This window comes from Pleurodeles waltl, chromosome 11 (genome assembly GCF_031143425.1).
Source record: "Pleurodeles waltl isolate 20211129_DDA chromosome 11, aPleWal1.hap1.20221129, whole genome shotgun sequence".
Lineage (NCBI taxonomy): Eukaryota > Metazoa > Chordata > Amphibia > Caudata > Salamandridae > Pleurodeles > Pleurodeles waltl.
In genome coordinates this window covers 40941015-41085193 of record NC_090450.1, presented here as the reverse complement: position 1 = coordinate 41085193, position 144179 = coordinate 40941015, and the positions used below count along the sequence as shown (strand labels likewise).

The following is a 144179-nucleotide window of genomic DNA, read 5'->3' as shown; positions in this document are numbered from 1 at the left end:
CTGAGATTGGTTTTGTGGTATTATCATGTTTTGTGCTATTAGACTGTTTGTTTCTGTAAATGAATTATCATGGGGGCATCCACAGTGTGTTTGGGGACTTTAGGCTTGATTTCGCCTGAAGCCCATTGTAACATTTCTACTAGATCATTGGTCTCTAACATCAATGAACTTCAATGGCAAGTTAAAACTGGGTCTTTCTCTCAGGGAGGCCCTGTCTGGCTGTTGAGTGAGACCAAGCTGATCAAATTATTTATCTGAATCCACAGGTAACACTGGCATTGACAAGGGATGCCTTTTTACTGGGCTGGGTGGCATCATTGCATTATTCTCACGTTCTCATACATGCATTTCCAATAATTTCAGTTGTCAAAACATGCTAGTCAAGGAATGATGGAAGAGAGCAGAGATGATACTAGTAGCTCCAATATAGCTTAGAAAATTATTATTCCTGCTCCTTCTGTCTTTAGTAGATGTTTGCTGGGAACTTCCAGTAATTCAATTTCGTGGTCACTTTTGAGGACTGCCACTCAAGAATCTTCAACCACTTTAGCGTGTGGTTTGGAGATTCTGCAGAACAGTTTGCAGAATATTGGTTGTTCAAGTGACATTGATTTACCGTTACAGCAGGATAGGTTTCCCACAACAAAATCTTATGAAAGGCACCTTGGTGTTCTTCAAAAGGAATCCTTACATAGAATTGTGATCCCTTTAATACTTTATAGTTTTTGAGTGATTGTTTTAAATGGCTATTTTGGTATCTACTTTGAGGGCATTTAGATACAAGGGCTTTTAGATCTGCTGGCTCAGATCTTTCCAAAATGATCCTTTTAGCTACATTGTTACTAAATACTTTTTCAAATCGTAGATCCCATTATTTACGGGGTCCCTCCATGGGTTCTCAGTTTGCTAGTAATAGTTACAAAGAAAGAGCCTTTTGATCCTATCAGGTCAGTTGTTTTTGGTGGATAGAACCAAGGGATGTATAATTATGTGGGATAGACACTTCTTTAAATCATGAGCCTTATTTACAGTTTTTTTTCATGACAAGGTTATGTTGCATACAAATTCTTCATTTCATCAGAAGGTAATTTCAAGATTTCATTAGTCACAAGAATTGGAACTTCCAGTTATTTCTAAAAACCCCGAATGGGAAGAGGATTACAATTTACATTCTTTGAATCTGTGCACAACATTGAAAGCTTATCTAGGAAGTTGTTTCAAAAAAACAAATGCAATTTGGTAAAAATTATTTCATCAGCAAAAGATGGGAAACCATCTTCAGTCACTTAGAAAATAGATTTGCACGGCTACAGTTCAAGCACATTCAGTAGCAATGTTCCTCGGTGAATGTAGGAGCCTTCAGGTATGTGTAATTACAATTAAGAGGGTATTGTTTAGGGCAAATAGGTCAGTATCAGCTGTCTTCCTCTGCAGAAACTTTAGGTTGGAGTTAGTCTGCAGATTGTCGCCCCATTCGGGCAATTGTAACTCTTCCCCACTCAACAATGAGGAGCAAGACATGTAAATAGACGTAACCGCATTGCAGCCTGGTCGGCAGCCCCACAACATTTCGCATTCTCTCGTGCTCCCATTGCTAAGCAGCAAGGGTGCAGGAAGCAGACAAAATTGGTTAACACTTTTTGGGCCTGATTACGACTTCGGTGGAGGGGATTACTCTGTCCCAAATGTGACAGATATCCCACCCGCCATATTACAAGTTCCATAGGATATAATGGACCCGTAATTTGTCGGGCAGGGTATCCATCACATTGGAGACGGAGTAATCCCCCCCGCCGAAGTCGTAATCAGGCCCTTTGTCTCATGTCAATAGTGTTTGGAAGACAGTGGTTGGTGGTGGTTTTCTCTGCTATAATAACGGAGTCAAGCAAATGCTCTTCAAAGAGGAATAATGATGAAGCCTCTTCAGAGGAAGAGTTGCTCCAAGTAGTTTCTCTTGATTTTCTGCAGCTTGATACTGATATTGCTTAGCAGGATATGGTGAATAAAGTGATAGCAGCTGGCTTTGCAGCAAGAGAAGCCCCTCCTGCTTCCAAAAAGACTACTGTGGTTCAAGATGTGAACACAGATATCTCAGAAGAAAATGGGAAGGTGAAAGGAAGATGCATGCAAGGGGCAGAATTAAGGGAGGTTTTGAATAATTTAAGGAAGAATCTCTCTTTGCCTGCTACCTCTCAGGGGGAAGAGGATGATTTTTATGATTTTGTTTCACCTACTAGTGACAAAAGGACCTGGATTGTCTTCCCCTCCATAATGCAATCATGGGGCTTCTCTATGGAGAATGGACAGATGTAGAGAAGCCTAATTTCCATAGATTCCTTTCAAAATGTTACCCACTCTGAAAATTCCAGGAAGGCTTCCTTTAGAAAATCAAGGTGACTCACTGATGGAAGGGCTTGCTTCGAGTGTTATCATCATTTCAGAGAAAGCAGGCCTTTTAGATGCAACTGATTTGAAAGTGGTGGGAGCTATAAAGAGGGCTTACTCTGCCTCCAACTTTGCTTTAAGGACAGGGACTAATGCAATCTACACAGTTCAGCTTCTTCAGGACTTTCATGGTTTAGCAAAGGAGCTTCAACAAGGAGAAGATGGCACTGCCCATCTAGCGTTAGCAGAACAAAAAGTCTCATTCCTTTTAAACATTTCCTTTGACAGCGTATGCAAAGCTGCTTCTGCCTCTGAAGCTAGTTCGCCGGTGGCAGCTAGGAGACAGGATGAGGTCATGAAGAGCTGAAAACACCCAAAAATCTCAATTGAGTCATCTTCTATTTAATGGCAACAAATCGTTTTGTTTGGCCCTCAATTGGAACATGTAGTTAAGAACTCAATAAAAGACCACAAGTTGCTGCGTCCAGTCTAACTCCAGGCAGAGGTAGTGAGTTTGGTTACCCTGGGCTCTTGGTTAGCATTCCACTTCTAGGGAGAGTGATCAGACTTTTGATGGCAGGGGATATGGCCAGGGAGGTCCCTTCATGTATAAAGCACAGAAACAGACTGCAGTTGCTAGTAAACCTCCAGCTGTCCCAAAGTCATTACCATCTTGAAAAGGTAGACAGAAGGATTCAGCATTTGTTAAAGAAATGCAAGCACACATATCAGGTACATGGGTCTATGAAGTGGTGTGGGAAGGTTATTGAACTGGGTTAATGACAAAAGCAGACAATATTCTCCTGTCAGCTCCAATTCCTTTATGTCCGGTGAAACTGCAGATCCTCGAGAACGGAATGGAGGACCTCTTCATCAGGGCACTATTATCGCAGTTCCGGATTACAAAAGAGGACTGGGCTGTTACCACCTAATGTTCTTGGTGCAGACGGTATCAGGAGAGTTCCTTCCAGTGCTGGACCTTTAAAGATTCAACAAATATATTCTGTACCAGTGGTTCAAAATGGTGACTTTAAAATACATTCTGCCACTGGTGTCTCCTGAAATGTTTCTTACTTCCCAGGACTTCCAAAATGTGTATCTGCATTTCCTGATTCATTTTAGTTCTCAGATATCTCTAAGGTTCAGTGACTTTAGAAATCATTTTCAGTATTGTGTCCTGCCATTTGCACTAGTTTCAGCCCCAAGGGCGTTAACAACGATCTTGGCTCCTTTGGTGCATGATGTTCATGCTTTGGGTCTTTTCCTACCTTGATGACTGGTTAATTTCTGCTTCTTCTTTTTCAATGGGTCTAGAGGCAGTCTAAATGGTTTGCAAGATGCTATCATCCCATGGCTTTCTACTGAACAGAAACAAATCACAACTTCTGCAAGATGAGAGACTGCAATTTATTGGAACCCTGTTGATGACAGATGTGGGAAGGGTGTTTCTTCCTCCAGCAAAATAGGTAAAACCGAAAAGACCTTTGAGATTTCTTCTCAGCCTTCAGAGAAGCTTTGGTGAGGCATTAGTTTACAGCTCAGGGAGATATGGCATCCCTCCTGTAACTGGTTCTTTCGGCTTATCTTCACCCATGTCATCTGGTGAATTATCTTCTGGCACACTGGGACCCAGGATCGTAGGATTACAATATCATGGTTCCTTTCTCCCCAGAGATAGTGGACAAGTTGCAGTGGTGGCTAAACCATTCTAAGTTTTCCATCTCCCCTGAAATACCCAGTACTTCTGGAGAACACTCTCAGCTGCCTTTCCCTGTACTCTGAACATTGAAATGTAAAAGTTAGTGTCTTTAAGTTTTTACTTGGGGTGGCTTTCTCAATCCACACATCAAGAAGAATTGAGATCTCTCAAGTTGTATGAGAGACATTGTAGACTTTTTAACACGTGATGTGTGTCCAAAGGAGAAGTCGCCTCTATATGTGAAGATTCTCTAATTCTAGAGTTCTTGAGAGATGCTTTTCTGATAGGTTCATCAGTTTCCTTGTTACATAGCCAGGGGCCAATGATCAGGGCTATAAGAGCACCTTCATTTGAAACTTTTGACTCACTAGCCTCCTTACTCTTAAGAAATTTGCTACTTAAATGGCCAGTGAGTCACACTCCCGTTCCTTCCTTGGCTTTCGCATTGCTGTTGGCAGCACTGCAGTGCCATCCATTTGAACCCTTTGAGTTAGACTCATTAAACTTCTTGCCTCAAAGTATTTTTTCTAACATCTATTTCTTTCTGACTTAGGCTTGGTGAGATTGTGTCCCTTTTAGCTATTCTACCCTTTATGAGGTGTTTCAGGAACAATGTGATACTTAGGCTAGATCCCAAAGTTTCTGCTTCCTTTCATTTATCACAATAACTTATTTTACCTGTGTTTTCCTTTTCCTTTCACTGAGCAGAAATCTCTTTGCCATCTGCTGGATGTGCACAGGACTCTGTCCAGAGAACAGCCTTGGTTTGAACAGTAGATTTCTTATTTGTCATATTTGGTATGACAAAAAAGATCATAAGGTTGTCACCCTTCTACAGCTACTCTCAGTAGAAGGTGAGAATGACCTTTTCTTTGGCCTACCAATAACCTTATATTTTATTTCCCTCTTTCATATAAGGTAGGCCTCTCCACATGCTTTAGTTTCTCACTACAGTTGCCAGTTAGGGAGGTTGGGTCTTGTTCTTCTGCTTCAGCGTTTGTTTGTCCATAGCACAATCATTTTCTGTTCTCATTTAATAAATCTGCACAAGTAAAAATTCTCTTGGTGTGTTTTCTGAAAATTTGTTTACATGGTTTGGGACTTTGTTCAACCTGTGAGGAGTGTGACTTGGAAGACAGGCGAACAAGGTAATGAAGATTACTAGCAAGTAGTCTAAGCATTAATGAAGATAACGAGGATGTGTGTGTGGACTACTTTTTAAAGTAGTCCACAACCGTGAAATGCTGTGGATTGACACCAACGCTGATGGACATCTACGTCAACCAATCCCGAAAGCATCTACTGATCCACTTTAGCCAGTGACGAAAGGTCGTGTATAAGACCCCCTTTCTCCAGCTGGATGGATCTATGTGTATCTGTATATGTCTGCTTGCCAGGGTGATCTGGTGTGTGAGAGGAGCCCACACCTTCCTTTGCAGGACTGCAGTTTGCCGAACAGGTACTATGCCCAAATAGCCTGATCCCAAATCTTTTTGTGCAGTAAAAACAAACTTGCAAAGCAGACGTTTTGTCCTCTAAACAAAAAGGGAATGGCCCCACCAACCCCAGAGTTGTCGCCCTGGGCCCAGAGGCCATTGGACATTTTGCCTGCCTGTGTCTGTCATGCTTTGCACGGCAGACTCAGCAGGGAACATCTGAGATTATTACCCCATCTTCAAATGGGGTGCGAGATCTGTTGGTTTGGTGGTGCTGTAGGACTGCCTGCCAGTTTTTGGCATTTCTTCTGCCACAAAAAAACCTAAATACGACCCTTAAAGGGTCATTTAGACCCTAGCAGACACCTGTGGATCTCCCAGGGTTTCCTAGAGTATGGAGCCTGCTACCCTGGTGAGGACCATCTGCCCTTTTTCGAGATCTCAGCCTCCCTGGCAGGAAACTGTGCAGTGAAGGCCCCACTGTGTGTGTGGCTCTCTTCACAGTATCTAAGGCTTGCTGAGTGGGCACTGTATTTATAGTGGAAATAACTTTTCTCTGAACAAAAAATGGTTTATATGCACCAGGAGCTTTTTCCTTGTCCAGAGGGGCCATTGTGTATTTTTCCCACTGGTAGGGAAAATACATGACGGTTGCTCTAGGTTAGTGAACAGTCACTGTGGGAGCTGGTGGCCTTTGATCAGAGGGCTCCAGATCAGAGCTTTACAATAGATGAGTTAATGGAGGTTCTGCCGGTGTACACCTTCCGATTCCCCTGACTCTAAGTAAAGTCCTGGAACCGCGAGTTATGGTGGTGTTCCCCTTACACCAATTTCTAAATCAGGCCCTTAGTTACACACCATCAATTGACCTGCTTTGGAAAGGCAGTCTGAACATTGCTGCAAACTATAGACAAATGAGCTTATAATCTATTTGTCATAGATGTTCCCTAAAATCCATAGTCAGCATGGCAACTTTTTCCTCAAGGTTAAATCCTCCATTTAGTGCACACTTTCTTCTGAGAGTTTGCACACATTGAGGGCCTTACTACAACTTCGGAGGATTTAATAGCCCGTCACAAACATGACGGACATCCTGCCCGCCATTTCACAAGTTCCATAGGATATAATGGAACTTGTAATATCGAGGACAGGATATCCGACATGTTTGTGATGAAGTATCCCGTCCGCCAAGGTCATAATAAGGCCCTAAATCTCAGTATCTGCCCCATAATTAATAATTCTGTCCATTTTACATCAGGCTGTATCATAACCTGTTAAGCCTCTGGCTCTTAGATCTGTGTGTCCCCAACATCTGCATTAGTGCAGGCCTATTTTCTCATAGGCGATGAAAGTGGGAGTGCAGGGGGTAAGGCAGCACCCCAAAAATAATCATGCTGGAGTAGAGAAGATGAATGAGCAATAAAGCTACATTCAAGTTTTGTTTTAATCCCTTCTGCTGTTCATTCAAAGACTAAGATCAAATGTCAGGTTAGGTCTTCTGTCTAATTGTTGCTTATACTTTTAACATGGAGATATTTGTTTTCCTTCTCAGTCTGCAAAGTGCGAACATTTTCTAAAGTGAACTATATCACGATCTTGCTGGGGTACAGAGAGTGAGACAAGAAAGGGTCTTTCGTGTAAACTTTTTAAACACACAATAAAATCTAAATAACTGTACGTGAACTGCACCAATAATTCAAAATATATTAGCAGTTAGGAAAGCACTAATTAAGTCTTTTTTTGTAATTCTGAAGTTTGCTGGAAAAGTAGATTTTAATACGATCAAAACAAATCAACTCACTTGAATAAACCCAATGGCACTTATTATAATTTGTGTGAAATATAATTTTAGTAGTAAAACTGCATATCTGTGAACATTTAGTGGAAAATGTGCTGTCTGCAATTGATTGTGTGATACCACACCATGAGGTAGTGATATATGTGAGATAGTGTGCTCCAAATTCCACCATTGGCTTCATGCCACAACCATACCATTGTCCTGCTGAATGAGCATGTCTTGTTTCCTACCCTTGTTCTTAGTGTGACACATGAATTTTCCACAAAGTCTATGACTTCATTGACGTAACGTCGATGGCAGGACTTCTACTCTGGGAAGTGTTACAGCACCACTGATCCTTCTCTTTGCCAAAGATAGCCTTTTCAGTGCCATAAATAAGGATTCTTCCCTAATCCTTGCCCTAGCATCAGTCATTTCTGCGGGGATTCTGTGTTGTTTTCCCCTGCCGGTTGTGAAAATGGAGGTAGTCACATGTTGAGATGATGAAACTCTGCTCTAGGTCCTGGCCAAGTAGTCACCACTCCGTGGAAGTTAAACCTACTGCACACTCTACCTGTATTGTTAGGTTGAAACTTCTCCTACCAGCTTTCACAGCTAAATAAACACCATAGTATTCCTGGTATAGATCTCAGCAGTAAATTGGTCAGCTCCATCCACCCAATGCCTTGGAGTATAAGTTTGAAATGAGCCAGGAGCTTGACCCTGTGACCCAGACCTGACAATCTGGCAGAAGTGGGTAGACTGGAATTGCTATATTACTATGTTGATTTTATCTGTAGCCCCCTAAAGTTTTCTCTGCACAGCACTTCTGGAAGGATTTGTCCCACTTTCTGGTTTAGACTTTCCAACATTCCCATGTTTGGTGGATTATCAAAATGAGAAACGCCATGGCAGAAGAAGAGCTGGTAAGGGGCAAGAAAGCTGTGTTTCTTAACATTTTTGGAAGATGATGTAGTTTTTTGCTGTCTTAGTGTAATTTTTCTTTGGTACTATGGTTCTCATCCAAACATCTAATTGTGATACTGATCTTTTATATTTACTCTGCAGGAACAGGTTACTGGTCTCAGAGGTGAGATGTATTCAGTGATCAAGCCTAAGGGGACCCTTTGGCCATTGCAGCTAACAAGATTTTGCTGTTCATTAAGGAGAAGCAGCAGGGCAGCAGAGGGGAGCCCAATACATGCTGACAAGGTGGCTGTGATGACTGCTTCCACTAAGGGGTAAACAACCATTGCACAAAGAACATAACCACATATTGTGATGAGATAACTGAAATAACAAGTGCACTTGGGTAAAAGTTTCACTGATTCAAAACCAGCAATCATTACGCATCCTGATGGCTAATGATTGAACTCTGAGCCCTTGTTCTTACTTCTCTTCTTGTGATGGACCTTTTTTAGGATGCTTGAGGGCATGGGCGTTGATTCACCAAAATGGCGTTGGTTCACCAAAATGTCAGGGGTAGCTGAAGTGGCATCATACACCCTTTGACCTTAATGATGTCACAGGAATGGATGTCACATGACCTTAGCCCTCATTCCATCACAATAATTGCACTCACTCTTACCCTAACTCACTCGTTCTCACTCTCTTGCTTACTCTTACTCTGAATCATTTATGCATTCCCACTCACTCATCTTCACATCCACACAGTATCCCACATACTAAGATACATGCTCACTCATCAACACACACTGTCACCCGAACTCTCTCTCCCACATGCACATAAAATATACTGAAAAGTATTTTAATTAATTGACCTAAGATCCCAATGGAGGTTCAGTTCCAGATCCTGCTATTCCAGTTTTTTATTACATTGATAGCTAGTGACAGATTTGTAATTACTATTAATGTAACAAAAATGAGCAGAAAAGAAGGCTGGAGTCTGGCGCTGGTAATGTGAGCTACCTCTGTGTTCTTAGCACTAATTGTGTTGCCTCTGAGGCCAGGGGTCGCAAAGGTAGTGCCGGGGGTTGCAAAGGGAAAGCCAGGGATGCAGCTGTGACCCCTGGTGACCCCTAAATGACATCCATGCTTGAGGGATAAAAGAGAGCTAGAATCAATCTCACAAGTCAATTTACAGTTCATCCCATTTGGTCATACATTAAATACCAGAAGACAATAAGTAAAGTTCACAAGTATATTACAAGTTAAAGGCCAAACTAATATAAATAAATCTCAAAAACAGGCTATATAAGTATAAAATCGCCAAAGGCGAGGTAAAATGCTGAATGAGAATAAATCACTCAAGCAAAAGGAAGACAAGAATCTCATTTGAAGCAATACCAAAAGATGAGAAACAATCTGATGATATGTATATGTTTCAGTACTCCTGTCTAATCACTTGATGTCTGCATTAGTCTAAATACTCTGAACTAAACTGAAAGGGGACCCTAGTTTATTCTTGGAAGTAGGAAAGTGTCAGCATAGCAGAAACGTATGTAGATGTTCTGATAGGTGCTGCATAGCATAAATCCACACAAAGGAATAAAGGGAGAGTGGGCTGTACCTCTCCAAATCTTCAGGGAATCTTCTGTTGACCTACAGAACCTTCAAAAAATCTGTGTCATTCGACCATGTAGTTTTTCATCTTTCTTACAGTGGATATTGGCAACTCCCTCTCAGGTTTCCCATCCCACGAACTGGACATCAGGATGACCATGGATGCTTCCCAACCCCAGACACCCAAACAGGAAGTCTTTTCCTCTTAGTTTGTTAGTGCTCATCATCCATTCCAAATTATCCTTCCAGACCTAAGTATCTCTAATACCCAATATGCCTTTCACTAAGTGTAGAATCACATGCAAAGAAAGAGCATTGCAGCACAAGCAAACCTTCACATTGAAGTTTAAACACGAAAAACAAAATGCGTAACACCTTTTGATTAACTTAACTTAATCAGTTAACACACATTCAAAGTACATGATTAGAAGTGCATATTGCAACTGCCAAATTAAAATAACAATTATTAATGAAACATGAATACATGCAGTTCCTATAAAGACTATAAATCGTAATACATCGATATATGTATGTGAACGAATAATACAATTTGGCTTGTTAGGTCAGATATTAGAACACTCGCATATATGAATCTCTAGTCTTCTACTGTGAATGCACCATCAATAATGCAATTTGGATGCTTCCTTTTACATTAGTAATGTTAAGGCACACAAAATATAAATTGTGTTGATGACACTGTCAGGTTACTTCTGTAACCTACGAGGGTACAACCAAATTCATGCAGCACCACTAATTCTCCTTGCACCAATGTCTGTAATATAGTGCAGGCACAAGAGCAAAGGCATTCTGTTACATTTTAGTCTGCTATGATTCAAACTGCAGAAGAGAGCATGCAATCACTTGCAGTCCCTTCTGTAAGATGCAGCAGTTGAAAAGGTTGGTGCATACTCCGATTGTATCCCTGGGCACTTTGACTAGTATGATAATGGGTAAATGTAATATTAAATACAATTGGCTCCGCTGGTACCCAAAGTATACACCTCCACATACCATAATACATTTTCTTACAACAATAGTCAGTGCAGCGGGACCAAATGTCCTTATGGCCAAATAAATCCTAAATTAAGAGGCTGTGTTTGCTTTGAACATGTAAAAAATGCCTTAGGAAAAATGGAGAATAATGTATTCCGAATAAGTATGTGATGTTGAAGGAACAATTGTTTTCACATTCACCCATATATGCCCTTAAAAAGGGATGAACTATGCATTGAGATTAAATCACAAGAGTCATCACAGCAACCATACTATGTCCAATCTTCTAAACAGCCTAGTTATAGATGGGGCAAATGCATGTAGTCCAACCTCTCCCACAGACCCAGTTCCCCATCAACCTTGCAAGTATGTATTTCTTGGTATGTCTTAAATATGAATCTAGCTGTCTAGCAACAGAGTGTTCTACAGGAGGCAATCCCCATTTAGGACATGAATGGGGAGAGAGGGTTTAGGGAGAATTCAGAGCTAGTGGAAGTAATGAAAAGGCAGCCTATCTTAGAGAGTGTTCCTGAAACCATAAGCTTTAATTAATAGCAATCCTTGTCTAAAGGAACTAGTAGATGATGCAGTTGATCTTGAAGATGATTGCGCTAGTAGGGTAGCCAATGTAGATCCTCTAGGGCAAAAGCAAAGTGATAAGACTTCTTCAGCCCCTTAGGGCCGTACTGTTGCATGAAGGATATCTTTCAGGAAAGCAAACATGATTTCTGTCATGGCATTGGGCTGGAAAAGGGCGAGGGATTGAATTGTCATTTCAAATCCTCTCCTTGAAGAAAAAGTATCATTAGGTCTGGCTTTCCAAAGCCGGTGTTACTAGATATTACAGAAAACAAGCTTTCACAAGTTCTATTAAGAGAGGGGATTAGACTCTACCCACATGTTGGTTTCCTCAAGTGCATCATTTGATTGAGCCAAAGGTGTGTGGATCCATTGAAAAAGAATATATTGCACTTTTTGCCTTTTAGGAAAGACCAGCACTAGGATACCCTACTGGGTGATAGTGCACTGTACAAATCTAGATAACATAACACAACATCACACAACATAACGTGAAATATACGTCAGGACAATGCATGCTGGAACCACACATGCCTGAACAATGGAGTCGGTAATGTCTTTACCACAAATGCATTTACAACGATTTTTCATTGTAAAGGCATGCCTGGTAAAGGCATGTGTGGAACGGCATGCATGGCTCCAGCATGCGACCTCCCTGACCCCCACCCCTAAAACTACCCCAACCCCACACCCCTGCCCCTAAAAGTACCCCGAAATCCCACCCGGCCCTAAAACCTAAAACTACCTCGATTCCTCCGACCTCCCACCCCACCCCTAATACTACCCCGCACTAAAAACGTAAGTTATTCTGACCCCCCACCCCTAAAACTACAGCAACCCCCCAGCCCAGCCCCTAAAACCTAAACTACTCCAACCCCACACCCCACCCCTAAAACCTAAACTATCCCATTCTCCTACCCCACCCCTAAAACTACAGCGACCCCCACCCACCCCTAAAACCTAAACTACCCCAACCCTCCACCCCGCCCCTAAAACTAGCCCGACACCCCACCCCTAATAACTAAACTTTCCCCAGCCCCGCCCCTAAAACTATCCCGACCTCCCACCCTGCCCTTAAAACCTAAAACTACCTCGATTCCTCACCCCACCCCTAAAATCTAAAATCACCTTAACCCCCACCCCTGCCCCTAAAACTACCCCGACCCCCCACCCGCCCCCAAAAACTAAAATTACCACGACCCACCACCCCACCCCTAAAACTACCACAACCCTGCCCCTAAAACCTAAACTACCCCAACCTCGAAAACCTAAACTATCCCAACCCCCCACCCCTGCCCCTAAAACTACTGCGATCCCCCACCCCGCCCCTAAAACCAAAAACTACTGCAACCCCCCACCCTGGCCCCTAAAATCTAAATTACCCCAGCTCCCAACCCATGCCCCTAAAACTACCCCAACCTACCCCTAAAACCTAAAACCACCAACCCCACCCCTACATCTACCCTGACCGCCCCCCCCCCCATTAAAACCTAAAATTACCCCGATTCCTCACCCATCCCTAAAGACTAAAATTACCCCGGCCCCACCCCAAAAAAACTAAAACTACCCCCACCCCGCCTCTAAAACTACCCCAACCCTATCCCAGCCCCATTTACCTGACCACGTTCTCTCCGATCCTGAGTCTGTTTTCCTCTGTCTTAACCATGCATGTTCGTTGTTCCGGACATGCGTGGTTAAGGCAGGGGAAAACAGGGTCATTGTTCACAATAGCGTTCTTCCGCTTTCGTGGATAACGGACCTCGTTGTTCCTGAGTCGTTGTTTAGGCTGCTTCCCCATAACATAACATACAACACAACTGAGTTGTTTATAGTGGCAAGCCAGTGATCAGGTCTATAAACCTGATCTGTTTTAAATAAAAACTTAGCCCTGACATTTTTTACATGAAAGGCATATGTTAAAGTCAATATGTACTTAAAGGTTGATTGGTATTACTCCGTGTTAAAGCCAGCAGAGAGGTATTTTATTAAGTGGAATTTCACAGATTACTGTACTAGGTAAGAATTTTGGTGTTGGTTACCCCTGCTGACAAACCATGGAGAATGTAAATTTGCACTATAATATATAATAATATTTTGTGTGTGGGCATTACCTCGAATGAAGAAATTATATCAGCCTCAAATTTGCCACTGCCGATAAAGGTAAAATAAAGGAGGTAATAGGCAATTTTAATTGACAAGCTTAGTTTACACAGAACTTGGAAGAATTCAGTGATAAGCCAGTGAGCTCTAGAATGAGCTGTATAACCTTGTCACACTTAGTAAAATCCCCCAAATTGTAGGACAATCATGATGCAGTATTAAGCTTGCCACTGTTCTTGATAAACAAAATAGAATCCTTCTTCTCAAACCTTTGTAGGTTAATGGAGAGCAAATATAAAACAGTGGAGGATAAAAATACACATATTTCTTTTTGCAAACTTTATTGCATTTTTATTTATATGCAGTCAGCGTTATCCAATAAACATTATTAGGTTAGAACAGTTTACAGTGTTGTTAGGATAATGGTCACAGTAGGTGTCCTTCATTTTAGTAGAATGTATGACATTCAAGAGTAAAGCAGATTATCATGCAGATTTATCAGTCGTACACAAATATTGCAAACTGTGAAGTTATCTGAACTAAGAGCCAGATGTATGTCCATTTTATGTTGTGAGTCTGTAATTGCAACTTTTTGCAAGTCACAATTAAAGACTGGCAAAATGAAATGTACAAATGTGTCTCAGACACATTTAGTGATTCCCAATGGGGTTGCAAATACCTACCTCATCAATATTCATATGGCAGGTCGCAATTTGCATCCATTGGGAATGGTCACACTCACATTGATGGTGGCCTGCTGGGGACAGCACATGACCATGCCTGTTACTGCTTTTAAATGAAGTCATTATTTTGAGTTTCCTCAAAGCAAAACAGGATGCATTTCAAACAAGAAAATGAAAAGTTTTCTTTTAATTTTTTCAGAGTAGGCAGTGGTCTGTGGGGCCACTACCCGCTAGGAAAAAATACTTACGTATCCATTCACAAAGGGTAAGGAGTCCCTGGGAACACCTTCACGTTTGGCAATGGGTTACCACCAGCTTTAAGTTGGTGGTAACTTCAAATGTTTTGCAACCACATTCACAGTCGTAAAATATTCCTACATGCCAGTGCAATTTGGTAGGAAGGAATGCCCTAAACGTGACCAAGTCACATTTTGCTTTGCTACATAGGAAAAAGCATTTTTCCGGTTGTAAACGGCTGGATGGATCATTTGTGATGGGAAAAATGCTTTGTACATCTGGCCCTACGTAAATACCGCTCACCCTCCCCTGAACTGGACATCCTTACTGTGGATAATACATGTGCCATAGTCCACAGGTGTTTGATAATAGTGTTTTGGGCTTGTACCCAATGGGTGCTAGGAGTGCACCAAATTCCAGCAGCAATTGCAAAATGTGATAGGGATCCAGTGTTGTCTTAGAGACTTTTTTGGAAAGTGTGTTTGCACGGTGGTGTGGTGGCATCGCTATGAGGCAAGTAGAACAGAATATCCGAGGGGCAAGACTTAGACTAATTGTTTGTGATTTCCAGGGCTTTGATGGATCCCAACAGCGCATCTCATTCCATTGCTATTGGTTTCTTCTGCAGGCCCCATTATTCCTCCCTATGCAGTGTGCTACTCTCCGCTCGTTTCCCATTTTTCTATCTCTTCTCACCGATGGGATACCGTGGGTGCCGTTGAGGATTTCATTTGATTATGAGCAGGTCTATGAAACATGTCATCACTTTGCTTCCCTTGGGCCTAGGGGATAAGCCTAAAATGTAGGGATCCGCCTACTGCCAATGATCCTGCTCAGTTAATTCCAACAGGGTGGCCCTGATTTGTGCACAGTAAGAAGACAATACTGGGCATTCCCATAAAATTGTTTAGGAGCTTAGTATCTGGGGTGTGACATCGGGGACATGTGGAAGGCACAGTTGGGAACATCGAGTAGAGTCTGTGCAGTGTTAGGTAAGCCCTGTGTATTATGGAAAATTGGATAAACGTAAAGTGGGAATTACAGGATAGTTTTTGTGGGTATTCTAAGAGGAAGGCACATTCTTCATCAGGAAGACTTTGGGCCATTTCCTCCTCCCATTCAGCCCATAAGAGTGGGGGTGGGGGTCCGAGAGATCAACAGGTGTGCTTGAAGGCTGCTATATAACCAATGGATTAAGGGCCTTATTTATGAAAAGCTAACTCCGCCTTTGTGTCACTTTTCATAAGTGTCTGCCCTGTCCCATTGTATGCATAATCTTCACAAATCCATTAATAGGGGGTTCAGCACCGCATGGCGCTCAGTATTGTTTACATAGCATGTAACACTGGCATGTGTTAAAAAGATTTCATCTAGTAGGTCCTGGGTATGTGTAAAATCTGAGTGATTCTAAGGATGCCCTTAGCAAAGAGGTTGCCAATCGTGGTTACTTCTTCCTGCATCCAGGGGTATAGCCTGTTTGTTGTAAGAATCCCAGATGCTGTGGGGAGACCGGTTAGAGTTATATTTGGGCCAGAAGGTGTTTGCGGAGAAGTATTGCGTTTAGCTATCTTCCAACATTTAAGGGCGATTCGCAGTAGGAGGGGGCCAACAGTAGGCAAGGAGGAGCCTGGACAGATCAGACCATGGAGTTTGCACTCAGTCATTGAGCCGATCTCTGTCAGATTGCGTCAGGCTAGCCAATAGGACAGCCATTGCAGTTGTCCTGCCAGATAATATAATCTAAAACCTGGAGCACCTATCCCTCCCTTGTTGGGTGGTAGTTGTAATTTTGATAGGCTAACCTCAGCGTTCATTGCCCAATATTGTCTCAATCAGTAAGGTACTTTGTAGCTCGAAGAACTGAGTGGGGAAAACAATTGGTAAGTTTACGATGTGGTGGAGTAATCATGGTAGCATAATCATCTTGGCGAGGGCCAATCAGGCTGCTAGAGAGAGTGGCCCAGAAAACAATCTGTGACTTAATAGATGTTATTATCTTTTGGAGATTCCCTTCCAGTACATCCACTGCATCGCATGAAAACTTGTATTCCTATATAACTGAATGTCTTCGGCGTCACCTGGATACTCATGTTGCCAAAGGTTAGGAAAGGTCTGTCATAGATGCCTTCGAATGAGAATTGTCTATGTTAATGCAAAGGCCAGATATTTTTGCAAGTACAGTAAACAGTCTGGCTGTTTCAGTCATGTTCATGCGAAAGTCCTTTACATATAGTAACATATCATCAGAATACAATGTTATTGCATGTTTTGTGGCTCCTATAGGGATTTTCCAATCCTGAGCTACCTGTCTTACCCATTGTGCTAAGGGTTCAAGTGTTAATAGAAAGAAGAGCAGTTATAGTGAACATCCCTGTCCGGTGCAGATGCACTTGATCAGAATCCCAGCTACACGTTGCTCTTCGCTGATGACGGCCAAATAGCCAGAAACACGTGTCCGAAGCTACGGCACTCGCCGCACCAACTTATGGTGAAAAGCTTTCAAAACTCTATTCAAATTCGTGCTAATGACTGCATTTACCATGATGCCTTGGGGTCACAAATGCTGGAATGGAAGACAGGGTGCTTCCCATTTTGACTGTTGTAATTAAGGCTCCCGTGAGCCTCTGAGCTGACGAGCTCGGGTGAAGCACCTGTGTGCCTTCTTGAGTGGTACTTAAACCTGTGAATACTTTCAAGGCGGCATTTCAAGCAACCCCGCCAGCTACACGTTGCTCTTCGCTGATGACGGCCAAATAGCCAGAATCACGTGTCCGAAGATCCGGCACTCGCCGCACCAACTTATGGTGAAAAACTTTCAAAACTCTATTCAAATTTGTGCTAATGACTGCATTTACCATGATGCCTTGGGGTCACAAATGCTGGAATGGAAGACAGGGTGCTCACCATTTTGACTGTTGTAAGTAAGGCTCCCATGAGCCTCTGAGCTGACGAGCTCGGGTGAAGAACCTGTGCGCCTTCTTGAGCGGTACTTAATCCTGTGAATACTTTCAAGGAGGCATTTCAAGCAACCCCACCAGCTACACGTTGCTCTTCGCTGATGACGGCCAAATAGCCAGAAACACGTGTCCGAAGATACGGCACTCGCCGCACCAACTTATGGTGAAAAACTTTGAAAACTCTATTCAAATTTGTGCTAATGACTGCATTTACCATGATGCCTGGGGGCCACAAATGCTGGAATGGAAGACACGGTGCTCCATATTTTGACTGTTGTAATTAAGGCTACTGTGAGCCTCTGAGCTGACGAGCTCGGGTGAAGCACCTGTGCGCCTTCTTGAGTGGTACTTAAACCTGTGAATACTTTCAAGGCGGCATTTCAAGCAACCCCGCCAGCTACACGTTGCTCTTCGCTGATGACGGCCAAATAGCCAGAAACACGTGTCCGAAGATACGGCACTCGCCGCCCCAACTTATGGTGAAAAACTTTCAAAACTCTATTCAAATTCGTGCTAATGACTGCATTTACCATGATGCCTTGGGGTCACAAATGCTGGAATGGAAGACAGGGTGCTCCCCATTGGGGTCACAAATGCTGGAATGGAAGACAGGGTGCTCCCCATTTTGACTGTTGTAATTAAGGCTCCCATGAGCCTCTGAGCTGATGAGCTTGGGTGAAGCACCTGTGCGCCTTCTTGAGTGGTACTTAAACCTGTGAATACTTTCAAGGCGGCATTTCAAGCAACCCCGCCAGCTACACGTTGCTCTTCGCTGATGATGGCCAAATAGCCAGAAACACGTGTCCGAACATCCGGCACTCGCCGCACCAACTTATGGTGAAAAACTTTCAAAACTCTATTCAAATTTGTGCTAATGACTGCATTTACCATGATGCCTTGGGGTCACAAATGCTGGAATGGAAGACAGGGTGCTCCCCATTTTGACTGTTGTAATTAAGGCTCCCTTGAGCCTCTGAGCTGACGAGCTCGGGTGAAGCACCTGTGCGCCTTCTTGAGTGGTACTTAAACCTGTGAATACTTTCAAGGCGGCATTTCAAGCAACCCCACCAGCTACACGTTGCTCTTTGCTGATGACGGCCAAATAGCCAGAAACACGTGTCCGAAGATACGGCACTCGCTGCACCAACTTATGGTGAAAAACTTTCAAAACTCCATTCAAATTTGTGCTAATGACTGCATTTACCATGATGCCTTGGGGTCACATGTGCTGGAATGGAAGACAGGGTGCTCCCCATTTTGACTGTTGTAATTAAGGCTCCCGTGAGCCTCTGAGCTGACGAGCTCGGGTGAAGCACCTGTGCGCCTTCTTGAGTGGTACTTAAACCTGTGAATACTTTCAAGGCGGCATTTCAAGCAACCCCGCCAGCTACATGTTGCTCTTCGCTAATGATGGCCAAATAGCCAGAAACATGTGTCCGAAGATACGGCACTCGCCGCACCAACTTATGGTGAAAAACTTTCAAAACTCTATTCAAATTCGTGCTAATGACTGCATTTACCATGATGCCTGGGGTCACAAATGCTGGAATGGAAGACAGGGTGCTCCCCATTCTGACTGTTGTAATTAAGGCTCCCGTGAGCCTCTGAGCTGACAAGCTCAGTGAAGCACCTGTGCGCCTTCTTGAGTGGTACTTAAACCTGTGAATACTTTCAAGGCGGCATTTCAAGCAAACCCGCCATCTACACGTTGCTCTTCACTGATGATGGCCAAATAGCCAGAAACACGTGTCCGAAGATCCGGCACTCGCCGCACCAACTTCTGGTGAAAACTTTCAAAACTCTATTCAAATTCGTGCTAATGACTGCATTTACCATGATGCCTTGGGGTCACAAATGCTGGAATGGAAGACAGGGTGCTCCCCATTTTGACTGTTGTAATTAAGGCTCCCGTGAGCCTCTGAGCTGACGAGCTCGGGTGAAGCACCTGTGCGCCTTCTTGAGTGGTACTTAAACCTGTGAATACTTTCAAGGCGGCATTTCAAGCAACCCCGCCAGCTACACGTTGCTCTTCGCTGATGAGGGCCAAATAGCCAGAAACACGTGTCCGAAGATACGGCACTCGCCGCACCAACTTATGGTGAAAAACTTTCAAAACTCTATTCAAATTCGTGCTAATGACTGCATTTACCATGATGCCTTGGGGTCACAAATGCTGGAATGGAAGACAGGGTGCTCCCCATTTTGACTGTTGTAATAAAGGCTCCCGTGAGCCTCTGAGCTGACGAGCTCGGGTGAAGCACCTGTGCACCTTCTTGAGTGGTACTTAAACCTGTGAATACTTTCAAGGCGGCATTTCAAGCAATCCCGCCAGCTACACGTTGCTCTTCGCTGATGACGGCCAAATAGCCAGAAACACGTGTGCGAAGATACGGCACTCGCCGCACCAACTTATGGTGAAAAACTTTCAAAACTCTATTCAAATTCGTGCTAATGACTGCATTTACCATGATGCCTTGGGGTCAAAAATGCTGGAATGGAAGACAGGGTGCTCCCCATTTTGACTGTTGTAATTAAGGCTCCCGTGAGCCTCTGAGCTGACGAGCTCGGGTGAAGCACCTGTGCGCCTTCTTGAGTGGTACTTAAACCTGTGAATACTTTCAAGGCGGCATTTCAAGCAAACCCGCCAGCTACACGTTGCTCTTCGCTGATGACGGCCAAATAGCCAGAAACACCTGTCCGAAGATACGGCACTCGCCGCACCAACTTATGGTGAAAAACTTTCAAAACTCTATTCAAATTCATGCTAATGACTGCATTTACCATGATGCCTTGGGGTCACAAATGCTGGATTGGAAGACAGGGTGCTCCCCATTTTGACTGTTAGAATCCGAGATGTGTTGGCCTGTCCATGCCCTGGCTAGAGGAGAAGCATATAATAATTGTACCAAGCAGATATAAGTGGGATGGATACCGAAGTGCTTGAGGGTGGCAGTCATAAAATCCTACCTTAAAGTGTTGAAGGACTGTCTAAGGTCTAAAGAGAGAAAACCTGCCCATTGATACCGTCCCCTGACGGTGCCCATGATCTGATGCAAATGATGTAAACTGAGTGAGGTGTTGAGGTGAAGGACGGATCTGCTTTGTTCCATGTGGATGAGAATTATGAGCATGGGAAGCAACCGGCATGTCAACACCTTAGTGAGAAATCTTATACTCACTATTGAGTAACAAGAGGGATCTATAAAAGGACATATCAGCCGGGTTGTACCATGTTTCAGTAAGGAAGTAACCAGAGCTTGTGTGGTAGTGAGGGGTAGCGTGCCTCTTTCCAGGGAAGCCTTGCATGGTCACTTTGGGTGCGGTACTATGCGCCTGGTAAATGTAGCATAGATCTGTAGAGGAAGGCCACTAGAGCAGGGTGTGTTTAATAAGAGGCAGTTCTTTAATGATTCTGCGGATTTCACTGGGGGTGAGGGGTGCCCAACTGCGTTGTCACCTTGAGTAGTGTTAGCTGTTCTAGAAAAGATTGGGTTGTTGTAGGATCCACAGGGGTGGGGTGTGGGGCAGTGTATAGGGCGCAGTGTTAATCTCCAGTTGGGTAGTGACTTAAGTTTTCTGAAGCATGGTTATAATGAGGCTTGGTGTAGGAGGATGGGTCTGCCTGATCATGTGAGCTAATAATGCACTCGATTTAGCTGCCTCGTCTTGGTCTTCTGAACATAGGCTCTGTAATCAACATTTTGTAAACATTCTAAAAGCTCAGCATATTCTGTCCTGACTCCCTGTAGCTTCTTGGTATGTGTCTCATCCTCAGCTGCAGCCTTCTCTAGGGGACCCAAGCTTTCTTCAAAACGAATAAGTTCACAGAGAACTGCTTTGTGGGCTCCCACACCCGTGCTAATAGACCCTGGGTACTCACAAACATTTTCCCAGGGGCCACACTGTTTGGTCTATGATGTGACTGAGGGCCGCATTGATGCCAGCAGGGCGGCGGTCGGAGGGCTGGTGGTGGGGAGGGTTAGTGATAAAGTGGTTGTAGGGTAAGTGAAGCATATACATCTGGTGTCTGTATTGCGCAATGTGAAACCAGAAACTTGGGTATAAATCCTGGCTTCTTCACTTAACCAAATTGTGTGATCCTAGGCAAATGTTTGACTTCACTTTTCCTCCTTTTTCTTCATCATCACATATAAGCACCTTGAAATACATCTTCAGGATGTATGCTGCAAAATACCTTCTGTGTCTGATTTAATAAAATATAATGTTGTTCATGTACGATAGAAACCCAGCCCTCTCTAAGAGTTCACATAACAGCTAGCTTGCCTCTTAGTTCACAGTTCACATTGGTGTCAGGGTGTGGCGGAAAGTGGGATGAAAGTTTCTTAATTTATGTTTTAAAACTATCACTCTAAAAATACATCTCAATGAAGTGAGATCATTGTGTGTACTAAGGTGAAATGGTTGTGCAGGTTAATGAAATTTTGAATTTCAAACAGATCATACTTTTATATTTTTGCTGCAGGACGTTTTTAATAATGAAGGTGTTTCTAAAGTTGATTTCCAGGACACCCTAGTTACTCCCTTTTCAATTAGCCTCCAATGAAATACTTGCCCATTTAGTTAGCAATGTTTAGCACTGGTGCCAAGTCAGATAAACAGCAGCACAGTGCTGCTTTTGATCTGGGGGCTGCATGTAAATGTCAGGAGGGCCGCCTGCGGCCCCCGGGCCGTACTTTGAGTATCACTGTTATAGACGTTCCCCATTCCACCACCTTGAATGCAATTTGTGCATTAATGGGGATAAAGCTGTGTTTGAGTTCTCAGCAAATAATTGTCTATCATGGTAGCTAATGTGTCTCAGAAAACCCCATCTTTTAACAGATGAGGTTGTAAACACCATGTAAAATTAGCACTGGTACCCAGCCCCACGTGAATTTAATCTCTAATGGGTTTTGATTTGACAGCATATTCCCCAGGTACGTTCTTTGGGTGACAAGGGTCTGGAGTGTACTGGTGTGTGCTTTCACTGCGGTTGCACCAGGCATCTGAAAGTGTTCATCTTCACCCATTTTTGTAGAGCTATGGCCTGTCGCACAGAGCCAGCATTTGGTAGGAGGGGGTGTGATAGATCTAAGTCGATATCCAGGAGTGCATTAAAATCCTCACCAATAAACCAGTGGTAATAAGCCCAATCTGCTAGGACAGTGGATAAATGAGCCAGAAATAGATCCTGCCCAGAGTTGGGGGCATAAACACTATCCAATATCACAGGTGTGCCATCGAGAGTGCCTCATGGGAGGACATAGCATCCATGTATATCAATTCTAGTGTCTGCAGCTGTGAATGGGACCCCAACACAGATCCATATTACTGTGCCGCATGCAAAGGCAGATTTGAGGGATTAAATAGTTGTCCTCTCCACTTTTTGTGTAATTTGAGGCCTCCTTAGGCCACACTAGCGTCAATTTGTTTGACACTAATGTGGCATTAAGGAGGCCATTTCCCACATCATATTTACAAGGTGGTGCAATGCTAGCATTGCGCCACTTTGTAACACTTTGCACCACATTACACCTGCACCAGGTATAATGTATGCAACGAGGACGTTCCCACACAGTGAGGCCGCAAAAAATGATGCAGTGAAATCTACAAGATTTCACGGTGACATTTTTTCGGTCATTTTTAACGTCTGCTCGGGGCAGGCATTAAAGTGATAAGTCCATAATAACCTATGGGCCTCTGGTGCTTTTCTGCACTAGTGCCAACATTTACGGTGCTAATCCAGCAAAGCACCACAATAGCATCATAAATGATGACGCTATTGTGGAAATGAGCACCATGATGCACCGTATTGTAAATACGGCGCAGCAATGGTTTCATTAGGTGGGGTGGGGGCACAAAAAAAGTGGGCTGATGCCGCTCTTTCTTGTAGATCTGACCCTAAATGTGCTTTATGATGATGCAGTTGGGTTAAAATCCTGTGACATTTTTGTGTGGACCACATGCCACTGACATTCAAGATAATCATGTTATATTTGTGGGAAAAAGGCATTAGTACTTAGGAAGATCGAACGCACAAAATCGGACATGATCTGAGAATTGATAACAGTGAGAGCATAAACCAATGTCATAGAACAATAAACATAAATAAACTCTAATGCAAGGTCCAGTGAAGGAAACTTGTTCAACCAGAACTGTAAAATAACAAAGAAAACAATGTAACAGTGCATGCAGTTGACTTTGGGGTATGTGGCTTACAGCCTACAAGCATGTCTTGAGTGAGACGGGTGACCCATCTAGGAGCCGGACACTTTCAGGGCCTGGACTCCATCATCCTTTTGTGCTGCGGTGAATCACATTAGGGGAGACCTCCATTGCATCATTGATCGGTATGCAGGGGTGAAAAAAGAGTGAATTTACTAGCTGGGCTTGTTGGACTTGCATAAAGGGTCTCCATCATAATAGGCAGTGGTGAGTTATAGCATATCCGAGGGAGGGGGCATTGAATAACCGATGCTCAAGGACATGAAGAGAGGTAAAATGCAGTATCTCCAGCCCACAGTCCATGGTGTAAGTACTTACAAACTGCTCAGCCCAGTAAGTCATTGGCAATCTGTGAGGTGTTTGATGAGAACAGTGCTGCACTACCCCCAAAGTCATAGTCAAATGCGCTGTCTGGTGAAAAACTGAGATTGGTATGTGGGAGGGTGTCTCAGAGAGAGGTGGCTGATACAAGTGCAGCACTTTGGACGTCTCATGTTTCTTGTGGAGATGAGGTTGTATTCTTCCGGGGACAGTTGAGTGGGCCCGGTCGCAGCTTCTGTGGCAGCCTTTGTGCTTTAGGTGTCAGTGGTTGTGATGGCTCGGGTCTTTTGAAAGTTGGGGAAGTGTTGTTCCACCCAGTCCCAACCAACTTCCAGGATGGGTTTCATTTCCCTTGTGCTGCGAAGGTTCAATATGTGGGCCACAAATGGTCATAGTGGTCGTACCCGGTGAGTCCTCAACACTGTGAAGAACTATGATAAACCAGTTCGTGCCACCTTGTTACGGAGCCAGTCCTCTATGTACTGTGTGTTTTTGGGTCCTTCAACCCCCTCCGGAAGCCAATGATTCTGACATTATCACAGCTTGACAGCCCTTCTGCATCTTCTGTGCATTCCCACGGCATTTCAATTTGCCACTGAAGAAGTGCAACAGTGTCTGTTCTTTTTGCCATAGTGTTAATAAAGAAAGGGCAGCTCCTTTTGTTTTGACTCTGTCACTTAGTTTCCTCTGGTCACCTTTAAGAAGGCTTATATTTGTGGTGACTGTTCCTAGATGCTGTTCGAGGGGCACTCTGGAGTTCCGGATCTCTTACAGGATCACACCTACTTGCTCCATAGGAGGGGGGTGTCAGTGTAGGTGGTACCACGGTAGAGGAACGTTCAGATGGGGTGGACTGAGATCTGGAGTGGTCTGGTGTTTCTGCTGTCTTGGCCCTGGTGCAGCCCATTGTTCATAGTGGCCAGTATCAATTAATGTGGGAATTAAGGGCCAGATGTATCAAAGGTCCGTTTTGCATTTATTAAATAGCTAATTTTAAGAAATCGCTATTTAAGAAATGCAAAATGGGATTTGTGAAATTTGAGATTCGGTAATAGAGAATTCTTAAAATTCGCAATCGTTATTACTGAATCGCAATTAGAGAATGGGACTCCATTCATCCCTATGGGCCTGCAGGCCCATAGGTGCGAATGCTTTTGCATTTCCTGATTTGGGAATTACAGTTAGGAATTTGCAGATTAGGTAATGCAAACCCGAGGGTGATGGGGACCTAAGGCCCTCTCTGATACATCCCAAAAAAATATTTGCAGACATGTGAAGCACACACATGCCCTCGGGGCAAGTGTATGCTATATGTCATTTAAAACAATGCATTTATAATGCATTTTTTAAAACTGCACATGTTTACCACCAAATTGGATTTGGTGGTAATTGCATTTCCTAAATGCCCAATTCGCATTTAGGAAATGCTTGATACATGTGCATTGGAAATCGCAAATAGGAATTCCCTATTTGCGATTTCCTATTTAGAGAATCGCAATTTGCGATTCTCTAAATGGGGTTGCAATTTTAAGGAATCACTATTTTTGCGGTTCCATAAAATTGCACAGCGAATGCCTTTCATACATCTTGAAAGGCATTTTTGCATTCGAAAACGGACGAATTTAGCAATTTGCACTATTTGCGAATGCAATATAGCTTGATACCTCTGGCCCTAAATTACACATAACTTTTATATTCTCAAATTGATATCCAGAACCTGGCCACATCTTCCCTTGTCACTGAATTATCCTCTCAAACTAAATGTAGCTGACCTTCTCAATCCATACCTACTCCCAGGAAAGTACAGGGGGCGGTTCTTGAGGAGGCTACTTCAGGTGGAGCAAATAAACACCATTTTGATTAATAATCAATCTCTAATCTGTCAAGGCCAACTATGGCTAAACAGAATAAAATATTAGTCTACCTTCTGGGTTCAGCACTTTTCAAGTATTTTTGATGATGGAACGTTGCCGCCTATCCCTAGTAAAAATAGAGACAACTATTTTTATTGTAACACAGCTGACATTGCTGAAGACAGAATGGACCTTAAAATAGCTCCTCAGTAAAAGCTTGTGGGCCTGGAGGGGTTCCCATAGAGACTTTTAAAAACAATCTAGATCTCTGGGTTCTCACTGTTATAACTATTTTATGGGATGCACTGTCAGGCTATTCTCTTGAATCCTGGAAAGAGGCCATTATCATGCTCATTTTTTTTAAAAAGGGACAACATGGCCCCTTAATGTTATAGACCAATTTCTTTATTAGATTCAATTATTAAAGTTATGTGTAGATGGATTTTAGGTAGGTTAGAGACTTGGGAGGATGAAAATAACATTTCATCCAAAATCCAATATGGATTCTGCAATGGAATAGGGTACCATAGACAGGGTCTAAACCTCACACTTGTGGTAGGGAAATATGTCAAGGCCAGGGGAGGTGCCGTTCATATGACCCCTATGAACCTCTCCTGTGCCTCTGACACTGTCAGTCCAAGCTGTGGAACATCCTGGTATCTATTGGGGGAGAACCAGACCTAATTTAAATTTTTAGGTGTATGCATGCTGGTACTGCGGCTAAAGTACAATATCGTCAGAATGGTGAATGTTCTTTAAAGATCAATATCATCCGAAGAGTGAGACAAGGTTGTGTATTATCTCCCTTCCGTTTTCTTCTGTACATAAATGTACTTGACAAACACCTGACCACCAGAAGAAAAGATCTGCCTCAAATTGGTGAACGCCAAGTCACCATTCTTATGTCTGCAGATGATGCAGTCTCATATCAAGAACTGTAAGTGAGTTACAACTTCTCTGAGACCTTTTAACTTCTTTTATGCTTGAACTAGACTTAAAAGCTAATTTAAGTAAAGCTTTTATAATGATAAGTGGACCTAAGAATTCAAAATCCATGCAACATAGAATCAGAGATCACCCCCTGAAAAGTTTAACCGTTTTAATTATTTGGGAGTTCCTTTTTATGTAGGCCTTCAGTAGGGTAATTTGCTCAAGATAAGGTGAATGCATATTAATGAAAATATTGAGACCACCTTTCATTTTTCTGCTCACTTACGGCATAAAACAGTAAAAGAAATGTTACATTTATATTGTTATAAGTGTGAGCTAGTCAGAACACATGGTTCCGGTGTTTGGGGTTATACAGTATAATTTTGGCTACATAACAGAGGATAGAAAATAACTTCTTGTGGTGGTTGCAGTGCTACAAGGAACTGCTGTTAGTTTCTGTCATGTTGAATCTAATTTGGGTTATATTGAGGATGTTATGGGATTTATTGTTAGCTGAGGGTATGGAAAACTCCAGAGGCAGCCTTTTCAAGAAGGATGATCAGAGATTGTTTAAACCTTGAAAGGAGTGATGAAATTCCATGGCTACACTAAGTGGCAGAGACCTTCTCGGGGATGGATGTTCCTGTTTACCTTAACAATCCATAGGCCTTAGATGGAATATCAAAACAACATTTTAAAACAATCTATTTGAGCCACTATAACAGGCTACGTATATCAAACGATTCACAGTTACTTTTGGTATGCTCCCATCCTCTGATTCCAGTGGGAGGCACTGTGCCATACTTGACAGATATAGAAAATCCCTAATTTAGGATTTGTCTGGCAAGAATTTGCTCAGTACAGTGCATTTTGTGTGTCTTTTACTTCACACAGGTTCATGATTTCTGTCCTTGCCAGCTTGTCCCTGTGACTCTAGATCAGAGCAGTGTACTTGCCCCTTTTTTCTTTTTTGTACATTGATCAAAACAATTTTTAAGCAATTCGTGGTCCCTGTTTTTCAGCAGTGGAATTTATGGTAATTGAAGATTGCATTGTTATTCTTATAGCAATTTAACTCTCCTGTAATTTGCTTTGCAGTCTTGAAATGTATTTTAAAGGCAATAGCAATCAGGGATAGATATTAAGGCCCTCATTACAACCCAGTGGTAGGTGATAAAGCGGCGGTAATACCGCCAACAGGCTGGTGGTAAAAAAAATGGAATAATGACCATGGAGGAAATCGCCAACACAGACAGCCACTTTAACACTCCGACTGCCTTGGAGGTACCAACAAGCACCGCGGCGGTAACCGCCAACAGCCAGGCGGAAGACAATGTACCGCCCACAGTATTACAACAGGCCTATCTGCTTGCTTTTCCGGAGCGGTACCAAAGCCATCAAAAGCACGGTGGAAACGATATACTGAAGGGAAATGACTCCCCTCTCGACACACAAGGAAGAACCACGACGCAATGGAGCTTGAGCTGCCCATTTTTCCAATGCTGGTGTACCTCCTCATACACCAGGAACACGAATGCCGGTGAACACGACCACGGTGAGTACTGCACCTAGCACACAAGGGAGGGGGGGAGGAAAAAGAGAGTGACAGACACACGCAACACCCCCACCGCCACCCTCACCCTCACCCCCAACACCATACACACAAACAGATGTAACAACATTACAAATACACCCCGTAACCCTCAGGAATAACGCAAGGACAAAAGGAATGGATTAAAATGAGTGTAATAGTACAATTTAAGATAAATACGTCTTTAAATCAGTAAACAGTATGTACAATATATACAAAAGGAGGAACAATGTCCACTCCAAAATGTCCGTGGCCCACGGGGCCATAACACATAGGCCAAGGCCACACTTGACTCCTGCCTCAATACGGAGAGAACAGTGCATCAGGTAGAAAACACACAGGCACCTCAGGAGGATGGGAAATGGGGGCACCTCAGCCGTAAGATGGTCCAACGCCACTTCTCCTGGAGGGGGCTACATGCCCACTTCCTGGTCCTGGGGAGTGCAAAGCCACAGTCTCTCTAGTGGGTGGGTTGCCCCCTTCCTGGTCCTGGGGAATGCAAAGCCACAGTCTCTCAAGTGGGTGGTGTGCCTACTGCTTGGTTCTGGGGAGTGCAAAGCCCAGTCTCTCTAGTGGGTGGGTTGCCCACTGCTTGGTCCTGGGGAGTGCAAAGCCACAGTACCTGGAGTGGATGGCTTCTCCATTGGTTCTGGAGGGGGCCTTGTGCCCAGTGTGTTTCATCCTGGCAAGGACTGGGTGAGTGGCTGTCTTCTTCCACTGGTTCTGGAGGGGGCTTTGTGCCCAGTGTGCTTCATCCTGCCAAGGAGGGGGTGAGTGGATGCCTTCTTCCACTGGTTCTGGAGGGGGCTTTGTGCCCAGTGTGCTTCATCCTGCCAAAGAGGGGGTGAGTGGATGCCTTCTTCCACTGGTTCTGAAGGGGGCCTTGTGCCCAGTGTGCTTCATCCTGGCAAGGAGGGGGTGAGTGGATGCCTTCTTCCACTGGTTCTGGAGGGGGCTTTGTGCCCAGTGTGCTTCCTCCTGCCTAGGAGAGGGTGAGTGGATGCATCCTTCCACTTGTTCTGGAGGGGGCCTTGTGCCCAGTGTGCTTCATCCTGGATGGTGCAAGGTCACAGTCTCTCACCTGGGTTTCACACCTACAGGTGTTGCAAGGGCCAGGACGCACTGCAGCCTATGTAGTCATGACTACACACTGCTCGCTGGCGGTGACGGCTGCTCAGTTGATGGCAGTTGTGGTGCAGGTGGTGGTGCTGTCAGTGGTGGGGGGAGGCTCCAGCCCTTCCCCTGCAGCCTCGGACGGCTGCCCACTGGGGCTGTTGCTGCTGGCAGTGGTGCTGCTGGCAGTATAGGTGGCGTGCTGGCGGCGGGGCAGGTTGCAGTGCTAGCGGCGGGGGAGGTGGCAGTCTTGGCTGCGGTGCAGGTGGCGTTGCTGTCAGTGGTGGGGGGAGGCTGCAGTGCCATGACTGGTGTTGTGTGCTCCTTCCTGCCCTTGGCAGATGGTGGAGCCTCCTTGCTTCTGCCAGCTGGTGTTCCTTTCCTACCCTTGCTGGCTGGCGTCCCCTTCTTGCCCTTGCTAGCGGGTGGTACCTTCTTGCCCTTGGCAGGTGGTGCAGGCCCACTGGCTGTGCTGACGGTGCCTCCTTGGAGGCTCTCACACCTGCAGTAGCTGAAGAAACCACAATGACTGGGTGGCTGAGGTGCTGGGCTGCTTTCTGGCCACCCTGGCCCAAAGTGAAGGACGGGGGGAGGGGAAGGGAATAGGTCAAGTGTGGCGAGGAGAGCTACTTAGGGACACTGGAGTGGGAAAAGGGTTAAGGTTTGGGAGTGGAGGAAGAGGGGGTGGTTGTAGGAGGTGTCTGTTTGCTGTGTTTGGGTGCAGGTGCCTGGGCTGGATGCTGTTGTGAGGTGGATGGCTGTTGGGTGTCTGAGTGCTTGCGTTTGTGTACTTTGGGAGGAGGGGGCACAGACACAGGGGTGAGGACACAGGGGACGTGTGAATGGATGTGGGGGTGGTGACTGCCAGTGAGGGGCGTGTAGTGATAGGTGTGCTGGTGATGAAGGTAGTGGATGAGGATGTAGTGCATGCAGGTGTGAGTGGAGACGCTACTGCGAGGGAGGTGGACGAGGAGGAGGAGGGGGACACAGTGGAGGCAGTGGATGTTGATGTGTCTGCATCTGGCTGGCGCTTGTGTGGGTGCCTATGGGATGAAGTGTGGTGCTTGTGTTTGTCTGAGCCACTTCTGTGTGTTGATTTGGGTGAATGCAGATCTGAAGGTATGCTTGGGATAGGCTGGGGTTGGGAGGATTGGGACTGGGTAGAGGAAGTTGGAGGGGGAGGCTGGAGACAGGAACAATGTCTGCCATCAGTGAGTTGGCCAGAGCCTGGAATACTATCTGTTGGGCCGCCACGCCAGACTGAATGCCCTCCAGGTATGCATTTGTTTCTTGCAAATGCCCTGCTAGACCCTGGATGGCATTCAGTATGTTTGACTGCCTAACAGAGAGGGATTTCAGGAGGTCAATAGCCTCCTCACTGAGGGCAGCAGGGCTGACTGGGGCAGGGCCTGAGGTGTTTGGGGCGAAGGAGATGCCCACCTTCCTGGGTGAGCAGGCACGGGAAGCACACTGAGGGGCTGCTGGGAGGGCGGTGCTGGTACGGGGGTGGTGGCTGTACCTGTAGTTGGGTTGGGCACAGAGGTATCCGCCACTGCCTGGGAGCTTCCTTTGGAGGAGGGGTCTCTGTCAGTACTGTCCCCTCCTGTCTCCATCGTGGTGCTCCCTTCGCCCTCCGTCCCACTGGTGCCCTCACCCTCATTGAATTCGACCTCCAGGCCCATGTGGGATGCAGCTCCCTCCATCACCGGTGTCTTTGCTCCTCCGCCAGATGATGCTGAGGCACATGACGACAGGGTGACAAAACAAAAAGGGGGGGAAGAGACAGAGGAGACACTTGTTCAATGCCAGCAACAACACTGCCGTTGGCGTACACAACTCACAGGGAGCAGCCCTATGCACTAGGCCATGCACTACCAGTTACAGTGCTGATCTCCAGCTCATGGGGTACAATGCCTAACGCCATTAGCTGAACACCTGAAACCCACAGGACCCTGCCCAGTAGTAGATGCCCACTAACATTATTGAGGTTGGAGTGCATCTGAGCTTGCCCATCATGGAAACTACCCTGCCATATTCGTTCTAGCCTAGGGGCACCCACAGCCCACATCCCCCACCCAGGTAACACCTTCACGCGCTCAAAGTCATGATTCTGAATCTGTACTCTCCCCTTTGTGGCTGCTGTGATGCCTTCAAGGACCCATCCAACTCTGGATAGGCCACCGCCAGGATGCGGATCATCAGGTGGGTCAGGGTACGATGGGCACCCCTTCCTCATTGGGAGGCCAGCCCCAGCTGGGCCTCCGCCGTCTTCCTTGCCCAGCAGCACAGGTCCTTCCACCGTTTGCGGCAGTGGGTGCTCTGCCTGTCAAAGACCCCAGGGTCTGCACCTCCGTGGCGATGGCACGCCAAATACCCTTTTTCTGATGGGCGCTGACCTTCATAAAAAAATACAGCAGTAAAGGAATTATTCATACCATACGTAGGCCCCGTTATAACCAATACGGTGTTGCACGGCGGTCAACGACTGCCACCCGCAACGGCGCACCACGCCAGCGGAATTACCTAATTTCCACTTGTCCCTCCTCACAGTTCAGGCGGCCGCCATTTCAGGGGTGCACAGGCCATGGCACCTAACTGCGTCACAGCAGATATAGGCACATCAACTGACTTACAAGTTCACATTCTGTTTCTGTAAAACAACCATAGCATATTAATCTGAGTATATGTTTGAATATGACCTTCTGCTCACAGTTTTTCACCCTAGAGTTCAACCGGTGAGGATGAATAGGAGATGGAGACATACCCCCATTTACAGACCCCTGGTGGACCTGGCGACAATGGAGGACAGGCACATTATCCTAACCTACAGACTTGATAGGGCCACAATCACAGAACTGTGTGCCCAATTGGAGCCAGACCTGATTTCAGTGATCCACCACCCCACAGGTATCCCCCCTCTAGTGCAGGCCCTGTCAGTGCTCCATTTCTTGGCAAGTGGATCCTTCCAAGCGACAGTGGCCATGGCATCAGGGTTGTCACAGCCTATGTTCTCAAATTATGTTCTCAAATGTTCTGACCAGAGTGTTGTCTGCCCTGATGAAACACATGTGCAGCAACATCGTATTCACCCAGGTGGATGATTTGGCCACAGTGAAGGCTGACATCTATGCAATGGGACATATCCCCAACATCATTGGTGCTATTGATGGTACACACATATTGCCTTTGTCCCACCCAGGAGAAATGAACAGGTTTTCAGAAATCAAAAGAGCTTTCACTCTCTGAATGTGCAGATGGTGTGTTTGACGGACCAGTACATCTCCCATGTCAATGCAAAGTATCCTGGCTCTGTGCATGATGCCTTTATCTTGAGGAATAGCAGCATCCCATATGTTATGTCTCAACTCCAGAAGCACAGGGTGTGGCTAATAGGAGAGCCAATGGTCCCTACCCAGTTTACGTAGGTATATGGGTATGGGGTTGTCCCTAAGGGTGAGTGTCTTGCTAATAGGTATCCCTCAATATTTTCAGGTGACTCTGGTTACCCCAACCTCTCGTGGCTACTGACCCCAGTGAGGAATCCCAGGACAAGGGCAGAGGAATGTTACAATGAGGCACATGGGCGTACAAGGAGGATCATTGAGCGAACCTTTGGCCTCCTGAAGGCCAGATTCCGGTGTCTCCATCTGACAGATGGACCCCTGTACTACTCACCCAAGAAGGTGTGCCAGATCATCGTTCTAAGTTGCATGTTGCACAACCTGGCCTTGAGACGCCAGGTGCCTTTTCTGCAGGAGATGGTCGTGTGGCAGCGGTGGAGCCTGAGGACAGTGACGAAGAGGAGGTAGAGGAAGAGGATGTGGACAACAGAATTACTATAATTCAACAGTACCTCCAGTGACACACAGGTAAGACACTGTAACTTCACCTTCCATTGCAGTTTTGTGTTGGACATTGTACATGGCAGCCTGATTTCCCTATGTCTATGGCCACTTACTGTACCCTTTGGCATCTGTATTTTCAGATATCTGTGCCCCACTCTGGCTTCTGGTGTGTTTACTGCTGCCCACTACAGGTCATACCTATGTAAATATAACTGTACATTTGAATTACAATTTGTTACAGCTTAAACTAATACATATTTCAATCAATTGACAGACTCCATGCTTATTAGTTCCAAGGGTGTTTATTTCTGTGATAATAAGTGTAGGGGTTTATTGCAATGGGCTGGGTTGATGGTGGAGAAATGTCCAGGATAGTGTCCAGTCTATTGGTATCACAGATGCATTGCCCAAGGGGGCTTAGGAAGAGGAGCAATGGCAGTTCAAGGTGGAAAGGGTGACAGAGTGGTACACAAGGGTGACAGTCAGGGAGTCTTATTTCCTGGTGGGGTCGTGGCAATGTTCTCTGGCTTCTGCCTGGATTGCAGGGACCTTTTGCGTTGTGGGTCTCAGAGGGAGGGGTGCTGGTGGCCTGTTGTTTCTGTGGCGGGGTCTCCTGTCCACTAGCGTCAGCGGAGGTGGAGGGCTGTTCTTTGGTGTGGCTAGTGTCGGGGACCCGTTGGTGTGCCACTGCTTCCCTCATGGTGATGGCCATGTCTGCCAGCACCCCTGCAATGGTGACCACGGTGGTGTGGATGTCTCTCAGGTCCTCCATGATCCCTATTTACTGTCCCTCCTGCAGCCTCTGGGTCTCCTGCAACTTGGCCAGGATCTGGCCCATGGTCTCCTGGGAATGGTGGTATGCTCCCAGGATGTTGGTGAGTGCCTCATGGAGAGTCGGTTCACTGGGCCTGCCCCCCGTCGCACCGCAGTCCTCCCAGCTTCCCTGTTGTCTTGTGCCTTTGTACCCTGAATCGTGTGCCCACTGCCACTGACCCCAGGTCCCTGATCGTCCTGTGTTTGTGGGGTTGCCTGGGGTCCCTGTAGTGGTGGACACACTGCTGATTGACGTATCCTGGGGACAAAGGAATGGGCCCGCTAGGTGGGTGCTGTGGTGGTGTTTCCTGAGGGGGGAGCTCTGTGGTGTTTTGGGAATGTGGCTGGGTCACCGACTGTCCAGAGGTCCCTGGTGGGCTAGGTTGGTCATCCAGATCCAGGCATGCCGAGCTGCTGTCATCACTGTGGGCCTCTTCTGTGGGGGGACTGGATGTGGCTGGCATGTCCTCTCCGGTGACATTGTGTGGGGGTCCTGTGGGGATGTAAATACAGTGTTATTGTTTCTGCGTGTGACATCTTGTGCATGTGTATGTTTCCCTCTATGGTTGTTATTAGCAAGGCAGCTTTGGCTTGTTTGATTTGTGATTTGGTTGGCTAAGTGATTGTCACCAGTGTGCATGCTGTTGTGATGGGTGTCCATGCAGGTCTGTGATGGGGGACCATGCATTGGTGTAGCATGCAGGGCTTGGTATTGGGATGGGTGGGTTGTGATGGTGGGGTATATGTGAGGTGGTGGAGTGATGGGATGAGGGCATGGGTAGGAGTTTGTGATGGCATGCAGGTGGGGGTATAAGGTAGTAAAGATTTGACTTACCAGAGTCCAGTCCTCCTGCTACTCCTGCCAGGCTCTCAAGATGTATGATTGCCAAGACTTGCTCCTCCCATGTTGTTAGTTGTGGGGGAGGAGGTAGGGGTCTACCGCCAGTCCTCTGTACAGCTATCTGGTGTCTTGCTACCACGGAACACACCTTCTCCCGTAGGTCATTCCTCCTCTTCCTGATTTCATCCCTTGTTCTGGGGTGCTGTCCCACAGCATTAACCCTGTCCACAACTCTCCGCCATAGCTCCATCTTCCTAGCAATGGACATCTGCTGCATCTGTGATCCGAATAGCTGTGGCTCTACCCGGATGATTCCCTCCACCATGACCCTTAGCTCCTCCTCTGAGAACATGGGGTGTCTTTGTGGTGCCGTGGGTGTAGTGTGAGTGGTGTGTGTGAGGGTGTGTGGGGTGATGTGTTAGGGTGTGTGCTGGGAGGTGTGTGGATGGTGTATGGTTGATGGTGTTTTGTGGCTATGATTCAGTGGGTGCTCCTGGCTTGTCTCTCTCTCAGTTGTCAAATTCTTTGGGTTGTAAAGGGTTGTGGGTAGTGTATGTGTGTGTTTTATATTGGTGTGGGTGTGTGGGTGTGGTGTGTGTAGGTATGTCAGATGTGTGTAGTTTGAATTGTCCAATGAGGTATTATTTTGTTAGTGTGTGTGTATTATGAGCGCAGCGGTCTGTACCACCAATGGTTTACCACGGTTGAATGTCTGCTGCAGTGATTTGTGGGTCATGATGCTGTGGGCGTATTTCTGTTGGCGTAACAGTGTGGGTTTTGGTACTGCCATTTTACCACTGACCTTTGGGCTGGCGGACTTGTGTGTGTGTCTGTATAGTGGCTGATTTTTATGTGTGGGTCATAATACAAGTAGCGGTATACCGCCGCGGTCACGGTATGTTGGGGGCAGTCAGCATGGTGGTAAGTGGCACTCACCTCCAATGTCATAATGAGGGCCTGAGTTTTCTTAAAAGATCTATTTTAAGTTTTATATTTGATTGACAGAAATCTATCTGTTATAAAGATCCAAGATGTTCTCATTGATTCATATCATGACATTTGTTTTTATGGTTTTATTCTGTATGAAGTGATTTTGGATAATTGTTTAGGTGTCTTAATTCCAATTTTGATAATGCATATTATGTGTTTATTTATGTACTTTTTCTTAAGATTATGGCCCTCATTCTGACCTTGGCGGGCGGCGGAGGCCGCCCGCCAAAGTCCCGCCGTCAGGTTACCGTTCCGCAGTCGAAAGACCGCGGCGGTAATTCTGACTTTCCCGCTGGGCTGGCGGGCGGTCGCCTTCAGGCCGCCCGCCAGCCCAGCGGGAAAGAGGCTTCCACGATGAAGCCGGCTCGGAATCGAGCCGGCGGAGTGGAAGCTGTGCGACGGGTGCAGTTGCACCCGTCGCGTATTTCACTGTCTGCGCAGCAGACAGTGAAATACATTTAGGGGCCCTCTTATGGGGGCCCCTGCAATGCCCATGCCAGTGGCATGGGCACTGCAGGGGCCCCCAGGGGCCCGGCGACCCCCCCTACCGCCATCCGGATCCCGGCGGTCGGACCACCGGGATCTGGATGGCGGTAGGGGGGGTCGGAATCCCCTCAGCGGCGCAGCAAGCTGCGCCGCCTTGGAGGATTCTATGGGGCGGCGGTACACTGGCGGGAGCCCGCCAGTGGTGCCGGTCCGACCGCGGCTTTACCGCCGCGGTCGGAATCCCCATTGGAGCACCGCCGGCCTGTCGGCGGTGCTCCCGCGGTCCTCCGCCCTGGCGGTCTTTGACCGCCAGGGTCAGAATGACCGCCTATGTCTATTATGTGTATTCATTGAACCAAATAAACAATTTATGATGATTTATACATTTGTAATTTTAAACTGTATGCGTGATTGTTAGTTTGTGAGAAAGTTTATGCTTAATACGGTAGGTTGGTCATGGTGAGAAGCTCATGATAAAGGCTGTAGGCTGATTGGTTCATGTTATACCCAATGCCACAGGTCTGACCTGTTTATTAGAAAAATATAACAAAGGCAACACCTATTAGATAAAGATAATAAGCCTTTGACAGCTTTGATCACAGACCACGGGTCAGCTCGTTAACAACACTTACATACATTTTCAAAGTGGTAACACAAAAGAAGGACAGTAATCCATTGCTAACAAACCCATTGATCCTGGTGGAAATCTTTGACTGGTAACAGACTTTTATAAATCAATGAACAACCAGAATTTGTTCAAGCTACAAAACTGAGAAATTCATTGTGATTGTTGATGATCATGCTGCTCGTGTATCAATATCGAATCTGAGTGGGATAACATACTGCTCTCAGGTGTGAAAATATTAAAAATGGGTCATGTTGTGACTTAGTAAACCACTTAGCTTCAACATTCATTTTAGCATCATATTCTTAGTTCTGACAACTTACAAATCATCCACCATCATCCTTATTACAACTTGTGGTCCTATGCAAAAAGACATAAAGATTCAAACCATTAAAATCAATAAAAATACTTAAACAAGAAAACCCCATGCAGAATATCCAACAAAGAAGATAGGTTCAATCACTATTACATAATCATTAGAAACTGATGTTTAAAAGGTAACTTTGTCCTTATGATTTTTGTATGCCGAGCCTAATGGTTCTCTGTAGATTTATCCTCAATGGACAGCCAGCTCTTCATCTGAGTTAAGTCCCAAGGAGTGACTGTCTCAAAATTAATGATACATCTTGACTCAAATCTCCCTAGCTCCAAAATTCTGTTACCTCCTCTTATGTTAGCTGGAATTCTATCAATAGCGATAAACCTTAACTGTGTGGTATTTTTATTGTGTACCTCATAAATGTCTAGTTACTGGGTATTGAACACTATGACTTATGATTGCGCATAAGTCTTTCATTATTCTCCTCCTTACTGGGTGGAGGGTGTGGCATACCAATCAGGGGTGCTAACTTGGCATTGTTACCTAATTTTCATGGTTTGCATTGTTTGAAAATGTAAAAGCCCTTATATTCTTCTTAGTCCTGTGTATTAGACCTGCTACTTATCATGTTCTTACTTAACTTGTCTTCTAAGGACCTACTATTCTTGAATAATACTGGGCCCTGTTCGTATGAATTTGGTCACTCTATCATGCATGTGTAAATGGGTCAATGTTTTCTTAATATTTTCCTGACTTTTGGGGCCCGACAGTTGTATGTTGTTATAAATGTGGTTACTTTAGAATCCCTGTTGTGTTTCATACTCTTGATAGCTGGTATCAAATTCTGTCTTTTTGCAGATTTGCCCTTTCACTGGCCGCTGTGACAAATTTGCAGACTTCTTTTTCTGCATCAGGTGCCTCTGCAGTACTACAGTTCCTCGTTGCCCATTAAAAGACCCCATGAACATACAATTTATTAATTTTGCTGGATGTGAACTAGAGGAATGAAGTAAACTGTTGTCTGCCAAAGTCTTAACAATATATTTTAGACTGCAGTCTGTTATGGTCTATATAAATTTGTGAATCAAAAAGTCTTCATTGTCCTGTTGAAATTACTAGTAAACTGTGAGTTCAAATCATACTTTTTTAGTTGTTTCACAACCTATTTGATTAACATTTCTGTTCCTTTCCATACTAGAAATCAATCATCTATAGATCTCACCCAGAGCACTAAAAGGCCATTGTATGCCTTGATGAATACTGGCAACCTGCTCCTTTCACAAGCTCATGAACAAAATAGGATAGCTGGAGATGAAGTAGGTAACCATTGCAGTGCCCAGGATTTGAAGAAAATGTTGATTATCAAACAAGAAAAAAGTTGTTATTTAGACATAATCAAATCATGTCCATAATCATTTCAGTATTCATCAACATAGAGTGTAATCTTGCTCATACAAAATGTCTACAAGCATGATTCCCAAACCATGCTTGATACAGGTATACAAGTTACATCCATCCAAAGGGACCAAAATATAATCTTGTTTCCAATGTTCCCCATCTAGGACTCTTAACAACAAAAGATATCAAGAAGTAGTCAATGTATTGTGATGTATTATCTAATAATCAACCTCAGGATAAAACTATTGGGCTTCCTGGGGGATTAAAAGGGTTGGTATGAATCTTTGGTGTAAGGTACAATATATGTGTGATTGAACCCAAAGAACTGATTTTCCTCTCACTCTAAGAGGCCTTGGTTCCTCCAATCTACTAGTTTATCCCAGTAGGATATATTGGCCTGGATAAGTACGTTTCTATCCACTTCCTCATGACAAATATAATAATTAAGTAGTCTATAGCCCTCGTGCAAGTGCTGCTCCTTAGCTCACAATACTCTTTTGCCTCTTTTATCCGACTCTCAGATAACAATGTTGTCACACTGCTGTGTGTGCCTATTGACGTTCCATTGGATTAAATCTAGTGTGAGTTTTTGCGTATCTCAATTTTTTAAGTTCTTTCATCACCCCATTGTCAAACACATCTATTGTGAGTGTGGTAAGGTCAGTATCAAGACTGACTTAGGTTTGAAACCACTGGGTCAACTTAGATTAACAAGAATATCCCAATTGACCTAATTAATAAATGCATCTTCTGAAGCATCCATATCTGTCTTCATAGTTGGCAATGTATGTAACAATTAAACATCATCAATAAGTAATTGAATGGAAATGGGCTACAGTTCGTTATACTCATTAAAATTAGTAAAGAAAATGTTTCTAAAATTCAGTTTCCTAGTGAATTAAAACACATCAATCATCCATGTAAAACCAAGAATTTAGGATATAAGGATAACCCCAAATAATCACATTTCTGTCTTTTTAAAAATATGTGAAGATAAGTTTACCACACTCTGTTCTGTGAAATATTTTTTGTGTATTTTCTGCCGCTCTGTAGGAATAGTTATTATTCCCAGGTGTAGGAATGCCTAAAAAATGTCATAATTAATATCTTTGTCCTCCTTTGACGGATCAGCCTAAAACTTCCCAGAGTTATAGACATTTCCAGCTTGATGGTGAATGGAGCATTTTGCGATGATTTGTCAAGGGGGTGCAAAGGTAAAAGGGAAGTCTTAAAACATGTTTTCCACCAGTACAATTCACGAACAGTGTTTATCTCACATAGTTCGAAAGAGGCTGAATAGATTTACACGATCGTTGGCAGGATTAGACATTATGGTGCACAGATGATCTTTTTGGGTACTACAGGTAAGTAAGGTAAGTATTTTTAAAGTTATAAGACATTTTCACCTAGTGGTATCTGTTATCACAGTACTTTCAAGACATTTTGCAGTATTTTGCATATGTACTGATGTATATAGCAATGACAAGGCAATGTGTGATTGGTTCATGACAGTCTTTACTAAAGGTAAAGGCAGCTATGTTGTTTTTAGGTACAGTTTGGCTGTGTTCTGCATTACACCCTTATATATAGGTAGGTATTATGTTCAACATGTTTTCCCTGCCTATTACCATTTTATTAGAGTAGGTAGGGAAGTTTATTTAGTTTCTATCTATATTTAGAAAATGTACAGTGTACTGTGGTGCTTTCTTGCAAGTACCACAGTACATAAAATAAAAGAAAAATATATTTATATGTTAAAAAAATGAAAATGCACTTTACTACACTATATTTTACAAATATAGTGTACTACAGTGTACTTTCAATATCTTACATATTTAATTCTTTAAAAAAACATCTACGTGTGTACTGCAATAATACATAAAAATGATTGCGCTACTTACAAAAATGAAAGAAAAAAGCATGGCTCTTTGTAAAGTTCCATACAAATATATAGAAAAATATAAATACATGTCTTTATCTATTACTATTTTTAAAAAGTGGTAATCGCTAGGGAACAATCCAACCTACTATCTATCTATAACCGTATCCCCGAATGCTATGAGCTGTAGAAAGCAGCAAAATGGCCTTAAAATGAAATTGCTGCCTTTTACTTTTGGTAAACTCAGCAATTTGTCAATTCACATACTGTCTTCTTATTCACATGTTCCATGTTATAATGTGAATTTACCTTGATATACCACACCACAATATATAACTAGGTATTTTAAAACTTCAAAACTATTTGCAATATTTACACATACTCCCAAAATTACCATTTGCACCTCATAATGTATAGTCCTGCCACATTAAATCTACTTTCATCCATCCACTTTAATGCTACGTCTGTTTCAAGTACTACAATCTATTCTACACCACTCCATTCTCTGACCCCAATCTGCGCCACACTATTCTATGCTATTACACTCTACACCACTCCACTCTACATCCCTCCACTGCATGCCACTCCATTCTAATCCACTGTACACCAAATCACTCTACCCCACTTCACTCTATGGCACTCCACTCTACACCACTCCACTGTATGCTATTACATTCTACGCCACTCTGCTCTACAAAGCCACTCCATTCTACTCTACTGTATGCTATTTAACTGTATGCCTCTCCAGTGTACACCACCCCTTTACACTACTCCAGTGTAAGCTATAGCACTGTTCACCTCTCCAGTCTACCCCACTCCACTCAATGCTACTTCACATTGTGCCACTCCACTTTTTGCCACTCCCCGATATGCCACTCCACTGTACGCTATTCAACTGTATGCCAATCCACTTTATCCCACTTCACTCTACACCACTGCAGTCAATGTTTCTCCACTCTACAACACTGAACTTTATGCTATTCCACTGTATGCAACTTTACTCTGCCCCGCACCACTCTATGCTGTTAAACTCTATACAATTGCATTCTACCATACTCCAATGTATGCTCATGCACTGTACGCTACTCCATTCTATCCGCTTCACTCCACCCCACTGCACTTCACTAAAAAATGCTATACTCCACCCAATAACAGTCTATACCCCTCCAATGTACTAAACTGGGCTCTAGTGTATAGCATTACGCTGTACAATGATGTATGCCTGTCACTGCCATTGTACAGCACTCTACTTTACTCTATAGCACTTTACGACACTCTACTCCTCTCTAGAACACTCTATGCAACCACCTCTACGCATCTCCATCCTAGTTAATATACTCTTCTCAATGTGACACTACTCCTATGTCCTTCACTGTACTCTACTACTGCTCTCTATGCCACTCCACAGAACACTACTCTATGCCACGTAACTGTATGACCCACTCCACTCTAACATACTGTACCACACTCTACTCCATGCTTCTTCTCTGTATGACACTTTAATCCACTCTGTTGCACTCTACTCCACTCTACAATACTTTTCAACACTCTACAACACAACAGTCAACTGCACTTAACCACACACCACTCCACTCTACATCACTTTATTTTATACTATGTCACTCCAGTCTAATCCACTCTACTTTAGAACACACTACTCCACTCTATGCTAGGGCACTTCACTGGTCTCCACTCCACTCAACTCCATTGCACAACACTTTACCCCACAGTATGGAAATGTACAACACTCTACTCTATACCACTCCACTCTGACACACTCTACTTGACTCAGTGCAACTTTACTCTATTAGACTGTGTGCAGCTATAGCACACTATAATCCACTCTCTGTACCTACACTGCTCTGTACAACCCTCTACTACTACTCTATATCCCTACATCACAGTGTACACCAACCTACTCCACTCTATAACACTTTCCAACACTCTATGACACACCACTCCACTGTACAAGACGGCACTCCAGCTTATAACACCTTCCTTTAGTCTATACTACGCCTGCCCATTCTAGTGCACTCTATGCCATTTTACTATAAAACACATCACTCCACTCTTCTCTACTCCACTCTACTCTACTTTACTCTCCGACACACCACTCAACTCCATTCCACTCTACTCTAATCCATTCCACATACCCAGCTCCACTCTATAACACTCTACTCTACTACACTCCACTTTATACCACTCCACTGTACGCTTTTCCAGTGCACGCCAATATTCTCTACAGTTGTACACTGTAGGACATTATTATTCGCTATTCTGTACCATAATGCATTTAATGGCACTCCACTCAACTACAGTAAACTCCACAATTTGAAACATATTTTTATTGAAAATGTAAAACTATTAAAATTAATCTGAAAAAAAAAAAAAATTACAATGTTAAAGCTTTAGTTATTCCTTCTAATCAAAACAAACTTAAAACACACAACCATTACAAATTCTAAAGTTATATTTATACCTTAACTACATAGGCCATAACCTTGAGCTTGATGGATGCTATCAATCAATCAATCAGGATTTATAAAGAACGGCTAATCAACCCATGGGGTATCCAGGCGTTTGCAGGTCCCGTAGGCTTAGTCAAACAGCCAGGTACTGAGGGCCATTCGGAGTTCCAAAAGTGAGGTGATAGTCGAGAGGTCCGTAGGTAGGCTGTTCCAGGTTTTTGCTGTGATGTGAGAGAAGGAGTGCCCTCCACTTCTGCTTTGGTAAATGCGGGGAGTATAGGAAAGCAAAAGGGAGGCAGACCATAGGGAGGCAGACCATAGTCTTCTCGCCGGGTGGTGGAAGATCAGGCAGTGGTTATTCTACACAGGTCCTTGGTTGTGTAAAGCCTTTTGTGCCAGGCTCAGCAGCTTGAATTGACATCTCTTCTGTACAGGGAGCCAGTGGAGTTGCCTGAGGTGGGGTGTGATGTGGGTTCGTCGGGGAGGGCCGAGAACGAGTGTGGCTGTAGGGAGCTGTATGGTCTGAAGTCTCTGTAGGAGGTGTGCTGCAATTCCTACGTTGAACGCTTTGCCACAGTCCAGTCGGCTGGTAATGAGGGCCTGTATCACTGTGCGCATCGTGTGTAGGGGAACCTACTTGAAGATCTCACGTAGCATGCGCAAAGTGAGGAAGCAGACAGAGGAGACTGCGTTGATCTGTGATTTACTAGTGAGCTTGTTGCCAATGATGATTCTGAGGTTTCTGGCATGGTTGGAGGTAGTGGGTGCAGGTCCTAGGTCTGACGGCCACCAGGAGTCATTCCATGTGTTGTTGCTATTGCCAAAAATCAGTACTTCCGTCTTGTCTGTGTTCAGCTGCAAACAGTGTTCTTCATGCACTCAGTGACGCTTGTCATGCATCTGTGGAAGCTGGTTCTTGTGGTGGAGTGATTGTCGGTGAGCGAGAGGATAAGTTGGGTCTCGTCAGCGTAGGAAATAATGTTGAGACCGTGGGATCTGACGATGTTGACCAGCGGGGTCACATATGACCCTGATGCTATGCCACCTGAGTAGTGTTACGTTACTTCCAGCCTCAGAGGCCCCTCGCAATTCACTCTCCAGCATTAGGCAGCATGGTGGACGATGTTAATGCAGTCGAGGCAAGAACAGAGTATGAGATGTTCGAGTCCCATTGGCCATGTTTGTTACCGCGACAAGGTGGAGAGTATTACGCTATTCAGGAAAGTCTAGGTTCCCCACCCAAGGGAGACAATGTACAAACAAATGCTGTGGTGTGGCTTGAGAGGGTGAGCATACTATGGAGCAGCTGAGGCACACAGCTAAAGCTGAATTTGTCCTGTGGAGCCATCATGCTGGCATAAATGTGGTGTACAGGAGGAAAGGGATTGATTAATGTCAGCAGCAGTTGTGCGCCTTTCCCCACTAGTGGCTTGGTGCCACACAGTGAAAGGGGCCAGTGGCTGAAGTGCCTTGAGAAACAAATTGATGTTACATAGACATACAGATGAGCATTTGAAACCTCTGAGTTAATGGTCGATGTATGAGGCCATCAATTAGTCCGGCCTTACCTCGTAGAGGTTTAGCATTGTTTATGGCACCTTAAGGGCTTAAAGCTAGAGAGAATGAGAAGATGCAGCAGCTCTTTATCTCCAGTTCAGCCTCAAGTTTTTTTTACAATGCAGCACCACTTAATGGGAGCCTGGAGACAGCAGCTCGCCCGCTAGCCAAGAAATCCAATCAAATTAGTTTTGTATTGACCTCGCACTTGCCACAGAACTTAGAGAAAGATGACACCTGTATTGGCCATAATGTAGTAGAAGGTGACGGTCTGCATTCAGGGTTGAAGCTGAACATGAAGGCCTAGTAGGGGCAGCTGGTAACACCCTCTCCGCATAGGAGATTGATGGTTCTGATGAACGGCCATGTTTTGTGGAAAACTGGCCTATACACTCTAGGATTGATCAATGGAATGATGGTGTCGTCGACAATAGTGATCATTTTCCATTAAGTTTTGGGGGCCAAAATAAACAGGCATCAAGGATAACTAGGCTGGTTTCGATGCCTGAGGTTGGTGGGGAGACTATCATACATTTAATAGATACCACTTATCGCAAGGGCAGAGCCTCAAAGAGGGGAAGCATGAATGTTCATGCTACTCTGGAACGTGAGATGGTGGACGGATCCACATGCATATGCATGTCAGGCATAAGTGTTGGGGAAAGTTGATGTACAGAGAAATATATGCGTGTGGTTATGAGTCCTTTACTTTGGGAGCCTCTATCTTTGTAAATAGACATTTAGAGAAACCTGCCCCACACTACAGGTTTAATGGCTGTGTGGAGTCAGATACCTCCCATATAGGTGAGTAGTCGTGCTATACAGACCCCTTATTGATTGATTGATACCTCAAACTCCGTGTTATTATTGCTCAGTAAGGTCCTGAGAGAGATTAAAGGTCTTAGGCAACAGCAACTTTATTTTTCAGATGAGATCAAGCTGCGCCTGGGAAGATAGAGGGTCAAATGACTCTGTTTGCAGATTGCTGTGAGGAATTGGAACAGCAGGTTTTCAAACTGTGAAGACAAACTAGAAACAATCTCTTTGTTGAACTTGAGACTGGAGAAAGAGATTAGGTTGGTACAAAAAGCAGGAATACAAGGAGAACCACTCGAGGCAATCAAACCCGAGAATTGTTGGGGTGCTTGAAGGGAAAGAGGACAGTACAGCATTGTTGTGTATGCAGATTCATTGATACAATCTTTTGTCCTTTTGTCCTTTTTGAATCCCAGCAGGACTTGACCATAGTGGTGGCTCATAAGCTGTCTCTCCAGACTCAACATATGCTAAGTACCCTTGTACTATTTTGGTTTACTCCTCTGGTTACAGGGTTAAAGATAAGGTGCTGGACTAAGCAATTAAGGGAAATTTGTTCGGTGTGAAACAAATTCACTTTTAGAATATTTTCAGAAATTTTGATTGTTACAGCTCCCGCTATAGCCAAGTAGGAATAGGGGAAATCGGGTTTGAACTATGGGGGGTGTTGGAGTACATTGAGAAGAAGGAGGCTCAGTGGCAAGGTTTAATTTAAAACACATCATAGGGGTTTTGTTTGGGGAATTTTGAAGGTTGGCAAGGTTGGTTAGGTGCTGGCGAGCCTGGTATGAAAAGATGCCAGCTAGAGTTTTGTAGGCTGGTGTATTTAATGCAATTTAATAAGCAATATGTGTACTTTAATAGATACTTTGTTCTTAGATGAGTTTTTTAGGTGGAACCTACTTACTTTATATGTTTTACATATGTTATGAAGCTGCAGTTGATGCAACAGGCCAGTCCTGTATCTCTAAGGATTCACAAATACTGCTGGTATAATAGAGAGGAGTGTTTGTGTAATGAGGTGAGTCATGTTTGTGTATGTCAACGGAAGAGTAGCAGTCTGTGGGCACAAAATATTGACTGGTTGGTGCTGCGTGGATGGGATTTTGTTTTTTCTAGATAGAGGACATGGTGATATGTTTTCATTTAATGTTAATGGGTTGAATATTGATGGAAAGAAAACAATCTGTCAAAACTTGGATAAAAAGTCAATAACATACAATTATTTTTTTGCAAGAAACTCATGTTTCCTTTGGCAGATTGACTAAGGTTGATATGTTTGAAATGCGGGCAGATTTTAAATGTTTCTCTTTGGTGAGTGCAGCATCCAGGAGGACAAGCTGTTTATATTACTAAGGACAATAAAGTGTGAGTTCACAGGGGACAGTCATATATGGAAGGAAGATGGTGTTGGGTGGAATGCAGATCAATCTACCATGGATGACATTAGTTAATGTGTATGCATAGGTTGAGGATGATCCTACCCCATTTATAGAACTTTTCTTATCATTAGTAGCAGTTAATGGAGGGCTAGTTGTAGGAAGCGATTTCAACTTCTTCTAGCAGCCCTGGCCTTGATAATTCTTCCAGTAAGTATGTACAGCTAAACCCTAACATTGCAAAAGATCTTGGGAAATATCGGAGAATTGTTGGGGCTAATCAATCCCCTGAGGGCAGCTAATCCTTTAAGAAAAGAATATGCTTGCTTTTCATCTAGATATAAAAGAGCAGCTCGTGTAGATCACTTACTAACTTCCTCCACAGTGGGGTTTAAGAGTTTGAATATGTTACCTAGTGGTTTTACTGATCATTCCGCTTTAGAGCTAGAAATTGTTTCTAAGGACATGGGTGTCAGAAATTGGAAATGGATGTTCAAACAGTGTTATTTAGAAGGTGAGCATTTGGTTGGGTCATGTAACACTGAGACTGAGAGATTTTTCAAGAAAAACAAGAGCTTTGCTTTAATCCATCAGATCAGAATGGTGCTACTGCTAGGCAGCGAATGAACACTAACACTGATTATTTGATAGAGTCTTTGGATATGTTTGCTGTTAATCAGATCCCAGGGGCAATCTTTTTGCTAGATTCAGAACAGTTGTTCAACATTGTGTTCTGGGAAACCCTTTTTGATATGCTATAAGTAAGTTAGATTCTCTTGCCAGACTACAGGTATGATAAAAAGGATGTATTTGAAAGTAGAAGCTAAGATAATTTTAAATTCCACTGAAATTGCCAGTTGAATTTAAAATTCTACGTGGAATAAGATAGGGCTATCTGCTCTCACCAGTTGATTTCTCCTTTTTGTTGAGCCTCTGACTATACCATTTTGGAGCAACAAAATTATCCACAACTATACTTTCAGTGGCAAAAATTAGGCTACACGCTGATGGTGTCATGCTTTCATTAGGCCCTAGGAAACAAGTCAAGGAAAGAGTCCATGATATTCCTTCAGTTCTTCAAATGTTGGGAGGAATTAAGGTGAATGAATGGAAAACCTGATGCCACTTTGAGTAATTGCACAGCTGAGGAGCTCCTGCCAGAGCTTAGATGCTGTGTGCAGGGTCAGCGTAAGTGCTACCAGTGCTTAAGTGCTACCTTTTTTTGAAAATATAAATTCAGGTGATCTCTTCTTGTCTATGGAACAAAACCAGCCCAATTATAGAACGAAGCACTTTATATAGGTGTAATGAGGAAGGGGGATAGCCCTCCCTTGTTTTATGACTTAATATTTGGAGTTTGCACAGTATATGCACAGGTTTAATAAGTCATGCACTTTATGTAGCAACCTTCAGAATGAATTATTGGATAGGATGCTTGAAGAAATCCAAATTAAAAACTTCCAAGACTTACTAAATAACCCCTAAAAAGTTCCATACAAGACAGTACAAGAGCTGTTCAAGAAAAGAGCTCTGTTTAATTAGGCTTTTGGCATTTCCCATGTAAATCAGAAAACTAATTGAACAACTTGAATTAGAGGCAGTGGTCACTTTTGATCCAGGAATAGTAGCCAGGTGGGGAATGACTACATTTCTGAAATTGGGTTTCCATGTAGTGTGGATGACACAAATGACGGCAAGTTATGTAATGTTTGCAATACAGTCAGATACATAAGAGAGAGATACAAACAATAGGAGAATGGGTGGTGTGGGGGAGCAAGTAAAGTCCAAGACTAGTAGTTATTGAGTCGCAAGACACACATACAGTCCATGCCTATGATCAAGAATCTTGTTCTGCAGACTCCAGTGTCTGTAAGTAATATTTGAGATATTGCCAGTACCCATTGGTCTCAAAGGTGGGGATTGGTGTGTGGCAAAGAGCGCACTGGTAGTATCACAGTACCCTAGATTTTTCAACAAGGCTTTATTAGTGGGCGGGTGCTTACTCCCCGAGTAGAGAGCAATCTCACACTTGGCTAGAAGTAATGCATGTGTGATGAATCATCAGACATTTCTCGGTATGTCTAGGGCATATCCCAACAGGGCTATTAATGGGACTCTGGCTATTTCCTTGATCATCAGGGCCAATCGGGAGTGGATGTCACACCAGAAGAAGGCAATATGGACGCAAGTCCACGTCATGAGTATAAATCAGCCCCATCAGTGTGGCATTTAGGACAGCTCGAGTATCTCGCAGGGTCCAGGCATACCAGGTTGCTAGGAGTGACATAGGCTCTACATAGGAATTTGCAATGAATGAACTTGCCTGTGGTTAGGTGAAATAGGGTGTGTTTAAGGTGTGCCTACCATGTGCCCCTGAGTTTCCCATTGCGGGCGGTATGAGAGCAATGCAGGCACTGTACATCCTAGAGACCAACCTTCTCCCATTGCTGTCAGTGACTACAAGTGTCAAGAGAGTAAACTCCTCCACTGCACTGCTCGGAGGCACCATGTAGGCGTCGAAAGACAAAGTAGTCCATACAGGTAGCATTGGCGAAACAAACATCCTCAGCTTGGAACAGGAGGTGACTGTCTGAGAGGAGGTCACCAAACGTACTTATAGTGTGCCGCGTTGGTGAGTGCTGGACTTCCTTCTCATGTTTTAACAGAAGCCACTGATTATCTGCCAGTGGCAGCGCAGGTTGACATTGAGATTGCAATCTTCATTGCAGTTTTTTCCTTCGTTTTGTATAAACTTGCATTAACAGCTTCTTTATTAGTTGCTTTATTTAATGATGAAATGTATTCTTCTCTGGTAATTTTGTATGATGGATTCCATTTTCAATTAAAAAAAATAGATTAAATGTGCATGCACAGCCCCCCCATGAGATTTCCAGTCATTCTCAACAATATCCATTCCATGGCATGATTCCTCTCTTTAAACTACAAATCCCCTATTTTAGTTGCTCTCAATCCTAATCCTCTGCCACACTTCTTTTTCTAATATCTTAATTTTTGGACTTCTGCCCATGACCGAATTTCCACCCCTTTCATCTTCTAGCCTGTGGTTTCCGGTCTGATCAACAGATCAAAGTAAGCATTGATAGGAAAGAGTATCCATGTAATTCTTAACTCCACATTTTCTCACCTTAACTATATGTTGGAGTTGGAGACGTTAAAGTTGATATAAGAGTAGTTCAATATTAAACTCATAATATTTTGACAGAACATGATTTCTCCAGTCTTTTGACTTGAATGTGTTGACTACACACTGCTGCTTTTTATATTCTGAAAAGCTGGCTCCTAAAACACTTGGGGGCTGATTCTAACCCCGGCGGTCTTTGACCGCCGGGGCGAGGGTCGGCGGGAGCACCGCCGACAGGCCGGCGGTGCCCCGCAGGGCATTCTGACCGCGGCACTTTGGCCGCGGTCAGAAAGGGTAAACCGGCGGTCTCCCGCCGGTTTACCGCTGCCCTCAGAATCCCCCATGGCGGCGCAGCTTGCTGCGCCGCCATGGGGGATTCTGACCCCCCCTACCGCCATCCTGTTCATGGCGGGAAAGCCGCCATGAACAGGATGGCGGTAGGGGGGGTCGCGGGGCCCCTGGGGGCCCCTGCCGTGCCCATGCCAATGGCATGGGCACGGCAGGGGCCCCCGTAAGAGGGCCCCGCAAGGTATTTCAGTGTCTGCCTTGCAGACACTGAAATACGCGACGGGTGCTACTGCACCCGTCGCACCTTCCCACTCCGCCGGCTCGATTACGAGCCGGCATCCTCGTGGGAAGGGAGTTTTTCCCTGGGCTGGCGGGCGGTCTTTTGGAGACCGCCCGCCAGCCCAGGGAAAAACTCATAATACCCTCCGCGGTCTTCTGACCGCGGAGCGGTATTATGGGGGCGGAATTCTGGCGGGCGGCCTCCGCCGCCCGCCAGAATTAGAATCACCCCCTTGATATATTCTACTGTTTACTCTTTAACCTGCTCTTAACAATTAGTCACATCAAATTCAATCAGTCACCACTACAGTTGTATCTTGAAGATCTTGGAAGATCTCCATTGAATAAAGCAGCCATATGCCTAGGTGGGTACAGATTTCTGAGTATGGTCCCTTTAAAATTCTCAAATAGCAGCCTGTAAGAAGTCTATTTAGCCTGTCCTTTCTTCCTGCTTATTCGGAGCAGAATGCTTTCTCTAGACTCCATCTTCCTTGGCTAGAAAAGAAAACGTCAATTTCAATTGTGCCTCCAACCCAGAATTTACTTATTATTGCCCCTTTATCTCATTTCAGCATGGCAGACAACCCTCCTATTAGTATACAAGGAGTTCAAAAACCTTGCACATAAATGATTACCATTACCCTGTTGACAGTGTGGTCTTGCATTCTTCTCTTTCAGGATTGGGTTTGCAGTTGCAAGGCGCCTCGCGCAGCAGGGTGCTCACGTGGTTTTGAGCAGCCGAAAGCAAGAGAACGTGAATGCAGCCATCCAGCAGCTTGTAGCAGAGAACTTGACTGTGTCAGGAACTGTTTGTGATGCTGGGAAGAAGGAAGACAGAAAAAGTCTACTACAACTGGTAAACAAAACCTCAACAGAATGGTTGCTTCGTGTAAACCCTAGGAGATCTGTCTGTGTGGTCTATCAAAGTCTGATCATCTATATGGACAGATAACAACACGCATGGATAACCCTTTCCCTATTAATGCAAAACTGAATACAACAGACCCAAAAATGCACAACAAAGACAATGCTCACACAAGGTCCCATAGTTATGGTTTGGCAGTCTGACATGCCATAATTGTGTTTTTCTTTCATTTTCCATATCTAAACTAAATTATGTTGTCCTAAATTTAGTCAATGGTAGGTCTATTCAGTAGGCATTCAGGTAAAGTGGTATGTTGATGTTCCTTCTGCATTGTACTAAAACCTGAGTAATGTGGGTGGGGTGTAGTTTTTAGAACAGTCACTGTCACACAATAAATATCTAGACTGAGGAAACTTGAGGACATAAGGAGATTGAAAACGGTAGATTAACCAAATATTCAAATATTCACAAACTAGCTGTTGCTAGCTAAGGATCACAAAAGGGGTCTCATTATCACTGGTTTTTAGACTTCAGACAGCCGTTTCGCTTATTCTCCAGCTGTTTTTTACTGGTTTGCCCTCTCCTATTTGACCTCTACGGAGTGCAGAGGGATGTACATATTTTTGGGCAATCTTAATCCTATTTACAGGTATTCATACTGGCACTCACTGACTGATGCCCCATGCAGGCGTATCTTGGGCCAATTTTAGTAGAGCGGGACAGTTTCTGTATGCAGCTCTGTCAGCCATAGTGCTGCATTGGGAAATATTTATTGAGCACACATAAAATGTACTTGGTTCTAAAATGTGTCTCTTTCTGTGAGTCTACAGTAAAAGCCAAACATGCTGTACTGTCCATGTGAGGTAACCCTTTCTCTATATAAAAGTAGGGATGTTTTGATATCAGACTGGCTTATGAATCACTAAATGCACGTTTTATGATTATATTGATTATTGGACATACTCCTAGAATTGTGTTTAACACTACTGATCCGGTTGACATGTTGACTGAGTGACTAAGAGAGTCCATCTAATTGCAAATGTTAACTTTTATTGTACACTTCTGATGTGGTTAATCTCTTCTTCCACCGAGGCAGGTGATATTTTTGTTCAGTTTACTGATTGACTACATTCATGTAACGTAGATGCAATATGACATTCTCTTGAGGCGGTTCTGAGTACATCAGAGGCAAAGAGCACACTCAAGGTTTGTTCTGAATCTTGGCAGGATGATCCCCAACATATAGTGGGACGTACTTCATAAGCCTGAGCCCTGAAGAGAGAAGCAACGACCATCATTAATTTTGAGATTGTATGGTGAACGATTTTGTGGAGTTTGACTGGAAACTCCGTTGGCTCCTACAAGAAGTGTAGTTAGACATTATATCTGAACTGTACTCAGGGCCATATAGAGGAGACATTTATATGCAGGACAAGCCAACTAGAATGAAATGCTAGCAGCCACATGGAGCCAATGTTGTGATGTCATAGTGGATGAGGTATTATTTTGGCTCCTTAGCCAATTTATTATTCTAGCTGCCACATAATATAGTTGTTTAAGAGACTACAAAAGAGGAGATTACGTGGTGCAGGTGAATATTTATGATTTCTACAATCACCAATGGTTGATGGGTTTTGGATACAACAGACAGTATGGATCTTAGTCTGCCTCAGTGAAAGACTCATCTTCTATCTCCTGACCCTACCTAGGGGATTGGTAGATTTGGGACCCGATTTAATTTTATTATAAAGCAATCATAGACATGGTGGTCAACTGACCTCTACATGCCACCATCCCTGTGATGGCTGTCAATCCTAATGGGTTGCAAATTGCGACCTACTTCATTAATATGCATGAGGTAAGTCTATTTTTGAACTGCAAGGACTCACTAATGAAACTTAAAAGAGTTTCATACATTAGTATTCCTGATTTCCTAACTTCAATTCAGAGATAATCGAGATTAGAAAATCAGTATTCCTAATGTTAGTACATCTGGCCTAAGTGCCAGTGAGACCCTCTGATCTAAAGTGCTAATATAGTTTATACATATGTCACTCTAATTTTACATGCTGTCAGCATATAGCAATTGTTGATACAAGATCCTAATGAAGAACATGAGTGATAATCACATCTCAATGTTATTTATTTATTTATCTGTTTATTTATTTGTAGATGTTGTAGAGTTTGTATTTACCCCAAAGGGTATCCTGGCCCTCAGCACAAAACACTGAGGCCCATATTTACAAGGAGCTTGCGCTATCGCTGCATCATTTATTTTTGATGCAGCGATGGTGTAGGCTGCTGAGCCATATCTTCAAGGCCATGCAAAGAGACTTTGTGTGGGTTTACAATGCCTTGCAGATATAAAGTAAGGCAATGCAGCGTAAGTCCCTGTTACGTTATTTCGCATCAGGGAGGCATTTCCATGGATGTTGCATGGGTGTTTCCAAGCAACATCCATGGATTTTGACGCATTCCCAGATTTACAGGCCAAGTACTGCCAATGTTATCAGTGATCCTCCACAAACACTTGAAAAAAGAGAGTGGATGACTGAATGCATTACTCCAAAGACAGTCCGGAAGGTGCTGACAAATCCAAAGCCAACAGACTTTAAAAAACTGTACAATCCCCACATTGTTAAACTCATTAAAGATGTGACTGGGCAAGTCATCAAAATGTTTTGGGAAGGTGGTATTGAAAAGGGACTGTATCTCTGCAGACAACCTTGATACTTGCAAGTCATACGTTTCCCGGTGATGTGCGAGCCACGTGTTTTAGAAACAAAGGACCTTCAAGTCCACTGATATTGTCAAAACTCATATTATAAGTAGTGATGTGAGGCCACAGATATGCTACTTTTATCATATGCGTAGGGGAAAAGTACATTCAGGCAACAAGTCCCAATTTGAGAAACCGAAATAACGTAAGAAACACCTGAACTCATTCCACAGCAACCTTGATCACACAGCATTAAGTAGCTCATGTTCGAAAGTAACTGAAATACTGGGGGAATCAAAGGGATACAAATACCCTTCAGAGAGCAAGCAAAACTTTTGATGGACATGTTGCATGTGCCATGCAAGGCCATCTGTTTACAAATCATGGAATGGCTGACAGAAGTTTCACACTTGCTACCACTAAGAAAGACCTCTTTCTCATCAGTCAAGCATCTGTAATCAAAGCTTACACACCTCATCAATGTAACTGTCTTCTAACTGCTCAAATCTGCCTACTGGGAAGTGTTTTAAACACAAAGTGAATTGGAATGTCGATATTGCTAAAGAAGTCACTCCATGAATTAACCATACTGATGATGGTATTTCAGCCACAGTAAAAGGCAACATTTCAAACTTTTCAATGTTAAGCATGATGCAACTATTTCCCTTCTGAACCATTATCTGTTGTTTACATGTCAAGTTAATAGCAGCAAATAACTCAGTAGATTTAATGTGCTTCCAAGGCATGCAGCCATTTTTTAGAACTTGTAATGTCCAACTCAAATGAAAAATGGACCTAGGTTGACTCTCCCCATGGTGTAAAAGTGACATGTAATATTGAATGGTATAAGTAGCAGAGGACACATCAGTGTTTAATGTGTAAATGCGATTGGTCACGGTGTTCATACCATTAACGACAACAGCTAAAGCTTTCTCTAAATTTTCCTTATCTATTTGCCTTAAGCAAGCAGCTTCCTTTTGCAGAAGCTTCCATATTTCATTATATGTAGCATATAAGAAACATTTTGAATGTGGCTTTATGGGACCCAACAAAAAATCTTGTAAGCCTACATCTTCGAAAAGGATACTAATGTGATCTTGCACAGCTGTTAATGTGGAAGATCGTAACCATGGTTGACAAAGTTTACCCACGCTGTATGTGGCAATGACAGCAGTGTGTTGTGTGGTGACTTAACAAGGGTCAGGTCTGCTCGCATTAAAACCACACATGGAGTTAACAAAATGTGCATGACAACCATTTGTGTCCACTAGCCACAATAACCACCCTTTGGGACCTAAAATTTAGAAATTAAGGGTAACATTCTGAACCCAACCATTGAGCTGTTCTTCAGTGACATTTGGATTCTTTTGTCAATTATCCAATTTTGCTACAGGGAGAATAGTGGATGCACTAATTTATTTTATTTTTGCTAACCCTTCCATGTCTTCTATTTGACAATCTTTTATCCTCCGCACACTTTTCAAGTCAATTGATTTCTTCCAATATTCACAACCTTCCATGGCTAACTGGGAAACAAAGGAATCTGAGTAAATCAATGTGGTGTTTTTTAACAGTTTTCCTTGCGATTGAAGGAGGTAATTTGAAATAATAAGACTCAGCTCAGTAAAATAAGAAAACGTTTCTATGTATGTTTTGGAACTCCCCGCTGGTGGAATTGGACAATGTTTTCACTCTACATAATTATAATTTACTCGCGGGGTACCAGTGTAAAAAATGTTGTCCATAATGGTGGTAACAGAAGATTTCCCCATAACTTGCGGTGTTCATGTACACATCTTTATTTTCACATGCAGTATATTATTCAAGCTCAGAAGGCATTGAATCAACTGTTTTTACATCACCATCATCAGATACAACCCCCAGTGTAATAATATCATTCATTAATACTTTAAAAACATATGGAATATGAATAATTTCTGTAGGGCCCAGATTTAAAAAAGTACTTTATCCCTTAACATACCATCAGGAACTGGAACAGCTGAAATGTTCACAACGAACACGTCTCTTCGTACTTTATGTAAAGAAAAATAAGGCTTTGAAACCTCATCCACCAGTTCAATAGCAGGGTGTTCAGGAAGATAATGACCATGTATCCGGAGCAAGAAAACAATAACAAAACCAATCCATAGACAAAAGGCAAGCAATGTCAATAGTAACCACATACAGTACCATGGATGAACCAATATTTATGTTTAAACTAATTGAAAAGCTTACACATTTTTGATGCTGGTTCTGTAACTGATGCTGTAGAGTTTGGAGAAAAGTAATCTTTGTCGTCAAAATACCCAGAAGCAGTCTGTGCCAAAACTGGAGCTGGTGTAGGTGAAAGGTAACTGGTAGATGTATCCATAGGTGGTTCATCATTTCATCTGTGCATCTGTGTTGCATTGGAAAACTGCAAATGTATATTGTGGACATTCCTTGTCAAAGAAGTGGCGACAGGAATCAACAAAAGTTCATTCTCTGCCCTCCCCAACCTCGGAGAAATAATTTCAGCATTGCTTAGTGCTTGAAGAGGTTACTTCTGGAAGGTAGTGAGAGGGGTACAGGAACTACCCAGGATCGGCCATATGGTGCAATTTGAGGTCAATTGAAACAAAGTGATTGTCTTTAGAACCAGGCAGTGATGGTAGAATAACACTTCTGGTACTGTGTATTCCCAGGACATGAACATGTGTTAGGTATCATGGACCATGCTCCTTCTTCACAGGTATTATTTCACAAATTAGATCCCCAGCTTTAGAAATCCAGCCTGTGAATAGTGGCAAATCCCTCATTCCCAAAGTGGCGGCATATGCTGACGAGTTTTTATCATAGAACTGTTGCATTTCCTGCAAGACGGTATCACGTTAATTTATGTCAAATGGTGTTTCTGCTGCCACTGCACCACTGACATCAAGACCAGGGACTTTCATAGATATTCTAAACATGACTTCATAGGGGTCGTGTCCTCATAAAGACCTTCAAGGCAGATCATTTAGTGCTCTCTGGGCTCAATACAGGTTATGGAGCCTACTATGAGCTGAACCTAGTATCCTAACTGTTAAGGATTGCTTTAAGTTTTGGTTTTTCTGCTCCACAGCCAAATGTCCCTTTGGATGAAATGGAGAGGAGTAATGCACCCCAAATCCCATCATTGCCATGGTGTCCCTGAATGTCCCAGAGGCAAAGGCAGAACCCTGGCCTGAGTGGAATGCTGCGACTGCATATGTCCGAATAAAGGCTTGCAAATCTTTAATAACAGTTTGAGCATTAGCCGATCATTGTGGCCACACCCATATAAATGTGGACCATTAATCAACAGCACAAAAATGTATTTGTATGCACTGTCTCTTTGTAAGGGACTACAATGGTGCAGGTACACACACTGTAATGGTTTGTGTACCTGATGGGTGTTTTTGGTGGACCCTTTAATTTGTGGAAAATGTCACAACTAAGGACATATTGCGTGGTCTGTTTGTATAGACAAGGCCACCAATAGCGCTTCTGTAAGAGTGAGATGGTAGCAGCCAAATCAGCATGGGCATAAGCAGCCCCTTCATGTGCTGCTTTAATCAGATCTAGTCTGTGGTCTTGGTTGGGGATCATATGATCGCCCACCCCTGGTATTGTTGCAAAGGCAATGTTTTGGGCAAGTAACTGGTAGGAATATTTTGCAGGATATGCCTTTGGTCGGGGCTTGCTGTCAGCCAAAGCTTTCACAGCAGCCATTGTTTCATCATCCAGCCTTGTATGAGAATGAGTTATCGCAGCAGCAGAAGCTGTAGCTACTGCAGATATGGCAGCTTTGTAGGCCAATGAGTTTCCTACAACATGTATCCCAACACTTTGGTGACTCAATGTATGTACTTCGTGAGCCTGTGGCAGCTTGTCTTTGAGATCTGACACCTTCCATCACAAGAATTTATGTTTTATGGAGTTCCCTTTCAAATCTCTGAACCCATTAAGGTGCCAGAAGTGCAAGTATTCATTAAAGAGCTGGACACAATAGTAAGACTCACACACAATCAGGGTAGAAAGTTGTTTGTCTGTGTATTCCAGTGCCAAGATTAAAGCTTTGAGCTCTGCAAGTTGTGCTGTGCAGCCCCCTAGGGTCTGAGTGTATGTTTGCTGAGTGTGGAATTGACTACTCCTCATCACTCCACAAACAACTGCACAAGCTGCAGAGAATTGATGTTTGGTATCTACAGCTAGTTGAGCTGCACCGTTGGTGTAAATGATGATTCTGTATTTATCAAGAGGCATAATGTTGGTAGACATGGGGTATTCAAGTTCATACTGAAGAAATTCTTGGGTCTGAAATTTTGGATCAAAACCTAATCAACATCAGTGGCAGTAAAAGAGATAGCCCATTGGATCCAATGTAGATTTAATGCTTTTGCATTTGGGATGCTTGCTTTTGTGACAGCCTTGAGTTCTGTTATCAGGGTAACAACAATAATGCATTTTCTTTGGGCTAGTGGTCTCTCCTTTATGACAGCCATTTGCACTGCAGTCAGTATTTTTTCTGTTGATACAAAATGCTGTTCTGTGTTAGAGTACAAGTGTGATCTGTATGCTATGGGCACTGTATCACTTTCATTGAATGTGATATATGTGAACACAATAGCACACAGAAAGACCTGGATTGCCAAGCTTAGTACAAATGGTTTACTTCAAGCATGTTAATCTGTACAAATGCTCTAACAATCTGTGTGTGTTGAGGTGTCCAATGTTTACTTGAGCAGTCTGAATGAACTGAGGGACTGATTCAGATCTTGACGGTGTTACCATCAGTCCGTGCCGGCAGCAGGCCCGAAAAGAATAGTCAAGTCAATGATGTTCTGCCTGCCGTATTTAGATGTATTGTGGCTGAGCCACAGATTGCCACAACAGAGTGCTCTTCCTAGCCGTCAGGCAGGGGTGTTCCTGTCAGCCATATTTAGATGTTAAAGTTGTAGTGGCAGTGTCCTGCCTGCGATTTTCTAATGGAGGGAGGACATTGCTGGACCCAGTGGACATCGGATATTGACAATGGCAGTGGAATACAGGTAGGTCACACAGACACATCTACCCTTGACATTTGACTCCCCCTGCAACACACTCAACACGACAAACCACATACACACCATTATCCATTGCCATTTCAACATGCACACACACATTGACGTACATCCACGACACAACATACACACTAATGCTGCTGTCACACACACAACACCTCAACAACAACAACACACACATCTGCACAAATACATGCACACACACAAGCACAACTGCAGACATCATAACAGTGACCGCCACGCAACAACGTGCACCTGAATGTTGCATGCAGGCCCACAACACACAACACAACATACACAACATCCACGCCATATGCAAGTGACATACATACTGACACAACCACATCACAACTCGATGGACAGCATTACAGGTACAGGTCCCCTTACAATGTGCACGCATGGACACAGTTGACAAGTGTGACCGTACACCATCAGGACACATACTGTGCAGCATCTTTAAAATAAAAATAAAAGCTTTGACAAAGCCAATAGCTCTCACATGGGTGAGAGCTATTGGCTTTGCCAATGCTTGTTTAAATGACTGTGACATTAGTGGGTCAGACACAGATGGGGACAGACTGGTACACAACACTTATCGCATACATACACAGCTGTTATTATGGTGCCAGAATTCATTGTCAATTGAATACTGGCACCACAATGACAGTACAATCACCATCACTATGGTGCCAGCATTAATTTGGCAATGATTGCTGACACCATAATAATAGTTGGGGTGTTTTTTTACGTGGTCCAGTGGCAGCAGTGACGGACAGTCCTATCCAGTCATGCCCAGCTGGAAAAGTAGGTTGAAACAGGAGAAAATGTGAGTTGTCCCCCTTTAACCTTGATCCTGCAAGTAGAGGTCGGACCGCCACTTTTTGCTTGGCAGTAAGGCACATCCAAATGTGCTTGGTGGGAAGTGCCACTGTCAGCCAAATCTGCTTGGCTGAAGTCCCACTGTCAGCCGTTATTTCCTATGACGCCGTCAACACGAATTGAGGAGCCAGGCTCTTTTCCGCATTTGATAGTTGGTATCTGGAAAATGGAGCACTCAGAAAAGCAATCTTTATTTTCTTGAAATTTATAGCCCTATGCGGCAAATCCCAAAACAACCCAATCCACCCTGGCTAGGTGTGCGTTTAGGTCATACTGTTTGTCAGATAGATGTCATCAATGTAAAACAATGCCACAGAATCAATATCATGCAACATTGATGTCACACGGGCTGAGAACAAGCCTGGACTGTTCTTATACCCTTAAGGTAAACAGCAAAATCTTCTTTGAGAACTCAAAACAGAGAATGCAATGGATCCTGGCTTTCAGGTGCTAGATTTGGCAGAAAAAACATTGGAAATATCCAAGGTTGTTTTGTATTTTTTGCGCGCTATGGTGATCTTTAGTGCTGTGCTATGTGAGTTTTGTATAGCAAATGTGCGTGTTTGACTGCTGAAGTGTCGATAATCTAAGACCATTTTATATGAATGGTCTGCCTTAGCTATAGGAAACAAGGGGTTATTCATAGAAGAGAAGCAGAGTTCAAAAAGTCCTTGGTATTCAAGTTGTGAATTTACCTCACTGGTGATTTACCCACAAGTTCAATGAGATATTGAGGTTGTATCTGTGGATTGGATATTATCAGAATAACGTGGTAGGGGGAATACCTATCCCACCCCACATGGTTTTGGTGCAGCACTTGAGCCTGCACCAAAACCCCATCTGCAACATAAGCTTCTTTTACTGTATCAGGAACAAGGACTAAGAAAGAAGGCAAAACAACATCTTCCCTCTGTGGGAGTGTAAGGATGAATTCAGGTGGCCAATCTTTATCTGCCAATAGTATGTACTAACTTAGTATTCTTATTTCCCTAGAAGGTTACTTTCTTCAATTTTTAGTATGCAAACTCTGATGGTTGAGGAGACGCGCCGGTCTGCTGTTTCACTTCAAGGAAGTCAGTTGTTGTCAGTTGTTGTCACATCCAGAAGCTCCTGAAGATTCTGGCAAACTACTATGACCTCTGCTGCACTGTCTAGCAGAGTCACTGCCCACAATATATTTATTGAAGCAATTGCATCTAATGATAAAAAACATGAGCTGTGATATGAAACATAATACAGTGTTGATTGTGACCATTAGAGTAAAACATCTGAACAGTCCCAACATCTTGATTGAATCATGAATCTAGTGATTCCTACCTAAAGACTAATGTCTAAACCTGAGAGCATAGAGGGGTTAGCCCTTCTGCCTCTCCTGGTCTGTGGAGTGAGCTCTGACCCCACAATTGAAAGGTGGTAAAGCTCTGCCTGTTCTCTGTTGCTCTCAGATGCCCATGGCTGGAATGTCCTCTACCCTCCTTGTGCCTCCCTAGGCCTAAATGATGCATATGTAACAAAACATGTTGTGTTCTAAGAACAGGCCTGACGTGATAATATGTCTATGGTTTGAGAGCTGGCTCTAATTCTTAGAGTGATAATACTAAGTAAGCTATCGTGTACTATTATGTACAGAACATGACAGACTTGAGCAAGACATACAGTGAAATGAGAACAAAGGACTGATAAATGTAAAACATGAACAACTACGCTTTCTCAGTAATGCAATTGATTAAAATATAAAAACAACTAACCTGAAAAGTGAGCTGTACTAAAATATAATAAAAATGTATAAAACTGATTAAAGGTGTATGTATGTGAAAGGGCACAGACGACGGGCCTAGAGCTAAAATAAGAGTGCCCAATCTAGGTGCTAAAAGAAACCCATAGCACTGTGGACTCCATGTGTGCAGCTCTTAACTTTAACGTGCTCACAGGTGTATCCCAGTAGGCAAACAGTACAGCCATGGCCAACAAAGTGGTCCAATCCACCCTTGGGCCTGACTTCTGTTCTGCATCACAAGAATTTGTTAATGTTGTGGGGTGCTGCAGGGAGTGCAGCAGTATGTCTCCTGGGTCATTGAATTCATGAGCCCCGGAGGACTTACCAAATGTTTCAAAGCAATCCTAGCTGGAACGTTATGCACTTGTGGTCAGTTTGATAGTTGTATTTTGCATCTTAAAAAATGTTTTAAAAAGACTCAAAGGTGTGTGGATTTTTTGTAGTAAAGCTTTATTACATTTTTAAAGACCATCACCATCACCATCACTTTAATTAAACATTGAATTGGGTGAGCTAATGAAATATACGTTTTGTTATAAATATTGAACATGATTTTACAGAGACAATACATGTGCTTTATATATGTTGCTATTCTGACCCCTTTAAAACCAATAGCCCCACTTTTTATATTTTGGTGTTCTAACCCTTTAACAGTCAGTAGCGCCGCCTAATTTAAAATAACCCACCTTAAAATTAGCCATGCATGCCTGCGGGGTTAGCTCGCAGGCCCTTCAGCCAACTCCCTTCTTCGCACGGTTTGGGTCAGCAGGGGGATTGGGCATCAGTGGTTGTTAGGCGCAGGGTCTGGACCACAGACAAACCCAGGCTGAGCATAGCCAAACGCCGTACTCGGCTTGAGGTTGCCTGCATGTGAAGGGCTGGATGAAGGCCTGGTTATAGGCCAGACTCGGTTGCCAACCTCAAAATGCGTTAGCACAAAGGCCATGCACAGCATGAAATAGAAGTAAGGTATGATACTAAAATCTTGCTTTATGTTAGAAAACCCTAGAATTTCACAAAAAACAAAGGTTAAAGTGAAGTTATAGTTTGATTTGGTAATAATACCTTATTTTGCATGAAACAAAACAGAAATTCACTAATAAATTAAAGATTAAAGAAACATTATAGGTCAGTGAAAATGGCAGTTAAAACATACTGTTTTAAATTAACAAAACCACTGAAATTCAGGAGTTATAGTTAAATCATGTACTATAATTTGTGCTCTAAAGTAACTATAACTTGTGCATTCACCATGTACTGTGCATGACTTTATATAATATATCACTCATGACGTCCTAAAACATCATTGATAACATCCCTGTACCATGTGAAATTACTTAATTGAGGACAAAACTGTCCAGAATAACATACTGAGGTCTATGAACAGTAAATTCAATGTTGTGTGATGTCCAAGCAAAAACTATAGCAAATTTCAGAAAATAACTGAATGTTACATACAGATGAAAAAGAGAAAAAAAAAAAAAAAATCAGACTTTGCTACCATATATAGTGCTAACCATTCATAAACAGTGGATTTCAAATTAGCAAATTGTAAATGTTGAAACTGCTAATTGCTACTATAGCTATGCTGATGAAATTACAGCTCTTCCATACATTTGTGAGCCCTGCAGGGGTCGGATAACAGTGCAGGAGAGACCACTATTGACATAAAAAGTGTTAGACTCTAAAAATCCTATCTCAGGCCAGAGCAGAAAAGAGGTCAATGCCAAAAGAAAGAAACACATCATTGAAGAGAAACTCAGCACTGGTGGAGGAGGTCATGATGAACCATGAGACGTTAGGGAAAGTCCCAAGTATGCCTTTGGGGTTCAAAACGAAGGCCACAGTTAATGCATCTGGCATCACCCACTGCACCACTCACAAAATACAAGATGAGTTATCAGGCTATACATGGAATGCTGGAGGAAGACCTAGTTAGGAAATCTTACTGGATCACTTGTGAACATTAAGGATTACTTAAGGTGGAAATGTCATCCTTCGATCACATGGAACAGATGAATGTGTATGGACTTTAGGGGATTGCAAAATTTTTAATTGACTAGTCAGTCAACAAGGTCTCTGGAGTAGTGTACCGTGAGGCTTAATGTTGATGGACTCTGTGAAACGAACGAACGTCCATTTTTTTCAACCTAATTTTGCTTACATTTATACTTTGTGAGCACTAGGATTTGGATATTTTTTATATAGTGTTCATTTAATAGTGCTGATTATTTCAAAGATATCTGAGTTATAAAGATTGAACAGGACACGAATATCTTATTATTTTTCTAGTATTACTGTTTCTTTTAGCTATAAGGCAGACGCTTTTTCCTTCCATCCTGCTCAGATGTTTCATGGATATCTGCATATTTGAATCTAATTGATTGTTTGAGCACTCCATTGTCTTCCTTGAGAAAGACCTATTCACTGGTGAATGGTACATGATTTGACCAATCCAATGTGAGTGTGTTTGATGCTATGTTGATAAAATATTGAGTGGTATTTGAAGAAACATGCTCCTCCTTTTGTCTGATTTTGTTTTTGGTGCAGGCCTTGGACAAATATGGAGGGATTGACTATCTGTTCTCAAGTGCAGTTCTTGATCCACAAAGCAAGGACATCTTGGAGACAACAGAAGAAGAGTGGGATGCGGTAAAGTAACAGGGGTCTCAAGTGCAACCCACTTGGATACTCTGGCTTTCACAGTGCCATATACAGCTTCAAAAAGTGCTCAGTTCTTTTACCACCTTACCCTCCCCTCTTCTCTCTGTGGGCAGCGGTAGGGGCAACCACAATAACCACAGCATGCAAGGTTGCCTTAATTTGTTTGAAATTTAACCCTGCTGCATTTTTTGGTGGAAGAGGACACAGATAATGTGACGTCCTAGTTCAGCTACTAACTTATTTACAGCTTAAAAAACCAACACATTGCTTCTATGGTGAGTACACCAGGTTTATGATTTCCACTGTCTAACCCCTTAAACTGTCATATACAAAGTCTCCAGTGGCAGTGGACCTTTCTCCTCCTGACTTGTAATATGGCAGGCAGTGGCCACCCAGATGCTACTTGGCTCCAGTGGATGGGGCAGGAGGGTGCACTGAATCAGCCACTTGTGTGCTCTGACTTCAAACTGTCCCACGACAATGCTGCCTTACCCTTGATCATTGGCTTTTCACCATAATCAATTCAGGCCTAATATAACAAGCACAAGTTTTCCCAAAATTCAAAAAGTGCAACAGAGGGGCATAACTTTCAGCATTGCCAAAGAGTTTTTAGTTTCGCAATTACCCAAGTTCTTTTGATGCCACTAAAATTATATACTTACTTGTAGGGCCTTTCATCATGCTCTTTTCATGCATTGCTCTATTGTTGTGTAATTCCAATTTCATCCTTTGCCATCCTTCACTGTGAGTGACTTCATTGTGCCTTTTCACAAAGAAGCACATCTACACAACTCCATTCCCTTCAGGGTCCTGAACTACTTTGATACAAAAACAATATTCTTGTTTTCAGCTAATTTCTTTTGGATTGACGATTGTCTGGAAGTTTCCTCCACAATACAATTTTACAGAAACCATGACAAAACAAAACAAACATCAACAAAACCAAAGGGCTGAGTCAATGCCACGTCAATTGGCTTTGCCAATGCTTGTTTTTAAAGGGAATCTTCTCATGCCTCATGACATTCTTACCCCATTTCTCCGGACTCCCCTCTGAATGCATGCTAAGCAAACATGAGTTTTCTTTTTGCAAGGCATCCAAGGAACAGGCAAATTTCTGAGAACAAGTGTGTCAGCTTACTGTCTTTGCAAAGTCTAGCTACAACCCTTATCTTGCCTGTGGTGTCCTATATATTTCTAAAGAATGCAGTGATGCATTCAATACCAATATTGAAAAGCTTAGAGTGAAGTTGTAAAAGAAGCATGGGGGAGGATCATTTTCCCAGGAACTTGCATTGGTCTGGGCAAAATTGTAATTCCCTGAAACAACAAGCACTGGCAATGCCAAGAAACGACAAGACTGAAAATGCCAATAGGTCTGGCGTATGAATGAATAAGACATTTGTGTAATTTATGGGTTCAATCACCCAATAAGTCATCATACATGCACTCTATCAATAATATATGCACTCATAAATCCATTCATCCATCCACTGACTCACACTTGCATTCACCCTCTCACATAACCACAATATGGCACAACAAATGCAAGCTAAATTAAAAGAATACAAGGAAAAAAGTTAACATGCTGCTGTCTAAACATGGCAGGCATGTGTTTGTAATAATGAATTAAAATGTGGCAGTGGGTGTTCATATTGCAAAGGTGTTGTTAATAGTCTATTGTTATTTTAAACTACAAGCATTACCGCAACATATGGACCCAAAGTGATGGCCATCTTGGAATGGCAAAATAATGACTCAGTGCAGACAACAGCATTATATAATGGTCCCCTGGTTTAGAGTAAGTGGCGTTGTGTGGTTGCCATACTGCAGATAAAATTAGAGGTAAGCAAGCAACCAGTTACCACTGACTGGAGAGCATTAGTATCCCTTTAAGAAACTTTGGAATAAAAAGAGAAGAAGCAAATAAATAAAAGGGGAACTTAAAAGGAGAAAATTAAAAATTAAAGGACTGTCAAAACAACCCTGACACTGGATGTTCCCCTTGTAATCAGTAAATGCCGCCATTCACTGGGCAATAAAGCCAATGGCTAATGTGGACTGAACCATTACCCCTTGCAATTCACTGTCATGAATGGAAGCTAAGTGTAAATGACACTCAGAAACACCAATTGCAGAACAGAGTAGACCAGACCCAGCAGTCCTCAATGTATGTATATTGCTATATGTTTTTTACACAGAGGTATATATTATTTAGAGATTTCTTTTACTATAAGATCGAAGAAGACAACTAAGAAGAGACCTTAGCTATAACCTTTACAGTGAAATCTTTCTGCCACTATGGTTTGTCAGAGGCACACACAAACACCAAAATCATTCTCCATAAAAGTAATCAATGACATTTCATGTAACAAAATACCTATGTGTATGTTTTAATGCAGAAAAATATAAATCCACCCTTAAATGCCTATTTACGTTAACATATTCTTTTCATAATAAATATTTCAGGCCTAATGCAACAGAAATATTTTTCGCAGTGGACCAATGAGACAATATCTATTATCATTGACTTATCACCATAACCCACTGAGGCCTCCAACACTGAGCGTATGCTTTCCCACAAGGCACCCATCAGGCATACAGTCAAAAAATTGCAGATATGTGCAAAATTGCAGTGGGCATAGCAACATTTTATCTCTCTTAAGAGGGCCTAACAAGGATTCTAACAGTACAAATCTATACCCGTGGTTTGTCAGATCATGTAGCCAACACCAGAACCCTTTTGCACTATGGTAAACTGTGAGATTCCACGTAACAAAAGATCCCATGTAACTAAATACCTATCCGCATTAATGCAGAGTAGTATTAATATACACTTAAATGCCTACTGGCTTTAACATATGGTTTTCACAATTGAGCTCACCTGCCTTTATCATAAATTTCTATTACGAGTAATCAGGTCTACAACTTTTATCATTGGTTTGCCTCCTTATCAGCACAGATCTACTGTCTTCCCGTAAGGCAACCATCAGGTACACCATATTAAAATTACAAATATGTACAAAAGACTTACATATCCTATGCTGATGTCAACCAGATCGTCCTGTCCCTCTCCAACAAGATGCCAAACACCCAGACAAATTTCTCTATCTGCATGACTGAAGAAGCCAGATGGATGAAAATCAACTGCTTCAAGCTCACTTGAGGATACTGTTTCCAGTAGCAGTTCAGTCTCCTGCCGCTATAAAGACTCACAAGGGTGAGGATACTCAACAGGTTCATTAAGTGACCTCTCAGGATGCCGAGGTAACTCACAAGGTTCATTATGTGACCTCTCAAAAATATGACAAACAGAAGTAAATAATAGCACACAATAGCATGTATTGTACAATATGCAACACATTGTTCTGTATGTTCTCAATTATCTAGTCTGTTCCTTTTTTTATATAAAGCCTTTTCAATTTATTCTTGGAACATTTCAGTAATCAATTTGCCCTTGTTAATTGGCCACTGCTCTTCCATATTCTCAAAATGATCCTCTTTGCACTTATCAGTGCTTTTCATAGCAATTTCTTAGGACGATTATTCAGTAAATCCATTTGAGCATGATAACCCTGAGTTATCAATGTTACAGAGAATGTCATTTGAACTTCCCAAACCAATGAGATCCCTTCAAAGATCACTGTCCAAAACTTCTTTACCCTTTTGCATTCATTTAACATCTAAACACCAAGAACCTAACATCCCAACATTTATTATCCAACAGTCCCAATCTGAAAAGCTTCAGTAGCAGCTATAATTTTGTGAGGATTGTTTGCAGTGTAAATGTTATTCTGAGGCAACCCGAGAAATACATTTGGTATTTCACATTTTAGACTAACATAAAGTATTTGTTATTTGTTCCTCAAGATCCAAACTCTATGTATTCTTTAAAGCTCTCACAGATAAATCCTCAAAAGGTACTTTAGCTCTCAATATCTTGTTTTTACTTAGTGCTTACAAATATCAGTGGGGAGCCAAATAGTCACAAATGAACAAGATTTTCAAAATAATGCATCTTCTATTTTTACAAGGTTGCAGCTTGTGTTTCAATTTTAAATGGATAACATTCAACTGAAATCCATTACACTAGACGTTCTCTATCTGAAGTATTTCATCTCAAATCCAAGAGCACAAAAGATGAAACATCTTTGGTACTTAATAGCTAGTTGTCTCCAGTTTGTAGGTTGTTTATGAAGGTATACTTCTTGTTGTAACTCCATGAGTGCTTGTACTTAAAGTAAAATATTTGATACAGTAAGTTTGGTGAGTTTTGGCTCTAGTGTGCACTCTGTATGAATTTAATAATGCAACAACACTCAAAGGTTTCAAGGTGCTAGATTTTATCCAGTAACTATCATGGTCTTCCCCATTCAGATATTGCCCCAGAGTAAAATAAAGTCTAGGGAGATAATTCAGGGAATCTGAAGCCATTCTATTTCTATCCCATCTAAGCTTTTCCCATGATAATGTAGGTTTTTCCCCTGACTCCATTGGAGATCCTCAGACAATTTATATTCTGCATTGTTCCTCAAATGTAGTGTACACATCATGTAGTATAAAAACGTGGGCAGAATATTAATTTTAAAAACATTTCTATTACCCCTTAAGGTGGGTTAAAGTTAGCCTGTCTAGTACAATCCATCCTGGATCCTTTTATATATAGTGTCCTGTGCAATAAATATTAAAATCTTTGAAGTGACAATTTCAATGTGTAAACCCAGATAACTTTAGGAAGAAATGTAATGATTTTGAGATTGAGAAGATTATTATTTTAGACAGAATGAGTTTGTAACTTGTGCCCTAGCTGATCATTTCTATAATGTTTACTGCTTGTGGCACTGAGGCAATAGTGTTTGAGAGAAGAAGCAACAATTCAGCAGCGTAGTCTCTGGATGTTGGATGTGTCAAGATATATCCCATCTAGAGCAGTCACTAAATATATAGAAATTAGAAATATTCTAATTTCAGATTTGCACTAGTAAGGCTGTGCTAGAAACTGTTAATTGTTCATTAAATGGTTTCATTAAAACTATAAACAAAGTCATGAGCTGTTCTGTTTGAAAAACCAGAAACTGTTATTCACTGTCCAGAGAGACATCACTGAATATTAAAGTAATAATATAGCTACTGTAGTCAATGTTTCTGTAACACACAATTCTAAAAATGTGTTCCTTTGGTAGCTGATTATTCAAAGGGGAAAGAGAGTTAAATGAACTTTGATTAGAATTAGATTTTAACTTTTCCACCAGGTGTTTTAGAAATTAATTATGAGGATAAACATGTTCTAAGTCATCTTACTGAAATTAGGATTCAATTTAATGATCTGATTAATTATAAAGTGTGATATATGGTACGATGTGTAAGCAAAGCTACTGGAGAGTGGTTAAAGTTATAGTAAACGTTTAGTTAAAAAATTGAACAAAGAAGTTAATCCTATATCATTGTGTCAGTTACTAATAATTTTGGACAAATAATTCTGCATGACAAATATATAAACAATGTGGGCCCGATTCACAAAGGTAAAGCTAGACCAAAAGCCTAACCTTTTTACTTTCAGTATGTCCAAAGGGACTTCCGAGTCGTATCTTTACGACTGCAGAGTTCCGTACCTGGGATGGATTCTCTGCACTCAGGGAGCAATCGCCATAGTCGGGGCAGCATCTCCACCCCAAGTCCAGAACCTCTGCACCTGAGGGGAAATCTCCACAGTTGGGGCAGAGTAAGTGTAATTTCATATACCGGCAGTGCATGCACTACAAACCACATAAAAGCAGCAAACATCCAAGGTCTGTTTTTTCCACTTCGACATACACATCTTACCATCACCGTGCTACATGTGAGGAGGAAGAAGAACTACACCGAGGAGGACACCAATATGACTGTAACATTTGTAGTGAGGAACTGCAAAAAACTGCATGGTCTAATTCTATACCTCGGCTGTGCAACACAGAAAGCAGCCCTATGGCCGCAGCTGGCCACTGAAGTCAGTGCACTAGAGAAGGATGTCCAGATCATTACAGACATCAAAAAGAAGTGGCAGGATGAGAGGAGGTGAGTGAAGGAGAAGTTCACCAGGATAGACGTGACAAGTGATCTCTTGGGGGGGAAATTAGAACCCGTCTCTGTCCCACCCCATTTGAGAAGGATGTCCTCTCCATCATGTACCCCCACCTGCTGCATGGGCTGCTTATGAATGAAGACCCTAATGTGGTGCAAGGTAATTTGATGTAAACAATGAATTAAAATGATAAATGTGTACAATACACTGCAAATGTAACTATGCAAGCCACTTCAGATTTGTTGCAAATAATCATGGTGATTTTGTCACTCATGTGTCTCATTTTGGCAAGTGCACTACAATTCCCAGAATCTATTGTGATGGGAATATTAACTTCCAATTCCTCATTTACAAATAGTGGCCCACCACTGCTGGTGATTTCATTTTACACTGGTATGTAGCACTAGAAAATGTGTCTGATTTAGTAACCATCACATTTGTATGGTAAATGCAATTGAGTAAATATGTGAACAGTTGTACATAATCATCATGTGTCAGTTTTGTCTGTTGACTTCTTATTTTTATTGCCACATTCAGCTGAGTAGATTCACTCCCTGGAGCAGGGAGGCAACATTATGGGGCCCATCAACCCATACCACCAGCACAGACTGGTACATAAATATAGCCAGACGAGGGTCTCATTTACTAAATTGTAATCCGAAAACCTGTAGATATTTACACAGAAGACATCAATAGTCTCAAATGTGCCCTGAATTAGGATATGTTGTACATTATGTGTGTCAACTAGAATGTAAACTAAATACACTCATATCATGTTAGCCCCTGTGAGGTTGGCCAGAAAAACAGGTACTACAGTCATCTCTGTTCCACTTAAGGTGTGTCATATGGTCAGGCACAACAAACAGGCTGGATGGTAGACCCTGGTAAGTACACTTAAAAATTACTTTATTGAAGAGACTCATAGTCTTAAATATTGTTTGCAAGAATCCAAAGATATTATACAGTAAATGACAAACAGAAAATAAAAAGCATGAAGTCCAATACAGGAAGTTGCTAGCTGACAGTTATGGTCCTTTTGAGCGATCCTCACCTCCAAGCAATATCCTCTGCCATCCTGCTGCTCTGTTTAGTTAACCTTGAATTGAGCATCCTAACTGAGAAGGTGCTCAAATTATATACGGCCAGGATGGTATATATGAACAGACTGTGAAATCTCCACCAATCATCGTTGACAACAGACTGTGCAATCACATAAAGGCCGCAATACAACTAGTGGCCCAAGAGAAAAAAGTTTCAGCCATCTGTTTATGCACCTGCTTACCCTGCCATCTGTGTTGGAAAATAGCCCTGTTCCCTAGATTCAGACCTAGGTGGTATGTATAAGTCCTGATGTACAGCCATGTGCAAGACACAACACGCTACTATTATCTGGCCCAATACTTCAGGGAAGTACAGCAGCAAACCCCCTGTATTGTCAAGACATCTGAATTGCGACTTTAAGAATCCAAAAGTATGCCCTATGGTGGTTCGTGGACGCATGTGTGCCCTATTGTGACAACGCTGAGGTACAGTGATTGCACATCTGCATGGTGTGAGGAAATGAAAGTAGAGTGCATAAGCAGCCTCAACTGAGCAGGAAAACAGAGACATTTTGGTGCATGTTCCTTTGAATTTGTAGGTTACTAATATACAAAATTATACATGCAGTGTCTGTTGGTGTCATGTACATGTCAAGAGAAATATTAAATTGTAATGGATGGGTGTAAAAAAAATGTAACTTACACAAATGTGTCTGTTGCTTGAGTACTTACCCAGAAACCACATTTGTCCTGCTTCCAGCCGCTGGGCAAGAGGTGACCTGTCCAATATGTAGTAAACTGTAAACTTCATACTTGTATAGCACACTACTCACCCATTAGGGTCTCAAGGCACTGTGCACATACCGCTATGGAACCCCTCCTGGCTTTTCCCTGTGAGGTGCCCACTCTTGGGCAACCTCCAAAGTGAAGCCAGGTATCCCAGCACTGTTGGGGACGTTGTGGAGATTAAGCAAGCTATTGCCCAGAGTTACAGAGTGGGACCCATGAATTAGATTAGGCACCGATGTGAGAATTATCAGGTCCAAGGAAATTGAGCCCAAGACCCGCCAAGGTGGGAATTGAACCCTGGTCCCAGGCCAGATTTCTGCATCAGGGTCTGCCGCTCTAACCATTGAGCCACACTTCTACTACTACCTGGGAACTACCAGAGAACTCTACATGCATATCTGTAAAACAGCCACTGGCATCACACAGTCCCTTCACTTGGATGGAATGCCAGGAGTGTCTGTTGAGAAAGATGTATGCATTTTGGCGAGGTGTCTGAAGTGCCACATGACTGCAATCAATTGCACCAACCACACATGGGAAGTGGGAAAAGAGGTAGAAATCCCTGGCACCCTTTACCTTCCTACCAGTGTATGTGGCAAACGTGTGTAAAGATGCTCTCTTCTATTTAAGCAGCTCAGAATCTGATGCAAGCATAAAGTACAGTTGTATATTACATTCACAATTTGTCTGTGGAAGACATTACACGGCATTACACGACCGATGACTATGAGTTAAATGAGGCATTACACGACCTATGACTATGAGTTAAATGTGCAATTGTAGAAGAGATGCTTTGTAGAACTTGTGATGTTCTAGCTGCCACTTGAACGCTCAGATGTATAGGTTTTTGGTATAGTATCTTACATCTTTTTCTACTCTCTTGTAGTGATGTGTGTTTTTGAAAGAACAGTTACCACTCCAGTACACACCCCACACATACACAATTGTAAATACCCAGTGCTTACATGAAGCTATTTTATATTTTCAATGGAGAATGTTGTGCTATGTTGGTTGTTCAACTAGATGTCATATATTTTATGATGTGTATATCTGGGCATATGTGTTGGGACATACATCAATGATTGCTCTCTTCAATGTTTTGCGTTCTGCCCCAACTGCAGATATTCTGCCCCAACTTTGGAGATTCAACCCCAACTGCAGCGATTCTGGACCGACTGCTGAGATTCCACCCCAACTACGTAGATTCCACCCCAAGTGCGGGGATTCCACCCCAAGTGCAGAAACTCTGCAGTTCTAAATATACAACTCATAAGTCCCTTTATGAATACCGAAAGTAGTAAGTTAGACTTTTGGTCTAACTCCACCTTTGTCCATCGGGCCTTGTATTTATTGATTATTATAAACTACTATATAGAAAGGAAACACCAACTCTTGATCCTGAGCGTGCCTTCTCCTTGCAGCTCAAGAATATGAGTCATTAAAATCATTAGAAATATCTAATAAAGAAGCTGGGATAGTAGTAAATATACTTAAAAGAGGCAAATACCTATTTTGGATGACTTTCCAACTGAATGATATATTATGTCGTATAAAACTTTATCCATTTCTTGCAAAAGTTTATAAAGAAATTCTACAGAGAACTAGTAATATTACCACCATGGATTTGAATTTTTCCTTTATAACACGATTTCCCAAAAACAAAAACTAATTTTGTGCTCCAAAAATAGACCCATCTCCCTACTTAGAGCAGATTTTAAGATTTTTGCTATCAAACAAATTTTGCCATTAAAATTGGACAATTGTTCAAAAATTAGTGCATCACAATTAGAATGTGCTTTTTTAAATTAAAGTAGGCTCTTTATGGTGCAAATATATTTACCTTATTAGATGTACTAAATTTATATACTAAGCCAGTAGTCACAAAAGTTACAGTAACCCTCTATCACAAAAAAGCCATTTGATAGCGTAAAATTCTCCTTTTTGAATAGAATATTTCTGTTTTCTTGATGCATTCATATCTCTTGTTCCTATACTGCATATGCAAGCTAAGGCACAGGTTAATTACAGGTAAAGATTTCATGTTACAGAATGAGGCTCAGAGGGGACATATGGGTTATCCATTATTATCAATTTTCTTCAATCTGTTTTAGAGCAGCACCCCGTATTTGTGAATGAACCATTTATTTTCCATGCTCATATAATTGCTGCCATTGATGGCATTCCATGTTTTTCCTTCGTTGTGTCTTTTGTTTTTGTGATTTCAGACGTTGAACGTGAACTTGAAGGCAATGTTTTTCTTGGTGCAGGAGGCATTTCCTCACATGCGGAACCGTGGGTAGGTGTCATGAAAAAGTGGGCGGAAGATATTCTGCTGGGGAAAGAGCTGGGAAGTGTTACAGGGGTAGGAAGTTGGTAAAAAGCTAAATAAAAAATAAACAACTATGCCAAAGAGAATGTAGGGTGAATGAGACTGAGATGAGGGCGAGGGGTATGGATGAAGATAGAAAAGGGACAAGTTTAGAAAGCAAGTATAAGGTTGAGAATGAGACAAACTGCTAAAGGAAGGCAAAGGATACAAGTGGAAGATGGAAAGGAAAACGAAGAAGGAACTTGAAAAAGAAAAAAATTACCATACACGAGAGCAAGGCTTTTGGGCCTGGGAGAGAGAATTGGTGAATAAGCAAATAATGAGAGAAAAATACTGATGAATGGCATCAGGTGATGAAAAAGACACTGATGGTAGACATACGATGTTGAGGGAAAGAATCTATAAATATGGTGGTAGGATATGATGTGCTTAGGGCACACTCTGTAGAAAAGTTCAGATATGTATATGGTGAGCTAAAAGGACCATGTTGAAAGTATTGCTTTTATTAAGTATCAATGTAGAAGGATATCTTTGAAAGAGGGAAGAGAAACCATTTCCAAATCTATTGCTGGATAAAATATGTACCTATTTCTCAAAATTTCACAAATACATCCTTTGTTTTGTTTCTTGCAGCGGTGGGTCCATTGTCCTAATTTCTTCTGTTGTCGGCTTTTCAGGTCTGCCAGTAAGTAAAGTTCATTGGCTCTCAGAAGTTATGAAATGATTTTGGGGAATTGCGGAGGTCACAGAAACCATAACACAAAATCTTTGAATGCTTTAATGTGTCATATATTGTTTCTTTTCATCACAGCTTACTGGTGAATTGCGTACAACAGCTGCAGTTCATTGGATCACAGGAGCATCTTATAGTTAGCATTCTCAGTCTTCTCACCCCCCCACACAATAGGCTTCCCAAATATTGGCATCTACAGTTCTTCAAACTCACATAACCACTGTTATAACTGGCAGCTGCTGTCATTTTACCTCTATAACTTGCACATCATTCTAGTCTCCACCTGTCAACTACCACTGCATTTCAAAAACATTTGTTTTCTCCCACAAAAAACACCCTGTGGTTCCAAGCTCCTCGATTTAGACTTGCAATTCCCAATTGTCTCAAAGGAGGAGGTGGAGTCTCATGCAATCCATTTTATATCTATAAAGTTACTTTAAGCAACATGTCTGTTGCATGAGAAGATCACAGCCATATATAGATAGCTAAGATACATAGAGAGAGCTATTACCTAGTGCTGGTCGCCACTAGGTAGTTATAATTAGGACCTAGTTTCTGCATAAAATAATTTTTTTACTTGCTGCTTTCTGGAAAGCTTTGTGGTGATCCATCCGGGGTGGCGCCAAGAGAAGGGGGGGTCCCAAAACACTTTTTCCCCATTCATTTTTGCATAGGGATTTGAAACGGGAATGGCACTGAAACTACTGGACTGAATTACACCAGAGACGTAAAGAAAGGTTGGTCCTGGTCCAGAAAGCGACCTTTTTTGTTTTGGTGTAAATCTGTTCAGTACTTTTAGAGAAATTAAAGAACATCCCAATGTATAAATATAAGGACATGAAGGATTTGCAACCCCTCCTGATCTCATGCTCAGATCTGATTGGCTACCAACAAAGCTGTTGAAATGTTGGCAGCCATCTTGGGACTCGGCTTCAGCCAAGTCCCTGAACAAAATGATAAAAATCTACAAAATGAGCCAAGGTACGAACACCCTGATCCCTTAGCTCTGGTGCTGTGGTCCCAAAGGGGCCCCCAGGGCTAAAAATATATATTTTTTAAAAATGTTACTGAAAATTCACGAAGGGGTCACAAATCTGTGGTACAAATAAAAAAAAAACAAGAACCAAGCATGGGGTCCTGTGCTTGTTTATAACTAAGCCCCAGGATGGGCCAGGTCCTAGAGGCACTTTTCTCTTTTTAATAGGCGGGGCCTCCTGGCCCCCTACAACCCTGGTGATCACCACCTCCCTGGGGTGAATTATAAAATATGAACATGGGGGACCACGGCCCTTTGTGCCCAGGGCACCACCACCCCTTAGGGAAAAAATGCTTTTATTAATAAATGGGTGACCCGGTGGCCTCCCTCACAGCCCCGGGGTCCACCACCTCCCTGGGGCTATACTGAATTATGAGCAGGGCATGCGACTCCACCACGCCCTGAGGACCACCATCCCCTGGGACAAAAAATGGTTTCATATCATGGGAGAGGGCTGATGGCCTCCCCGAACTCCCAGGGACCATCACCTCCATAGCGTAATACTGAAACATGAGGGGGGCACACTGCCCCCCATGCTAGGGGGACCACTACCCCCAGGGTATTTAAGAAATTGGGTGTGGGGGGCCACTCAAGCCCCCACAGCCCCCAGGGACCACCACCCCTCAGGGCATTTAACAAATTGTGTTTAGGGGGCCACTCAGCCCCCGGCCTCCCACAGCCACAGGGATAACCACCTTCCAGGTGCTATAATAAAGATAATTACATGGGGTCTGTTTCGGACCCACTTTAGCCCCAGGGATCACCACCTCCCTGGGCTATGATTGATGGAGGGAAGGCTGCATGGCCCCCTCAAGGAGCAACTGATGAAATAGCTTTGCAGCTGAAGCCTAGCCACAGCAAACACTAGGGTTTTTGACAGTAGGGCCTGTCAAACAGGCCCCACTGTCATAAACGAAAGCTTTCATCTCTGTCCCTTACACAGAGCTGCTGCTTAAAGTAGCTCTTTGGTTGCTGAAGCAATGGGGCTATGGGAGAGGCCTTGAGGCTCCCCCAGCGGTCAGAGATAGCATGTAAAGGGCTTAAAAAAAATAACAAAAAAAATAAGTTGGGACCGCAGGAGAGGCCTTGAGGCTTCCCTCCACATGGTCCCAGATTGTCCGTAAGGGCAGATAATGAAATTATTTTTAAAAAATGTCCAGGGACCGTTGGGGAGGACTTGAGATGACCCCAGAGGTCCCAGATAGCCCATAAAGGGCTAAAAAAGGCAAAAAAACAAAGCAGTGAATAGCTCAGTGTGAAGGTCACATACCTTCACATTAAGTGTTGAGGGTTTGAGTCCAGGCGGAAACGTTTCACTCTTTTTTTTGTTTTACTACAACTCTTAAATGCTCATACTGAAAGGTAATCATACTCTTTTAAAATAATAAATACATTTTTATTTTTAATTTGTCCCAAAATATCTCACTGTAAATATGTCATACATCAAAGCCTAAAAAACTCTCTCTCTCCCTCTCTCTCTCTCTCTTTCCCTATCTCTTTCCCTATCTCTTTAAATCTTTCTCCAAACTCACACACCCACTCAGACACTCATTAACCCGCTTACAGACCCACTCAGGCCCTCGTGCACACAGTCCCAGTCAGAACCTCACGCACCCACTCACAGATCCACTCAAGCAGTTACGCACCAACTCAAGGACCCATTGACACATTCCGGCACCCACTCACAGACCGGAGCACCCGTTAAAACACTAATGTACACACTCTCACACTACCAGACAATCTGACAGCCACTATCACCCCCAGATACATCCTCTCACACCTATTTTCACACCCAGAAAGGCTTTGGCCAACTCCTTCCGCGCAGGGCTACAGGGCCATGCACCACATGTGCTCGGGTGGTCAGGGGTGGTTGTCCGCAGGCTCTTGCTGCAGGCCATGTCTTGCGTGCAACCTGCCCTGCACACAGGTGAAGGCCGTGCACTGTGCAAGGTTGAGTGCTTCTAAGGGGTAGGACAGAGCGCCTGCACACAGCAGTGGTTGGATTAACGTATAGTAATTAAAATTGCTATACGTTAAATAAATCATAGAAATTCACTGAAAAAAACAAAGGTTACAGGGACATTGTAGTTATGAAATAGAATTTTTTTTAAACATAGAAATTCGACTAAGAAACCAAAAGCTACAGTGACGTTATAGTTAGGCTCACATTTTAAACTTAAGAAACTATAGAAATACACCAGTTATAGTTAGGGTTATAATTAGAGGTATAGTTAGAGTTACCTCAAGTAACTATAACTTGTGCCCTAAGGTAAATATAATTTACACCCTTGTCATGCACTGCTAATCAACCCTCAAATTACGGCACTGATGACATCTTTGACAACATCATTGGTAAAATCAATGTAATATTTGCAGTAACATTTTTGATGAAAAACTGTGCATGGCGGGTGCGCGAATTATAGTTACCTTAGGGCACTGTAACCTTTGTTTTTTTAAGTGAATATATATATATATATATATAAATATATATATATATATATATATATAAATATATATATATTTTTTTTTAGCAATTGACGAACAAGTCAAAACGTGGCACTCCCAGGATATCATTAATCTTCTTCTTTAATAAGTGATGAACCAAACACCCGACCATGGTGAAGCGTCACATCATTATCAATTACAGACTCACTTGTGCAACTATTCTTGAACTATGTGCATTACTGGATCCTACACTGACACGGGCTAATCATAATCAGCATGCCATCCCTACAGAAGTGCGGGTGCTCTCTGCACTCCATTTCCTGGCCGCTGGCTCTTTTCAAGTGACAGTAGGCATGAGTGCAGGTTGTTCAGAGCCAATGTGTAGCATTATGCTGTCAAGATTCCTGGATGCATTTGTACGACACCAACAGTCCTATGTGAGGTTTCCCCAAAGTGCTGACCTTCCTGCCATCAAGTCAGACTTCAATGCCTAAGTCAACATACCCCATGTGATAGATGCCGTCGATGGAACCCACATAGCTATCATCCCCCCAAGAGTCAGTGAACAGGTGTACAGAAACAGGAAGAACTTTAATTTCATGAACATTCAGTTGTTGTGTACTGCAGACCAGTACATCACACATGTGAATGCCATGTTCCCTGGATCAGTCCATGATTCCTTTGTGCTGAGGAACTGTAGTGTGCCACACAAGATGGAACAACTACAAGAGGACAGAGGGTGGATCATAATTAGGTGTTTCTGTCAGTTATTGCCACATAGCAGACAGCCAGGCTGTCTGCCTCTGGGGCTCGCCAATGAAGGTTCTGTTTTTCACCTTTTTCTAGGTGATTCTGGCTATCCCAACTTGCGTTGGCTCCTGACACCAGTGAGGAATCCTGGAACAGATGCAGAGAGGAATTACAATGAGGCCCATGGACGTACTATCTCATCCACCATAGTCCTTAGCTCCCTTTCTGTGAAGCTTGGGTGTTTGGGAGGTGCCATGGTGAGTGTTGTGAATGGTGTCTTTTGTGGATCTGGGTGAGGGTGCCCTTGTGTGGTTGGGTGTGAGTATCGTGGATTGTGGCGTTCGGTGTCTGCTTCTAGTGTTCTCTGTATTAGTTGGCCTACTTTCATTGTAAAGGATTGTGGGGTGTGTCTGTGAGTGTTTTATAGTGTTGTGGATGTGTGGCAGCTGTGTGGGTTTCAAACTTATCCAATTAATGCATTTCTTGCTATTGGGTCCACTTGCCACCCGTGGCGGTCTGCACTACCAATGGTTGTTCAGCTTCCACTGATGACTGCAGTGATTTATGCTTCATTATTTGAAGGGCGGGATGATTGTGTGCTCGGCGGTGGTGGGGTGGGAGGTCCAGCATTTCCGCCGGCAAAGTCCTGGTAGTGACTGGTGGCAGGGTGATTTTTGTGAGATTCAAATTTTTGCATCATTATATGGTGGGTTTCTGTTCACCTCCAATGGCGGTCTTCTGTTCGCCGTCGACCGCCGTGTTCATAATGAGAGCCATAGTCCCATTTGTTAATTTCGAGAACTAAATTCCCATGTGAAACGTATCCTCTCAAAACATCAATATACAGAATTTTATATATTGGGACCACCTGCTGCAACTGTGACTCAGTAAGAGATGAGTAGGGTGCCTCAATTGAGACGTCCTCTTTATGCTGCCACGGTTAAGGGAGTCCTTTTCACTTCTACTCTAAACTCTAAAAACAAATAACAAAGAAAAATCATTAACCAAACGGAGATTTAAAACATCCGATAAATCTAACATTTAAATCCTAAACGATCATAAGCTCTTAGGGAATCAGAGAGCACTAGAGCCAACTCGCTATTTAGTCCAAATGTTACTCCAGATGTCCATGTAACTCCTCTGCTGCCTTGAGACCTCTCAGGGCCCTAGTATCTAAATCACTGATGTGCCATGATTCTCTTTTGCACAGTCTTAAAATTCTATCCCCTCCTTTGTGGTATTGGTCCACCCTCTCAATGCCATAGCACCTGAAATCTTTCCAATTACTGAAGCGAAACTTTTCAAAATGTCTGGCAACCGGATAATGCTGATCTTTTTTAGTGATTGCATGGATATGTTCAAGCATCATTTTCAGTACTGGATGAATGGTGCTTTCTACAAACTTTAGCCCACGTGAACATTCCATAGACATAGACAACACAAATAGTAGCACAGGTGATAAACTGGTGTATCTTTCTTTTGCGACTGTCCCCTGTGCCATATTCTTGACAGTTTCTGGAGAACGTACATGCTTTGCATTTTCCACAAATATAGAAACCTCTCAGTCTATCTGGACCCCGTTGGCCTTTACACCCGGTAGTGATTGTGTCTCTGTGCATTACTAAATCTCCCATAGCCCATAATCGGATAACATTCCAAACTTTTTCAGTATTTTGTCATGATTCTTTTGACACGCCCACTGTCCACGTTGTATGTGGTGATCAAGCGTGAGGTACTTGTCTCTGCTTGATTAATCCTTTCAGGAGCAAGCAAGTTTCCTCCCTGGTTCTCTGTCTGATCATCTTCTCTGCTTTCTTAAGTACCCAATCCAGATATCCACTCTCTTTGAACTTGGTCTGCATTTTCTTCAGTTCTTTCTCAAAATCTACATTATTAGTACAATTACGTCTGGCTCTGACAAATTCACCATATGGGCTGCTCCACTTAGGCCAATTTGGGTGATTACTTAAGGCATTGAGTATTTCCCGCTGTATGTTTTCTGTAAAACTTGGAAACCAGTCTACTCCCTTCCACTTACACCATTAAATCCCAAAACTCGATCTCTGACTCACTTACTTGACATATGAATTCCAAGTTGAGTCCATTCTGATTAATTCTTTCCACAAAGTCTAAGGCTGACTCTTTGGTGCCCTTCCAAATATGAAATAAATCATCTGGCTGCTCCGGGCTGGCTCCGAGGGTGACCCAGCAGATGGCAGATGAACTGGGATGAATGTGTCCATAACTGGTCTGGAGGTGAGGTGCACTGTATAGACTCTAGGCCCAGACAGGCACGGACCTACCCCTCTTCCGGCTTCTCGTCCACTCAGTCTGATTGGCAAGAACTATATTTAATCTGTTGACTGTGTTGCACTGTTGCATCTTTTTTTTGGGCAGCCTACTGTTGGAGAAGCGCCCTGGGGATGGGGAGTTGGGCTTTACAATTTTGAGTTTTGATGGTGCTTTCGGAGATGTGGATTGTTTGTAAAAGACAGTTAACAATGGATAAGGGGGGGCGGGATGCCGAGGGTTGTTGGGAGGTCCTCAACACTACTGATGTGTTTACTGGGCAGATTATAATTTCCTAACATGGAACATACAGGGGATGGGGTCACCCGCTAAGAGACATATAGTACTGTCCCACCTAAAGAGGAGAGGTGTACATGTAGCAATGCTGCAAGAGACGAACCTCGCCGCAGGTGAAGCCGACAAGTTGAGAAGTAGATGGAGAGGGCAGGTGTTCTCTACTAAGTATTCTGCTTACGCCAGGGGAGCACTGGTCTGGGTTCGTGCTAGAGTCCCCTTTGAGGTAGTATCCACTGACATAGACCAGGAGGGCAGGTTCGTGATAGTAGAGAGAAAGCTGCATGAAGTTCCACTCATTCTGGGTATTATTTATGCCCCCAATCAGGATCAGATCCCCTTCCTACAGTGTTTATCGAGCCACCTTACACGTCAGCAGAATAGAGAGTTGTTAATTTGGGGGGGACTTCAATAGCATACTAGATACTCCACTCCACCGATGCCAGGTGCAATAATGCATAAGGTAGCTAAAAAACTGAGAGAGTGGATGCATGCCCGGGGTTTGACTGATGTTTGGCGAAAACAGCACCCTGATGTCAAGGACTACTCATATTATTGAGGCCTCCACCGAGTACATACCAGGATAGATAGAGTGGTGTGCTCGAACAACCTAGTGCAGGGAATGACCCATTCCAAATACTTGGGGCACACCTTATCTGACCATAATCCCCTGTTACTTACCTGGAGGGTGATTGAGGACATAACCCCATACCAATGTGGAGATTGACCCCAGCTACACTGGAAGATCAGGCACACAGAGAAGCGCTTCGCTTATACCTGACAGACCATATAAACATTAATAAGGGATCTGCCTCCTCCAGATCCATGGAGTGGGAAACACTTAAAGTAGCAACAAGACCACCACATCAGCAGAGTGTTGTGGCTGCCACCCGATGTAACATTAAAGGGAGGGTGGCATGCAGCCCCTGCTCCCCATGTCTCAGAAGACCCTAGGCACCCCATTAACCAGGGCTGAATCCAAACAAAAGTGGACTGGGCATGCAGCCCCTCTCTCTGATAATAAATAGTCCCCAAGGACAACATTCACCCTGGTCAATCTTAAAATAAAGCTTTAATAGAGCCCAGAGACACCATCCCTTGGGGCTAGTCTTCAATTGAACAGAAGGACAGCGTGCGCCCCCTCTTCAAACCTGTAAAGGCCCAGGTGACTCCATCCCCGGGGCAGTTAAAGTTCTTAATCCCAGGGAGCAGACTGGGACAGACTGCCGGGATAAGGGGCACACTGGAACGGGAGCTGATTAGACTAGAGAAGATCATACATGAAGGGGAAAGGAGAAGGAGTGGGGAGGTGCCGGAGCAGGAGGAGTATGAGAAAGCGAGGAGTTCCCACTCTCAGGTTGAGGAGCAGCTCTGATGCCATAGCATGCAGAGATACTTGGCCTCGGTGCAGGCTGAGGTGGGCAGATCTGGTAAGCTGTTGGCGTGGCTGGTGAGGCCAGGAGGGGTAGGGCACCCATCATGAGTGCGCATGATATGAATGGGGAGCGCAGATATAAGCCGGGCCCCATAAATGACGCCTTTAGAGATTACTACACCTTTCTGTATAGGAATCCAGATAAGCTCGGGACAGATGCCCTAGATACCTTTTTACATTCGCTCCCATTGGCTACCCTGAAGTGCGAGGAAAGGGATAGGCTGGGAGGGCCGGTGACAGTGGTGGCAGTACAGGAAGCCATTTCGCAGTTAGCTTCAGGTAAGACACCGGGCACGGACGGTCTACCAATGGATTTTTATAAGAAGTATTTGGCGCTGCTGGCCCCCCAGTTGGTGGAAATGTATACAGAGGCTTTACATCATGGCCTACTATCAGCCTCACTTAGGGAGGCTTTGGTGGTCCCCCTGCCCAAGTCGAACCCGGGGGAGGCATCAGTAACTGATTTTCTCCCACTATCAATGTTGAACAGTGATTTCAAAATTCTCTGCAAGTTCCTGGCGAATCGTTTGCTTCAATATGTACCCACATTAGTACACGCAGACCAAAATGGGTTTGTCCCAAACCGCAGTACCTCGCTGAATCTCAGATGCCTTTTTGCCATCTTACATATGCCGTAGGAGGAGAGTCCTCCCTTGGGGATGTTACTTGCAATAGATTTTGAGAAAGCCTTTGATTCGGCTAGATGGGACTATTTGAGGACAGTGATGCTCTGGATGGGTTTGGGAGAAGGATGGGTAAGGTGGGTGACCTGCTATAAACGGCCCCTCTGGCGAGGGTGAGAACAGGTAGGACGGTCTCAGAAACATTCCCCACATGTAAGGGTACCAGGCAGGGATGTCCTTTATCTCCATTATTATTCGCTCTTGCCGTTGAGCCCTTTGCGGCCCAGTTATGGAAAGAGGGGGAGGGTCAGGGATTAGAGTGGGGACAGACTGAACATATTATTTCACTCTATGCTGACGATATTCTAATCTATCTCAGGGACGGAGAATCAGTGCTTCCCTGGGCCCTGCAGAAATTAGATCATTTTGGAGGTGTTTCGGAGTTGTGCCTCAATAGGGGCAAGGCATTCGTCTTCCCCATGACAGCGGGATGTGATCACCCGCCGCGTGCCCGGAGGACGTGGTGTGGGCCCCACATACTTTTAAGTACCTAGGTGTACAGGTGTTCCATAACAGAAAGGACCTCCGTGACGGGAACGTCGGTAGGGCGCTCCGCTCCCTTCGGGCGTCTATTGGGTTCTGGCGTTCCCTGAAATTATCCATAATGGCCAGAATATCATTGTCTAAAATGATCATGTTGCCCCGCCTCCATTATTACTTCGCGAACCTGCCAGTGTTGATTCCCCTCGTCGTGGTTCCGAGAGTTGAATGTCCTGCTCAGGGAACTTATCTGGGATGGAGGTTGTAGGCGCACAGCGCTCTCGATCCTCTGTAGGCCGACTCTTGCAGGAGGCCTCAGTGCTCCCGATTTTGAATTCTATTACCTGGCGTGCCAGTTGCAGTGGATCTCCAGGTGGTGCACAGGAAAGGGACAATTGGATAGATGTACTGTTAATATCGAGAAGAGCAGAGACCGGATCATAGCACAAATGATAAACCGTCGAGTGGCGCCTCAGGAAGAAAGAGTAATGACGAAGGTAGCCTTGGCCTGTTGGAAGAAATGCTCGCGGCGTGTAGGGGTGAGCCTGGCCTATTCTCCTGCTTTGCCTCTTTCAGTACTAACATTGGATATGGTAGAAGGGAACCTGATGGGTACCGGACTGGGAGTCTGGACGAAGGTGGGGTGGAGTCAGTTGGAAGCCTCTTCCGGGATGGGGTGTTGAGACCCTTGGCCGACCTGATGGGTAGTAATGGAGTCCTGGGTGGACAGTTCCTATTATACCAGAGGTTGACACACACACTGTGAGAACATTGGGACACGGTTAATGCGGAGCCTGCTACACACCGGGTCTTACACCTCCTCCTGACAACGGGAGAAGACAATCACCTAGTCACTAAACTGTACAAGGCCCAAAATGAAGGTATACTAGACCTATTACAGTCCCTGAGGGAGACATGGGAAAGGACGCTGAACAGGGACTTGTTGGACATGGAATGGCGGAAAGCACTGCTGTACCCACGGGTGGTCTCCCGGAACACTCGACTAAGGTATATCTACTACAATTATATCCACAGGACGTACCTCACCCCACATCGTTTGACTCTTATATATGGCATCGTCCCCAAGGTGTGCCCTAAATGTGATGACATAGATGCAGATTTTGACCACATGGTGTGGTGCTGCCCTGAGATCCAGCGGGGCTGGAGGGCTGTGTTGGCCGACCTGAAGTGCCTAGTGGACGTGGAGCTGACCTTGGCCCCCTCTGTGTGTCTGTTGGGTATGAGAGTGGGATCAGTCCTTAGGAAGGTAAATGACCGCTTTCTAGATATGGCCCTGGAGCTTTTCAGGAGGTTAATGGTTTTGGGTTGGAGGTCACCCAGGTGCCCCTCTTTGAATGAATGGAGACGAGACGTATCGAGATGGGCAAGGGCAGAATTACAAGTCCTGAAGCACGAGGAGGCACGTCTACGCCAGACACCTATTGGCCCGGTGTGGGAGGGGGTGCTGGAGAAGTGGGAGCGCATGGTGAGAGACGGGGGAACCCCCGTAAAGAGGACGAAAGGAACTACAGACTAAAGAATGGAGGCGGCGGAGGTGGGACGGCATACTGAATATCGTAAGAATCTATACGGAGGAGACCAGGGCCCAATACTATGCGGGTGAAAGGGATAGTTGGCTATCGGACTAGGATAGGGGTCCCTGAGGATTCTGAACACGGGATGTGGGAAAGTAGCAAAGTAATGAACCAAGTGACCTCTAGATTGTAAAGGAATGATATTGACAGTGCAAAGACCTGGCCCCCACCCTGGCAAGGATACAATGAGGCATACCCCAGCAATTAGAATTTGCCCGCTCTCAAGTGCACCATCATGTTAATATGTTGTTTAGAGTTAGATTGTCTGTTCCAGGGACAAGAGAATGATAACATGGTATATGACAGACGTGATTATATATGTGAAGCACCAAACAAGTGCAGTACCAAGAACTTACAGAAGCGAAATAGTGACATGGTAACAACATGATGTAAATAGCAGATTGAGGAATATGTCAGGATATTGTACTAGATGATGCCTAAGGATGAGATAAGAGTTCGTAAATGCCATACATTGATTTGAATCTGTACAACAGCAAAATGTTAATAAAAACAATAAAAAAAAATTACAAAAACACTTGATGGTCCTAAGTCCATCTTCATGATTGATACATGTGTATAAGGACTTAACATCAACGGTCATGAAGATAAAATCCTCCTCCCAGTGTATGCCTTCAATCCTCCTGAGAAAATCCTTTGTGTCTTCTATGTATGTTGACAGAGCATTAACAAAGGGTCTGAGATACAAATCTATATATCGTGAAGTATTGTCCAAAAGACTCTCTTTAGAACACAGAACAGGCCTGCCTGATGTATTTGGTAGGTTGTCAAAGTACTTCTGTACCTTAGGAATTAAGTACAAAAATGGTATTTTAGGGTGATCTTTTTAAAGATATTGATACTCCTCGGATTCAATCAACGCCTTATCCTTCTACACACTCCCAGTATTGACTATAGTCTCCACGTACTCAACCTGAGTAATCTCATGATAAAATCCTGGTTCTTGTAACTGTCTCATTTCTTCCTTAATATACATAACCCTAGATAATACCACTATATAGCGTCCCTTGTCTGCAGGCTGTATCACAATCTCAGTATCCTTGGCTAATGATTTAATAGCCTTTCCTTGGTCCCAGCTAATACTTTGTTTAACTCTAGTCGTCCTAGACCCCAATTGTATTATTTCATCCACTATTCTATCATGAAACACATCAATTGCATCACATGATAACATGAGAGACACTTCGATTTTGGTCTAAATCCAATTTTCACATTACAATGTTTATTTCTTCCAAGTCCTATTCAACATTTCTTTTCTACACACTCCTTTGTTGTAATTTCATCAGACAATCCACATCGCCCATCACCAGTTCATTGCCTGGCCAGTTTTCTCTCTCTTACTCTTTTTAAATGACAAATACATTTTTCTTTTCAAATTGTGCAGAAATATCTAATTAGACGTATATCATACATCAAAGCCTGAAAAACGTTCTCTCCCTCTCACTCTCTATCAATCTTTCTCCAACTCACCGTACCAATTAATGAAAGCCAAAGAGAAGTGGCAGTCCCAGGGGCTGCAGGTGAGTCAGGTACCCCCAACATTAATTTTGATTGATGCCCGGGGAAGGTGGCGGTCTTCAGGCTATGGAGTGGGGGGTAGAAGGCCCCCACACTTAAATAAACAATGCCACCTGGACTTGGCCCACCCAGGGGCTTCAAAATGTCCCTCTGGGACCCCAGTACCACAGCTAAGGGGTCATGGTGTGCCTACTCAAGGTCCTTTTTTTCTTTTACATTTCTTTTCATGGATGCGGCTGAAGCCGAGTCCTCCCCTGGCTGCCAACATTTCCTTGTTGAAGTGTTGCCAGCCAATCAGATCTCAGCACAAATTCAGGAAGGTTCGCAAAGACTTCACATTCCTATTTATACAAATTTGGATTTCCTTTCATTTCTGAAAAACTACTGAACAAATTTACACCAAACAACATAAAGGGATTTCCTGGAACAAGTGCTAGCTTTCTGCCAAATATAGTGTAATTTAGTTCAGTGGTTTTGGCTTTATAGCTTTTCAAAATTTCCTATGGGAATTAACATTGGAAATGCACTAATTTTGACTCCCCCCTTTATCTCGGCCCTCATTTGATTTTCACCCAAAAATGTTCCTAAGATTTAGGCAATTTAAAAACAGCATTTTCTATAGAAACTAGGTCCTAACTATACCTACCTAGCTGCGACCACCACTAGGTCATATATATGGGTTATATGTATGTGTATATATATCTATATCTATCTATCTATATATGTATATATATATATATATATATATATATATATATATATATATATATATTTATTTGTTTTTTTTTAGTGATGTCTCCAAACTCCAAACCACACCATTTCATCTTCAAGAATCCAGGTCTGCTTTAAAAAGAACGGGCAGCACAAACAGGCTCCAAAATAAGTATATTTATTTCATAGTATTCTCCATTGCAGTAACAACATGAGTGGAGAAGCATTTCGGCCTTAGCCTTAACACACTTTTTTGACCACCTTTTTCTCGGCCCCGCTTTACTGATTGTCCCTATATTTTCCAAGCACAACAAGAACACTTTTTAGGGAAAACTTTGTGACAATTCATCAAATGTGCCAAAGATATCGGCAAGTCAGAAACACTTGTCCTATGGAAACTAGGTCCTAACTATAACTACCTACTTGGGCTCCATCCTGGAAAGTTTTGTGGTATTCTATTAAGCGGAAGCTGAGAAAGAGAGTCCCAAAAAGATTTTTCCCCATTTAGTGTGTCTTAGGGACTCCACATACAGTAACAGTCCAAATGCCTGAAAGGATTAACACCAAATTCGGCAGAAAGCTTTATGTAGGTCCAGAAAGAGTGAATTTTCTGACTTGGTGTAGATCCTTTCTGTAGTTTTTTAAATGATTAAGGCTAAAAAAAAATGAATATTTGACACCACGGAGGAGACAAGAAGCTGACACCGCCAATGCTGAGTTATGATTGGCTGCCACCATATCAACACCCGATGTAACATTACAGGGAGGGTGGCATGCAGCCCCTGCTCCCCATGTCTCAGAAGACCCTAGAGACCCCATTAACCAGGGCTGAATTCCGAACAAAAGTGGACTGGGCATGCAGCCCCTCTCTCTGATAATAAATAGTCCCCAAGGACAACATTCACCCTGATCAATCTTAAAATAAAGCTTTAATAGAGCCCAAAGACACCATCCCTTGGGGCTAGTCTTCAATTGAACAGAAGAACAGCGTGCACCCCCTCCTCAAACCTGTAAAGGCCCAGGTGACTCCATCCCCAGGGCAGTTACAATACTTAATCCCAGGGAGCCCACCCCTGGGGCATGGCAGTTTCCCTGCCTGCATGAGTGAGGGCAGGAAAACATATGTCTACTCCCACCTGGCAGGAACATTTTCAAAGCTTCCTTCCAGGTGGGAGCACACATGTCTTCCCTGCTCATAGGAACACGAGCAGGAAAAGTATGTTTGCTCCCACTCAGCGGGAGCTTTACAAATGCCCAGCTGGGTGAGAGCAGACTTTTGCTTCCCTGACTGTGCTCTTTAGGTAGGGAAACTCACACTGCTCCCACCCAGCAGGAGCAAATAAAACAACAATGTCCGCTCCCACAGCACACAAGAAGGTGCATGCTGGTAGTCGGCTGGGGCCCTGCGGCTTCCCTCCAGCCTCCAAAGTACTTGTTGGTGGGTGCCCTGGGTGAGCACCATGGCACCCACCCTGAAGCACCTCTGGCCCTGCGACACGGGGTACCCAGGGCTAATGTAGACTTTTTGAGGGAGCCTGTGGGTCCACTTTCTATTCATAAAAAAAGAACCCCCACTGGGGCCACTATTGGTTCAATGATGGCAGATGTACGTCCCCTCCTCTTAAAGGCTTTGGAAGATGGGATCCATGTGGCGTTTTGTGGCTCAGGGAGTTGAGTCTTGTGCCCCCTCCCCATAACAAATATTTTTCAGCCCTGGAGCTGGGGGTTCCCCGTTGTAGCTTGTGGCTTAAGGGTAGGCCATGTGGCTCCCCTCCCCTTTATAAATATCCTTGGGCCCTAGGGTAAGCACAGGCAGGGGAAGTTTTGGATTTTAGAGAGTTCAGATTTACTATTCTCACTCCAATGTAAGTAAAAGATGGGAAAGCGGTGAACTATCGAAGGGTCAAATTTACAATTCCAATTCCTTTGAAAATTAATTAATGAACAAAATAAGAAAGAAAAACGTATTTAAAATAAAAAAATATAGAAAATATATAAATAAATATAGAGAACACTAAAAATATATAAAATAAATACACTTCCCTTCCTATTACCCAAAAAACAAACCACACTAAACAATTGAATCCAATAAATAATTCTAAAAATGAAAGATTTTTAATATTTAAGAATTAAATAGAACAATTAATATTAAAACAGTTCATGAATATACATTTAGCTTATACAAGATCATAATTAAGTAAACTGATCAAATCAAATAACGACTAATTAAAAAACAATTAATTAAAATAACAAATTATCAATCAAATTATATAACTTCCAAGTAATAAATGTAATTACATAGAAAATAGTTATAAATTAAATTTACATTATAAATAGCTTCCCATCCTAACCCCTAACAAACACTACACACACTACTAAATTAAAATTGCTAATTAAATGTAACAACATTTCTCATTACATAATTATAAATCATATTAAAAAGTAAATACAAATATTATTATAATGCTGATACCTCATAATGATACATTATTAATTAATATTGATCAAAATATTTTAAAAATATGTTTATACAGCGATATTAAATAAAAAGGTATTGTGTCCAAAATTATATTTTAAACAATGACATTAAATAAAAACATGTTTTGCATACCTAAAAATCTATATTTACATCTTATACTTTCTGTCCCACAATATTTTGGAGTTTACATTATTTTCACTTGTTATTTGTGTCATAATAATTTTTCTAAAATATTTTAGTAATTCTCCCCTTGGCAGAACTGCACACCCCTGACAACTTCAACTTTACCCGCCTCCTCTGCCTCCTCCCTTCTTTCCTACCAGTGACTCTAGTCTTTCCAAGCCAATACCTTAGAGTGCACCCTCCTTAATACCAGATGGACCATAAAAATGAATTCAACATACACAATCTCATCCCCTACCATTCCCTCTACTCCCTAAACATCACAGAAACAGTTTTTTGCCACTTCACTTCCTGACATAAGTAGCCTACTCCTTCCAAATTGCCACATGCTATGTAAACTAGGGTCCATGGTTAAAGAAGCAAATTGTCTTAATTCAGGACTTCTTGATTTTAGTTGAGCTGCTAAATGGTCCCTTATTTGTTTCTTTCAAAACATTTTTATGGTATTCTTCACCCACATCTCATCCTCTGTCTGGGCGTTATCTACCACCCCCTAAACACGTCATCTGCCCATTTGATCACCTGGGCCTTTCCCAGTAGATGTAGACCTTGCCCAGTAGATGCTTTCAAACTGAACCTGAGTTTTCATTGTAGGCGACTAGGGATGCAGACACTTCTGGCGCCTACAACCAGAAGATTATCATGGACAGCAACACCCATGGACTCTGGTCTTCGGCCCCATACACTCAGGTGTTCACTCTCTTCTCTCCTCCACTATTAACGGCTGATCTTATCTTCTGGAAAAGGGCCTCCATTTCCTCTGGTTGGACATAACCTAATCAGCTTCATCTGGGAAAATAAGCCCTGTAATAAGCACATCATAATTCTATCCCACATGCCAGAAACACTAGAAGGAATCTAAACAGCATATGCACATATGTATGTATGTAAGGACGTATGTATGAATCTATGTATGTACACAGGGGGGTCGGCCATGCCCAGCACCCTTGGAATGCGCACTTTCTGATTTGCAGACAGTACAAATTCCGAGGGTGCTGGAGTGCCAGGATATTGGCCTCCGCTCCTTTAAAGGAGCTACCTGTCGGGTATGGGTATTACAATGTTCCCACCTATCAGCCCAGCAGGAACATTGTAATATGCACGGGGGGACGTAACCGGTGCAGGTGGCGTTGTCACTGCAGGTTTGGCAGCCCACGGCTGGACCACCAAACTCATAATGAGGCCATAAGTCAAGATGAGCTAGGTCTTGAGCTTCTTCCGAGAGTGCTTGAGTTAAGAAGAAATGTACTTTAAGTCAACTCACAATTCATTTCACAGTTTAGGAGCACAAACAGAAAATGATCAGCTTCCAAAAAAGGCTTTTCACGGAATGATTAAAAGACTGGAAAATGAGTATTACAGATGGCAATGTGAAAAATATTCAGTCAATTGTTTCTTAAGGAGTACAGATGAAGATCCAACAAGACATTTATGGAACTTATCATTGGGAGCCAGTGAAGTCTGTGCGTAATTTCCTTCACTGAAATAAATTACAGATCTGGCCTCATGGTTTTGAAAGAAGTGAAGCCTAGTCGTTAAATTCTTGGCTATTTCTAAGAGCAGTGAATTGCACTAGTTGATTCGACAGTACATAATGGTGGCCCCATCAGTGTCCTTGCAATCTGCAGACAGCAATGGAAGAATAGTAAGAAGCTTTTGTAGATAAAAGGACCACAATGAAACAACTTCCCGTACATGAATGTACATCTTACATTTGCTATCAGTTTGATGTTCAGCTCTTTATATGTGATTTAGGAGAAGGAAAAGGGCCGATGAGTGATGACCAAGCAGTTTGTTTTGTAGGGATATTTATGGAGTTCATCATACTAGGAGAAAGTGTTGGAAGGCCAAATAAATAGCTGTGTTTGTTTCACATATGTTTAGAAGTTACACCCAAAAATCTTAATTAGTGTGGTTAAAGCCGAGATGTAAATATTAAACAAACAAGTAGGCAGAACCAATACCTGGGGATGTGCTTTAATTAGAGGGGCAGAATCAGAAAAGAAACTGCCAACCAAGATCTTTTTGAACGGAAGGGGGAGATACAGGATAAAGCTTTACCTTAAAATAATTCCATTCCAATGATTCCTAAATGAACAGGTTATCGTCAGTGCTAAATGCTGCTAACAGTTCCAACAGGATCAGTATGAGATTACTGTCAGAAACCATACGAATGTCATTGGAGACCAGTAGTAGGGTAAGCTCTGAGCTCCTATTAGCTAATACCAAGTTTGTGCAACATCTGAAATTGCAGAAGTTCATAGTCAGATGATTGATTGCTCTATAATCTTTACTACAGATGACAGAAGACTAACTTGCTGATAGTATGAAGGATCAACAGGGTCAAAACTGGGTTTCTCTAGTAAAGGCTTCACTATGCTTTGCTTAAGCCTGAATGGAACTGTACATTATGATTTATGAACGATATTGCTGATTCCAGACATGTGCATTGTTTAAATGAAGAGGGTTGGTGGGCGAACTATATTCACAAACTTTGAAAGAAATTGATCCTCCAAAGGACACAAAAACTGGTTTTGGGACTTTAGATCAGCACTGAAGATGACACTACTATTCAAGCATTCAGAGGAATTGATACAGAGAGCTGTAGTAAGTGATAAAGAATTATGCTGAATCTCATGTTAAGATTTAACTATGGATACAGAATCGAATTGTAAGGAAATCATTAAAGTGTTGGATTTTTTTTGTTCAAGAAATTCAGAGAGTTTATCGCAAAACTCTTGAGAACATACATTGAGATGTAGAATAAGGTTGCTAGAAAGAGAAATTGGAATACTGAACGCTTTCTTTTGTTTAACAGATGCATTGTGAACCTGATCAGAATGGTATGGGTTAGGAGAATATAAAACTGTATTTTATATAATGTAAGGGTCTAGATTAATTCTACAGGGATATTGGGCATGTTAGTCGTGCTCTGTTTGTCGGGCCCCAAGTTTTATTTGTCCTCAAACAATGGATATTTAATGTTGCCCTTTATGTGGAATACTGGTTACTTTGTTGAAAATTGGCACTGTCCTGTTAACATATTTCAGTACTGGAATCACAAATTCAAGTGGTGATGAAAAATACTGTGAATACATCAGGATGTAACCTGTGCCTTGGTCTAATCAATGGAGTCGAACAGAAAGATAATTAAAATGTGCATGTTTATTGATTTTAAATGATCTGCCCAAATCAAATTAATGATTTCCTCTGAATAGGTCAGTTTTGAAGGTCTACCAAAACCTATGCAATATGGCCAGTACCATGAGTGGAAGACTTATGGCCTCATTACATATTTGGCAGCCGGATTACCAGACTGCAATGTGGGCGGTCCTAAAAAGACCGCCATGTTGGTGGTCTCTCAGACTGCTGTATTATGAGTTATACAGGCAGGACTGTCGACTGCCATCCAAAAAAGGCAGACCGGCAGCAGCTCAGCAGCACAGAAATAGTCATTCTGACCTCCAGCTCCCATACCAAAGAGACCAACCACTGACCGTACTGCAAGGCCAAAGTCGTAGTGGCTGGCACCCATGTCGGTTAACCAATGGCAGACCGAACCACAGCAGTTCGGATCACCAAAGTAATAAACTAAGGTACATTAGATGTATTTGAATACATTAGAGATGACACACATTGCCATACTGGACACACCTGCAGAGGACACTAGAAAACACACTGCTTCACAGACCACAATCCTCTGTATTACCAATGAAACACATAGAAGCGAGAGCTAATTGTTCAACATAGCAACACAGATACTAGGCACCACTTTTTTGTCACCATCTCTTTTCACACCCAGCACACACTTTTGTCCAGTGACACCCTTTTGCACTTCCCCTCTTTTATAGGTCAATGTTAATTTTTTTTTTTATTCCACCATGTCACGTTTTAAAAATGCTCATTTTTCTAAGGACGAGTTGAGAGTCATGGTGGATGAAATCATAGGAGTAGAGCCACAATTGTTTGGAGCACAAGTCCAGCACACTACTCTCAGTAGAAAAATAGAAATGTGGGACAGGATAGTCATCAGAGTCAGTGCTGTAGGCACCACCCTGCGCACAAAAGGGAGCATTAGAAAGAGGTGGAACAACCTCAAGGTCAAGGTCTGTTCCCTGGTCTCCAGGCACTAGCTGCAGGCCAAGAAGACTGGCAGTGGACTTCCCAGTGCCCTATTACATCTCCTTCCTTGGTAGGAGAAGGTCTTGGCCATACAGCATCCTGAGGGCTTAGCAGGAATACCTGGGGGAGCAGAGTCTGGTAATTCACAACAATAAAAATGTCACCAAAATGCCATGCCATGCATGCTCACCTTTTGCCACCTTTACTGTCACTCCACTCACCAGCCCAGTGTCTACCAGTCTAAAGACCCCTGTTTGTCATCTCACAATTGAAGTGTACACACTTGGAGTGAGAACATTTGTTTATAGTGTGTCTACTACAGGGAGTTATATGACTACAACTCCCAGAAGGCACTGTTCTACAACTCCAAACACCAGACCAGTGTTTCGCTCTCCAATTACCCTTGTTTGTTAACTCCCAATTGAAGTGTACTCACATGGAAGGATAACATTTGAACCGTGTGTGTAGTACAGGGACTGAAATGACTACAACTACCAGATGGCAGTGTTACTGTTACTCAAACCACCAGCACAATGTTCCCTTCTCCGAATACCCTTGTTTGTTAACTCTTAATTGAAGTGTACTCACCAGGAGGAAAACATATGTGAATAGTGTGTGTACTACAGAGAGTTACATGACTACATCTCCTAGCAGGTACTATTGTACAACTCCAAACACCAGGCCAGTGTTTCCTTCTCTAAATACCCTTGTTTGTCAACTCCCAATTGAAGTGTACTTGACTGCAGCTCACAAGAGGCACTGTTTCATCAACTCCAAACACCAGAACAGTGGTCGCTTGTCTAATGACCACTGTCTGCCAACTCACAATTTAAGTTTACTCCGCTGGGAGGATACCATGTGTCAAATGTTGAAAGTAGAGAGAGTGACATGACTACTAAGGACAGGAAGGCCCTTTGTCTGTAAAACCAGCCATCAGCCCAGGGTTCTTTTGTCCAAATACCATTGTTTGTGAACTCTCAATTAAAATGGCTCACCTGGGAGGATACCATTTGTATAGTGTGAGTAGTACAGGGGGTGACCAGACTGCAACTCACAACAGGCCCTGCATCTGTAACCCAAAACACCAGCACTGTGTTTTCTTGTCCATGGACCCCTGTGTCTTAACTCTCAATTGAAGTGTACTCACCTGGGAGGATGATATGTGTATGGTGTGCATAGTAAAGGGAGTTACATGACTGCAACTCCCAAGAGGCCCTGTTTCAGTAACTTCACACACCAGCCCAGTGGTCTCTGGTTCAAAGACCACAGTTTGTCAGTTCCCAAATGAAGTTTACTCACCTGAGGGGTTAACATTTGTCAAGTATTGGGGAGTAGTGAGGGTGACGTGACTGCAACTCACAGGAGGCTCTGGTACTGTCACTATAAACACCAGTCCAGTGTTTTCTTCTCCAAATACCCTTGTTTGGATAACTCACAAATGAAGTGTGCTCATCTAGGGGGATAACATTTATCAAGTGTGTGAAGCGAGGGAGTGACATGACTGCTAAGGCCAGGTAGCACTGTTTCAGTAACTCCAAACACCAGCACAGTGTTTACTTGTCCAAATACTCTTATTTGTCAACTCACAAATTATGTTTATTCACCTGTCAGGTATTGGGGAGTAGTGAGAATATCATGATTGCAACTCCAAGGAGGCACGGTTTCTCTAACTCCAAACACCAGACCAGTTCAACTGAAGTGTAATCATCTGGGAGGATTCCATTTGTATAATGGGTGTAGTAGAGGGAGTGATCTGACTGCAACTCACAGGAGGCACTGTTTCTCTAATTACAACTACCAGACCAGTGTACACTTGTCCAAATACCATTGTTTGATAACTCTCAATGGAAGTGTACTCATCTGGGAGGATATCATTTGTATAGTGTGTGTAGTAGAGGGAGTGGTCTGACTGCAACACCCAGAAGGCACTGTTTCACTCAAAACACCAGTCCAATGTTCAGTTCTCCAAATAACCATCTTTATGAACTCACAAATAAAGTGTACTCACCTGTGGGGATGACAGATATCAAGTGCATGAAGTAGAGGGAGTGATATGACTGCTAATGCCAGGAGGGTCTTTCTCTTTCACTCCATACACAAGCCTAGTGTTGCCATGCCCAAATACCCCTGTGTCTTAACTTTCAAATTAGGTTTACTCATCTGGGTGCATAACATATGGATGGTGGAGGGAAGTACAGGGTGTGAACGGAATGCAAAACCCAAGAGGCCCTGTGCCCTTAACTCCAAATACAAAAACGATGTTCATTTTGCCCATTACATCTATTTATGAAATCTCAATTGAAGTTCACTCACCTGGGTGGATACCATCTGTCAAGTGTGTGTAATATGGAGAGTGACATGACTGCAACTCCCAGGAGACACTGTTACAGTAACTCCAAACATCATAACAGTGGTCTCTTGTCCGAAATACCCTTGCCTGCTAACTCTTAATTGAAGTTTACTCACTTGGGATGGACCGCTTTACAGACTATGCTCAACTCTATGTGTCTGGCTACCTAGCTCCATTCTATTCTAATTAAAAAGGAAACAGACATGTAGCCAGTTTCCCACATCATGATGACATCTACAACATTCCATTGTAAGTGAGGGAAACATCTTGTTGACCCCAACAGGTGTCTAATAGAGCCTCCATTTTGCATCGAAAGACACTCTTTTGAAATTGGCACTCCTAGGGCTTTATCGGAAAGTAGATTGTGCTGCTTCCAAGACTGGGGACATATTTCCCAGCCCTTAGCTGTTGTTATCCTATTTAAAGAAGACAGGAGGACTCCTACCTGTAGCTCTTGCTGGAGAATTCAATACCATATCCCCACCCCTGATTGCCCCTGCATGCACAGGGCTTCAGTGATTGTGGAAGCAAGTGTCTTGGTTGAATTATGTATTAAAGGAAGCATTGAGTGGATGTAGTGGGAAATTTGGAGAAAGGAAAACATTAAAGCAACTGGAATAGCTGGATTGTTAGTTTTCAGTTGCTCCCAGGTTTAAACGTTATATGTCAGAGTAAAATGATCAGAATTGGAAAACCCCATATTCACCCAATCGGCAATAATTCTCAGAGGCATCTGGAGCCCAAATGCCTCAGACTCCCTTAATGAGATTGCTGGATGGAATCAAATAAAATGATAAAACTGTTGGATTTCAACAGCTCAAGACCAGAGATAATAAGAGAGTTTATATCTAGTGATTTTGGGAGCCATGGAAATTTAAGAAAGTGGGAAAGTTGCAAGTTGTCCTCGGAGAGCACCTTCTTGAGATAAAAATTCCTGCCATATTGTGCTGGGCTGGCAGCATTAACAGTTCAGTACAAGAAAGCTGCCTCATAATATTTCTTAAATTAAGGCAAAGCTAAACGGCCATCTTCAATAGTAAGCTGGAATGATTCCAGCTGGGTGAGAGGCTTTTTGTTAGCCCAATTAAACTGATGAGGCATCAGATTGATTTTCTTTAAAAAGTTCTGAGGGTCTTTGATCATGATATTTGTAAAATGAATATAAACAATGGCAATATCATCATTTTGACCAAACCAATATGACTGATTGCTGTCAGCGGGATATTTTGCCAATTATTTAAGAGACCTTGGGCTTTGTTAAGGGTGGAAATGTAACTCAATGGATAAAGATCCAACATATTGTGGGAAGCATAAATACCCAGATATCTGATTGGGTGTGAGGCCCGGAAATTGTGCATTTCATGCAGCAATACTGATTCAGAACTATTAAAAAGTAACACCTCAAATTTAGAATGATTGATCCGATAACCTCCTAAATCAGAAAACAGTTTGATCTAGCTAAAACAATGTGTCATATTCTGGGATTCTGCAGCAAGTTGCAATATCATATCATCTGCAAAAAGTTTAAGTTTAGGATCTCCTAGCTGTGGGGCCTTGACAGATATGTCTTGTCTCAGGGCACAAGCTAATGGTTTGATAAATAATGCAAAAAGTACTCGAGATAAAGAACATCCCTGGTGAGCCCCATGATAAATAGCTACCTTGCCAGCTATTCATGAATTAATTAGAACCCTAGCTTTAGCCCCGTGATAAAGGTTTGACAGTAACCTCACAAGTTGACTTTATTTTTCAATAGCCTGGAGCAAAAAGTTAGTATTAGTGGAGAAAGTCCTCCCTGTCAAAAACCCACACTGGTCTCCATGCACAAGGCTCTGAACCAGCGGGGTAATTTGAGCTGCCCAAATTTGCATAAATAGCTTGTAATCATTATTGAGGAGACTGATTAGGCAATAGTAATTGGAACTGGGAAATTCATGGCCCATAAGCATAGCATTAAATAATGCAACTAAAGTTGTGACAGTCTGTTCTGAAAGAGCCTTATATAGCTGTGCAGGAAGACCGTCTTCACAACAAGCCTTCCCATTCAGAGTTTTTTTTTAATGGCCTCAGTTACCTCCTTCACACTAATTGACAGTAGTGGAGATGCCTGAAGGTCCTTAATAAGACTGGTTACCTAACTCCATCTTGACCTGTTAACCCAAGATGAAACTATTAAGGGCAGGAAGGACATCTTACTGAGTGTTCAAAACAATGATCCCAAAGGCCTCAAGATGCATCATCAGAACGGCAGTGGTAGCAAACACACTGGGTCTCTGTCTGCCTCCATAACAATCAACTAGGCCTCACAACATATCTTGCCTAGACACTGTTTCATCTGCACTGATGGCAAGTTGGCATTCTCAGGCCATCCTCCCAAGGGCTAATGATCTTTACATTTCAGCAGCTGCTTGGCTTAAATGGAATTGGCATGCTTCACAAATGTCAGGTCAATACAAACAATAGCATGGGTACCTGTCACAATGGGATAACCTGCAAATCAACTATGTACAAGGTCTTTGCGAAAAGTCACTGTAAAGTTTTGAAGGTAGATGTCACAATGCAGCCAGTAACATTGTAGGTTTCACATCAACAGGTCGAACTGCCACTGGCCACACAGAGTCCACAGAAGAGACTGCCACTACCCCCATGGATGAAGCCCTATGTGGGGATGATACTCCTGGACTTCTGGATATAGAAGGTGGTTCTCACCCATCTGAAAAACCTGGCAAGTCCCCACCAGTGAGTTTCACTGTAGCCACTACATCACCTCCCAGCCCGGTTTCCTCCATATCACAGGCAGCCCTTCGCCCCCCAACCTATGTCCCTAGGACAGTGGCAGCAATCTTGTACCCCCCAGTCCAGGATCTTTAGTTGTAGCATAACACCTCTGACAATTATGTTCCTGGAACCAGTGGGAGGGGGCACCCTGTGGCAATGGTACAGGGCTGTGGGTGTATAGGAGGGATGCTGTTGGCCCGTGGGATGAGGCCACTGGGGATGCTCATAGCCTGGATACCATCAGCCAAATCTTTGGGTCTATCAGGAGCCCCAAGACATCATAAGCCAGGTACTTGCAGAACTCCGGGAAATCAAGCACCTGCAGAAGGACATCCAGAGGGATATGCATGAACAGTGGGAAGCTCACAAAACAACATGGCCTCCCTAACAGGGTGAAGAGGGACATTAACATTACCCTGATCAGGATTGACAACAACACACTACCCCTTCCTTTGGCGAATCTACACCATGCCCTTCATCAGTGCCAACCACTGGAAGAAAGGTCCTGTCAGGGGAAGAACCCGTCACAGACCACCATGCCTCTATAGCAGCAGATCCCCAACTACCACACAAGCGGGGATGTCTAGCAAAGACTCCAAGAGATGCGGTGACAAGACAACCACCACTTTCAGCAAGTGACCAAAATTACTTCTTTTGCATGCCTCATATTCACTCTGTTGAATATTCTTCAACCACCTTCCTTTTCCAATGGGAGGAGTACAGTGGACTTTTGGACTTCCAATGATGCAGCATCTACTTCAATGATTTCATCCACTACTGAACCCTTCACTTTTCTTTTCCATCATGCCCCAGTTTTATTTTTTGCACACATTTCCCAAAACTTCACCTATCACATAGTCATTGTCTGCTTGCTTCTGTTCCACATTTTGCTATGTAGAGATGTAAGACCATGTGAAGCAAATGAGAAAGACACAAGCTACTAATGCAAGGAGGGAAATGTTACAGGTAAAGGGTCCTGCTAAGGATTACTACCAATACACACAAACACATGGCTACAAGTGTCTGGTCACACCAACATTTTATTCCAGTATGCAGCACATAGGCTGTTGAAATGTCTGGACTGTCATAGCCAAGAATGGGTGACTCATATTGTGTTGGGCTACACACACCAAGGTACAGACCTCAGACCACAGAAGGAAGGGCCTTGTCAGACATTGTCCTGTAGAATAGGCAAACAGAAAAGTGGATGGTTTCACTAGCTTGAGCCTTATCACATACCACACCAAAGAAATACACAATAACATAAACCAAGGTACACACAGAGGGCAGTACAACAGTCCCTGATCACAGGCCCATCATAATCCAATGACCATGCATCTGGTGGTATGACACTATCACATGGCAGTGTTGTGGCACAGGCACTGTGGCCTGCAATGATGAAACACATCTAGAGCAACATACAGCTCATACAAGAATATTGTTTAGCATATGTGAAGGGTGAATGCCTTGTGCTCAATGGATGACAACATATTTCATGCCCACATGATCACACACATGAGGCAATCAGTCCAAAACAGCACAATAAACAAATCCAGTGTGCACTTCTGACATTCCACCTAAACACTGTTAAAGCTGCCTTGACATTAGTCTCATACACCCCAAATCTATTACCTACCTTACCTGGAACAATTCATGTCCACTTTGTACATCAGAGCTGCATCAGATACCTGCCAATGTCACAACTCTGAAATGCCCACGCAAGGATGTCATTGTGAAGGTACCTGTACAAAGACAAAGCAAGGAGTATAGGCTTGAAAACACACTATTTCACAAATCAGGTAGCAAGCATCTGGAAAGGAAATTACATTGCAGTGTGGCTGACAACAAACAAAGGAGCTACATCAAGGTGGGGATATGTGAAAGGCTAATCCTTTGGCTTAATTTTCCAGAGAATCAGTTTCCAAAACACTCAACTCCATATATTCCCACAACTATAGTTCTTCATGCAGTCACAGTCATTACATCACATGACATAATTAAACTCATGTAAAGTAGCTATTGATGAGATCTTCCTGCAAGTCAGCTCCTTCCCCTTCAGCACTGTCATCCTCACTTGGCATGTCATGAGTCTCACTTGGTGGCACTGCTGGCTCCCCTCCTCTGAGATGTATGGGATATTCCTCCGGAGGGCAATGTTGTGAAGAATGCAGCATGCAACAGTGATCTGACACACTTTCCCGGGTGTGGAGAGGAGGGCTCCACTTGTCCGGTCCAGACACCTAAATTTGGCCTTGAGGAGCCCAAAAGTCAACTCCAATACCCACCTTGTTCTTCCATGGGCCACATTTAAGCCGACTTCCACAGACCTTGTTGGATTCCTTATTGGCGTCAACAACAAAGGATTGTTTGGTAATGTGGAGTCTCCTGTTAAGGAATGGGACATGTATGCAAGAATGAGTCCCTCACTTCATGATTGTAGCGCCTGACATTACACACACACAAATAGGACAGATGTGACTTACCATCCAGAAAGGCCCTCTCAAGGTATAGTTGTGACATCAGCTTTGGTATGGTCTTGTTCTGCATTATGAAGGAATCATGGGCTGAACCCGGATAATTGGCACAGACCTGTGAAATATAGCACATTGATGGAATGGAAGTTCTTTCTGTTGAGGTATATTTGTTCATTGGCATGCTGTGGGAACAAGCCAATATGTGTACCATCAATGTCCCCCACCACATGTCAGAGTTGTGTAAAACCATAAAAGTCAGCCTTCACATGGGCTAAATTCTGATGTCTGTAAAACTGGATGTAACTTTCCAGGTGTTTTAACATTCATGAGAGGACACCCTTCAACAGCAGACTGAAGATAGGTTGGAACATGCCAACTGGCAGGCCAATTGTATGTTGAAAAGACCCTGTGGCTAGGAATTGCAATACCGACATTACTTGTACGATGGGTGGTATGCTGTTTGGATAACTAATAGCTGGCATCAGATCTGGCTCCTACTGACAACATAAGTCCACTATTGTTTGCCTATTCAGCAGGTAAAGAAGGATTATGTGCTATGCTTCCATTGTCTGAAGGTCTGGCAGTGGATGATAGACCGGGGCTTATCACACCCTCCCTCTCCCTGGATAACTATTTCTGATGAGACATGATTTCTAACATTAGTCATTTTGTTCACAGTAACATACATGAGGCATGTCAATGATATCATGTCACAAGGCATTTCAGAATGGATAGGCATGACAACTAGGACACATCACAGCTGCAAATAACACAAGGGTCACATGTGATCCCCATGGTTTTCCACACGTTTCTACAACATGTATCTGGACCAAACTCAAAGATGTGCAACACAATTGCTCCTCGAAATGTGGCTGGATATCCCAACCGCCAAAATGACCACCAGCAGAGGTGTACTTTGCCCCACTGTTGAATGTCATCTGTACCGTGCAGAATACTGCAATGGTGTTTGTGTAGTAGGACCTATATGACCAGATAGGATAAGCATGATTGTGATCTCAAAACAGCATTTTGGGAGGCGTGACACAGTTTGTGAAGCCCAATACAGCATTTCAGGTCTCCAAAATGGCGGCTGTCTGACCTACTCCATTTGACATTAGGAACCGCTCGCGACCGGCGGCAAAGGTCGTCACGGCAGTAGGCAGTTTCAGTGCAGCTGACACAGCCATCGGCTAACATTGTTGCCAGTGGCAATCACAGGCCAATGACTGGGCCCACTGGCAGTGACAGCCACATACTTGGCAGACGTGACTACCATGTTCTGCAGATTCATTCACTTGACTCCTGGCACTACTGCCGGCACCACCTCCACTACCTGAGCTGCCATGTAATGCCTCTGGGAGCACTCAGACCACGTCCACCTGGTGATAGGGCCCCTGCCTTCTCTCCAGAGGAGCCAGTGAGGCTAGTGGATGAGGTCCTACCTCTCTATGAACAGCCGTATAGTACACCAGAAGAGCAGGTAAGTACCCCATGTGCACAGTTTTCGCCTCCAAGATCGGGTGCATTCAGGCCAGGGTATGCAAAATGGCAGTGAGAACTCTTGTCTCAGGCCTCTTATGCTGACACAGCCCACCAGCCTGTAGCCTACTGTTCTCAACCATAACAGCACGCTTCCCTTCACCAAACGCCCTCCTTCACAAACTTGCTTCAGAGGGCCAAGCACCCACCCTGTCTTGCACCAGCCTTGCGGTCACTTTGTCTGCACTTACGCACAGCCTCAGACCACCCTTTCATTAAGGCCCAGAATGAGCAGCAGCAAACCAGCTCACCAAGCCTTGCTTGACACTGGGCTCTAAGGCACTCTCTCAAGCCACACAAATCTCAATCTGGCGGGGGCTTCCGACTACCACTGAGCAGCTGATGATCCCCCGGTCTCCAGCTCTCCCTGCTTGCCTCAGCACTGTACCCCATAACACCACTTTCTTTCCCAGGGACCCCGGGGAGACAAGTTCTTTTCAAATGAAGCTCTGACTCCAAGTTTTTTGGCTGAACTCCTGCCAAAAACTCTGTTAACTCCGCCAGTGGAGCAGAGCTCAGCGCCCACCCCTAGTTCCTAGATCCTCCTTGTGATGGATTCCACAGAGATTTGTTAGCACGTCTGCACTTGCTAAACTGTTGCTTGGAAGGCATATCATGACTCACTCTGCCCTTCAGGTTACCATACACACAACATGCCAAATTGCTGTTGGATACATGATGTATTTTCATGCATGTGAGAGATGGGAATGGAGTGTCATGTAGGTTCTGTATGCTTAGCATGTAGAGACCAGGGCCTGTCTAGGCTATTGTGGGCTGGAGTAGATTCACTGTGGCTATGCAACTGTGGCACTGTGGCACTTGGCCCCCTCCCTGTACCCCGGCAGATCCTGTCATATGGGTTCATAGGACACCATTTCCCTATGGGGAAGTAAAGGAATACAATTTCTTGCTAAGTGTTTTTTTCTGCAGAAATCTCTTCCATCTCCTTTATCTGCATTTTATTATATTTTGTAACGTATGTCATGACACGGTGAGCCACAGCAATGGAGTTGTCTGCAACAAATTCCACATTTTTAAAATCACAGGATTATAATCATTAATATATTTGGCAGCTTCGGTTCTTTTTAGGTTGTATGTGTTCTTTGCTGATTTCCGTGTCAGTCAATGTCTGACTGAAGACAAGACAAGAAGCTGTTTACTCTTCCTTTTGAAATGACTGGTAATGGAAATCCAAAGCGACATCTTTTGTAAAAATGTTGTTTAGACCTGTGTTTATAATGACAGTACTTTCCACATTTATGTGTTTGAAAACACAAAAAGTGTTCTCTGAGACCTTTTTCAGCAGTGTGTTTTGGTATGGTACATGTCACATATTGCTCTATAAAAGACAACACAGACTCACCACTATCTGCTCATAATTCTGGTGAATCTTTTATCCATAATAGCATGTGAATATGAGGAGCACCTCTTGCCTGACACACTTTCCGGCAAAATAAATCAGTTAATTCTCCAGGAGGAGAATTGCCTTTGTTGCAGTTAAAAGCAAGCATAGTTGGAGCCTGTGGTTGAAATATCTATAAACATTAGCAGAATTTAATGAACAAAGTTCTCCAGCTGTCTTTACATTAATGTCTTTTAGGTTAGAATTAGCTTTTTCAAGAATTAAAAAAGGTCATACAAAGCATATTCAGCACAACTAAGTGTGACAAACCACGTTGATACATCCAGGTTTCTTAGCATATACTTAAGTTCTCTGTGACGAAGGAACCAATATTTGTTGGTGCCACATTGGCACCCCATTAAATTTATCAAGTTGTATTCTCTTATCGTCCGTTTCATGTAGTTTGTTCACAAAATCTCTTGCAGACACAGGGACAGATTTCAGAGCCCCTACCGCCACCTTAGCACTGCTATAGCATAGTTTTTTATAACGCTAAGGTGGCGCTAAAGTGGCATTTTCCCTGCGCCACATTTATAAAGTGGTGCAATGCATGCATTGCGGCACTTTGTAAACTCTTGCGCCACATTATGCCTGCTCCAGGCATAATGTATGCAAGGGTGGCATTCGCCCATTAGGGGGGCCGAAACAATGGTGCAAGGAAATCTAAGAGATTTCCTTGCACCATTTGTTTCAGAACTTTTAACGCTTGCTCAGAGCAGATGTTAAAAGGGGCTTCCATTAATTATTATAGTCCCCTTTGTACTTTGCAGGAGTGGCACCAACATTTTGGTTCTACTCCTGCAGAGTACACCAATAACGACCAAAAAATTGTGCATTGCCCCCTATCCTGCGCCATGGTGCGCCATATTTTAAATATGGCCCACACATGGTGGCGATAGGAGGGTGCTTAGGGGTGTAGGGAAAGAGGCACTGCACTTGGTGCAGCGCTGCTTTTCTTAAATCTGCCCCATGGTGTCTGTTTTTATAATGCGATATACTGTCTGAATCTTTTATCCATGGAATAAAATTGTGTTGATTGGTATTCAGCTGCTGGCAATAGTATGGGCCGGTCATTATACCGGCATCCTACTCCAGTGGGAAACAAGTGGGGAAAGCAGTGAGCCGCTAAACGTTTTGCCCACCCACTCATGGGAACTCCTTTAGCTTGCTTCATTTGGAAAAGGTCAATAGCATCACCAATGACTTCTCTGGAATGCAGCGGATGGATGCTGTAGTGGTCATAAATTTGTTCCGATCAGGATTGATCCACTTTTTCTATTTGTTCCACTGGCTGGCAAACTGTCATCTACAACATTTGGTACATCAGGTTCAACATCAACATTTTTGTAATAAATATTATGTTGTACCTGGTATAACATTGCTTGTTTAACTTTATTACCATCAACTAACTCTTGCAAAAAAAATATATTCTTAGAAAGCACACCATTTACCAGAATAATAAGCTGTTCTTCATTGTCTTTGTCTACTCCTACAGATTAAACATTTTTCTTAAAGTCCAATTGGATATACACTACTCTTATTTAAGAGCTTTCAGTAACTCTGTTGGACGTAATTTACCTGCTTATGGTTCCTTTTTGTATAATTGCTTGAAATGGATGTACATATTGATTAATTTACCTTTAATTCTTGTAGTTATTCAGAAGAAGTGAAACGTTCTACCCTGTTAGATACTGTTCTAGCTGGTGTTTTCTGATCCTGTATTTTATTGTAGAATTACCTGCATATAACTTGCTGCATGGACAAGTAAAAGCGCTCCTCTGCAAATAAATAAACTGCAAATTTTTCCCACTTTTCTCTTTTCTCCCTATCAGTTTTAGAAAATTCATCTACTTTATGGGCCTCATTACAACCCTGGCGGGGCGATTGTACTGCCAACAGACTGGGGGTACAATCTGCCTCATTAGGACCGCATCTGTAGCGCCGCGGTCGCACCGCCGGGACCGGTGGTTTCCCACCATGGTTGTCCCGACGGCTTTAATCGGTCAGCTGTCTGACTCCCTGCGCATCACACTGATTAGTTTCTCCTCAGGAAGTGGGAGGTCAGAGAGGCATCAAAGTAAAGGAAAGGCTTATTGCATAGACATCAGGGGTTTTATTTTTTTGGGAAATGTTTTATTATTTGGGGAGCAACCCCTTGGGGAAGAGTTGCTCCTCTTGGGAGAGAATTATGTTGGCCGTTTCTGCCCCCCCCCCTTTAGGGCAGATCAGCCATATTTTTAAGCCAATCTTCCCCCGAGGGGGCAGAAACCCACTAGACACCAGGAATATATATTGTTTGTTTATTTTTTAAGGGGAGCATTATACTTTAGGCCATTTCTGACCCCCTTGGGAGCAGATCGCCTATTTTTATTTGGCCTATCTGCCCCAAGTGGGGCCGAAACCACTAGACACCAGGGATTTTTTTTTATTATTGTTATGTTATGTAATGGGGAGTGGCCCATTAGGCAAGGGTCACTCCGCTGGGGACATAATTCATTAGGCCATTTCTGACCACCTTCATGGCAGATCTGCCTATTTTTATAAAGCAAACCACTGGACACCAGTGATTCTTTTGTGAGTGTGTGCTTTGTTTGGGGTCCGCCCCTTGGGCAAGGGTCGCTCCCCATGGGGGCATATTACTGTTGCCCATTTCTGCTCCCCTTGGGGGCAGATCGGCTTATTTGGCAATCTATGTATGGGTGTGTAATTACATGTACAACTATGTGCCTCCTGTGCTAGTGTATTCTTTACCAAATGACTGGTTGTATTGGTGTACATATAACTGTGTCATTATGTGTGCTAGTGTGTTCAGAAATCTGTCCTTGCCTGGGTGTCAGTTTATCCATCAGTGTCTTATTGTGTAGGGCCTGAAGGAATCAGTGGCATACACAGATTTACAAGTCTAGGAATGTGTCACATTGCCACCTTTATGTATTTATTTATCTTTATTTCTCCCTGTTTTCCCTCTTTCTCTGTGTGCTGCATTTTGCAGCACACAGAGAAAGAGGAAAACGCCTCTTGTGATTGATATTGTGAAGGAAGGAGTCCCTTCCTGCGCAAAAACAATCATCCCCACAAAGCAGGCAGCCTTCCACCATGGTGGAATGGTGCCTGTGTTGGTGCTAAGCAGCAGTTTCTTCTCCAGCGCAGGGAAAGAGAACAAAAATGCACTGTATCTTGTAGATATGGTGCATTTCTGCCCTTTTTCAATGGTACAAGGTGGTGCAGCAAGGCACTTGATGTGCCGCCCTGCGCCATGGGTGTTGTAAATGAAGCCGTGTATGTCTTACATAATAAGCACGTCACCCTCCCTATAACTAATATACATCCTACTTTAGACATAATCTGTATCTAGGAAAAAAAGAACTATAAATCTTTCTAAGTGGTTATAAATACCAACTGAACTTGCAACCTAAAGTGTGCACATAAAATCTATACTACTGCACAAATCCTGTGCATGTAATCATTTTCTAAAATGCTAAATACATGACTACACGTATGAATAACAGTATCAATACCTCTCTAGCTGTAGCTGAGTTAATATATTTTCATCTTTATTATATACACTTTTATCACTCCTTTATCACAACAGAGCTTGCTTTTAAACCAATACTCTAAGTCACCTACCTATTAATGGCTTTCGTTGATAGATAAAATACTGTAGCAATATCACATTGACTCTTTTCTTTGTATGACAATGAAATCTCAGAAGAACGTTATACCACTCTTAGACCAAGGAACCAGTAATGGCATCCTGTTCACTCTTTCTCTCAGTAATACTATCCTGGTTAGCAAATCACAAACTGTGTTTTATGTTTTATTTACATGATCCCACATCTGAATGATTCTGTTGATCCATTCTTATATTTTCGGAAAGAAGCCCAATTTGCTACTGTGTGCTGCTGGAGTTGCGACTCCATTGCCAGGCTCAGCGTGGCCCCCCATGGAACTTTGCGAAGGGAGTTGCGACTCCATATGGGGGTTTGAAAATATATTCCCCATTATTTTTTTATATAGTTTCAGCTACATTTTAAGTCCAGTCATAATACTCAGTCAGAAAAATCATTTTTCTCCTGTTCCTTCTGTACCAAAACTGCTCTTAAATTAAAATCGTATATGTGCTTAAAAAGCTCTCCTCCTCCCACACTCTTTCTCTTCAGCTGCCATGGCAACTTCCTCTAGAACACACTACTGTATCAGTAGTTCAAAAGTTCACAACATTTTTTGTTAGTAGCAGACTAGGTTCAATGTGTGCTGTAGCAGGAGTGGTTGACTAATACACAATGTAAGCATATCCAAAATTAGATTACTTGATTATGAAAAAGCAAAAACCAATCAGTGATTGCCTGACTTCATATTTTTAACCACAATCTATTTTTATCTACCAATGTCTGTACAATATTGAATCCAAACTGGGTTTTTTAATCCACTGCTCCCTCTATTCTAACCACCTCACATTCTGAAAACTGTCTCATTCAGCTGCTGCCTTCTCCTGTGTAATAATGCTCCTTCCCTCCATAATGGTTAGAGTGTGGATTGTAGGGCACAGCTACGTTTTGGGGCTTGTGAGTATGCTTGAAAGAGTGGCATTGACGGGGACCTGGGTTTACCTAATGTGGATATTGCTTGTGTTAGTCAGAGAGGGTGAAAGTTGCAGCAATTGCTTCCATTGGTTGAAAGCATTAGAGATTGCCCACCACCTCACCTCATGATTGTGTACTGTGGGAGTAATGACCTAGGCACACCGACTTGGATAGGACTGGAAATCCTTATGAAAAATACCTTTGTCCAATTAGAAATAAATGGTTCCCTCACACTGCGTTTGTGTTCTTTAACATCTGTCAGGGGCAGAAATGGAAGTGGTCAACTGAATTCTGTCCACAGATAGACAAAGCCAGGAAACATGTTAATACAAAAGTTTCAGCATTCCTCAGAGACCATAACATAGACTGTATCTACAATAATAACCTGCACTTTGAAATGGATGGGATATATAGAAGAGATGGTGTCCACTTCACAGATGAAGGCATCAGAGTGTTTCTGAGCAACTTGAAATCCTGTATCCGCTCTTATATATGCCAATTATATACACATAGTAAACACACAGGCTCCCCGTAGAGGCGCCCTGTATCTCAAATCCTATTTCTATTTGAATGAAAATCTGAATTTCTTTTAATAAAAAAAATTGGAGTTGCGACTCCATCACAGATTCGCAAACCAAAAGCACAAATTCAATGCAAAACACCCAACATATTGTTCACACATCTTTGTTTCAGTGGGTGTTTGACTGTTACTGAGTGTATGAGTAACTGAGTGGGTCTCTGGGTGGATGTATAAGTGTCTGTGTAAGTCTGTGAGTAGGCTTCTCAATGGGTCTTTGAGTGGGTAAATGAGGGTCAGTGCGTCTCTGGGTGGGTGCATGAGTATCTGTGTGGATCTGTGAGTGGGTGCCTGAATAGGTCTTGGAGTAGGTGTATGAGTGTCTGAGAGGGTATTTGAGTGGGTATATGAGTGTCACTGTGTCTGTGAGTGGGTGCATGAGTGTGTCAGTGGGTCTGTGAGTGGGTGTATGAGTGACTGAGTGGGTCTCTGAGTGGGTGTTTAAGTGACTGGCTGGGTCACTGAGTGGGTGTATGTGTCTGTGTGGGTCTGTGAGTGGGTGTCTGAGTGTCTGAATGGGCGTTTGAGTGGGTGTATGTGTGCCAGTGGATCTGTGAGTGGGTGCATGAGTGTCTGTGTGGATCTGCAAGAGGGTGTGTGAGAGTATGAGTAGATCTGTGATTGGTGTATGAGTGACTTAGTAAGTCTCTGAGAGGGTGTATAAGTGACTAAGTGAGTCTATGGGTGGGTGTCTGAATGGGTCTTTAAGTGGGTGTATGAGCGTTAGTGCATCCCTTAGTGGGTGCATGATTGTCTATGTGGGTCTGTGAGTGAGTGTCTAATTAGGTCTTTGAGAGGGTGTATGAGTGAGTGAGTATTTGAGTGGGTGAATGAGTGTCGCTATGTCTGTGCGTGGAAGTATGAGTGTGTCAGTGCATCTGTGAGTAGATGTATGTGTGACTGAGTGCATTTTAGAGTGGGTGTATACGTGTCCAAGTGGGTCTGTGAGTGGGTGTCTGAGTGCCTGTATGGGTCTTTCAGTGGGTGTATGAGGGTCAGTGCATCTTTCAGTGGGTGCATGAGTGTCTGTGTGGGTGTGTGAGTGGGTGTGTGAGAGTGTGAATGGGACTGTGAGTGGGTGTCTGAGTGTCTGAATTAGTCTTTGAGTGGGTGTATGAGTGAGTAGGTATTTGAGTGGGTGTATGAGTGTTGCTATGTCTGTGCGTGGAAGTATGAGTGTGTCAGTGCATCTGTGAGTAGATGTATGAGTGACTGAGTGCATCTTAGAGTGGGTGTATACGTGTCCAAGTGGGTCTGTGAGTGGGTGTCTGAGTGTCTGTATGGGTCTTTCAGTGGGTGTATGAGGGTCAGTGCATCTTTCAGTGGCTGCACGAGTGTCTGTGTGGGTATGTGAGTGGGTGTGTGAGAGTGTGAATGGGTCTGTGAGTGGGTGTCTGAGTGTCTGAATTAGTCTTTAAGTGGGTGTATGAGTGAGTAGGTATTTGAGTGGGTGTATGAGTGTTGCTATGTCTGTGCGTGGAAGTATGAGTGTGTCAGTGCATCTGTGAGTAGATGTATGAGTGACTGAGTGCATCTCAGAGTGGGTGTATAACTGTCTGAATGGGTCTGTGAGTGGGTGTATGAGTATCTGTATGGGTCTTTGAGTGGGTGCATGAGGGTCAGTTGCATCTTTCAGTGGGTCCATGAGTGTCTGAATTAGTCTTTGAGTGGGTATATGAGTGTCTTTGAATGGATATTTGATTGGGTGTATGAGAGTTACTGTGTCTTTACGTGAATGCATGAGTGTGTCAGTGAGTATGTGAGTGGTGTATGAGTGACTGAGTGGGTCTTTGAGTGGGTGCATGAGTGTCTCAGTGGGTCTGTGAGTCGGTGTCTGGGTGTTTGGATGGGTCTTTGAGTGAGTGTATGTGGGTCAGTGAATCTCTCAGTGGAACATGAGTGTGTGTGTGGGTCTGTGAGTGGGTCTGTGAGTGGGTATAGACACACACACATAATTACCTAGTGCCGAACGCCACGTTAGTTATAATTAGTTTTTTTATATAGTCAGTTTGTTTTTCAGTTTGCTAATACCTTTGCCAATGCTTGACAAATTTACATGAAACTGTCCAAAAAATAGTTTGTCGAACTCAGCTCCTTCCTAGAATGTTTCGGGTAATCTGTCAAACAGGGGCTGAGAAAAAAGGGGGTTCTCAAACGTGAAATCTCCATGCATTTTCCATAAAATTCTTTAAGAGATATTCTAGTAAAAACTGCTGAAGGGATTATACCACATTCAGCAGAAAGCTAGATCTTGGTCCTCAGATTGTGCATTTTGGGATTTGGTGCAACCTGTTCGGCAGTTTTTGAGAAACTAAGGTTAAAAAAATAATTGTATAATTTGTTTAATTGTATATTTTGGCAGTTGGGGTCACAAGAGTCCAAGCAGCCTTCAGCCAGAGTGTGCAATAGAAAATGAAGCCCTGTTATTGGTCGAGAAGCCTGGTTTTCTGTGAGCCTTTACGCTCTTGCTGGAGCGAGAGGTTCCCATGAGTTCCACGAGAGTGAGCACTCTAATTGGCTGGCTGTTGGAATGTTAGAAATGAAACAGAGGCCATTACTATTTACTCTGAAAAATTGGAGGTGTTATAGAAATGAAGTAAAAAAGTGACTAAAGGGGGCAGCTGAAGGGTATGCTGTCCCATTAGTTTAAGAGTGGATGCTACTAAGTGACAATTACTGTGAAGATTACAAATATATATGGCTTTTAACTCATCTTTATGATCTCATGGGACTCTCATAGGATCATGACTAGTACAAATAAGTAGATTACATTCTATTAGTGGGAATGGATATTGTGGATCTCATTTTTGAGATAACATGGGTAAGAGATAAATACTGTGATGAGCAGATGGCTATTTCTTATGTTAATAAAATGTAATGATCTTGTGAGACACCAGCGAGACCCGCATGGAAAGTTACTGAGCCTGCCACAAGGTGTTTACAATCCTGCGAACTACAATCAAGACCCACATGGGAAATGACTGGCCTGCCACGAGGTGTTTATAACCCTGTAAGAGCCTGGCAAGATTATATGGGGGAAGTTAAGAAAAAGGGCCGGGGCTCAACCAATAATTACCATTCTTATTACATGGTTGAGGAAAAGCTGTGATGCGATTGACTTCAGAACCAGAAATAGCCCAGTTTGTCCTTGGTGCTTTATAGGAGAAGTAAGCCTGTTTGAGTGTGCTCAGCACAGGTGGAACTGAAAGACACTGCTTCATTCATTTCCATTCATGAACTTCAAGTTCATGTACTTAATAATATATTTTATAAACTTTGTTGTGAAGTGTCAGTAAGTGTACTAATGTTGATAGTCTTAGGCCCATATTTATACTTTTTATGTGCCGCATTTGTGTCATTTTTGTACACAAAAGTAGCGTAAACTTACAAAATATAATTGTATTTTGTAAGTTGGCACTGCTTTTGCTTAAAAAAATGATGCAAATGCAGTGCAAAAAAAAAGTATAAATAAGGGCCTTATCTACACTGTGTTTGCAGAAGCTGTTTAGAGAGGTGTAGATGTATTATACATCTTGTGAGAGGTACACACTATAATGTCGAGAGATGTGAGCAAGATTTGCAGTTTGTGTTAAGAAATTAAGTTTTTCAACTGTGGATACTTGTCAGTAAAAGGAAGTACTGTTTCGTAAATGATAAAACACAGAATGTAATAATACAAGCTGTACAAGCTGAACTGTTCTTATGAACCACATTGAATATATATTTTAGCACTATGAGATGCATGAGTGGTGATATTGCTATTTTTAGAGTGAAACACTGTGGTGAGTGTTAGCAACGGTGTGGCAAGGTGGTTGTGTTACTTTAAAAAGGATTATGGAAGCGGGGTACATGGTTTGTTACCATTTAAATGAACACAAATGAATATAGACTGGTTGGAGGAGTGGTATTTTTCAGGAGAAAGTAATAAAAAGTTACTGGTACACTAGAAATAACTATGTGATTCTCTGTGAAAAATGTAGAAAAACAGACAATATAGTGATGTATCACTGTTATGTTTGCTTGTACTTTTTATCTTTTTTGTTATTTTGTCGTTTTTAGGAGGTAAATGGAAACTTATGTCTGAGAAAAGAATTATCTGCTTACATAAGCAGCAATAAAGAGCATTGTTAGCACAGGCAGGGTTATTGTGCTGTTGAGGAATAGCTATGTGTTGAAGCACAGTGTTTTAAGAGTGGAAGAATGTGGCAGTGACTGGATATTTCTGCATTTCAGCAGCATGAGTTAACTCTGCCTGAGCTAGGCTTTGTGAACTTTATAGACTTCATGCTTAGCTCAGCCTTTCTTGCCACTTAGCCTGCTAGTACATACCAGTGAAATGAACACTCTTTGGCAGCCTAAGCTGTCTAAAATAGGAGCGCTACCTGAATCAAAATCCAGTAGGCAAATAAAGCAAAAAGGGAGGAGACATTGGTGCCTCTGATGAGTGCCCCAAAATAATGTTAAAACTTATATAGTTGTTTGTTTTCTTTAATAGTTGTTTATATAGTTTGTTAATATATATTATTGCTAATATAGTTGTAGATGTGTATTGTTCTTAAATTGTTTTGTCGATCAATACAAAAGTTTAAAGTTGCTTATGATTTCTTTGCTTAGAACTTATTATAAATGTAAATTTCTTTACATTCTTGCATTATTTACCAAACCTGTCAGTTCCCTCTTAAGGGAATATAAATACAGCGCAGTGTGTATGTATACGTCTATGGTAGTATGGATATCTTTTATTCTAGAGGCACTTGGTAATCGAGAAACCAATCATTTTGTTATGCAGCTATGGTGCTGTCATGAAACAGTGAGGTGTTAGCGGAGAGATCAGTTCTTGTTGATGCTGTAGTATAGGGACATTTGATTCAAGAGGGAGATATTGGCACAGAGAGTTGTGCATCTTCATACTCTAATATGCACTCCTATCACCTGCTGTGAGTACAGTATTAAGTATGACTGTCACCAATGGGAGATATATGAAAGTGAGGTAAGTATGTTCCCACAAACAACTATGGAGACCAGGTGTGCAATACACAGTTTTCAATAGAGAGGGCACTCCATTTGATACTCTACTGTGGGCATTCCTCATGATGAAGAGAGGTGTGTGAAGAGAGAACAGTGTCTACCCACAATTTACTTTGCACATATGTTACATAGTAGTGTGTTTCCATACCATAGTCTCTATAGCTGCTATACAAGACAGACTTCTCAACACAAATGTAATTTCATCTTTACTTGGTCATCTGTTATCCGGGAGAGAGCTGTAACCAGAGAGTTAAGCCCTTTTTCACAGTCTAATTGTGACACCCATAATTCAAAACTCAGGTCATAGGAGAGTGGCCAGTCTCTTTCCACACTGTTCCATGGAGACATATGATGCAAGATAGATTTGACAGCAAACAGGGCAGTTCTTCCCCAAATCCTACTATTTATATCTGTCAGCATATATATAGGTATTCCCTTAGGGAGCGGTCCCAGTGGAAAGGTCAGTATGAGTTATAATTGCTATGGAATAGCAGGGTCTTACATGTGAGGTGAGTACTTCCCTATCCTACCATACATACCAGTGAGCCTGGGAGAAGGTGTGAGTGGAGAGGCAGTGTCTCTTTCAATATGTTTTGAAGCACAGTGTTTTAAGAGTGGAAGGATGTGGCACTGACTGGACATTTCTGCAGTTCAGCAGCATGAGTTAACTCTGCCTGAGCTAGGCTTTCTGAACTTTAACTTATAGACATAATGCTTAACTGAACATTTCTTGCCACCTAGCTTGCTAACACATACCAGGAAACTGAACACTCTTTAGTAGGCTAAGCTGGCTAAAGGAATGGAAAAGAAGCGCTACTCCACACACTCATTACCATCATGAAAGGTGCCAGTGGAGAGGCCACTCTCCCCTGATATTCCACTATAAACAGTTGTTAGATTGTGGAGAGGTATCAGTGAAATCGAAGTGTCTCTTTAGACCCCAGCACGCACTGTTCTCATACTGTGAAAAGTCTAATTGGATACTCTACTTTCTCCCCACACCATGCTAATTGGGTCTATAAGGCATAAGTGCTGCAATAAAGGAGAGTTTACATTCTTCCTCTAAAAACAGTTCATGATCTTGTAATATTCTTGTGAGATTGTTGAAAAAAATATTGGGGTACACACAATCTTGAGGCAAGGTGTTATTGGAGAGACTGACTCTCCCCACACCCTAATATATACTCTTGTAGCCCTGGGTAGAGGTGTTAGTGAATAAGTCAACATCTCTCAGACCATACTATGCACTCCTGTCATACTGTGAAAGGCAACTTCACTCACACAGGCATACACGCATGCATCCATACATTCTCACACACATCCATTCACCCAGACAGGCAGACACGCAATCACATTTCCATTCATACACACATTCTCTCACATGCATACACATTCACAAACAACACTACACACACATTTGCATTCACGCACACACTCACACATTCATGCACACAACTCCCCACACACAAACACAACACCCCCACTCCCCTCCCCTGTCGGAAACCTAACTTAACTGCATCCAGGGGGTCTTCTGGCAAGGAACAGGATGGGGCGCTGCTACCACCAGCATCGCCCACCAGCAGAACACCGCCAGGCCGTATTATTTTTCATAATACGGCTGGCAGCGGTCTACTGGCGTGGCACTGTTGGTGGTAGCAGCGCCACCTTAACACCATACACCCGTATAGCCACAGCCAGAATTCCACCCTTCTTTTTGCGGCAATCTGGCTGTGGTCATAATTTGGCAGATGGATGTTAGCCGCGGCGACGGTCTTTTGGCGGCTGTCGCCAGGGCAGTAGGCGGCAATTACCGCCAATCTTATAATGAGGGCCTAAATGTTTTCTTGCGCTTAGAAAAAAAAAGCGACAATCTGGACATCTGGTCGCACTTGACTGGGGCAAAGTCAAAAGTTGAGGCTGACCGCAATGGAGCCCTGCTTGGCTCCACTGAACAGGCGGCCTTGGTCAAAGTTTTACCTGCAGACTTAGAAGAATTTTTGAAGATCTCTCACCGACCCGACAAAGTCACAGGTTTAGGCCAACCTCGCTGGAGCCCTCTTCGGATACGCGCTGAAGGAGGCCTTGGTCAAGAGTTCAACGTTTGGACTTAGATGACTTTTCAGGATGAACATCATCCGGGACCAAATCGAACTTGAAGCTTACTTCGCTGGAGCCCCCTCCGATACACTGCACGGGAGGCCTCTGTCAACATTTTGCCTTCGGACTTTGGGAGCTTTTCTTCCCCGATGTCGGATGACCCTACACAGCAAGCCAATTTTGATGCAACGTCATTGGATTGCCTTTTCATGAGCCCCCTGTAAAATCCTGGAAGTCTGGGGCTCCAGAGCTTTTCAGCAGGACGAACCTGCAGGTCAGGCCGGGTCGCGGTTTATGTTGGCCAGCTTGACTCATGACTTTTTTCCAAAGTTGCTCCAAACGTCTGCATCTTCTTCCAGAAGTACTTTTAAGGTTCTTTAGGTGTCCACAACTCACCCCAAGGCCCCAGAAGCTCTGAGTTGCTCCTTGGGGGTTAGGACTCCAACCCCCAGAATGCACCTGGTTCAAATCCAAAAAAGACCACAGGTCAGCTGGTCAATTTCTGCAGGGCTTGAAGCAGGGCACTCTGGTCAGCTCTTTTCTACCTGTAGCTTATAGGGAGTCCCCCTTTGAAGACGTAGAAGCCAGGCAAGTATTTTACTTGGTCAGGTAAAGCCCAAATGTCCAGCTGGTGCAGTCCTTCTGAGTGCAGGATCCAGTTGCACGCCAGGGGTCTAGCAGGGGAGTCCTTCTTCTTCTTGTCTTATTCCAGTAGAGGTGCAGCTCTGCCATATTTATCATTGCACCTGGTGTGGCCAGCAGGGAAAGGGGCTCTGTAATCATGTGCAGGCCACCACCCTCTTGAGTGACCACTTCCTGGGAAGTGCGGCAAAAATCAATCTCAGGAAGCAACATTCCTCCAAAATCCAAGATGGCAAAGATTTACTCTTAAGAGTTTAGATCTGGCTGAGTCGACCTGCTGCTGTGGCTAAATTTCCCCTTAACACACACTGCCCAGCCTTCTCTTAATCTAATCAGGGGGGCACCTGGCTGTATGGGTTTGCAGGAAATGGTGGAGGTACATTTGCTCTCCCAGATGTCCTTCCCTCCTTTGAAGTCCAGTTTGGCTGCTTTGCCCCAATCCTGTTCTACCATCTGCTGAGGCAGATCCCTCTCACCAGACGCTTCCTTTGTTTCAACCCAAGCCACTTCACACCTCATCAAGGCAGCCTGGCTAAGGCTGCCAGAGGCTGACTAATCAGAGAAGGGTACTACAGGGCTAAAGTCAGTAACATTTAGCAAGAGTTTTGAAACTCTTTCTAGGTACATGTTATATTAAATTTAAGTTGTTGGATTTATTATAACATTTAATTTGATACTAAACTTGCCATATTTAGCTCCTTCCTATGGGAAATAAGACTTTATTGTTTTAAAATAAAGTCTCCCCGTGTTAGCCTATGGATTTTTATAATTGCATAATCTATTATACACAGAGCACAAGCCCTGGGACTGATTAAGTATCAGTCAAAAGGTTTGGGGGTGACCAGGGCAAAAAGGAGGACTTTCCTTTAAGGATTCTCACCCGGTGGCACCTCAGGCTCCCTCTCCTCTGGCATGTAAGGGATATTCCTCTGCAGGGAAATGTCATACAGCATGCAGCATGCCACAGTGATCTGACTCCCAGGTGGCTAGAGGAGGACTCCCTTAGTCTTGTTCAAACAGCTGAATCTGGCCTTCATGAGCCCAAAAGCCTGCTCCGATGCCCCTGTGTTCTTCCATGGGGCTCATTGAAGCGGACTTCCCCTGGAATAGTTTCTCTCCTCAGCAGGGTCAGCAGCCAAGAACAGTTTGGATATGCTGCTTCTCCTGTTTTGGGATGAGACATAAGTGCCACAATGAGTCACTTACTTCATGACTGTAGCACCTGGTATTGCACACACAAACTCAGGCCAGAGGTGACTTACCAATCAGCCAGCTCCTCTATGGTTGCAGTTGTGACATTAGCTGAGGTATGGTGCTGTTCTGCATTACAAAGGAATCATGGGCTGAACCAGGGAACCATGCACAGACATTTGAGATGTAGAGATCTGACAAGCAAACAACGTGCACGTTGATAGAATGGAAGTGCTTCCTTTTGCGATACACTTGTTCACTGGCCTGCTGTGGCACCAAGGCAATATGTCTGACATCAATGGCTCCCATCACATGTGGAAGGTGACCAAAACCATAGAAGTCAGCCTTCACAATGGCTAAATCCTCATGTGTGAGGAACTAGCTGTCAATGTGTTTCATCATTGCTCATAGCATGTCTCTTAACAAACCACTGAACATTGGTTGGGACTTACCACCAGATATGGCCACTGCAAGTTGAAAGGACCCTGTAGCCATGAAATGTAATACTGCCATTTGTCTCACACATGTGGTATGCATGTTGTATTTGTGTTTTCAAGCATCAGATATGGCTCCAACTGACAACATAAATCCACAATAGCTTGACGATTCAGATGGAACTGTTTGTTGTTGTGACTTTCTTTCATGGTTTGAAGGCCTGGCAATGGACGGTACAAAGGAGTTTGTCACCTCCTCCCTCTCCCAGGGTACCTCAAATGATTAGGAGCATTAGTCACTGTATCCACATCAACATACAGTACCGACTGGGACCAAATCATGTGACAAAGCATTATTGACTGGAAAAACATTATAACCATTGCACATCAAAGCTGTCTACTACTCAATGGCAAAATGTGACCCCCATGGTTGTCTACACATGTTTCAACAACATGGATTTGGGCATCACCCAACTGCCTACTCCTCATGTGTCCCTCAAAATATCTGGTCTGACTGTCAAAAATACCGTCACTGCCGGTGGATAGTGCACTGCTGCAATATGCCATCATTGGCCAGCAACACACTACACTAGTGATTGTATAGGAGAACTTACACAACAAGGGTGCTTTGGAGTGTTTGTGATGATCAGACACATATATTGATGTTGTGATGCATTTTACAAGGCATAATACTGTATTTACAACCACCAAAATGGCGAATGCCTGACCTAGTTCACTGGACATTAGTAATTGCCCCTGATCGCTGGCAGAAGTTGACTGCGAGGTGGGCAGTTTCAACTGTGGCAGACACAGCCATAAGCTGATGGTGGTGACTATAATGGTCACGGGCCAATGGCTGTGCCCAGCGGCTGCAATGATGCATGCGTGGCGTACATGTACTCCTTGTTTTGCTAAATCACTCACTTGACACCTGACACTGCTGTCATCAACACCTCCACCACTTTAGCTACTATTTGCCACCGTAGGAACAATCATACCAGGCCAAGAAGGTGAAAGGGTCCCTTCCTTCTCTTCTGAGGAACTGGAGAGCCTTGTTGAGGAGGTCTTTACCCTGTGTGGTCAGCTCTATGGCTCACCAGAGGACCAGGTAAGAACCTCATAGGCATATTTGACTCTGTTCAACACCATCCTTTCCTTCCTCATAGGCTACAATTTGCCTCTGAGTGCCAGTGAGACTTTTTAGGTGCCTGTTGTCACATTGTGTGTTCTATACAAGAGATGTAAATGGTGCTGGTAGTGAAGACAAGTACTCCATGTATTTCACATTACCTGTGTGCGGTGTGATAAGCCCTATATCCTCCTTCTGTTGCATTCATATATCTAGGCAAGGAGACTTTACAGCCATACAATGACAAATCTTTTTATATGATGTTTGTAGATGTAATACAACATGTATGTGATTTACAGCATGAGCTGTGGATGTATACTGTTTGAGTCATTTGAGGATATCGTTCGAAATGTGTATAGTCCCACAGATCACTCAGTCCACATCTGGCCTTGCCAAACTATTGTATGAGAACTATGTGAAACTCACTGTGTCCTTCAGAGTGCCACGCCACCCTAAACCCACATAGAGGATGGGCAGAGGATGTGCTGTAATCCATGGAAGTGATGGAAATGTGAATGTCATGTAGGTTCTGTATGCTCAGCCTGCAAAGACCAGGCCCTGTCAAATGTTTCTCCCAGTATGGGACATAGACCAGGCTGAGGTAGAGTTACTGTAGCTATGTAACTGTGGTATCAGGCCCACTTCATGTAGACCTGCAGGTCCTTGAATGTGGCTAAAATGAGTCTTCACTTGCAAGACTTGACCTGAAGGCCTTTGTACATTGACTGCATTAGGAATGGAACCTGGAGTAACTCCCTGCCCTAGAACATATTTGCATTGAGCCACATTGTCAATGTGTGTCATTGACTTATAAGAGGTCCCTCACTCCCACAGCTCTGATGTCACCATTCCATAAGTCATATTTGTACAGTACAGGCTTATTGCACAAGTGACAAACGGAAAGTGCAGAAAGTTGGTTTGATTCAGGGGAGGGCATGATGTGACTCATTAGCTTTGTTACATGCAATCAATCAGACAAAGCATACCTTTAGTATGGTGGATGCCATCTCTGTAGGATTGCCACATATGGTAAAGGGTGTGTTCTGTGCTTCAAGTGCATACCATACAAACCCACTTTGAAGTGGTATGAGATTACATTGGGTAGCCCACATGTCCGCAAATGCACAGGGAAGAGACTTTATGTGCCACCCAAGACAACCCTTTCATTGTCAATTAAGTCTTAGGGTATAGTCTGTACTATGGTAGATGCCAGTAGGGACTGTATGCAGTGAGTCAATGTGGCTGGATGTTTATGTGGCTGTCCAGTCAGGCCCAAGGAATTGACCCTTCAGAGGGCTACAATGGTGCTTTGTGTGTCATTCTGGCTCACATCACAGTACATGTTGTTGAGCCTGGGCTAATTGATGCCAGTTGGCTTGCTTAGGCTGTGTAGGCCATGTGCAGGGTAGTGGGTTAGTCAAAGATGACTCTAAAAGTGTGTATTAATGTCCCTGTACTCATCAGCAGGTGTGCTTCACACTTGTGGTGTGTTGACAATGGCAATATTTTTGTGCTTAGTGTTTCTGAAATTTGTGACACAACCAATTGTTTGCAAAAATTGAATTGTAAACTTAGAATTGGTCTATTGCATAAATACAGGTCAACACCCGTCAGAAGAAAGGGATTTGGAGAGAAATCGCCCAGAAGGTGCAGACCCTGGGTGTCCATAGCCGGCAGAGCACCCACTGTCCAAGAAAGTAGACACTGAGCCCGGAAGAACGCGGAGGTCCAGAGGGGATTGTCCTCCCAAAGTGGGTGGGGCACACTCCGGAGCATGACCCCCCTGATGGCCCTCATTCTGGCACTCGCCTGCCTGAGCTTGATCGGCATTTGAGGGGAGCACAGCAGCTACAAGGGGGTGAGTCTGGGGCATATTCATGCCTGTTATATTGCCATGTTGATGTGTTAGAGTCTGCCACTTCCCTCGAACATTGGAGATGGGTCATGTGTGACACACAATATGAGTAATTGTTTGTGTAGGTATGGAAGTTGTTGCATGCTGATGTTCCTTGCCTATTGGCCCAGTAACTTAGGACACAACAGTTTACAGTCCATAACCAATTTACTCTCCAGGACCAATACATGGTTGAGTACAGTCATCAATCAGGTGATGTTGTTGTGGGTGTCATTTGTACCCAACAGTCCACTTGTCTTCAGTATGTCAGCCACAACAACATACAACATGAGGTAATAGACCACTGTACTCAGCCATGTATCTGCCCAATTGATTATATTGGCATCTGTCCCCCACATGCCACTTGTCATCAGTGTGTTATGAGTGCTGGTATTTCACTACTATTTCTCATGTGAAGGTGGCACTCATACATGTGACAGAGCATACATTGCCCTTTGGGTGCAGTAACAGAGCACTACTTTCCCATGGTAAGTAGTGAATGTCAATTGACATGATTTTGGTTACACCACTGTTGCCATAATTCCTTGTGCCTACATGTTAGCATGTATACCTTTAACTTTTGCCATATTGTTTCACTGTTGCTTCATGCATGGTCTACCAGTCTTTATAGGATGATGTCCGATTCCCTCACATATGTGTGCATGCCAACATATGCTAGGGATTGGACAGATTTGATGGCCCTACAGTTCATGTGGTACCACAAAGAGGTGTCTATCACCATTGAATGGTGGCTCACACTTACCCTCACCCGCCACTCCATATATTTTGGCATGTACAATTGCAGAAGCTAAGAAGGAAATGACAGGAAGGACAGCAGTTTTTACTCACAATGTGCATTTCTATGCCATTGATGTAGAATCATTTGGCGAAGTGCTTAGCCCATGTTAAATGGTAAAGGATCATTATCAAACTGTTGACATGCATCAGAAAGTGACTTGCAGGGCTGTGGGAATCAAATATGGTTGTGTGCACTCATTCATCCAAGGGAATCTATGGTTGCATGACAGAACGGGACAGTGATGTGCCTTCCCATTGAGCAACATGTGAAGGGCCTTCTAGAGGTACTGGAGAATCCATGAGCCTACAATATTTGACTATTGGCTTCTACTTATGCAATCTGAGCAGGGTATTCTCAGTAGTACCAATCAAGACAGGTGATTTCCATGGGGATAGCTGATACATGGTGGTATGGATATTTGTACACAAATCTCCCAGTCATTTTGGCCAACAGTGGTATAACTTCAATGAGTCTATTTAGACACGTACATATTGTGAAGTTACCATTGGGATTTTTAACAGTGTGACATAGGTGTTTCCATGTCACATTCTTCTGGCTACTGTACTTCTTGCTGCAACATGGCTAGATTAGTTGGCCATCATTTCATGATATGGTATTGGATATATGAAGAGTAGCTGGATGCATGATCTTGTGCGGGATCTGTGAGTTTGAACTTGACCTTGCCATACTATTTTGTGCCAACAGGTTACCGAGGGATGCTACATAAGCCAAACCATTCAAGGTGATAAAGTATTGCACAACTTCACCAATGCAATTGGAGTTGTCTGTGATTCTGATTTTCCTGTAGGCAACTGTTCACAGTTAATGTAGCAAGCATGCATTTTGTGTTGCAAATATTGGGGCCACTTTGCTGAAGCTTGTGGCCGGGGGCTACTGCACATTATGGTAATGTTTGGTAATTAAAGCAGTTGTTCAAGTATGTTCAGGCATATGTAGTGATCCTACTTGTCTTTTTAATTTCAGTATCAGCACAGGCAAGCGGAGGAGACAGAGCCAAAACCAGTGGAGAAGGTGCTGGCCCTGGCACCTCCAGCCAAAACACATTAAACACAGAGGGACCTAGTGGCCCGGAGAATGAGGGGAGTACCTCAGAGGACACAGTATGAACATTTTCATCTTGAGATTCTTCCTCCAGTGGCCACTCCCTAGTGGTGGTGGACCCATCAAGTCATGGACCTATTCCATCCTTGTCCACCACCCCTAGTTCCATCTCCACCTTCCCTGTTGCTACCCACCCAGTCACCAAAGGGTGTTGGCATCTCCTTAGCACCAGGCACCTCACCCCTTGCCCCGGTACCCTTGCTGCCTTAAGTGAGGACGCTATTGACTTCCTTTGAAGCATCTCTGTGGATCAGAATGCCATTCTGAATGACACCAAGGTTCACGTCTGCCAGCTTCAGCCGGTGTTTGGGTTCCTGGAAGGCATTCATAGTGCAATGTCAGGCCTAAAGAGATCTTTTCAGGCTGTGGCCTCCTCACTGATGGCAGCATTCCACCCCCACAATCCCACACCACACTAAAAACCCCTTCCCCTTCCAATTTCCCTTTTTCCCACGTGTCCCAAGTACACATGCACATCCATCCACCTCATCACACACAACCAGCACACATAAGCACAAGCACCCCTAGACAAACCAGCATGTAGGCATTCAACAGTGACTCACACAAACCATCACACCCACCATTGTCAAGGTCGCCACCCCCACTGATCCAGTCACCAAACACACCTTGCTCTTACCCCCGCCCCCTCCCAAAAGCAAAAGGACCCTGCCCACATCCCAACCCATCTCTTCCACATCCAAGTCTTCCCCTGTCACACCTGCCCTTGCCTACCCTGATACCAACCATACCTCTCCCACCCCAAGAAGACCACTCCTCCTAAAGTGAAGCACACTCATCCGCAAACCAAACCCACCCACCCATCCAAATTCCAACCCCACCACATTCAAGGGAGGTTATTGAGGTGTCTGGCATGCCCACTTGATATCTCTTCCTCTGGAGGTTCCTAAACCAGTGAGTCAAGTTGTGGAGCACAGCAGTGCGCATGGACTTCTGTTTGTGGACCATTTGCCTTAATGCATATTTAAAGTTGTGTTAATAAACCCAAGACGTTTTTTGGGTACACATTTGCCCTCCTGCCATTAAATTTCTACCTTACCCTTTTGTGCTGTTCCTGAATAATTTGTGATGTACGTGTACAGCTGTGTTTCATTCACCCTGATTGCTGATCCGTTTGCTGTGGTTGGCTTTAGGAGCAGTGCCAGTGTCACCCAGGGCAAGGGGAAATGTTAAATGGATGAGTATGTGGGTGTTAATCCAACTGGGATGTCATTGCATTGTGTGTTGTTTGCTATGGTGCATTTTTCATCTTGACTTGACCAATATCAACATCTGTTGGAATATATTTGTCCCCCTGATGCAGACTGGACATTCGTATCACGCATTCAAGCTAGAGTTTTGCTTATCCACAATCGGAGGGTGTTTTTGTGCTACCTTCCTATACATTTTACTATGTGCCTTTTTCATGTGTGTACCTTCCAGCTACTTCATCTACCTGTGGGACCCATGCTGTTGCTGTTATATTTGCTTTCTTGACTTGCACTTACACATTTGTGGACAGGCATGTCACTTTGGTATACTATTGGTTGTTCCAGAAATACATGAAAGCCCAGCTCCTGTACAAATTGTGTTTTAGGGGGATGTGCAAAGTGAAATGTGCCCCACGGCAGCATCCTTCCTGGGGTCCCCCTGATGCCGCCATCCCAATTCTGCAGGTATTGTTTACATTGTGAGCTTTGGATATTTGTGTTCCAAAATATTGTACATCTCATTAACCTTCTATTTCATTATTGCAATGTGGGTGATATGTGAGAGTCTACTACAGGGATGTTGCATGGAAAAGTGTGTTTGGGTTAAATGACACATCCATACATATGTGTCTTCAATATCATGACAGGCCATGGCATGTGAGCAATGTGAGGGTATCAGTTCAATTAGTAGGTGTGATGTTGATATGGTGGGGAAACATCACTTACAATGCAGCAAATACAACGTAATGCTTTTATCACGATACCCTTACCATGCATATGTGCTTACTACACATGGCTTCACTACGCAAGCTTTAACCACAAATATACCTTACCACGCATGCCTTCACAATGAATTTCATTGTAAAGGCATAAAGGCATGAATAGTAAAGGTATGTGCGTGGTAAAGATTTTAAAGGTAAGTATTTTTTTTTATTTTGTAAAGGCATGAATGGTGAAGGTGTATGCATGGTAAAGGTTTTAAAGGTAAGTACTTGTAAGTATTAAGTGGTTTGAGTTTGTCGCGTAGACTCTCATTATCCTAATGAGACTACTGGATTTGGACGGTAGAATCGCTTGCACTGTAGGGGACTGAGTCTGAACCACCCACAGGTGAACATGTCTGCCTAATCCGGGTTTTGTTCCAGCTAACTAGCAGTGCCTCATCTCCACCCAAGAGCAGGGATGATTGGACAACTGAGCGCATGGCACAATTGACTCCTCAGGGAAATCCGTTTCTCTCAGTTACATTAATCTCACATATGCAAGGACAATCAGAGGCAGAGTATAGTTCAATAAGGCTTTATTGAAGTAACTGCATCTTAGATAATAAAGCATGTATTGTAATAACTAGGATGATGAAGCATCACAGGATTAAAATAGTGACAAGGAGAGTGAAACATAAAAATAAAGCTACCATATTGTCACAAAGATTGTTAAAAATAGCTCCTACCTAGGCTATGTTAGAGCATAGCATGTTAAGCTCTAATTCTTCCCTTGAGGTTCCCCTGGGAAGACATCATCCCTCAGACCTGATCAAGAGGCCTATGGTCCACATAAGCAGCTGCAGCAAAGCACTCAGCAATCAGCATACAGCCGTGGTCATCTGGCTGGAATCTCCCTCTAACGAGAATGGGTCAAAGTAGTGTTTTTATAATGAAACAGCTGATGTTCCAAGAGGGAGTATTTTTCTGTGAACATTAGAGACAAAGGGGGTCATTCCTACCCTGGCGGTCCGAGACCGCCAGGGTAGGGGACCGCGGATGCACCGCCAACAGACTGGCGGTGCATCCAGGCCCATTCTGACCGCGGCGGTAAAGCCGCGGTCAGAAAAGGGAAACCGGCGGTTTCCCGCCGGTTTTCCCCTGGGCTGCAGAATCCTCCATGGCGGCGCTGCAGGCAGCGCCGCCATGGGGATGCTGACCCCCTTCCCGCTAGCCTGGTTCTGGCGGTTTTGACCGCCAGAACCAGGCTTGCGGGAACGGGTGTCGTGGGGCCCCTGGGGGCCCCTGCAGTGCCCATGCCAGTGGCATGGGCACTGCAGGGGCCCCCGTAAGAGGGCCCCACTTAGAATTTCAGTGTCTGCTTAGCAGACACTGAAATTCGCGACGGGTGCTACTGCACCCGTCGCACCCCTTCCACTCCGCCGGCTCCATTCGGAGCCGGCTTCCTCGTGGAAGGGTGTTTCCCGCTGGGCTGGCGGGCGGCCTTTTGGCGGTCGCCCGCCAGCCCAGTGGGAAACCCAGAATGACCGCCGCGGTCTTTTGACTGCGGTACGGTCTTCTGGCGGTTCCCGCTTGGCGGGCGACTCCCGCCGGCCGACAAGCTTGGAATCACCCCCAAAGTGTACCACTTTTGCTAGCGACCTATCTTACTACAACCTTGAGAAAAGCACAGAGTGAAAAAAATGTCTTGTTTAAGAACGTAGTGCTGGCCTAGTCAAAGAACGGCTAGATAGGGAAAATAAAACAAGACCGCAAATGTGGCTACTGTTAAAATAATAAAACAAAGCTGAATGAAATATGTCTAGGTTAAAGTGCACAGCGGCAGGCCTAGTTTGCTAAAATAACGTGTATGAAGCTGTAACTAAAATGGCTACACAATAAGTATATATATATAGAGACTCACACCACTTAATACTTATATATATAACACGCTTATTGTGGATCTGGGTTTTAGGGCGGAAAGGGCTTTTAAAGTTTTAGGGTGGGATGATTTTTCGGGTGGTACGGGCATTTTTTGGTTCGGGTGGGTATGGGTTTTTTGGTGGTAAGGGGTGTTTAAAGTTTAGGGTGGGTATGGGTTTTAGGGTGGTAAGGTCATTTTTAGTTTTTAGGGTGTGTATGGTTTTTAGGTGGTAAGGGCATTTTTAGATTTTAGGTTGGGTATGGGTTTTGGGGTGGTAAAGGCATTTTTAAGTTTTAGGGTGGGTATGGGTTTTTGGATAATATGAGCATTTTAAAATTTTAGGGCGGCAATGAGTTTTGGGATGGTAAGGACATTTTAAGATTTTAGAGTGGGTTTCTGGTTTGAGGTGGTAAGTGCATTTTTAGGTTTAATGGTGGGCATAGGTTTTGGGGAGGGATGGTTTTTTTTAGGTTTAAGGGTGGGTATGGGTTTTGTGGTGGTAAGGGCAGTTTCAGGTTATAGGGTGGGTATGGTCTTTAGGGTGGTAAGGGCAATTTTAGGTTTGAGGGTGGGTATGGGTTTTGGGATGGTAAGGGTATTCTTAGGTGTAAGGTTGGGCATGGGTTTTGGGGTGGTAAATGCATGTTTAGTTTTTAGGGAGGGTATGGTTTTGGGGTGGTAAGAGCTTTTGTAGGTTATAGGGTGGGTATGGACTTTGGGATGGTAATGGCATTTTAAGCTTGGATATAGGTTTTTGGGTGATAAGGGATGTTTAGGGATTTGGGTGGGTATGGGATTTTTGATGGAAAGGGATGTTTGGGGTGGGTGTGGGTTTTTGGGTGGTAAGAGAGTTTTTAGGGCTTAGGTTGGGTAAGGGTTTTGGGTGGTAAGGTGTGTGTGTGTTTATATATATATATATATATATATATATATATATATATATATATACATATAGCGTGCACACTCTTCCAATACGAAGAGAACCAGGACACCTCCGTAAAATGGAAAATCCAATGTTTAATTAAACAAACACAAACTCCAATGTGTTTCGGCACAAAGCCTTTGTCACAGATAGAGTGTTGTCAGAGCAACTCATTCAAATAACCCAGATAAGTGACATAAAAAATAGACCAACTTTAGCTCATACATTATTTAACTTGTAATAGCGGCGGCCATCTTTAAATGTCAACTTTTATATGTATACAGAGTAGATGCACCATTATAATTAAATACTCTCAAATCGAAATTACCATAATTAAATACATTATACTCTATTTATAAATTACTGAAAACATGCTCAAAAATATGCTGTACTTTCATCTACTTAATTCATAGATTAAAATATGAACAATTACTCAATAAATATTCCTATAATTTCACTATATTTACAGTCAGCACTAAAATACAGTACCCCTATAAGCATATATGATAATGGGAACCCATAGATGCTGACAAAAGGGGTAGTCGTTTGTGCACAGGAAGTGAATTTTCAAAAAAGTTAAGTACACTAGTGGGATCAACAAGCAAAAAATATTTTTTTATGAATAATGGAGGAAAGAGAAGCTATGCGAACTGCATCAGCTGCAGAGATCTTCAATGAAGTAATGGGGAGTTCTAACCTTAATGGCAAAAGCAGTGGAGTGGCGCAGAGTTATGGTGGTGTGAAGATGAAATTACGTGAATGGGAGAAGCTATCCCGGAAAGAGATTAATAAATGGTGGGAACTTTTTACCTTGAGGAAATGCATTGAAGTGAATAGAATTCCAAGGGGCCTGCGAATAGGCATCATGCCCAGTCATCAAGATGCAAGCAGTGAATTATTGGAAGAGTGGGGTGCACATATTTTGGATTCATCAAAGGGATTAGTTTTGATACTAATCAAACATGCGGAAATAGCACTGAATAAGATTCAAAACCAATTGAGAGCTTTAGAACAAGAAATTGAGGGCATAAAGCTAACTGAAGAAGAGAGCAAAATCAGGAGTGAAATGGCTGTAAAAATTCAACAACATGAGGAGACTGTGAAAACACACAAACAAACTAAATTCCAAAGGGATAAAAGTGATTATGAAAAGGGGAGAATTTTCACTTTTGCAAGGAGATTTCAAAATGCAAAGTTGAAAGAACAAATCGATGTATCTCAAATCGAAAAATCGGATAAATCAAGTAATGAATCAAGGTCAACTGATAATGAATCCAGTGAAAGAGAATCAAGCTCCCCCAATACACAGGGAGCAAAACTAACTTTGTTAAACGAGATGCGCCTCGCCCTCCAACAACAATCCAAAGATCAGCAAGTGAAAACAAGAGGGAGAGGAAGAGGACGGGGCGCAAAAGGAATAAACCCACACGAAGGGGACAAAGAGTGAAGACAAAGAAAAACCAGGGCACAAACAGCGGCAATTTTCAAGAGTTAAACATCATTAATCTTTCTACCAGAGAAATGTCCCAATCGGAGGAATCTGTCCTAAAAAAGGGATTACAATTCTGCCCATCTACTGATCTGGAATTAGTACAAACACGAATCGATTTTTACAAGTATATACGTAAAATTAAACTTGCAAAAACATTTGCAGAAGCAAAAATGAAAGAGAAAACGGACCCACTACTATATGAGCATGATTTAACTGTGGGAGATAAAGATACTTTGATGACTTTGGTGAACTTAGACCTAGGAGACAAACCAGTGGAAGCAAGTGATATAGTCAAACCTCTTGGGGCTGGCCTCACAGATAAAAGACCACCTTCCAAGTTTTACCCAGTTTTACCAGCAGGGAACAAAATAGACCTATTCGCGGAGATGGTCATTCATGATCTTTATAAAAAGAACTGGAATAAAAAAGTGGAGAATCTAACGATACCAGAGAAACAGGCGCTGCACAGACTTCAAATGGATACATTGGTTGAAATCAAACCCGCTGATAAAGATGGAAACATCGTAATACAAAATAAACAGGATTATGTGAAAGAAGCCATGCGGCAATTGTTAGACAAAACATGTTATGCACATGCTATTGGGAACCCACTGTTAAAATCGAAGGAGGAGATAAATCTGTGTATTGTAAGGTGGGAAAATCTAGGTCTCATTGATCAAGTAGAGGCCAAATACTAAAATTCATAAAAACTTGCAACATCCACCAGGCAGACCAATAATATCAGCCAAAGCATCCTTATTAGAACCTATGTCAGAATATATTGATTTCTTCTTAGCACCTTTAGCAAGAAATTTGAACTCCTATTTGCGTGATACAGGAGACCTATTGTTGCAACTGGAAGGCATACCCTGGCAGGATGCCTACAAATTAGTAACGATGGATGTGGTCTCACTCTACACAAATATTGAACATCATGTAGGGATCCAGGCATGCAAATTTTTCCTTGACCAAAGGAATATACGTTTTTATCAACATAATGAGATGCTGTTGGAAATGATCAACATTTGTTTAACGAATAATTATTTCCTGTTTAATCAACAACTATACCTGCAAATAAAGGGCACTGCAATGGGTTTTTCTTTCTCCCCAAACTTTGCTAATTTGACAATGGGTTGGTTTGAACAGCGAATAGCTTGGGCAGAAGAGAATGAGACTTATCAACAAAAAGTAGTGATCTGGCTGAGGTTCATTGATGACCTTTTTCTGATCTGGGATGGCACTGAGCTAGAATTTGATGAATATTTTAAGATTTTGAATTCTAATGCAGCAAAATTGAATTTCACCTATGACATCAGTGCAAAACGTGTGACTTTCCTAGATACAGAAATTTATGTCAAAGAGGCGACAATTCAAACCTCATTACATAGAAAAATAACAGCCACGAATTCTATATTACATGCTAATAGTTTTCACCCACCACGAACGAAGTGGAATATTCCTTATGGTGAATTCTTACGAATAAAGAAAATCTGTTCAGAACCAAAAGAGTGTGAGGAGCACTTAAAATTATCGGAGGAGAGATTCCTGGCAAGACAATACCCGAACAAATGTTTAGCTGTAGCGAAGAAACGTTTGAAACAATCATCAAGAGAACAACTAATGCATGGTGGTAACCAAGTTACTAAACATTCCAAACAACAGCAGTTGAGATTTATAACTACATACTCTCAGAGTGCCACACAAGTTCGAAAAAGTTTGGAGAGTCACTGGGCAATTTTACTTATGGACCCAACAGTGGGAGAAATTATGGGACAATACCCACAAATTACTTTTAGAAGAACAGCAAATCTAACGGACAAATTAACACACAGTAATTTCCAAATAAGAAAAACAAACTGGTTACAGAAACCTGTTTTTTGGAAATGCAGTAGCTGTAAGGCATGTAAAATTGGTGTGAACAAGAAAGAGTACTCTACAACTACTGGCATGGAAAGAGTGATACGCAAACATTTGAATTGTAAAAGTCGTTTCACAGTATATGTGATTGAGTGCCCTTGTGGGCTGAAATATATCGGCAGTACTATATGTGAAACTAAAAAGCAAATTTTAGAACACATTCGAGCAACTATCAATGGCGAGACACATGGAACAAAAACATGATAGCAAGTGGGAACTCATGACATTTTATGCAATTGATCAGGTACCAAAACTGGAGCACGGTGGTGATAGAGAAAAGAAATTACACCAGCTGGAATCCAGATATATACTGGATATCCGATCTCTCACTCCGTTAGGTTTAAACCAGGATGAAAAGTTATTTGTACACCTATAAGGGTTAAAAAGATTGCATTTATCTAACTGAATTTCATCATTTTTAAGATGCTTCTCCTTGGGGGGTTTGTTTTGGCCTATATGTTAGTAAAGAGAAAGAGAAGAAAAGATTTTTCAATTTTTTTATTTCTGAGGGAAGTATTATAGGCTTTTGCTTCACCCTTCACTTTCCCTTCACTTTCCCACCCGTCATTCTTTCCTCCTCTCCCTCTCCCCCTCCCTCCTTACCCTTGTTCTTTCTCACCTCCTCTCTCAGTCTTTCTTAGTTATTATTATGATGGACATATATATATTTTTGGCACCAAAAATAGAAGTTTATTGCAGTAATAACATCAAAATATACTGACATCAGAGGTGTAGGATTAAGTGTGGGCCATTGTTAAAATAGATTTTGGGGGATTGTGCTATTATAGGCAAGAAATGAATATGATCCTTATTCTATTAATTAAAAATTAATGAGGCTCCATGCAGTATGTTAAAACACCTCTAGAACTGCTCTAATATTGTTTTTCAATCAATTCAAGAAACAAAATTTAAAATAATACATGTTAAAATAATTTAATTTATTTGAGGAGATGTTATAAACTACATCTACCAGAAGATATAGCAAATGGGAAATTTGGGAGACAAACATCTCAGATTTTTGTAACAATATTATTATTGATTGAAGAACATTAGTAAAAAAAGTTTTTGTTTTTTCTTGCTAAAGTGTATATATTTTGTGATGTTAAGGAGCATTTTTTGATTTTTTGATGTTTGGGTGCAATTTTAGTAGTATTTTTTCTGTTGAGTCTAGGTAGTTTATTTAAAGCGCGAAATGAGTACACAGGAAACACATGTGAACAAGGTCCGGTGTGACCGAAACGCGTCAGGGTATTCCTGTCTTGTTTGTTTGTAATCCCACGAATGGAATAAAAGTTTAATTATTAATTGCACAACGGCGGAGTGCGGTTCTTTTCTCTTGACAAAGTGAAAGAGAAATCCCCTTCTTTTGAAATATGGACGTCCTGCCTTCAATCAGCACCACCGGTGAAATAAGTGCGCCACAACACGCTTGTCAGGACAATTCTCCTCTTTTTATATATATATATACACATATATATATATATATATATATATATATATATATATATACTGTACTTACCTCTTACGTTTTAACACATATGCATTTACAACAACATTTTCGTGGTAAAGGCATATGCGTGGTAAAACATTTATTTGTACGTGCATGTGTGGTATTGACGCATGCGTTGCACTTATTGCAATGGCAGTGCGTCAATTTGTTGTGGTGTTTAGGGACACGGGAAGGTGTTTGTCTTACCGTCGGTTGTGTCCTTGGCTTCTTTGATTTTACCAGTAACAGCAGCAGCAGGACGTGTAGTATAGGCTCCATTTCTGCACAGGATATGAGAAGCTGAATACAGTTGAGTTTGTGTCTTCTACGCCTCCGTTTCCACCAGCGGGGATGTGGTGGTTGGACTGCCACAGTCACATCGGTGGAAAGCAACTTTATAATCTGTCCAGCAGAAACACTGGCCCCGAAAGCCTCATTGATCTATCTCGCTGCCGTGGTGGTCTGTGCTGCCTGGTGGTGCTGGTGGGACCACAGAGGTCTTTCGTCTACGGAACTGCATGCATTGTAATACGGTGGTCCGCCTACCAAACCAATGGTGGTTGGACCTCCACCGCCTGCCCCGCTGCCATGGACCGCGAAGTCTTAGTCTGGGCGTTAGTTTCTTCAATGCTGTGATAGTGAGGTGAAATCTTCATAAAATTAGACATTTTGAGCAGCTTGCACTTGACTCTTTGTCATGTAGAAGTATGAACAGAATGGTGTATCTCTTCTACACATCTAATATCAGACACTACTCACTTGACCTTTTGCGCTATTTGTGCTAAGCGTCACACTACAATGTCATTTTTTGCACAAGCACAGCCAGTGGCCTTGGATAGCGAATTTCTGTCAATTTCAATTCCACCCCCTCTATGCAAGAATGTTCATACTTTGTTTAATATTGTTTTTTTTTGGTAAATCTTGACCAGTAGAGCCCTATGAAGCAGCAGACCGAGTCGCTCTGGCACAACCAAAGATGTATTCAAACCAAGCAATGTCACTATGAGACCAGTGGCATAGCCATAGTGCCAAGGGCCCTAAGGCGAGCAAGGAAAATGGGACCCTATCATCTGGTTTGGTAGTTATGAGTGAGGTGCAGTTCTCCTTTAACATCCCTGGACCTCAGTGACACTGCAGCTGCTGCATTCTTGATAGCTATGCCCATGTATCTGACCACTTTTACAGATGCATTTGGACTCTCTAGCTCCCCTGTGTGTGATGTTGTTCAGGGATGGACTGGCAAACCAAAACCAGCCCTCCCAAAAAAGATCAAACCAAATCCACACCCTTTGTCTCCTCATTCATCCACTCTCTTTCCACCCATCAATTCTCTATTCTCCTGTCTCTTCCTCTGCCTGTTGTCCCACTGTGATTACTTTCTCCCTACTTCCTCGCCCCTCCCTTGAAGCAACCATGAGCCCTAATCCAGGGCAAAACAGACAGAGACACCAGGAGTAGACCGTGGCTTCCCAAACTGTACTCTAAGGGCGCAGGCCCACCTGGGGCATGCCCGGTGAAAAAAATGCCTCTCCTGCCTTGATTATATTGTATGACGCAGCAATGCCAGTTTTGAAAAATATCACATTATCACACAATAAAGACTAGACCAGTGGTTCCAACCAGAGGTCCAAGGACCCCTTGGGGTCCACGAAGCCTTCTCAGGGGATCTGCGACTGCTTAGAAAATGTAATAATATTAACAGATTAGGGCCACAGCTTTTAGTAATTCCTAAGTGGGGGGGTCCCTGGATTCCAAAAATGATTCAGTGGGGGACTCTGGGCTCCAGTAATGATAACGTGGGGATCCACAGTAGTCAAAAGGTTGTCAACAACTGGAATAGAGCAATTGGATTGCTGCAGTCCTAAAAAAACTGAGTTACCAACCCATTCATTCAGATGATATACTACAAAGCCGAAAGGGTCATCGCTTCTCAATTGTGATTTGTTCAAAAGTCATGCACACCATTCACAGCGTATCGCATTGTAACTCTGGCGGTACGCCAATGATGTCAAGCGCGAACACGCTCATAGTACATAACTCTCTGTTTTCTCATTCTTCTTCAGAATATTGGTCCATACAGTGTCAGTAAGACAGCAGTAAATGGATTGACAAAGGTTCTCGCACCTGCTTTGGCACCTATGAATATCCGAGTGAATGCCCTTGCACCTGGCTTAATCAGAACTGAGTTCAGTGCCAGAGTAAGTCTATGAAGAAATTAACTTGGAGTGAGAAAGGCATGGGAGCCGAGATCTGGAATGAGCATAGTAATATAGGTGACCGAAGGTTTGCTAGGCGGAGATACCATCCCTGTTTGAAACTCATTTATAACCAGCAGGGCTGGCTTTAGCGCTGGTGGCGCCCTGTGCAATAGTCTTTTTTTGACACCCCCACCCCATGACCACCTCCTCAGATTCCCTCACTACCACCAGGCAAATGAGCCCCTCATCTCACCATAGCCCCCATTTCACATACATTGATTTGTTTTAAAGTGCTTGAAAAGGCTGGCTTTATTAATCCACTCAGTTAACCACATAAAATATAGGGGGTCATTACGACCCTGGCGGTCGGCGGAGAAGCGGCGGTCTTACTGCCAACAGGCTGGCGGTAAAAAGTTTGAAATTATGACCATGGCGGTTACCGCCATGGTCATCCGCCACTTCTCCGTTCCGCCCGCCAAGGCAGAGACGACCGCTGGGCTGGAGACCTGGGTCTCCAGCCTGGCGGTCATCACAATACCGCCGGCGGTATATATGAAATCCATGGCGGTAAGCACTATCAGTGCCAGGGAATTCCTTCCCTGGCACTGATAGGGGTCTCCCCCACCCCGAGTCCTTCCCCTACACCCCCCACCACCCCTGCTACCCCCTAAAGGTGGCAGGACCCACCTCCCCCCCGACATTACCTTACACATACACACCTGACATGCACTCAGGCCCCAGCAACACACATACACGCACACATACCAACATACATGCCAACTGCCACACACACAGTCATACATGCACACCCTCATTCAGACATACACGTACACATCCATACAGACATACATACAGAGAGACACGCACTCTTTGCCAAACACACAATGCCCCCGCATGCATACACGCACTCACACACCCCCTCTACATACACACACGCACACCCCATGCACGCACACAAAACACAACATCCCCCCACCCCCCTCCCCTAAAGGACGATCAACTTACCTGGTCCGTTGATCCTCCAGGAGGGGACGGGATCCATGGGGGCTGCTCCGCCGCCACCACACCGTCAACAGAACACCGCCACGCCGAATCACAGGACGTGATTCTGTTGTCGGTGTTCTGTTAACGTGGCGGTGGAGGTGGAGCAACCTCCACTTCCCCGCCGCCCGCCAGTATGGCTGCTGGTGGCTCTCCATCCGAAAAAGGACAGAGGGCTGCCAGCAGTCATAATGCGCCGAGCGGAAAACCGCCACCACTGGCGGTCTTCAGCACGGCGGTCCCTCTGCGGTCTTGTAAAAAGACCGCTGAGGTCAAAATGACCCCCATAGTTCTTTTCTTTGCAGCAGGTACATTAACTCTCTAGGCTACTTTATGGCGAGTCAAAGCTGCTGCTAGACAAAACTCCCATCTCTCTCCCTAACAGGAAGATTAATCACAAAAGCTATCTTGACATTTTAATTGCTTCCTGAATGCTGGACGCACAAGGAACTTTTTAGCAGGTACTTTAAATCGCAGGTTTGGTAAGTTATTGCTAAACACAGCACCCCTTTGAGGTCAGCGCCCCAAATCCAGATCAGCACTCAGAGCGTCCACACCGCTTGCACCGCCGTAAAGCCAGCGCTGATAACAAAATAGTAACTGAGAAAGGACAAATCTATCAAAGTGCGAGAAGCCATCTTATGTTAATATTGTGCTGGAACTTTTAGAACAAAAAACTAACCGCCCTGATTTGTGTCTAGGGGATGACAGAAATTATAAGGATGTGGAATCTCATGGTGCAGACAGAGAGCGACCGACAAGAGGTACGATTTTACACTTGACTCTGTAACTATAAATGAATATAAAGTAGGGATGGGCGTTGGGAGGAGAGGGAGCAAGAGAGACTGGTAGAGCAACACAGGGGATAAGGAGAATTGGAAATGGAAAGTAGAAGATGGATGATGGATTATGAATGGGTGAATAGCTGAATGGATGGAGGCTGAGAGTGGTTGGAGTGGTTGGGTGGATAATGGATCTAGTGGATTGGATGAGTTATCTAAATGAAAGCAGAACATGGAATAATGTTTGTGTGCATGAGGTTAAGGGATACCAGTACAACTGCACCAAGCGAGGTTTGGGTTTGGAATATCGAGAGATAAATATTGTTTTACCACAGTATTGTTGTGTTGTTAATAACTTTGGGGTTGTTTGATGAATCTTTATGAAACTTTCCAAAAAAAGTGAAAAGTTTTGGCCAGTTTGCACATTGAAAGTTTTGAGGTGATCTGTCAAGCTGGGGCCAAGAAAAAAGAGGGGTCCCAAATCGAGTTTACCCATTCAGTGTTTCATAGGGACTGTAGACATGGACTTTGTCACGGAAAGACCAGCTTGTCGTTTCTACAACCCAGCCTATCTGCAAGAACCTTGGAGTACAGCTAAGTATTACTTTTAATTGGAGTTGTGGGTCCATAAGACCCGGTATTTTGCGGCAGCCTACCCTTTTTGGGAAATACATTTGTCAAGGCTCATGATTCGGATATCCGATGCCCTTCTTGAACATGAAAAAATAAATACACTATTACTCTACTCAGGGTCAAAAAAAAAAATGTATAAAACTTGTTTGGATTATATTTGTCCCCAACCCCTTGCCAGAAGGAAGTGCCATACGTGCAATATATATATATATTTCCTCCTTACGAACGGGGCTTCTAGAAAATCTCTAACTTGTGGACTAACTTTGCCTCCAGAAATTAGATCCAGATATTTATCAGTTTGTGTCATCCTTTGTAGCAGTGACACAATATAGTGCTTCAAAACAGCCCCGAAACACCTCACAAATACCCTCAAGCTCCAACACCAAACATCCTTCAGTATCCACAATCTCAGTTATTTCACCTTGTGTTATTTTCTGTCTAGTGTGGAAGGAAAGCAAATCACCTACCCTCTCATTAAATTCATACCATGCCTTTTTGTGGGGCCAATACTTTTCTGATGCCCTATTTGCTAAGCTAATTAAGCTATTAATGGCAGATTTAATACAAAAAGCTTACATTGAACTACCGCTAAATCACCCCCACCTGAGATACAGCCAATAAGTTGGGCCTCAGCTTCCGCTAATTCTCTGTATAGCTTTTTTATTGTCTGTTTTTCTGTCTTTTGGTGGCTCAGACTAAAAGTGAAGGGCAGATTTAAGGAAAGTGGCCCTGCACTTAGTGCAGGGTCACTTTCCCTGCGTCCCTTCGCATTTCCCTACCACCACCATGTGTGCGCAATATTTAAAATGCAGTGCACCATGACGCAGGGTATGGGGCAATAGTGTAATTTCTCATGACGCTATTGATGTACTCTGCAGGAGTAGCACCAAAATATTGGCGCTACTCCTGCAGAGTACACAGGGCCCCATTCTAAAGTATAGAAGCCCCCTTTTAACACCTGCTCTTGAGCAGGCGTTAAAAGTGCCGTACAAAATGGTGCAAGGAAATGTCATAGATTTCCTTGCGTCATTTTCTGGCTCCCCTAATGGGGAAATGCCCCTTTTGCAGACATTGGGCCTGATTCTAACTTTGGAGGACGGTGTTAAACCGTCCCAAAAGTGGCGGATATACCACCTACCGTATTACGAGTCCATTATATCCTATGGAACTCGTAATACGGTAGGTGGTATATCCGCCACTTTTGGGACGGTTTAACACCGTCCTCCAAAGTTAGAATCAGGCCCATTATGCCTGGAGCAGGCATAATGTAGCGCAAAGGGTTACATATTGCCTCAATGCATGCATTGTGCCACCCTGGCGCAGGGATTTCGGCCTTGTTGGGCCACATTAACGTAACAAATAATGATGTTAATGTGGCGCAAAGTGGCACTAGGGTGTTTTAAATATGCCCCTGAGTGTCTCCCCCCCCCCCTGAATTCCATCCAGGCACTACCCTGGTTACAGTCTAAAAGATCAGAAAGCCAGGCAGTCATTTGTTTTCTGCTTTGTTACACCTTTTAACATTATCATTCAGCCCACAAATATTAACAGAGGCAATACATATCCTAGATGTGCTAGATAAATGAGCCATGTACAAGGACTAGCTAGCCTACCAACTTCAAGGACATCAACCAAGGATGTGACAGTACACTTCTCGCCACACGCCAACAGTTTTCAGATGACAAAATAAGTCTACTACACTGACATTTGGATGGATCTAGAACAATCAAATCTTTTCTACTCTGAGAGTAAATATTCTGCATTTAACTGACCTGTTGTAATTCTACATATGAATTGTTAGCATCCTATGATTTTTTACACAAGAAAGCAGCCCCATTTTTTGCATTGATAAACTGATAAACTTTATTAAACCATTAAGGCAGGACAGGTTTGCAAAAGGTCTGAAGACTGACTGTGGTTGCACTCACACAAAGCAGCACAGAACTGTTCACATATGTGTGCCTTCAATATGAATGCCTTTAGTATGGCCTCATGGCATTCTGACGTTTTTGTTTCGATTTTCAATCATATATTTGCCTATAAAATAATGATCGAATCACCTGCATTCGTTTAAACAGGGCAGTTCAATTTTCATCGAGGCAAGGCCCTGACATCATGTTTTCTTACATGTATTAAGGCTTTTCAGAGGGACTTAACCTTGGTTGGTGGTGCTGACTGTGAATGTTGCAGAACAATTTAAATGGTAAAGCACCTAGGACCCAATTTAGATCAGGGACCTACTTATCAGCTTCAGTGGCCCTGTGATGCAGGGCGCAGGCCATGAGAGCTGAAACAACCATGACGTCAGGAAATTCCCTGTGAAAATGGAACAGCACTGACTGTGAAACATGAACATTTCATCATGGCTGTGTGCAATGCTACAAATGCAAGGACAGAAAAACGAGGACTATGGATTATGGTGAGGAGCACAGCTGGGCCTGATGCCTGGACCTTCTCTTTTAACTCACCTACACTTTGCTTTTTGTGACTTGAAATTCCAGATTCCTCATTATATTTAGAAAAACAGAAAATTACTCTGTAACTAAGAAAAAAAGGAAGCGTTTTGAACTAAATAGCCAGGGCAGGTGATAACTGGTGAAGATTGCATTCAGAGGGAGGTGGCAACTGACCGCTGTGTGCTGAAGATGGGAGGATGCCTATTCTAAGTCTGATTATCTGGCGTAAGATAGTAAAAGTCAGTACTGACCAGAATGCAAAGAGGCAGATCCCAGATCTGGCAGCTATTCTTGTGCGGGAACCTTTTGTGACACTCCGGTGGCGCAAACTTCAAAATCATACCTATTAGGCCATGCAAAGCCACTTTGTGTGATAGATAGATAGATAGATAGATAGATAGATAGATAGATAGATAGATAGATAGATAGATAGATAGATAGATAGATAGATAGATAGATAGATAGATAGATAGATAGATAGATAGATAGATAGATAGATAGATAGATAGATAGATTGATTGATTGAGTGGGTGTCTGAGTAGATAGATAGATAGATAGATAGATAGATAGATAGATAGATAGGTAGATAGATAGATAGATAGATAGATAGATAGATAGATAGATAGATAGATAGATAGATAGATAGATAGATAGATAGATAGATAGATAGATAGATAGATCACCACACCTTAACCAGATGTAGTGTGCAGACATCAGGATAGCATCAGCATTGTCATTGTGAATTTGTGTGCCATCTGTGGGAGTATTGAGGGAGGTGGATGGCTCTTTTATTCCTCTCCAGTAGGTCTGAAATACTTTATGTGCATTAATGTATTACTTATTTCGTAGTTGGATCTTGACTGGGTGCTTTTGGAGGTTGTACCCTGCCCACCTGGATGCTCACATCATGCTAAGATTTATCAGTTCCTCAAGGGAAGCAAACTAGGTGTTACTCACAAGTTGCAAAGAGGTAACTTCTTTACAGGTCATCTGCTATTTAAGGGGGAACAGCTGATAATTCAGGGCCATCATTCTTGAAGGGTCAGAAACTGTTTCAGAGTTGGTACAGAACAGGATCTTTGCATGGGATCTGTCCAGAAACCATTCTGTTTGGAGGGCACTCACCATCCCCTCTGCTTTTGTAGTCCTGGCCTGACACTGTGATGGTGTCTTTGCATTGCAGAAACTCCATCTCCAGTGCCTCTGTCACTTCAGGGGCTGTGAACTAGTCTTCAATTCTCCCCTGCTTCATACATTTGTCAGTCTTATGCCTTGAGGGGCTTAGCAAGGAATGACCATTCACCACCATCTGTCACCTTCGGTTTAGGGGCAACAACAACGTATATTGTATCCCTGCACGTAGGTGTTACTTGGAAGAGCAACCTTTTGGTTGCAGCCCCGCTTTGCAGCACAGGATGATAGACACTCTGAGGCATATTTATGAGCTGTTTGCGCTGCTGAAGAATCATTTTTTGTGACACTCCAGTAGCGCAAACTACAAAATCAAACATATTAGGCCATGCAAAGCCATTTTGTGAGATAGATAGATAGATAGATGAAACACCACACCTTAACCTCTTAGCTGCTGGGCTCACCCCCCCCCCCCCCCCCCCCCTCCAGTGCTGAGCCCTTTTTTGGCTATACGGGGTAGTTCACGCTTAGGCATTCATAACTGTTTGTCCACATAAGCTATCCACACCAAGTTTGCGTCCTTTTCCTCCAACATCCCAGGGATTCTAAAGGTACCCAGAGTTTGTGGGTTCCCCTAGAGGAGACCAAGAAATTAGCCAAAATACAGCAAAAAGTTTGTTTTTTTCAAAACAATATGAAAAAAGGGCTGCCACAGAAGGCTTGTAGTTTTTCCCCTGAAAATGGCATCAACAAAGGGTTTGCAGT

The 144179-nt window shown here is 43.1% G+C and overlaps 1 protein-coding gene across 1 annotated transcript; it reads left to right on the top strand.

The window, feature by feature from the left end:
- Positions 1-44178: 44178 nt before the first annotated feature.
- LOC138265063 (dehydrogenase/reductase SDR family member 4-like) lies at positions 44179-137383 on the top strand. Its single transcript, XM_069212612.1, has 6 exons — positions 44179-44216; positions 51206-51383; positions 64381-64482; positions 74607-74677; positions 75344-75395; positions 137237-137383. The coding sequence occupies exons 1-6, from the start codon at positions 44179-44181 to the stop codon at positions 137381-137383; spliced, it is 588 nt and encodes a 195-aa protein (XP_069068713.1).
- Positions 137384-144179: the final 6796 nt, after the last annotated feature.

Excerpts from the sequence above, each read along its gene's own strand:
- LOC138265063 (XM_069212612.1), top strand. The coding sequence starts at position 44,179 with ATGGTGGACGATGTTAATGCAGTCGAGGCAAGAACAGA. Across the intron at positions 44,217-51,205 it reads GCAGTCGAGGCAAGAACAGA|GATTGGGTTTGCAGTTGCAA; the intron begins GTATGAGATGTT and ends CTTCTCTTTCAG. Across the intron at positions 64,483-74,606 it reads CAGAAGAAGAGTGGGATGCG|ACGTTGAACGTGAACTTGAA; the intron begins GTAAAGTAACAG and ends TTGTGATTTCAG.